This window comes from Lepus europaeus, chromosome 15 (assembly GCF_033115175.1).
Source record: "Lepus europaeus isolate LE1 chromosome 15, mLepTim1.pri, whole genome shotgun sequence".
In the NCBI taxonomy this organism is placed as follows: domain Eukaryota; kingdom Metazoa; phylum Chordata; class Mammalia; order Lagomorpha; family Leporidae; genus Lepus; species Lepus europaeus.
The window spans coordinates 91,907,474-92,034,123 of record NC_084841.1 but is presented as its reverse complement, the minus strand read 5'-3'; the positions used below and the strand labels follow the sequence as shown (position 1 = coordinate 92,034,123).

Sequence of the window (126,650 nt, the reverse complement as noted above, 5' to 3'; positions counted from 1 at the left end):
CCCCCGGATCTGTTCTTTCTAAATAGTATCTAACACCCCAGCTCCCTCCACAGGCCCATCTAGGGTCACTGCGGGCGGTACATTAATTTGGATTTGTTTACATAGTCGGTTGCCAATTTTGTCTGCTCCCACCACTCCCAAAAGGGCTGTTAGGTACACAGTTTTCCGGCCACCACTGTACCTTGGTATCTGGATCTTCTCCTGGCTTCAGCATCCAGCTGGGTGCTATTGTTTCCCACCCCCAGCAGGCACAGAAGTAGTGACCGGGACTGTTTCGGTAGGTCGGTCCTGAAGCAGGGCACACAGAGAAGTCCTTAGCATTTAAGAAGCGGCCGAGAGGGGCTAGGGCACAAAGGGTCGTTACAAAAGATGCCGCCGCTGGCCCACCAAGTGGTCCGGTCTGTGACTGTGGACCTTCGCCGTGTCTACTGAGCACCCACCGGTCCGGCTGGTGAGGGTTACTTACAGCCGAGGCCTGACGGAAGGAAGAGAAGAGCAAGAGCAGAAGCAGAATCAAAGCTAGCGGGGAGGGTTTTGGGATCGGCCCCCATCTCTGCGCAATCTGAGTCTCAGTGGGCTGGACGGATGTTTGAGGATGTTCCAGGTTTCTCCTTGGGGCTCCGTTGTCGGAGGAGCGGGCAGGTCCGTCGGCCGGGCGTGAGAGTAGTGGGTCCATGCGGCGACCCCGTCTACTTTGAGAGCCATGGGAGTTGTCATGGGGACGACGAAGGGGCCCTTCCATCGAGGCTCGAGAGTCTTGCGATGATGTCTCCAAACCAGGATCCAATCCCCCGGTCAGAATCTATGAGGGGTAGGAGGAGAAGCAGTTCCATATACAGCTTTTAATTTAGGCCAAATATCCTGGTGTGTTAGCTGGAGCCAACGCACAGCGTCCAGGACATCCTGGTCACCTAGAGTAGCAATCAAATCAGACTGTAAGCTAGGCATTAGGGGAGGGGGTCACCATACATAATTTCAAAAGGAGTAAGGCTCAGCTGGTAGGCGGAATTTCTAACCCAGAACAGAGCAAAGGGAAGGAGAGTTACCCAGTCCGCGCCAGTCTCTAAGGCCAGTTTAGTTAAGGTCTCTTTTAGAGTTCTCTTCATTCTTTCTACCTGTCCTGAGCTTTGGGGCCGGTATGCACAATGTAATTTCCAATTTGCCCCCAGTGCAGTGGCTACTCCCTGGCTTACCTGCGAGACGAAAGCCGGGCCGTCGTCTGACCTGATCATGGTGGGAAATCCATACCTGGGCACGATCTCTTCAACCAGTTTTTTTGCTACCACGTTGGCAGTTTCATGTTTTGTGGGAAGGCTCAGTCCATTCAGAGAAAGTATCTATGAGTACTAATAAATATTTATAGCCAAATTTTCCCGATTTAATTTCGGTAAAGTCAGCTTCCCAGTATGTACCCCCTAATTCTTGCACCTGAACTGTTAGGGCCAAACAAGCGTTAGTCAACCGATGGGCGCCGCACTTGGACGCAATCTCTTTGCTAAGGTCGGTGTCATCGGTGTCCTCAGGTCGGATTGCTTGAGCAGGCTCTGCATCTTTAGCTCCCAGGTGGGAAGCCTGATGGATTTTCCTTAAAATGGTCTGGCCTCATTTGTACGGTAGGATGACTCGTACCTCCGCTGTCCTCCACCAGCCTCTGTCTAGGTGGGCCATGGGTTGGTCATTTATCCAGATTAGGTCTTCAGGGGTGTATTGGGGGGTCTCTGGCAAATCTCGTGCCCCCGGGTCCACCAGAACAGGAGTAATTTTCCTGGTTTTAGCTATTTCTTTGGCAACCTTATCTGCCAAGTTATTTCCCAGGTGGATAGGCCCTGAGCCTTTTGGTGGCCTAGGCAATGAATGATTGCCAGTTTCTTGGATCCCCATGGAGCTGCAAGGAGACTCAAGATTTTGTTTGCTTTTGACAGTCTTTCCTTCTGCAGTCAGCAGGCCCCTTTCCTAATAGCCCCGTGGATGTGGGCGGTGGCGAAGGCATACGGACTATCGGTATAGACATTTAATTTTTGTCTTTGCCTAACTTAAGGGTCATTGTTAGGACCATGAGTTCCGCCCTTTGGGCTGATGTCCCGAGGGTAAGGGTTCTGCCCAGATGGTTTCAGTGGTGGTGGTGCCTGCTGCATCAGAGAGCCGCCACTGGCCATCTTCAAGCAGGTATCCCAAGTACGTCACCTTAGATCTGCAAATCTGAGCCTTTTTGGCAGAGGCTCGGTGTCCCAAGTCCCCAAAGTCCGCAGTAAGTCCTCAGTTCCTCTCAGGCAGGTTTCCCGGCCTGCAGCCGCCGTTAACAGGTCGTCCACGTACTGTAACAGACTCACATTAGGATTTAGGGTTCAATACTCACTCAGGTCTTCATGTAGGGCCTCATCAAAAATAGTCGGAGAATTTTTGAATCCTTGGGGTGATCTTGTCCAAGTCAGCTGGCCATATCCCAATCTCAGGGTCCTGCCATTCGAAAGCAAAGTACATTTGGCTTTTGGGAGCCAATGGCAGGCTGCAGAAGGCATCCTTTAGATCCAGGATGGTGCACCACTTCCTGTCTGGAGGCAGAGTACTAAGGAGAGTGTAAGGATTTGGAACTGCAGGGTGAATGTCTATTACCTTCTTATTTACCTCTCGGGAGTCCTGGACTGGCCGGCAGTCATTGGAGTGCGGTTTCTTTACCGGCAGCAAGGGGGTGTTCCAGGCGGACTGCACAGGCTTCAAGACCCCCAATTTCAGCAACCTCCTGATGTGCGGAGTTATTCCCTCCTTTGCTTGTAGTGGCATCGGGTACTGGCGGACCTTTACCGGGTCGGCACCTGCTTTGAGCTCCATCCACATACACTGAGGGGTCGGTGCTTGGCCAGTCCCATACCCCCGGTCTCAGCCCACGCTGATAGAAATCCTTGGAGCCAGTTTGTTATTTCTGTCTCCGGGGTGATTGGCTGCCCATCACCATGGAGCAGTCACGCCCCGTGGCCTGAAAAGCGAATTTGAGCTTTCATTTTAGACAAGAGATCACGGCCCAACAAGGGGTGGGGCATTCAGGTATGACCAGAAACGAGTGGGTTACCAGTCCCACGCCCAAGTCCACCGTTCTTTGGGCAGTCCATTTATGGGGTTGGTGCCCGTGGCCCCTTGGACCCAAGTTGTCTTATCAGACACGGGCCCTCCAGGAGTTAGAGAACTGAGTTTTCAGCTCCCGTGTCTACCATGAATTTTACTGGCTTCCCCTCCACTTTTAGGGTTACCCTAGGCCAGGGAGGGGGTCTGAGCCCCGTCTCCCCTAGTCGCTCTCCTCCTCCAGGGTTGCCTGGAGGACCCGAGCTGGCTGGGGCTGTCCTTTTTCTAGGGGGCAATCCTTGACCCAGTGCCCCTCCTCCTTACAATAGGCACATTGGTTTTTCCCCACCTTAGGATTAAGGTGTGGTCCTTCGCTCTCTTGTAGGTGGCTTAGTTGTCTCAGTACCAGTGGCAGTGAGAATCTCGCATAATTCCTCCTGGTGTTGTGCCTGTTGCTGTGCTAGGAGCCTCGCTAAACTCCTTTCCTGTCTCCTTTCTCGTCTTTTTGTTCTCCTGTTTCTCCTTTGTTAAAAACTTTTTCTGCCACTGCCACAAGTTCTCAAAGGTGTTTTTTGCCTATTCTATCTAGAGACTGTAGTTTCTTTTTTGTGTCCGGTGCTGCCTGATGTATGCAAACATTATCACTTGAGCCGATTCCTCTGCCTCAAGGTTATAGGGCAAATATTGGCGAAAAGCCTCTAGCAGCTGTTCTAGATAAGCTGCGGGGCTCTCGTTTTCTCCTTGTTTTATATCAAACTTTGGCCATGTTGGTCAGCTTGCGTGCCACCGCTTTGAGACCCACCAACAGAGCCTGGTGATAGACTTGGAGTCTCTCCTTACCTTTGCCGTATTGCAGTCTCAATTGGGATGGGTGGTGGGAAAATAGGCATTAAAGATCTCAGGATCTGTCACAGGGGCCCCAGTCAGTCCCGGTACTGCTTTTCAGGCTGCCTTCAGAATCCGGTTTCTCTCCTCCATAGTGAAAAGGATGCTTAAAAGTTGGTTACAATCATCCCAGGTGGGCTGGTGGGTAAACAAAACAGTTTCTAAAAGGTTAATAAGCTCTTGGGGATTTTTAGAGAAAGGGGCATTTTGTGTTTGCCAGTTGTACAGATCACTGGTCGCGAACAGCCAATACCAAAGAAGTTGGTTGCCATCGGCATCTCCTGGTCCTGCCGGCCTTAGGGGCAGGGTTACTGTGGTGTCAGGCTGGGGAGGGGCTCCCCTGCAGCTCTGGGTGGACTGAGCTGGCCCCTGAGGGAGCTCCTCCTGTAGCTGCACCTCCTCCTGTGGTGGGGCAGCATCCCCCTCCAGAGGGGAGTAGGGTGGGGGGGGGGGAGTTCTAACTCATCCGGTCCTCCTTGGAAAACAGGTGACTTTTGTTTTTTTTACAGGGAGCACCTGCGAGAGAGTAGACAGATTAGAAAACGGTATTGGGGAATTTGGTAGAAAGGATCAGACACAGGGGAGGGGTCCATCTGCCCATTCGATGAGACTCCTCCAGGTTACAACGTAGCGTACTTGGTCCGGGTGTCCTGTTCGAGGCTGAAAGATTAAATCTCCAACTTTGGAAATAATAGTTAAGTTAAACGTTCCTTCTCAGGGCCAGCCCACATCAAAAGTGGGCCATTCCGAGGTGCAGAAACTAACCCACTTGTTCTTTTTAACATTTACACTGTTGTTATGAGCCACCTTTTTAACATCTTTCCAATGCACAAGGGTCAGGTCTAATGGAGAGGAAGGAGTCGCCCCCATTTTCCGTCCCGTCGATTCAGTCGTCCACAGAAATAGAATGAGACAAACACTAATTAATGAAAAGACAATTAGACACTGGGCCCGTACAGAATTTCCGCGGACAGATTCAGATGTCTTGTAACAGAAGATCTTAGTCGCTCCGAGGGCGAGCCTCCGGGAGTTTGTAGGAGACCAAAGACCGTACAGATGGGATGAGAACTCTGCCGCAATCCCTCTTCTCTTTGTCCCCAGATACAGATCGGATCTTCCCAGGTCCCCAGATACATATCAGACCTCCCCAGGTCCCCAGATACAGTTTAGACCTCCCCAGATCCTGGACGAGGAATCGGGACGTCTCCCGTTTCCTCCGGGGTGTGCCCTGCGAGCGCGTCCGCTCGGGCAGTGACCCTCCATAGATTCGGAATGCAGATGGAACAGATGCTACAGATTCAGACTCACAGTTAACAACGAACAAATAGACTAACGAACTCACCCCGTCGACTGGAGCAAACCTTAAGGGTCGAGGTTGCTGGGGGGCTTTTGGGGATCACAATCCCTGATGAGCCCCCAAATTATGTTGTGCCCAGATCGTTAGATCCCTGCAGAGACCCCCAAAGAGTTGATCACAGTGAACTGCAAAAGCAAGGCTTATGTGAGAGTACAAGCCACGACAGGGACCCCATCCAACCAACCAGCACAGTGAAGGAAGGAGTGAGGCCCCGGTCTTTGTTTGGGAGAGTTTTTAAAGGAAAAAAGGGCTACATCAGCAGGAAAAGAGTTTCCTACAGCACGGGAGCTCTGGGAGCAGGGAGTTACAGGGGGGCTCACAGCACGGGAGCTCTGGGAGCAGGGAGCTACTTTGTTTAGCAATCTCTACTGTGCTGCCCTTGGTCTACCGAGCTAACTGTGCCTGGTGAGCTTTGACATCTCCGGAATGCCGGAATGCCGGAATGCCTGAATGCCTGCTTTTACAAGGACCCGGGTCTGCTATGGGAAACGGAGGCTGCTTTTTTTGTTTTAAAATGGATTCACTTTAGGCCGGCGCCATGGCTTAACAGGCTAATCCTCCGCCTTGCAGCGCCGGCACACCGGGTTCTAGTCCCGGTCGGGGCACCGGATTCTATCCCGGTTGCCCCTCTTCCAGGCCAGCTCTCTGCTATGGCCCGGGAGTACAGTGGAGGATGGCCCAAGTGCTTGGGCCCTGTACCCACATGGGAGACCAGGAGAAGCACCTGGCTCCTGGCTTCGGATCAGCGAGATGCGCCGGCCACAGTGGCCATTGGAGGGTGAACCAACGGCAAAAAGGAAGACCTGTCTCGCTATCCACTCTGTCAAAAAAAAGGATTCACTTTGGCTTTTAACATGTGAACGGATGGGGGTGGGGCAGATTGCCATCTCAGGACCACTGTGCCACTTAGCGAGGACATCTGGGGTTGTTATCAAAGCTGCAGAGAAGGGGGCTGGCTTCACAGCAGGTGCAGGAGGAGCTGTGCTGGGAGCCACATCTGTCAGCCGGTCCCTGCGAGGGACACGGGGGCAGAGGCTGTCCCATCTCTGCCTGGGCTGCTCTGCTCGGGCTGCCTGGGGGAGGAGTCCAGGTGAGCGTGAGCGTGTTCCCGGAGCCTGGGCGGAAGGGGAGGCCAGCCACTTGGCCTTGAAGCACAGCACAGCCTGGTGCTTTGTGGCAGCACCTGCCAACCTGTCTGGAACCAGTGGGAGCAGAGCAGTGTACGCTGGGAACCTGCCGCCTCGCATTTGGGGAGGGCAGAAGACGACCCCGGTCGTGTCGACATCGCCCTACGCCTGGCTACCAAGCGCACTGTGCCTTCCCAAATCCACGCGTGGGTTTTCCAGCACATGCCTCTCCCCCAGCTTTGGCAGACCCATCATATGTGTGGATTTCACGATTTTTTAGCACCATTTTTCATCAACATTTGGAAGTGCCCTCAGATTTGTGTGGGGTATTTGGGAATTTTCTTTGAGTAAGTAGTAAAGTGCTTGGAGTATTTAACGAAGTCTGATTTACTAAGGACCCCAGGGGTTGCCACCGGTGACTCCATGTTACTGTGTACAGCCGAGGGCAGGCACGCGGAGCAGCAGGTGAGGCTGTCACTTGCCACACCCACATTCCGCATCAGATCCCCTCTGCCCTCAAGCAGCCCTGATGGGCTCAGGACTTGAGCCCCTGCCACCCACGTGGGTGACCCCAACAGAGCTCCCAGCACATGGCTTTGCCCTGTCCGACCTTGGCTGCCAGGGGCATTGGGAGAGTGAACTGGGGGATGCAAGATCTCTCTGCCTTCTGCCTGTCAAATAATCAAGTCTTTTTTAAAAATGTCTGAGAAAGATGGATGAATATATATGTGCATATACATATGAATATGTATATATATGTATATATATACACACATTTTATATATATATGTATATGTGTGTGTATATATATATATATATATATATATATATATATATATAGCCAAGCTATCTTCAGCCGCTCTGGGACACAAAAGGAACAAAGGAAGAAACCACATTTCCAGGCACCAGGCTGCCAGAAATTGTCAAGGAAGAAATGAAAAACCAACAAAGACTATCTGGGACAAGGGGAGATGAGACAGAGACACTGGGGCCGGCGCTATGGCACAGTAGGTTAAGCATCTGCCTGCACCGCCGGCATCCCATATGGGCACCAGTTCGAGTCCTGGGTGCTCCACTTCCCATCCAGCTCTCTGCTATGGCCTGGGAAAGCAGTGAAAGATGGTCCAAGTCCTTGGGCCCCTGCACCTGGATGGGAGACCTGGAAGAAGCTCCTGGCTTCTAATAGGCGTAGTTTCAGCCATTGTGGCCAGTTGGGGAGTGAACCAGCGGATGGAAGACTTCTCTCTTTCTGCCTCTCCCTGTCTCCCTCCCTCCCTCCCTCTCTGTGTAACTCTGACTTAAAAAATGACACAGCCAGCTGCTGGCTCAGAGACACATCCTACCAGGTGCAAGTGGGAAGAAATGGCCACCCACCCTGCTGCTCATGGTTTCAGCTGAGGGAATGTCACAGTCACCCACTGGCTTTCACTTGAGCCTGGGGAGCCGACTGGGGTCTCAGCAATCCCCGGGCTGGAGGACATTCACAGTGAACTTCATTGAAGAGTGAATTTTGTTTTATCAGTGGTATTACCTGTAGATGTGTGGATGTTGTACATGAAAACATCACACATCCAATAAATGATGATGAACACACACCCAAGAATGAACAAAAAGGATGTGATGGAGGAGAAAATACCCAGATACAGATGTTGCAGAGTCCTCAGCCGAAAACTCATGATACGTCAGTGTGGTGGAATGAGAAGGCCATGCCAAGATGGCCACTGGCAAGCGGGCATTAGTTACTCAGGAATGGCTGTGAATCCCACCTGGCAATGGAGCCTGCCTGACAACAGGCTGTGATTGGACAGCTTTGAATCCCACCTGGCAATGGAGCCCGCCTGGCAACAGGCTGTGATTGGATGGCTTTGAATCCCACCTGGCAATGGAGCCTGCCTGGCAACAGGCTGTGATTGGATGGCTTTGGAAGCTGCCTGGCAACAGGCTGTGATTGGTTGGGGGCATAGACCACCCCTTGACTGGATTGGCTGGTCTTGGCTATATAAGCTGCTGTAGCAACTGAAATAAATGAGTCTGTGGGCTGCTCACCTCTGGCCCACTTTCACCCAACTCCCGCGGTCTGTGTGGTGACTCTGCACCTCTTGCCCCCACCACACTCCTCCTCTCAGAAACAAATCCACCGCAACATTGTTGAGAAATCAATGGCAACATCTGGCGCCCAAAGTGACAGAGACAGTGTGTCGGACTTGGCGAGGTCCCCCCTGGATTTTGGCAAGTAGGCCCCTCGGTGTTTTGTGTGCTGTTCGGTTCTGTGAGGGTGAGCACAGAACCCCCTCCTACACCCCTTTCCTTGTCCTTGTCCTCAGTCTAAGTGACCCGAGGTTAGCACACACTGCCCAGAAGCGTACGTCGCTTCTCGGCTCCTTTTACTTTTGGTTCACCCAGCGAATTCACATAATGGACTGATCATCCCAGAATTCGGAACCAAGTCATCTTCCCTCACTCAAGAGAGGTGATGCTCCAGAGACACCGTGTGGGCATACAGCCTTGACCTAATGAATCAAGGAAGTCCCCCACTAAGCACAGGACATACGTACGATCTGATACACCACTGTCTGTTTGTCTACCGTAGGGAAACCTCCTGCAAAATGCCATCAACAGCTGAGGTGCTAGGAATTTGCTGTTATGGCAGCAGTGCTATGCGTCTTTCCTTTGGCTAGAGTTGGCATGCCGTGCCGCTCTTAAGCGCTCAGACATGGCAAAGATAGCCCCCTCTTAGAAGCACACACAGATTACCAAACACAGTGAATCTGTGAGTGATAAGAGCCTGTCACTCCAGGTCCCTGTCTCACAGACAACAGTTGATGACTTAGGGAGAGAGAGCTCCGACAGTGAAAATGACAAGGTAGCAAACAAGGTAGCAATGCCTAGTCAGCCACCCCCCACATACCCATGAGATGAACTTAGAGGATCTCTAGACAATAACTCATGCAAGGTCATCCCATCCGCACCCAGTGAGGATCCCCACATTTGTGGCAGTACTCGGACACCCCAAGCTCTTAGGGCAGCTGCTAGACCCCATCCCACCTGCACACTTGCTGTTAACGTAGGAGCGGATGCAGAATCCAGGCCCTAGACTCCAACACCCAAAAATGACCTTACTGTGCTAAAACAGGCTTCTCAAGAGCCAGGTCCTGACTCTCCCTACTTTGAACAGGTGCTCACACCATGGGCAGCGAACCTTCAAACTCATTTTGACTGGGTTGCACTGCTCAAGGCATGTTTGTCGAGACCACAGTTTTTACAGTGGAAAGCCTCCTATCAGGAAGAGGCTGAAACTGTGGCGAGGACTAACGCTGCCTATGGAATAGCAGTAACCTTTGATATGCTTACAAGCCGTGGCACCTACATATATCCTCAAGAACAGGCCCGCATTGGAGTAGTTGCCTATTTTGATCAGGTCAGAGATTTGGCAACTAAAGCCTTAAAAAATATAAATCCTCCTGGTTATAGTCAGCTCTTTAGAAATCTAGTTCAAGGCCCAGGCGAATGGTTCCCCAATTTCCTTGCCAGTCTTAGAGGCAGTAGAGAAAAGATTACTGCCTGGCCCCGATCAAGACAATTTGGTCAAACAATTAGCTTGGGAAGGTGCTACCAAAGAGGCAAAAGCAGCAATTGCCCCAGTCCGTAATGAAATTTCTAAATGGATAGTAGCCACAAAGGTGGTAAACCCTGCCGATACACCCATACAGGCCCTAACTACAGTCATTAACAAATTGAACACAAAGAAGTCTAATGACCCTCCAGTTTGTTGGGGATGCCAGGAAACAGGACACCTAGGCGAAACTGCCCAAATGCTGAAAGATGGGGCAAGCCCAAAACGCTGTGTCCCAGGTGTAAAAAAGGCTTTCATTGGGCAAAAGATTGCAAGACCAAGCCTTTAAACTCCCAGTGGGGCGGCCCTCAGCCCAGCGAGTAAGAGGGAGTCCCATCACCATTAACTGGTCGATGCCCATCTTCAATCTGAGGCCAAAATTGACCCTATATTTAGATGACATTGCCTTTGTGGGTTTAATTGATACAGGAGCAGATGTTACTGTCTTAAAAGCTAGGGATGCAAGAAAAATGCAACATTGGAAGACAGCACCGGACCTGACCTCCAAGGTGTTGGAGGATTAAAATTGGCTGATCAGGTCATCACACCTGTAACTGGGTGAGATAACAATGGAGATACAGGAACCATCTTTCCACTAATTGCTGTGGTTTCCATGACCTTATGGGGGCGAGATGTGCTCTCACAAATGCAAGCGGTCCTTACTATGGATCACAAATCTCCACAAGCCAACAGCTCTAATGGAGAACCTACAAGTAAGATTCACCCCCAATTCTAGGGGCCACTGCTCACCTCAAACAAAAGCCAAGCCCAATCCCCACTGAATGGGAAAAAAAAAAAAGAACAGGAAACATCTGGGTAGAGCAGTGGCCAATAATACAACCCAAACTTAGCATCCTTAAAGAATTGGTACAGGAACAATTGGAAAAGGGACACATAGAACCCTCCACTAGCCCTCATAACACGCCCATTTTGTGATACCAATGAAACAGGGAAAATAAAGGCTTCTACAGGATTTGAGAGCTATTAAAAAAACATAAAAAAGATGGAGCATTCCAGGCTGGCATTCCCCATCCAGGGGCCATTCCTAAAGGATACCACATAGTTACCACTGATATCAAAGATTGCTTCTTTTCCATCCCCATTGCGGAGCAGGATAAGGCTTACTTTGCCTTTACAGTATGGGAGCCCAATTTCCAGCTCCCTGCAAAAAGATTCCAGTGGACAGTACTCCCACAAGGCATGAAAAATCACCCTGCCATTTGCCAAAGATACGTTTCCCATGCGACCAGCACACGTAAAGATCAGTGGACGGTATCTTACTTGCTTATAAGAATGCAGCAACTCTGAAGGCCTGTCTAAGTGAGACAGTGAGAAATTTACAATTCCTGGGTTTGTCTATTGCCACAGAAAAGGTACAACATTTTCCTCCCTTTCAATTCTTGGATTATCAAATCTCCTCCCATGTATCTCCAATGGGCCCAAACCTAAAAGTCAAGCATAAATACTCAATGAACTTCAGCAACTATGTGGCCAAATTAATTGGCTGAAGCCCTTCCTTCCCCTAACACCTGCAAAACTTAGACCACTGTACTATTTACTAAGGGAAACAGTCCTTCTTCAAAAATCACAGCGACACCAGCAGTCAAATCCACTATAGAAAAGATTAACACCCAGTTATCAAATTTAAAAACCTTTAGATATGACCCTCAGGTGCCTCTATTTGCCATAACCATATCTACCCTCAAGGTCCCCTTAGGAGTTATTTGGCAACAACACGGACCACTTTTTTGGGTGCACATAGCCTGGAGCGAGTGTCGTAAAATAGTAAACAAAGTAGATGCCATCTTTATGACAGGACTTAAATTAAGATATTATACCAATAAGATATTTAACACAGAGCCACACATAGTGGTCCTACCACTATCACAATTAGAACTGTCTACATTGATGCAGAATAGCACGCTCTTTCAAACTTTAATGATAAATTTCCCAGGACAGGTTGACAATTACCTGCCAGCGGACAGGCTACTCCAGACACTAAAAACCTTAGAAATAGACTATCCAAAACATGCTTTCCCTGCTACTCAACCTATACCCACGGCACCATGTGCGTTTACAGATGCCAACAAGTCACTGTTTGGAATAGTGATCCAATCTTTAACAGAAAAAGATAAGATCCATGTAGAACCCCATGGGGGATCAGTACAGTTGGGAGAAAAAGGAGCAATAGTCAAGGTTCTACTCCTTAGCCAAGATGGACTGGTAAATATACTTTCGGACAGCAAATACTCAGTACAGGTAGCAAAGATGATCCCTTTTGCAGTCTTTAACCCAACCAATAAGCCAATTGACTAGATGTTCACAACACTTAAAGAGCTGAGAACAGAAAATACCCATGGTATATCTCACACGTAAGATCACATACTGGGTGACCTGGCTTTATTTTCCAAGGCAACAGAAAGGTTGATCGTCTTATCTCCTGCAACACAGCTTCCATTGGACACTTAGAACAAGCCTGTATTTTACACCAAAAATTTCATGTCAGCAAGCAACATAAAATTGCTTTCCCCAGAGCTAACAATGAGCCAGTGCAAACACCTAGTGCACTCTTGCAAGAATCGTGCACCCCTCACCCCGTTAGGCCCACTGCAACAAGCAGGAGTGAACCCGCGAGGCCCTGCTCCTAATAAGCTGTGGCAAGTGGACAACACCCACATTAACTCCTTTGGTAAACTTAAGTTTGTCCATGTGGTGGTAGATACTTATTCAAAGGCTGTATTTGCAACAGCCCAATCCAGAGAAAAGGCTACTAATGCGATAAAGGTGGTTAAATCAGCCATGCTGGTCCTTGGTGTCCCCTGGACCATAAAGACTGATAACGGGCCAGCGTATACATCACAGGAATTTAATTCCTTCCTAAAATCCTGGAACATACCGTCTGCCACAGGTATCCCATACAACCCACAGGGACAGGCAATCATTGAAAGAACTCATCGGACGATTAAAGATCTCTTACAAAGAGAAAAACAATCATATGCCCTCAGACCCACAACTTGCTTTGACTGAGGTCCTTTTCACTATCAATTTTCTTACTTTTGATTCCCAAGGGATCAGCCCAGCTTATAAACACTGGGGATCCTTTCCATCCCAGGCCCCAGCCCCTATGGTTAGGTGGAAAGACCCCCTGACAGGAGAATGGAAAGGACCACACCCCCTGCTAACCAAAGGTCGAGGATATGCTTGTGTCTTTCCAGAGAATGAGGGACAGCCCATTTGGGTACCAGCCAGAAACATCAAGCCTGCAACTGACAGCCAGCCAGAACCAGCTGAACAAGACTGAGAATCTGCCTTGTTAGCGACGCACCTGCCCTATCATCCTACCCTGAGAAACTGCCCATAGCGATACCTGTTACTGTTTTGTACCCCACTAGCTGTGGTCAGCCACTCAAACGGCCCACAGCCTGTGTGCGGTCATGCCATTCCTGATAACCATTATTCCTCATTACTACCCCTATCTGAGCAAGCAATCCTGTGGTCTCTCCATTTGAGCGCTCGTTAGTCAATGACGGGTAAGATCCCCTGGGGACAACCTAAGACAAGCCCAGCTGCGAACGGAGACCACATGGAAACGGGGTCAACAATGGTATGGCCAAGAATCATACCTCCAGTTGCTCAAAAATAAACGAAAAGGGGGAAATGTGGTGGAATGAGAAGGCTATGCCAAGATGGCCACTGGCAATCGAGCGTCAGTTACTCAGGAATGGCTTTGAATCCCACCTGGCAACGGAGCCTGCCTGGCAACAGGCTGTGATTGGATGGCTTTGGAAACTGCCTGGCAACAGGCTGTGATTGGTTGGGGCATAGACCGCCCCTTGACCACATTGGCTGGTCTTGGCTATATAGGCTGCTGTAGCAACTGAAATAAACGAGTCTGCAGGCTGCTCGCCTCAAGCCCGCTTTCACCCGACTCCCTGTGATGGAGGAGAAAATATCCAGATACAGAAGCAGCAAGGCAATCCGGGAAATGACAAAGAGGCGGGCACGAAGCTGAGCACGGAAGGACACGCACCACTACACGGCAATGTAACATGCCTGTACTTTTGCTAGGGCATGTCACTTAGCATTTCTGAGAGAATTCTAAGAATAAAAAGATATCCTGATTTCATACCCGCCCCTCCCGCAGAGCGCAGTCCTCCACACAGGTCAGAGTCAGCGCCATGTGGGGCAAGGGACAGCGCCCCGGCTACCGTGCGCGTTGCACTCACGCACTCTACTGGAGTCCGGGGGAGGCACCGCAGCTGCTGGGGCCAACACCAGAGGCCACAGACACATCGCCCCCACCCCGCAGATCCGGGTAGAACCCCAGCACACCCTGCAACACCGGGACCGTGCACTGACCACTAGACCCAGGCAGAACCCACCTGCGCGCCACCTGCACTCACCCTCCAGGCAGCAACCGCTGCCCACCCTGACGCCACCGTGCAGGCAGGGCAGCGCTCAGCTCGCACCGCCAGGCCGGGGTGCTCCAAGCCATCGCACCAGCGGCACTCTGCCAGCAGGACCCGCTCAGGGCCCGTCCACACACACAGACCTGGGGCCACAGCCATCGGTGCCACAGCCCCAGCCGCCTGCAGGCTTGCCAGTGGGCCAAGGGGACAGCCCCTGTGTCCGCCCGCATGTAGACCAAGGCCCTGGGTAGCAGTCACCAGGGAGACTGACAGCGAACCCGAAAGCCGTCCATCTCAGCGCACTCCAACCCGGGGAAGCGCGGCAGGCCAGACCACTGCGCACGCTTTAGGCAGAGGCGATCACTCCCAGACCACACCCCGGGCTCCCCAGACCCAAAGCCACGCAGCAGGCCGAGTGACAGCCTGCATCCCAGCCAAACCATCAGCCCCTTCCCAGTGAAATCCACGCCGTGAAGAACGGAGGGGTGCGGACAGCAACGCGGGGACACGGGAGCAAGAGGCCCCTCGGGCCACACACGGTCCACCGTCCTCGCTTCTCGCCCGCCCCAATCCGCAGGGCCGGGGTCCCACAGTCACGGTCTGGGGGCGCAGTCCCGCTCCTGCCCGCACCGGCCACCAGGGGGCAGCAGCGCCGCGCTCACAGCCGCGGCGAGCGCGGGCCGGGCAGCGACGCCGGCTCTCACCTGTTCCCGGCCCGCGTCCAGCGCCGGCCACGCCGGCCTCCCCAGGGACGGCGCGGGCCCCCGCGGAACACAGGGAGCTTCGGCCGAGCCCGCGGGGCCCTGTCCTGCCGCACGCCGACACTCGCCGCCAGAGGGCAGCCTCCGCACGCGCCCCGGGCCCTGCGCCCCGGGCCCTGCACCCCGGGCGCTCGGGGCCCCGCAGGGGACAGCGGGCCGGCTGGACACCGTCCGTGCGCGCTGCTACGGCGGCGGCCGGGTCGTCCACCCGCACGTGACAACCTGGACTCGCAGCTGCGGCAGGCCCAGCCAACTCCCACCAGGGCCGGTCTCCCGGCGGACAGGGATGACCCCTGCACCTGCGGGCCACGCTGCCGGCAGGGCCTGGCCGAGGCTCTGGGCGCCGGCCCCGCTCTCCGCGGCTTCAGGACCAACCCCGGCCGCGCAGACCGCGGTCCTGGGGCCGCTGCCGGGCCCCCGGCCTCCCCTGTGCCGGCCTGGGCCCTCAGACTCCGGCCTCGCGGTGGGGATGCGCCCGGAGCTCAGGGCCCGAGCCCCCGGTAACAGGAGCCTCGGCTTGTGAGGCCCACGCTCCGTGCGCCCAGGCTGGAGGCGTTTACGACGGCTGGCGCCCAGGAGACATCTTGGGTCGTGAGGACAACCGGCGAAGAGAAGCATCCTAGCGGAGAACAAGCTGGAAGGGGCACCAGACGTGGGCAGTAAGCCCGCCGGAGGCCGCCCGCCCAGCGAAGAGCGCACCCGAGGCAGGGAGCCAGGGAAACGCGAGGCTCCGTTGCCGCCTTCGTCGCCAGCCTCAGCCCGCGGGGAGCGGCGAGCACGAGGGAGACGCCAACGATGCTTTTATATCCGGGCCGCAGTCCCGCCCCCTACGCCCATTGGTTCGGCGCTCAGGGATTTCAATCCTGCTGATCGACGTTACAGACGTAGCGAGGGGGTGATAGGCTGTTACTGAGAATGGGGCGGGACAGGAAGGGGCGGGGATCAGAATGCTCCGCCCCCGTGCGCAAGCGTGCTCCGGAAGCGGCGGCCTTGTTAGGCCCCGCCCCTTCGCTAGCTTAGGGTCACTTCCGCCCTGCGTGGACCTCAGCTGCTGTCCGAGCCAGTGCTGAGGCCCGGCCTCCCGGACGGAGAGCCCAGACCCCACCACCGCACAGGGGCCACGGGCTCCCCTCAGGGAAGGCGCCCCGGGAGGGCCGGGCGCCATCTCCCACCCGCGGGAAGGGCCGGACCGCGTCCCCGGAACCTGCCCTCCCCGGCCGGACCGCGTCCCCGGAACCGGCCCTCTCCGGCCAGGCCCGTCCCCGGAACCGGCCCTGCCCGGCCGGACCACATCCCGGAACCGGCCCTCCCCGGCCGGACCGCGTCCCCGGAACCGGCCCTCCCCGGCCGGCCCCATCCCTGGAACCAGCCCTGCCCAGCACTGTTTTGCCACGCCAGACCTGGCTACCCGCTGACCACGCCTCTGCCCGTGTCGCCATTCCTTCTCGCACAAGGAGGGAACAGCTTCCGTCCATTTCTGCCAACACCCGATTCCCGAACGTGCGAAGGTGTGCTGGCACCTGCCGGCTGCTCGCCCTCCTCTCTGGAGAGCAAGTACCCGTGAGCAACTGCGCTCAGTTCTGCCCCAGGGCCTTTGGACAGGACACAGAGATTTGTCCATTTCCTTGGGTGACCGCAGAATCGCCCGGTACCACACCTGCAGGCGGCGGGGCCATGGTTCTAATCCGCTGAGCTTGCACTTGGGGAAACTGAGGCCAAGGCCCTGTGAGTGTCAGCTTCGAGGACTGGGGTCCTGTTTGGGAACTGCCGCTCCTTGGCTCATGGCGAGGTCTGCCTCGGTGAGGCCAGGGGCCCAGTCCAGGAAGTTACTCCTCTCCAGAAGACTCGAGACACGCTGGTGGAAGGTTCTAGACAAAACCCAGGGCCGCCCCGGAGGCCATCACTCCATGTTTTGCTGGGAGCCGGCTCAGCAGAGGAAGGCGGATGCCTGGGCCTCCGAATGCCGCCTCCGCAAAGGGCTCCCTTGGAGCCCCAGTCCTGGAGCGTCTGCCACTCCTGCCAAGGGTGCTTCTTGGCTGTGTCCCCCTCACCCCCCGTGGCCAGTCGTCTTCACCACTCCCTGGAGCAGGGCACCTCAGGGAGCATGTAGGGGGGAATGGAATTAAAAGGCAAGTTTGTCTCGGGGCAGAAACAATTTGAAATGTGTCCACACGAGAGAGCCTCAGGAAGCTAACAGAAACGTGTGTGCTAGACCAGTAGGCGTGGATCCTGGGTCTCTGCACCAAGACACACTTACCTTTTTTATCTCCATCTTCCACGCACGTTCTGAAGTGCCCTGGTGCACAGGTGGGCTCAGCCCCAGGCTTGCACGGAGCTCCTGGGGTCTGCCTGGCCCCCTGGTGCACCCCAGCCTTACTCACACTGGGGCAACCATGCTTTCTCTGGCGCAACAGCCGCCATTCTGCCCTGGGGTGGGGGGCACCTGGTGGGAGTTGGGGCGAGAGCTCCCGGCCCCTCGCCTGTGGGCAGAACCCTGGACTCCACTCCACTGCAGTCCCCAGCCTGGCCAAGCCGCTGTGGCCCCAGTATCACCGCCGCCCCCTGCTGGGGAGCTGCTCTCGGGTCCCCAGCTCAGGACCTGCCTCTGGGGAGCCAATAAGGGTAGCACCCATCCGCACTAGTCCCTCTGTTCCTGAACCCAGAGCAGGGGTGCTGGGTGCCAACGATCCCAGGTGCTCCTGTGCAGGTGCGAGGAGTCACCTACAAATGCCTCCTGGGTCTTCCAACCAAGCAGCCCCAGGCATCCTCAGGCCTCTGCCACTCAGCTGGGAGAAAGGCCCAGCTGGCCAGGGAGTGAAGTGGCAGGGAGAACAATGAGGGGCTTGACACTGGAGCTCTTTCATCTAGCAGCCCCACCCCCGCCATGACACCCACCCCACTGGCCTGCACCTGCGTGGGCCGGCCTGGGCAGCAGGCAGCCACCCCGCTCGCCTCCTGAATCAGCGTGATGGTGCCAAGGCGAGGCCCCTCTCCTACCCGGGCTCTCTCCGCGGCGAGGGAGCCCCATTCAGCTTTGCGCCCCACCCCGTGCATCCTCAGGAGCGGGTGCCAGGGACACGGCCCAGAACAGGCTGCCCGTGGAGAAGCAGCGCAGCTGTGCTGCCTGCCCACAAGAGCAGAGAATGCCAAGTTCAGCCTCCCCCCCCTCGCAGGGCCCTGACAGCTGTCATCTTCATGAGCCCCTTGAGAGCTGGGAACTCACGGCCGTGTGAGCCGGCCTCTGCTGAGTCCTCTGTTGGGGGAGGGGAGTCAGAAATCAGCGACCTCGGGGTCCCAAAGCACCTGCACAAAGGAGTGCCGCCTTGGGAGAGCCCAGCAATTTCCACGGGGTCCTGCCCGCACCATGACTACATGTGGTCCCAGCCTTCCACTCAGGAAGAGCAGCCCGGAGAATCCTCTCTGCCCAGCACGACAGGGCTCGCTGACAACACTGGGCAGTAACACGTGGGAGGCATGTTACCTATTTCACACCCAGCAACCCCTCTGCCCAGGAGAAGAGGGTGAGGGGAAGCGGCCGGGGAATGACCAGACCCCAGTCCCTTGCAAGCTCCTGTCTGAATGCAGACTGGGCGCTGAGTCTCTCCCGGGCTGCCTGGCCCGTCAGGTGTATTTCCCTCAGCTCAGTGACGAGTCCTCTGCTGAGATGCCCACCTGGACTAGCAGGTGTACGCCAGTCCTCAGCTCCCAGCTCCTTACAGAGACGCTGCCTGGGCTGCCAGTGTATTTTCTCCATCAAACTATGTAACACGGCTAACCCCAGTCTGAATGGCTGGGCGCCCGATCTCAGACTCCAGCTGAAGATGTAGACATCCGTCCTGATGGATGCCCTGCCCCATCCTCGCTGACCACTCCTCTGTCTCCCACCTGAATTCTTTCTTGAATGAAGATAAGAATCTCTATCCCACCCACATCTGCTAACAATTCTTCCTTCTAAGTTTATTTAAAAGGTGGGGTTTAGGGGGCTCTCTTCCACCTGCTGGTTCATTTCCCAAATGCCCACCATAGCCGGGGCTGGGCCAGGCTGTAGCCAGGACCCAGGAGCTCCATCAGGGTCTCCCACTTGGGTGGCCAAGGCCCGAGCACTTGAGCCATCACCTGCTGCCTCCCGGCGTGCATCAGCTGGGAGCTGCATTGGAAGCAGCAGCCATGACTGGAGCCTGCACTTGGATGTGGGATGCAGGTGTCCCAGGTGGCAACCTAACCTGCTCTTCCACAATACCTTCCCATTCTTTTCTTAAAAAAGATTTATTTGAAAGACAGAGCTACAGGGAGAGACAGGGACAGAGAGAGACAGACAGCTCTTCCATCCTTCCATCTCCTGGTTCACTCCCCAAATGACAGAAACAGGCAGATCTGAGTGAGGATTCAGAAACTTCTTCCAAGTCTCCCACATGGGTGCAGGGGCCCACACACTTGGGCCATCCTCTTCTGCTTTCCCAGGTGCATTAGCAGGGAGCCAGATTAAAAGCAGAGTAGCAGAGGGGCCGGCGCCATGGCACAGTAGGTTAATCCTCCACCTGTGGTGCCAGCATCCCATGTGGGTGCCGGTTCTAGTCCCGACTGCTGCTCTTCCAATCCAGCTCTCTGCTGTGACCTGGGAAAGCAGTAGAAGATGGCCCAAGTGCTTGGGCCCCTGCACCCACCTGGGAGACCAGGAAGTGGCACCTGGCTCCTGGCTCCTGGCTTTGGATCAGCGCAGCTCCAGCCATTGTGGCCATTTGAGGAGTGAACCAACAGAGGGAAGACCTTTCTCTCTCTCCCTCTCACTGTCTGAAACTCTACCTCTCAAATAAATAAATAAAATCATTAATAAAAAAAAAGGCAGAGCAGCAGAGATTCGAACCAGCGCCCATATGGGATGCCAGTACTGGAGGTACCGGCTTAACACGCTGTGCCACAGCACCAGCCCCCACTCAATCATTCTTAATTGTAACACTTAAACACTTTCCACCTGCCAGCCACTGTTAAAAAGTGCCTGGGGACCAGCAGTATGGTGCGGCAGGTTAAGCCACGGTGATGCCGGCATCTTGTATGAACAGCAGCTCATCTCTGAGCTCCACTTCTGAGCCAGCTCCATGCTAATGTGCCAGGGAAAGCAGCAGATGACTCAAGTGCTTGGTCCCCGGCACCCATGAGGGATACCTGGATGGAGTTCCAGGCTCCTGGCTTCACCTGGCCCAGCCCCAGCTGTTGCAGCCATCTGGGGTGTGAACCAGCAGGTGCAAGATCTCTGTCTCTGTAACTCTGCCTTTCAAACAAGTAAATAAATCTTTTAAAGTAAGTGCTTGGCCTGGGTCAAGTCACTGAAGGCCCACGGCAGCTCTGGGCCAGTGCTGCTGTCACCATCCCCGCCTCACAGGCCGGGAAGCCAAGGCTCTGTGCAGTGAGTCAGTGGCCCAAGGTCACGGAGCTCGAGTAGGGCAGGAGGAGAAATTCCGAGCCCAGGAAGCTGCTCCAGAGTCTGCCCGCCTCCATCCCGAGACTTAGGGACCCTGGCTTGGGAGCACGCATCCGGAGGACACGCTCCTACAGCTGTGAGGAGTGAGCCGCCCACCTGTGGACCCCGTTAAGAACCCTCTGCCTAACAGAGAACACTTTGTTTCTGCATCTCCTTGAAAGTCTTTTGAGGAACTTTTCTGTGTCAGATGAGCTGACCTAGGCTTCTTCGGGTTTAGTTTTTCCTGTTCTAAAGAGAATGTCCCACCTCACCAGCAATCAATCAGTCAATGAAAGAGAAACACAGTAACGCGGTTCTGTACCTTTGTAACAGCAAGACTGGAAAACCAAGTTCCGCTGCCATTGCCGCTGCCACAGGACCGGTTGCAGCACCCTAACAAAGACACAATAACACACAAGAAAATGTTTTCATGGAAATAAAAGCCATATGCAGAAAAATATTTACAACTTAGGTCTGTGATCCAAACAACAGAACAATTGGGAAAATACGTAAGCACATTCATTAAGTTAATGGAACAATGGAGCGTGTTAAAGTGGCATTCGGGTGGGACCAGCCTTGTGGTGCAGCAGGTGAAGCCTCTGCACCCCGCACCTGAGTGCAGATGGGTCCCGGCTGCTCCACTTCAGACACAGTCCCCTGTTAGTGCTCCTGGGAAAGCAGCGGAGGTGGCCCCCGTGCTTGGACCCCTGCTACCCCCACACAGACCAGAATGGAACTCCTGGCTCCTGGCTTTGGCCTGGTCCAGCCCTGGATGGTGCAGCCTTTTAGAAGAGTGACCCATCAAATGGAAGATCTCGGTCACTCTGCCTTTCAAATAAATAAATGTTTAAATAAGTGGCATTCAAGGAAAAAGCCAGAGCAAAGCAATCAACACCATGATGGTTGTCAGGGGGCGACGGAGCTGAACGTCCAGGGAGCTCTTAGTGACACAGTCAGAACATAAACAGCTGTGAGGGAGGGAGAGGGTCAGAGGACCCCACTGGGGTCAGAGGACCGCTCAAAGCGAAAGAAAGCCCACAGATAACGTCCACCCAATGTCAAGGGTGTGTGTGAGCAAGAACACGTGCTGTCGTCTGGGAGGAAGAAAGGAAAGCGTTCCTGCAGTGAGATTTGTGATCGCTGAAATAATACATTCAACAGAAACCCAGGAAGATAAAACAGGAACCACCCAGAAAACGGAGCAGCAATACAGAGAGAGAAGACGGGACAGGAAAGATGACCAGCGTGCAAGGCCCAGTCTCCACCTACTAGGAGGCCACCGAGAGACAGCAGAGGCCACCCGAGGACACACAGCTCAGAGCGGGGTAGGGAGTGGAGCCCTGGGCCCTGCGCACTGCCTCCCTCCCTCCATGATGACACTCAGGGGTGTGCTCCCCACGGGAAGTCACGGGAACTGTTAGGGCCTGGGGGTCAGATGATGGGAGGGCCAAAAGCTCCCAGCGTCCACTCCAGGGCGCCCTCTGACTGCTGGGAACCAGGAAGTCCTCTCTAAATCTCAGTGACTTAAGGTCTGGGCGGCCCCTCGTGTGGCCCCTGCAGCATCAGGGCTGAGCAGCCTGCTCTTGGCTCACAGAGCACCTGGTGCGCCCAGCATCCACAGGGGAAACTCTAGCCCCAGGTCTCTCCCTCCTCCTCCTCGCTTCATCTCACTCAGGGGCTGCCCGTAGGTCCCCGGCTCCTCTCATCTGGGAAACCAGCCAAGTAGAACTGTGGGTGCCCTGGCCAGCCCCAGGTAGCTGGCACTTCCTCCACACAGCGAGCACAAGGTCCCAGTGCTGGGCTGGCCGGCGGGCAGCCATGTAGGGGTGCAGGAATGGTCACTGCGGCTGCTCTGGGCTTCTGGAAGGTTCTGTGGGTACAGCTGTGTGGGCGCCTGTCTTGGGCCAGGCCTCTTGGAAGCAAGGCCCACTCGCTGGACGGCACCACATGAGCCATTTCTCCCTGGGCTCTGCAGGCTTCTTCAGGTGCACAGGGCCCAGGGTGGTCCCTCCCACCCCAGGACCGGCTTCTGGGCACCACTGTGGGTTTTCCTTCTTCCTGAACCAGTACAGAACCCCTCTGTACCTCCCAAGAAAACCTACCACCCCACACGCCCAGTCCCCACACACTCGGGCTGGACCCCAAGCCCTACCATTCTGGGGTAGCTTTGAGCTTTTTAGGATCTGAGCCTGGTCCTGTCTTCCTGTCTGTCACATTGCACGCCTGAGCCCCAAGACAGCCACTGGGATATGGGGGGTGGGGGTGGGCCTGGCCGGGAGGGGCTCACATCTCAAGCATGTTCTCCTGTTCCCCCAATCTAGTCTGCTCTGTAAAATGCCTTAGGGCCAGTGCTGTGGCACAGCCAGTTACACTGCCACCCACAACACCAACATCCCAATATGGAGGCCACATCAGGTCCTGGCCACTCCAGTTCCCATCCAGCTCCCTGCTAATGCGCCTGGAAAAGCAGAGCTTGGGCCTCTGCACCCACCTGGGAGACCTGCACGGAGCCCCGGCCACTGCGCCCACCTGGGAGACCTGCACGGGGCCCCGGCCTCTGCACCCACCTGGGAGACCTGCACGGAGCTCCGGCCACTGCGCCCACCTGGGAGACCTGCACGGGGCCCCGGCCACTGCGCCCACCTGGGAGACCTGCACGGGGCCCCGGCCACTGCGCCCACCTGGGAGATCTGCATGGAGCCCTGGCCACTGCGCCCACCTGGGGAGTAAAACAGCCAATGGAAGCTGTCTCTCTGTTCCTTCTGTCTTTGTAACTGCCTTCCAGATAAGTCTCTGAAAACCAAAATAAACGAAATGCCCCCGGCACTTGGTGTGTCACTGGCATCCGCTCTTGGGGACCAAGATGGACGACCCACCCCCGGGCTGGATGGCTGTGGGCAGCTTGGAGGCCCGAGCCCTTCTCTGTGAGTCTCTGTCCCCTCTTGCTGGCCTAATGCGGGGGAGTCACCTCCCCCATGCGGCTACACCACCCCTTCAGGGAGGTGCCGTCCCTCTGGGCACTGGGTCGCCTGGTGCTTTTTGCCAGGCTTCAGTGGGATTCCCAGCAGGGGCAGCCAGAGACCCTTCCCCACCCACCCAGGCCAGAGAGACCCTTGAGGACTCCCTGTTTGCACTTCGGCATCTTTCCAAGGTCATGGGGACAAGCCCCCTGCTGAGAGGGCCAGGCTGGAGGTGAGAGAGAGACCAAGTGGCAAGCCGCCCACCCCCGGCCCTAAGCATCAGGAAGGGGGTTGGGTTAGGCTGGTGTCACTGTACTGTGCAGGGCCCGGGCACAGCAGGAAGAAGCCCAGTCCTGGGCCTGGGCTTCGGGGAGGACTTGCACTGAGGACTTAGACCCAACATGGCGGGGGGAAGAGCAGGGGCCGGTGCAGGCCACATGTGTGATGGAGGAGGGGAGGGGGTGGCGCAGGTGGCACAGCAGTTCACAGTGACAAAGCACCTTCCACAACAGGAACTCACCAGGCGGCGGGGCTGCAGGACCGGCCCAGGAAATCAGGATGTTGGCAGGGCTGGCTCCTCCGAGGGCAAGCCGGGCCTTCCCCAGCCTCTCTCTTCCTGTCTTCCCCTGTGTCTCTGTGTCCCAGTGTCCCCTTCGGTCCGACAGCAGGCCCCTGGACTCAGGGGTCTCTTCATGACCTCATTTTACTGTGGTTTCTTCAGATACAAGAGCGCCTGTGAATGGGGCTGCTGCCAGGGAGGGCGCCGCCCCTACCACCCTCTCTCTGTGACCCCCACACCTTGACCTTGCACGTGCTGGCCCCCAGACCTGTGGGACAGACATTGCTGCGCTCTGCGGCGTGGACGGACAAAGACAACACTCAGACGCAGGGAAGGTCAGACGCGTCCTGCTGCCCACGTGGGCGGCCTCAGGGCTCAGGACACGGACTTCAGGAGTCATTCCCAAATGCTGCTTGCCACGGGCTGAGCAGGGTCCCTCCACCCCCAGAACATCAGCAGGACCTGCATTGGAGGACAGAGCTCAGAGGTTGCTGAATTCATAGGACAGCGCGAGGGTGGCCCTAGGCCAGCATGACCAATGTCACATCGACAACACAAGGACAGTCACCAAGACACAGGAGAAGATGGCATCCTGGAGCCCAGGCGGGCAGCCTGGGGGACACAACCCTGCTCCACCTCCATGAGCCTCCAGGCCTCAGGACAACAGCTGCTGCTGCTGGGGCCGCCCAGGTTGTGGGACGTGGTGACAGCCGCGTTGGCACCGAAGGCGATGTCCACCACGTTCACACGGTGCGTCTGCCAACATGGACGTGCAGAGGGGCTGGCGCTGTGGCTCAGTGGGTTAAGCCTCTGCTTGCAATGCTGGCATCCCATGTTGAGGCCCCGGCTCCAGCTCTGGCTGCTCGACTTCTGACTCAGCTCCCGCTAACGTGCCTGGGAAGGCAGTGGATGACAGCCAAAGCTGGGCGCCTGCACCCATGTGGAGTTCCAGGCTCCTGGCTTCAGCCTGGCCCAACTGTGACCATTGTTGCAATTTGGGGGGAGTAAACCAGTGAATGGAAGACCTCTAACTCTGCCTTTCAAATAAAATATTTTTTTTTTAAAATTAACATTTAGGATGTCAGTTTAGCACATATATAGACCTTAACACTTAAGCTGATCTTTGGCTTTTCTGCGTTTTAATATATTGGGAACCACCAGCAACCCCTACAACGAAAGGAGCCCATCTCTGTCAGTTATGCCTTAATATCAATAAATAAAACAGGGGCCGGGAGAGAGGAGCCAGACGTGCCTGCGTTATGGGACACGGGCGTCAGCCTCCCCTGCCCTGACTCAGAGACCATTGCCATTGCCATCTGTGCACCGGTGCCCTCCCTGATTGGGGGGCTTCCTGGTGCCCCTCGGCCAGCTCCTGCTCCCTGCATCCCCAGCCCAGCCCAGTGGAGCCTCTGCAATTCCAACCTGTGCCCAAGGAGGGAGAGAAGGTACAGGACGAGGCAGCCAGAGGCCAGCTCTGGCAGGAATGGGTCTCCATGGAAACTGGGCTGCTCAGAAAGGAGACCAGGAGCCAATCTGAGCTGTGGCCTGGCCACCCCGGGGCACATGCCCCAGCCTCAGGGCGGCATTTAGCCGGGCTCTCAGGCCCCCACTGGGACTCATCAGGGCGCACCTGAGAAACAATGCCAGCATCCAACATCAGAGCAGAGGTCCAAGTCCCTGCTAATGCACCTGCTTGGAACCCTGCCACCCACGCAGGAGACCCGGATGGAGTTCCAAGCTCCTGGCTTAATACTTGCCCAGACCTACCTGTTGTGGGCAACTGGGGAGAAAACTAGACTTTGAGCAAAGTGAGTACAAAACTCGCTTCTGTTCCTCTTTGTGGAAGCTGACAAGCAGCAGGGCCATCACACAGCTCTGTTGAAGAAGCGAATGAATAAATGGGTAAGTGTCTTTTTGGTGACGCTTGGTAAACAAACCCGACTGCAATCCCGGTTGCTGTCCTGGAGCCTGGGCGAGCATCCTGCAAGACAGCAATGGAGGCCAAGAGCAGGTACCCTGTGCAGGCAGGGCGGCTCCCCAGCAAGCCGGCAGTGGCTCCTGCCTCTGCAGACCACGGGGCAGATCGCAGAACACAGGGAAATCCCAGCCTAGGGGACTTCACCCTTTACACTGAAAGGGACCGAGGACCTCGTCAATTCCAGACCCCACGGAAGCCAGCCTGCAGCCCCTGGGACCCCCGGCTGGAGAAGCCTGGCCGAGCCCGAGGCTGGCAAGGTGGCTGGAAATTCCACTTGGCTGCACCAACCCAAAAATAGGCCTTTCTGCTTGGCCCGTGTCCTCGGGGAGAAGCACCAGCCGCCCTCAGCCGCCTCTTGGACGCACGCTTCCCGGGGGCCAGACACTTCCCATTCCGTCTCCCACCCAGGACAGTGAACCTGAAGCTCCTGGGGAAGGAACACAAATGACAGTCTCGCCTCCTGTGCTGGACTGAGCGGGACATGTCCAGGGGTCTACATCACGGGGGAGCGCACGGGAGACCTCATCCATCTTTGCTCCCCTTTCTGGGACCTGGTGCCCCCTCCCCAACCCCTGGGCTCCAGGTAAGGCAGGGAGAGACCTCCAGTCCTCACCTGCTTTGTCCCCCACAGCAGGCAGCTCACCTGCAAAGAGGGTCCCCCGCACCCTCTGGTAGCCCCAAAACAGCTACAGAACAGTTGCTCTCGCCCCATTCACACCCTCATCCACCCAACAAATGACCGGAGCCAGCCCACACTGGCCTGCACGGGGCGGCCACCCGGGAGGACTCAGGTTCACTGAGACAGCGACTCACCCAGCCCTAGATCTTGTCCTGCTCTTTCCACACAGCTGAAGCCCAGCACAGAGGCTGGCATCACATAAACACGTCCTCCTCCATTCTGGAAGGCGTGGAGCCCCAGGCCGAGGCACCAGCAGACCCCGTGTCCGGCCACCGACAGCCACTCCTCCTGCTGCTCCCGGCGGAAGGGGCGGGCATTGCACTCCTGACATAGTCACTGCCAGGCAGTCACGCCTTGTTGGGAAGGATTTTAACCCGATTTCTGGGGGAGGCATGTTCAACCCTTCGCACCGCCACTCAGCGCTCTCCCTGATGTGCCAGCAGTGTGCACGCTGGAATCCGACTGAGCGGAGCAGGCTGGAACCACTGAGTGCTGAGTGGCTGGCCTCAGTTGCAGGCGAGGACTTCACATCTTTGAGCCTCGGCATCTAGGGAACGCTGGACAGCGCCTCTTCCTGTCTGTGAGATAAAGAGGCCAGTGCGAAAAGGTGCTCAAAGACAGCTGTCGTCACGAACGAGGGTTTACCCTGCCAGGCTGCAAGCTCCCCTCTGCTCGCTTCTGAGGCCTCACGCAGGTCTGCTAATGTCATGCAGGAAACGGATCGAGGGAGTGACGGGACAGCCAGCGTCAGTCACAGGAGACCACACAGGTGTGAGGACAGCCAGCGTCAGTCACCACAGGAGACCACACAGGTGTGAGGACAGCCAGCATCAGTCACCACAGGAGACCACACAGGTGTGAGGACAGCCAGCGTCAGCACCCACAGGAGACCACACAGGTGTGAGGACAGCCAGCGTCAGCACCCACAGGAGACCACACAGGTGTGAGGACAGCCAGCGTCAGCACCCACAGGAGACCACACAGGTGTGAGGACAGCCAGCGTCAGTCACAGGAGACCACACAGGTGTGAGGACAGCCGGCGTCAGTCACCACAGGAGACCACACAGGTGTGAGGACAGCCAGCGTCAGTCACAGGAGACCACACAGGTGTGAGGACAGCCAGCGTCAGTCACCACAGGAGACCACACAGGTGTGAGGACAGCCAGCGTCAGTCACAGGAGACCACACAGGTGTGAGGACAGCCAGCGTCAGTCACAGGAGACCACACAGGTGTGAGGACAGCCGGCGTCAGTCACCACAGGAGACCACACAGGTGTGAGGACAGCCAGCGTCAGTCACAGGAGACCACACAGGTGTGAGGACAGCCAGCGTCAGTCACCTCGGGAGACCACACAGGTGTGAGGACAGCCAGCGTCAGTCACCTGAGACCACACAGGTGTGAGGACAGCCAGCGTCAGTCACAGGAGACCACACAGGTGTGAGGACAGCCAGCGTCAGTCACCTCGGGAGACCACACAGGTGTGAGGACAGCCAGCGTCAGTCTCTACATATGATCACACAGGTATGTGAAAGCCAGCGTCAGCACCCACAGGAGACCACACAGGTGTGAGGACAGCCAGCGTCAGTCACCTCGGGAGACCACACAGGTGTGAGGACAGCCAGCGTCAGTCACCACACTAATCACACAGGTGTGAGGACAGCCAGCGTCAGTCACAGGAGACCACACAGGTGTGAGGACAGCCAGCGTCAGTCACAGGAGACCACACAGGTGTGAGGACAGCCAGCGTCAGTCACCACCTGAGACCACTCAGGTTGCGAAGAGCTGGACTTCAGTTTCCGAGGGACCTAGTGGAGGCCTTGAGAGGGGTCCCCTAGGGGGCACCTGTGTGCCCCCACCCGAGCCGCACACAGCTGTGAGTGGCGCTGGGCAGACCCAGAGCCCACACGCCCACCCTGCCCTGCCTCGATGGTGCACTCCCTCCAGTTCATAACCAAGTCACGTTTTGGTGATTATCGCAGTGTTTCCAACATTGCCACACCAGGGTGAAGTGTGACTGGTGACACTCGACGTTGCTCTGGTCGGTGTGGTGGGGGCTCCTCGAGCCAGGCCAGGCAACGGGCAAACTTCAGCAGCATTACGTGTTCTGAGTGCTCCACTAACCGGCCACTCCCTGAGACACAGCAGTGACATTGGCCAATGAGTAACCTTACAATGGCTTTGAGGGGTTCCGCTGGAAGAGTTGCACCACTTTAAGTTAAAAGCTAGAAATATTTCCACTCAGCCAGCAGCAAGGCCTCTTACCAAACAATTAGCCAAGCTGTGAGCGCAGAGGGAAAGTTCTGGAAGAAAACTGCAAGTGCTGCTCCAGGGGAGACACAAATGCTAAGCAAGCAGGGCGGCCTTTGTGCTGCTAAGGAGAAAAACAGGGTGGTCTGCACGGCTGGTCACGCCAGCCACACCCACACTGTCACTCTCTCCAACTTACCAAAGCAGCGGGCAGCCAGGAGGCGCCGAACAAAAGCCCAACGCTAGCAGAGGCCGGTCAGGCGGTTTAAGCAAAGAAGCTGCAGCGAGTTCTCCCAAAGAGCGGAGACGACCCAGGACGACGGCCACACTAGCCAGAGTTTCAGTGCAGGCAGTCGGCCCACAGTGCCACCCAGCATTGTACAGCTAGACAGGAGAAGTGCTGTCCGGCTGTGACGTGGAGGACCAAGCTGTCTCTCCCGGCAAAGGCTGCTGCGGCTCTGACTTTAACCTGAAACCAAGACTCCCTGCCCATCCCCAAGTCCCAGGGAGTCCACCCGGCCTGTGTTCCCAAGTGGAACCACAGCGCTTCTCTCTGCAGCTCGATTCACTGAATCATGTAAGCCTACTGTTTAGAGACACTGCTCAGAATAAACCTCCCTTTCACGATGTTCCAGCTCAGGGACAGTGCACCTGCCATCCAGGGCTCTTCTGGACACCAGTGAGATGCTGTTCTCACGTCCGCTGACGCAGCATGAATCCCACAGGCCACAGACCAGCGTGTGACCCAACTGGGAGGTCTTTTCACCCTCATATGAGAAACACATTCCCTACGCCTTCAGCTGCCCTAGATGGCAACTCCTCTGATGGATCCAGGCAAAGAAACCTGTAAAGCTTCTAGAAAAGAGTTAGCATCTCCAATGTCATTAAGAACATCCGTGCATGGCCGGCGCCGCAGCTCACGAGGCTAATCCTCTGCCTGCGGCGCTGGCACACCGGGTTCTAGTCCCAGCTGGGGCGCAGGTTCTGTCCTGGTTGCTCCTCTTCCAGTCTAGCTCTCTGCTGTGTCCCGAGAGGGCAGTGGAGGATGGCCCAAGTGCTTGGGCCCTGCACCCACATGGGAGACCAGGAGGAAGCCCCTGGCTCCTAGCTTCAGATCAGCGCAGCACGCCTGCCATAGCAGCTATTTGGGGGTGAACCAGCGGAAGGAAGACCTTTCCCTCTGTCTCTCTCTCTCTCACTGTCTAACTCTATCTGTAAAAAAAAAAAAAAAAAAAAAAAAAAAAAAGAACATCCGTGCTTTGTGGAGGAGGCCCAAACATGCACCATGACAGGAGCTGGAGGGAGTTGATTCCAGTCTCCGTGAGTGACCCTGCAGGGTTCAAGCCTTGAGTGGGGGAGGTCACCGCAGGTGCGGTGGAAGCAGCCAGAGGACAAGAAGTGGCGCCGCAGATGGACCGCACTGCCACCGTCTCACAATGAAGCCCAGGGTGAGGCGTCGCTTCTCCCGCACGCACAGAGGAAGCGGGGTCTCGAGATGGAAGCCGCTGCCGGTGAAGACACAGGGAACAGCGCAGGATGACCACAAATCTTCAGGTCATCATGGCAGCCTGGCAGGTGCCACAGCGGGCGGGCAGCAGAGCACGGACCCCACGCGGATGGCAGCTGTGCTGTGGTGGCATGCCGGCACACCACAGCACGTGCCACAGGGACACTAGTCGACACCGCCAGCTTCATGAGGTCTCACCCTAAGCAACTGTGGGGCGGGCATTGGGCACAGCAGCTTAAGTCACTGCTTGGGATGCCCAAGGCCCTGCGGGAGCGCCTGGGTCAGGTGCAGGCCCTCAGCGTCTGGCCCGGTTTCCTGCTAAGGCTCACCTGGGGAGGCAGCAGGTGCAGGCCCAAGCACCTGGGTCCCTGCTCACCGCGTGGGAGACCCAGATGGAGCTCCTGGTTCCTGGCTTCAGCCTGGCCCAGCCCTGGCTGCTGTAGACATTTAGAGAATGACCAGCATCTGGGACATCTCTGTTTCTCTTTCAAATAAATGAAAATAAATAAAAATTTTCAAGAAAAGAAAAAAGGACTTGTCACAGCCACCTTACCCCTCAGCCACCAACACTTTGTTTTGTGAGTTGCCACCCACATCGAGGCGCGGCCCTCCACCAGCAGAACATTCCAGCTTGGGTAACAGGCCTTCACAACAATGCAGGATTTTTCATTGAGCCAAGCACATTGTTTCAGACATAATGCTCCTGCGCACTTATTAAACCACTGTATGCGATTCACTTTATCGCAGTGGTCTACACACGACTGCAATGTCTAATACCTGTGCGGTCTGCCTGTATACACACAGTCCCCGGACACCAGCGCCCCATCCAGGAAGCCAAACAAGAACTCCTTCAGCAGCGGGCCCTGAGTGGCCAGGACTTGATGATCTACTCCAACGGCCTCCCGGATTTTTGTCCTGCATCCACCTTTGGAATAAACCCCGGGGACACCTCCCTCTGCTCCGTCCGCCTGTAGCCCTCCCTCGGCAGGGGCGTGCAGCCGGGGCCTCCCGAAAGCCTCCCCTTTATTCTCCTGGACCTCCCCCATCAACTCCCAGGTGACGGACGGTGGCTGACTCCCTGTGACGGCCTGCTCTGAACAAGCAGCCTCCGTGTCTTCCCGCTGGGGGTGGTCCCTTATTTCCGGTCTTTCTCTTCCCTTGGGTACAGGAACTCTCACACACAAGCCAGACTCACACAGTGTCTCGTGGACCCTGGAACTCCAGGAAGTGGCTGGGCCACAGGAAGACCCCAGGACCAGAGTCTGGAAAAGCACCCACGCTCCCCTGGGCCCCACTTCTCTCTTTCTCCGGCCCAAATGGCCAAGGCTGTGCTTGTGTAGCTACCTATGGAGGTGCCGACTCTGATGTGATTCAGGTTCATGGGGACTTCACACAGACTGGAACACCTTGGGTCACGTGTCATCCTGGACCAATTCTCTGAGCATCCAAGACCCACCCTGGGCAGGTGGTACATGTGGACCGTGTGGTTATGGGCACACGGAAGCCATCAGCCAGCGTCAGCAACCACGTGAGACCACGCAGGTGTGAGGACATTCCTGTAGCAGGCAGTCCAACAGGGCCCCCATTCCCCCAAGGCGCCGCGGGAATGGCCAGGAAGTGCTAGGCTGTGCCCCATTATCCTGGCATCTCTCACCAGCATGGCGCCGTCACTGACTGCCCCCAGCCATCCATTTGTCCATCCATCCATTCATTTACCGAACAGTCATACATCCCAGCCTTATACGAGTGCTAGGTGTGCAACAGTAAAACAAAACCCATGATCTCTGCCCTCAAGGTGCGGGCGGCGGTAGCACATAAGCAGACGGTGACAGCACCATGAAAGCTGTCACATACACTGGGGTGAGAGCACTGGGCGGGCCAGCAGCATGCAGAAGCCGCGCATGCATGAGGAAAGCCCATTGGCATCTACTCAGGGAATCCCAAGGCTGAAACCCCGTCCAGACTGCTGCTCTGCGGGGAGGGAGTGCGGGAGTCACCTGTCAACGCACGCTCGTGAGTCTCCGTGTCCACAGCACGAAGGATGAGAGGGAAGCTTTAGAATCGTTGTGATGAGAACTCGGCTGAACACCTGAACGGTCCGGAGGGAGCAGGGAGGGGAGGAACTGAAACCCGATTCAGCCTTGACCCCAAGAACTGGGACAGCTGCAAGCCCCTGTCAGCACCCAGTGTAGATCCAGCGTTGCTCCATCCGGGACACCAGAGCCAACGGCAGACTCAGAAGCAAGTAGTCACCTAAGCACCAAAGCTTTGCCAGGACGCAGCGTGCAGCAGGTGCGGACAACGAAGCTGCCTGCCAGGCGGACACAGAGCCTTCTCGGGAGCTCAGATCACGCTCCTGACACCTGCCAGACGCAACCAGCCAAGCTCCATCACTCGCTGATGCCTCAGTCCTGAACACACGACACATCGACTAGGCAGATCCAAAGCACAAGCTCGCCCACGTCCACGTCCCTCCAGCCTTGTGAGATGCGTCTTCCTGCAACCCTGCCACGCACCACCCTTCCTGCATGGAACACGGATGGATCCAGGCCACCACCGAGGTGGAGTGGGTGAAGCTGCCACCTGCGACGCTGGCATCCCACACCGGCCCCGTCAGCACCTGGCTGCTCCGCTTCTGATCTAGTTCCCTGCTAATAGCCTGCGGAAAGCAGAGACGATGGCTCAAGTGCTTGGGTCCCTGCCACCCACATGGGAAACCCAGAGGAAGCTCCTGGCTCCTGGCATTGGCCCAGCCCAGCCCAGCTCCAGCTGTTGTGGCCATTTGGGGAGTGAACCAGTGGATGCAAGCTCTCTCTGTCTTTCCCTCTCTCTATGTAATGCTTTCAAATAAATAAATAAATCTAACAGAGAGAACAGGTCATCCGCTACCTTCTTTGTCCAAAGAAACCACTAATAACTAATGAATAACTAATAAATAAATAAATAATAAAATAAATAATAAATAATAAAACTAATAAGTTTTTCGTTTAAATTTTTCATTTGGCTACAAGAGGAATAAATACTCACTGTAGAAAATTTGCAAAGACAATTCAAATCACCAAATCCCAACACCCAGACACAATCACTTCTGCACGTCAGGACATTCCGACAGCATGTGCTACAGAGGAAAAGTAAATTGCAAGAATATTTTTAAAATATTGCTCCCCACAGGGTAGATTGTATTATGTTCAAAGTATGTGAGCCCCACCCTGGGAGGGCTGATGCTTCCCTGCCTCATTGCCTCAGCCTGAGGGGCCGCCCCTGTGGGGGATTACAACCCCCACCCTGCATGCGGGCCTCCAGGGTGACACAGTGACAACAGGGACAGGTGCCACTTCTAATCAGAAGCCTGGGATACCAGGAGGCTGTGACATTCTCTCCCTCTTCCAGCAAATCCGCACTACCCCACATGGACACCACGGCGCCACTTTGGACCCAGAGTACGGAGAACCTGGGCCAACCCAGTGCAAGCGAGAACTCTGGTCCTTGGAGGCATAGAGATGGGGGGGGAGGGGCGCTGTTGCCATGGCAGCGTAACTTACCCTGACAGCGATGCACCCCTCCACGTGTGAAGTGTGCTTTTCCCGTGTGTGCTGCAACATGTTGAGCCTTGGGATAAACATTTGCTTGAGTTTTTACTTAGGTTTCGTGTGCTCATATACATGATGTATTTTGAATCTTAATTTTGAAGCCTTTAAACTGATGTTACCTTAAAACTGATCAATTTTGTATTAATCTTTTGTACTAGTTAATGAATTAGTGTTCTGTATTAGCCTCTTTTTTGATTAATGCAAATTGGCTTATGGATGTAAGTACACTAAAATATTTATCAAACTCAACATTTAGAAATTTCAAACTATTATCTAATTTTAATTAATTTTTCTCAAGCCTCCAAAAATCAACAAAGCAGACGTAGACTTCTGTGGAGAAAGTGTTGCCAAACACTAACAGCACACTCACCCTACAGTGCTTACTGAACTCTACAGACTTCACTACATCTTACCGACACCCAAAACACACTAAAGCTCCATCGAATAAATTATGATAAACCTGTAAACAGTGATTCCAAAGTGAATTATCTGTATCTTGTGAATTGTTTACTGATATTTCGCACTTGACCCACTGAGCCCCCTACTCACTTTACAAAGCAGGAAAGTGTGCACAGAACACAAAAACAATTAAAAAACTTACTTCAAGACGAAGCCCACGCCTCCACGGGGCTCAGGGTCAGCAAGGGTCTTTGGGAGCAGCCGTGTCTTCCTGTAATGACGATGCACACTCACCTCGGTGCTTCCTGCTTCAGGACAGTGTCCTTCCCAGGGAGCCCTGGGGCCTTGCTCAGGCTCAAGCTGGAACGCAGAGGCCAGGGGTCTGCACAGGCCGAGCAGGAGCCAGGGCCACTCCCCAAGCAGGGAGGAGAAGCGGCCAGGAGGGGGCACTGCTGTGAGAGCACATGGTAGGTGAGCGAGACTCCGTGCTGGGGCACCAGGATCCCACAGTGGCGTGTTTTTAGAAGACATTTTTTAATGTGTTTCTTGTTTAGAGATTTATTTATTTGAAAGTCAGAGTTACACAGAGAGGGAGAAACCGAGAGATCTTCCATCCCTTGATTTACTCTCCAAATGGCCAGGAGCTTCATCTGAGTCTCCCATATGGATACAGTGGACCATCCTCCACTGCTTTCCCAGGCAATAAGCAGAGAGCTGGATAGGAAGTGGAGCAGCCAGGACTTGAACCAGCAGCCTATGGGATGCCGGTGATGCAGGCTGTGGCTTTAACTCATTGAGATACAGCACTGGCCCCAGGTTTTTAAAATTATTTCCCATTTGGGGCCAGTGCTGTGGCACAGTGGGTTAAGACCCTGGCCTGAAGCACCAGCATCCCATACGGGTGCTGGTTTGAGTCCTGGCTGCTCCTCTTCCCATGCAGCTCTCTGCTATGACCGGGTAAAGCAGCACAAGATGGCCCAAGGCCTTGGGCCCCTGTACCCACGTGGGAGACCCGGAAGAAGCTCCTGGCTCCTGATCAGCGCAGCTCTGGACATTGCGGCCATTTGGGGAGTGAACCAACAGATGGAAGACCTCTCTCTCTGTCTCGACCTCACTCTGGAACTCAGTCTTTCAAATAAATAAAATAAATCTTAAAAAATTATTTCCCATCTAACACATACGGAACACATTCAGTAAATCTTGTTTCCGCAGACACTGTATTGGCTATGCACTGTTCCCATGAGCACAGGTGCTGGATGAACTTTAATCATGATTGTTTTTATAAAACATCTGTTCATAGCACACTCATGCAGCAGCCTACCTGTAGTTATCTACTACCAGTAACCGCCTAGGGAAATCCCTTCCATCGGAGTTGCTAGGGCAAAAATTGTGCTACTGTGCAAGGGGTTTGATACATCTTTGTGAGCATCTTGGGCACTTAGTCACACTCACACAGCACAGGATGCTGTCCTGGGGGCAGGTGCTGGTGCAGCAGGTTAAGCCAGCTTGGGACGCCCACATTCCGGAGGAGTGCCGGCCGCTGTGCTTCCGATCCAGCTTCCTACTAACTGCAAGCTCGCGGGCAGGGGATGACGCCAAGTCCTGGGTCCTTGCTACCCCTCCTGGAGACCTGGATGCAGTTTAAGGCTCCTGGATTCCACCTGGCCCAGGCATGGCTATTTTAGGCATCTGGGGACAACAAGCGAATCAGGGATCTCTCTCTGTTACTCTGCTTTTCAAATAAAATAATCTTTAACAAAAAAACCAAAATGCCAATTTCTTTTTTTAAAGATTTTATTTATTTATTTGAGAGGCAGAGTTACAGACAGTGAGAGGGAGAGACAGAGAGAAAGGTCTTCCATCTGCTGGTTTACTCCCCAAATGGCCATAATGGCCAGAGCTGGGCTGATCCAAAGCCAGGAGCCTGGTCTCCCACGTGGGTGTAGGGGCCTACAGACTTGGGCCATCCTCTGCTGCTTTTCCAGGCCACAGCAGAGAGCTGGATCAGAAGTGGAGCAGCTGGGACTAGAACTGATACTTATATGGGACTGCAGGTGGCGGCTTTACCCACTATGCCATAGCACCAGACCCCAAAATGCCATTTTCAACATCGTTTTTAGCACTGTTAAAAAGTCTTGCCAGTTTGGTGGGTAGAACACTTCTTGGATTTCTAGTGAGGCTGAGCTGAGTGATACGTTGGCACTGGGGCACATTTTCCTCATCTGTAAGGAGCCTTTAGTGTTTAAAGGCAGCAGCACTTGGTCACGATGCTCGCGGTTTCCTGACCTGTGATGCTGATGCCATTCTTTCTACCTTTGGATACACAGGTCTCCTGCTGCCTGCTGGGAAGGGAGTGGGCCATCCCCTGCCCAGCCCCCACCCACAAAGCAGCAGGCGTCTCCAGCCTTGTCTTCCACCAGTGCCAGCCACAGGTCCTTTGGCCCATTCATTCATTCATTCATTCCATCACTATTGACTGAGCCGCTGAGATGCGCCAGGCACCACCCTGGATGCGGGGGCCACGGTGTGAAGAGAAAACTGCCTGTCCTTGGGAGCTCAGGCTTAGCATCGGAGGGAGACTACGTGAGCCAATGAGGACACGTACAGGAAGTGGACAGTGCTGAGGCCAGAAAAACCAACAGAGTGGAGGAAGAGGGAAGGGCCAGGGCAGCTCACCCCGGGGGGCGGGACTGCGGCACAGCGGGCTCAGCTGCCACCTGCTATGCCGGCTTCCCATCTCAGAGTGCCCTTCTGAGTTCTGGCTAATCCGCTCCGGATTCCTGCTAATGTGCATGGCAAACGCTGGGATCCCTGCTGCCCACGTGGGAGACTGGATGGATTTTTTGGCTCCTGGCTTCAGCGGAGCATAGAAAACCATTTAGGGGAGTGACCGGTGAATGGAAGATGTCGGTCTCCTTACCTTACAACCTTAAAACAAGAGGTCACAGTGGAGGAGACGGGAGGACGGACAGAGCTTGGGTCAAGGGCCTCTCCCACGGAGAAGCCAAGAGGCCGGGGCAGGGCACACATCATGGCTGTGAGGCACCCGGAGTGGGTGCAGAGGAGGGGCCCGGGTCTGAGATGGGTGAGGTGGGGATGGGATTACGCGGGCTTTGAAGGCTGCGGTGGGGGCCCGTGCGGCCCCTGGGTGTGGTCACGTGTGTCCCCAGTGGCTGCTCCGGATCCATCGCCCCACACAGGGCGGGGTCAAAACACACACCTGCAGTGGACAGGAGGAGGGACCTGGGATCTGCAGCCGACAGGGGGTGACCCACTAGAAGGTACCGGGAGAGCGGGATTTCAGTGTTGGCACCTCAGCTTGACTCTGCCACGCCAGAACATATTCCTACTTCAGAGCAACACACTGTACACCAGAAACACATACAGCTGTTAAAACAAACAATCAGCGTAGACGCTCTGACACTGAAGAGGGAGTGGACCACCGTGAGAAGCCTCTTTGGGCAACGCCGAGCAGGAGACGTCGCTAAGTGTGTCTCAGAGAAGGAGGAAACACCCGGGGTTTCAACATTCTATTTTATTAAAGTACGGAGTTAACAAGTTTTGAGTTTTCGTACATAGGAAAAGACTGGTCAAGTTCAGGCGCTGTGTAGAAAATCTCGCATTCAAAAAACAAACATAAATCCGGAATCGGCTCCGTGATAAAGAAATGAAGTCAGAGGACGTCTAAGCAGACCGGAGACCTTCAGGAACTTCAGACAGCACTCACAGTGCCAAGTTCAAGTGCTAATACAGCAAAGCCTAACCACGGAATCCAGCAACATCAAATGGTTCCAGAAGAGCTTAAAACATGAACAAAGTCACGACTATAAAACTTTCATAGTTGTTTTCGCAATGTAAAAAAAGCTTAAATCTTTAATAAAGGGGAAAAAATCCAGAATCCTCTTAAACCTCTCATAAATAGCTCTCAAGACATATATTAGGCATCTGCCATAAGCTCTCTCTACCTGAGCGCACCCCGGGACCCCGCAGCCCGAGGGACCACCATCAAGGTCACTCCACGGTTCTCACACCAGCATGGGCCACACCCACAATGGATCTGGACACACGCATTCTTCTACCCTTTCCCACTCACGTTTTCTCTGAAAGGATTTTGCTTTTAAAAAAACACTCTTTGGTTGAAGCCAGGTATTTCCACCTTTCAACAACTGTGTCTGCTGATGCTTTACTGTGGGGACAGAGCCCCACCTGTGTGTGGGCACAGCTCTCCGACCTGCAAGGTCACTGGCCCCAGGGGGCAGGGCGTCCCCTGGCAGCACATTCGCCAGCAGGTCATGGACAATCTCCTGGAAGAGAGCGCACCAAGAGCCAAGGGTGCTGGGGAGGCCCAGCGCTGGCCTGGCCCGCTCCCCTCCAGGAGGGGTAGCACACAGGTGCACATCAGAGCGAGTTCCCACTCAGAAAGGCCATGCAGAGAGGCAGGAGCGCAGGCAGCTCGGCTACGACTCTGCTCTGGGGGCGTGAAGCACCAACGGGAGGAGGACTTCTGGCAGAACCCAACACGGGCGCCAGCTCTGCAAGGCAGGGCCCACGGGGGCTGGGGGCAGCACTACGCGGAGGTCAGTCCCAGCGCAGGGTCCCTGAGGGCCTGGCAGCAAACGCTGTCCGGGGAACCCCCGAGCCACCCCCGGACACTGCAAGGACAGAAACAAAACAAGCACTGAACCAGGCGAGCATGCGCTAACAGTGCCCAGCCCAGGTAACAGGTGCAGGAGCCACGCGCCCGTGAGAATCCCTACACACACACACACACACACACACCCCAGCTTAGTGTTTCATTTAGGAGACTGCAGGGCACAGAGAACATGGACACACACACCACGCGTGCACAGACACACACGCAGCTCATCTAATCACCTGTGGGCTGGGCGTTGGGCTTAGCAACCACGACGCCCACATCCTCCACTGAGTGACAGGGTTCGATCCCCGGCTGTGGCTTCTGACCCAAGCTTCCTGCACATGCAGACCCTGGGGAACAACAGTGATGGCTCAAGAGACTGGGTCCTTGTCACCCACATGGGAGGCCTGGATTGAACCCCTGGCTCCCAGCTCCGGCCCCAGCCCAGCCCTGGCTGCTCTGGACATTCAGGAAGTGAGAGTGGACAGGAGCTCGCCCTCTCCCCATCTCCAAAATTAAAAACAAAAACCCACCGCTTCCGGCTTCCACCCCTCAAAGAGTCTGACCAGCAGCTCCAGGGATGCACATTTAAACCAGGGACGAAAGGTCATCAAAAGCCAGGGTTATGAGAAGCCATGGTTATCAAGAGCAAGGGTATATTATTTTTTTACCGTTATTAAAATGTACACTAATCTTATGGCAGCTCAAAGCAATTGGCACAATTTTTCCAGTTTCTTAACTCAACAGCACAAAAGGTGGGTTCTTTAACCAGGGCTGACCCACCCCCTGAGAATCGTTGATCAGGATGCATAACCATTAAAGCCCCTTCTTTGTACGCCCTCCGACCACCCCATCTCTGTCCCTCACCCAGACAAACCTGCCAATATTTTCAGCTGAGAACAAAAGAGCCATTGAACACGAGGCCACAAGCCAGGAGGATGGGCAGTGAAGGAAGGCAGGGACAAGGGGCCGCCCTGGGCCCGTCCTTTTGTGTGGTTCCCTGAGCTGCTTCCGGCACAGGAAGGGGGACTTCAGGCCAGGCTGGGAGCCTCCAGCTGGTGTCAGGGCCCGCAGGCTGCCAGCCTTGGCTGAGACCCTGACCCCAGCAGGGGGGCACTCCACGGAGCTCCACGCTGCGGCTTCTCACACCGCTCCCTATGGGCGGTCCCCGCGTCATCCCACAGAGGCCAAGTGTGCCCCATGCCCTAACCTGTACCAGCCGGGGGCTCCCACCCAGCCAGCTCATCCAGGTCCCCTAGCACCTGGCTGCCTGTCGTGAACAGGACGCCCTTGGACCTGCTGAGCAGAGCTGCCGCCCGACAAGACTGAGTGGACACAACAGGGATCCCTGCACACATGCACACACACACACACGCACACACGGGTGTGGCCCAACACATGCAGGCGCCACACCTGCTGCAGGAGCTCGGAGTGAGTGACAGCGCGGGTGGCGGTGCCACTGAACTTTGTGGAATTCAGACAGAGATGCTGAGCACAGACAAGTGAGGATCCTGCCAGGCGGTGGCTTCAATGGGGAAGGCCTGGGGGCCCAGGGAGCAGCCCGGGGGCGGGGCTAGGGGCCGGGGCGTGTAGTTAGTATCCTGGGACGGGGTTAGGATCCCGGAGGCGGAGTTAGGAGCCCAGGGGTGGGGTTAGGAGCAGGTGCCTCCTCTGGTGCCCTGTGGATGCCAGCTGTGTGGGAGCGGAGGCTGGGGAGTGGGGTTCAGGATCTGTTGGGGCTGGGGGCACCAGGTTTTGGCATGTTTCTCTCCGAAGGATGAGAACAACAGGCACACGGGTGGGTTTTACCCTTGTGAAAAGGCGCTGGGCCCCAGCTGTGTCTGGGTGTCAACATGCTAAAGCTAAATGCTAACACTAACACAAGTATCCGGCTTCCAGGCGCACGAGCACAGAAAGCATGGGTCACCTGTGGTCCCTAGGGCTGACAGCCTCAACTCCTTTCGGATAGACTCGTAGTTTCTTTTCAAATTTCAGAATGAAAGAGCTAACGAGGAGACTTCCTTCCTGAGAGCTTTTCCAGATCCATTCAAGCCAGCGGGGGGCGGGGGCTGTGAGCGTCCCACAGGGCGCCAGGCACTGCTCCAACCAGGACGCTTGTTCGGGGACAGCTCTCATGGGCTGCCGGGCTCCTCACACAGAGAACTGCCGGGTGGGGCAGCAGAGCGGGGCCACCAGCGTCCACAGGTAGAGCAGCACGCACATCCAGCACGAGGCCATCTTAACCCAGAAGATGGACCAGCTCCCGCTGAAGAACGACTCCATGTTGGCGCTTTCATAACTGCAGAGGCGAGAGACGCGGTGGTCAGGGCGGGGAGGGGTCTCTGAGCGGCTCCTGCTCCTCCACAACTCCAGTGACTGGCAGTGCGGCCCCACCGGACCACTGCATTCAGTGGCGCCTGAGGTGTTCCCAGCCTTTGCACAGCCCTCACCCCCATCCATTCCAGAACATTCTCAACACCCCACCGAGAGACCCAGGGCCCCCTTCCTCCTGTGCTCACTACGTGGGTTTTCGGTGGGTCGGCCGACGGTGGACGTCAAGGCCGGCTTCTCAGGGGCTACCTGCCGTTCTCACGGCTCCTCCAGGCCGCTGCTCGGCAGCAGGGGTCAGCGACATGGAGTGCTCACCCAAGAAGTGTCTCAGGTGTGGGAGGACCTGCAGCCCTGGTACCAGGCACCCCGACCTCAAAGGCTCCAGGGTACCAAACCCGCGAGCCGGCGAGTGTCTGTGTGAGGGACTTGGCCTGTACTTGGCTCCTTTCCCTGGCTCAGTGACAGCTCACTGTGCACAGCGCCTTCTGCTGAGCCGCCACTTGGCCTGCCCCCCACCCCATGCCCGGTCTGGGTCATCGCCTCCTCTGGGCTTCCGCGGATAACGCCGCTGGGGAGGTTGAGGTACCAGCTCCCTTTGTCGTGGCACAGATGCAGGCCTGGGACGGCGGGCCGACCCTGAAGCTCCACAGCTGACGGGCCGGAGCCCGCCGGCGGCTTCGTGGTGCGTCCTTGCCCGCCCTACCGCACCTCCTCCCTGGGCTCCTCCAGCAAGATGCTGGGCAGAATCTGCCCGGCCCCCACCTAGCAGGCCACCTCCCTCTGCCTCCTGACACTCAGCACGGTCACTCGCTGGGCTGGCCACACTGCCTGCCCCGAGCGATCACACTCACGAGGCAGCTGGAGCCCTGCACCTGTGCGCGGAGCTGGGGCCGTGGGACGGGGACAGCCGACTAGGAAGAGACATGTGTGTAATGACATGTGACAAAAAATCACATGGCCCAGTCCATGCACACGGGAGAACAGACAGTCTACTTTGCTACGTTTCATACTAACATGTTGTTTTTTCAAAGATGTCTAAAAGTTTTTAAATGAAAATGTGGGGCAAAATGGAAAACAATAAAGACGTGCGGCAGGGGCTTTTCCTCCTTTACTATGACTGGGCTCTGCGAACTGCTAGGGCTCGGAGCTCGCAGGCCAGCAGGCCGGGGTGACCTGAGCTGACCCAGAGGTGCCAGCGGCGCCCAGCCCTGGACAGCAGCCTGCCCCGGGAGCACTCACTTGAACCAGCTGGTGACGGTCATCATCACGTAGAGTGAGGCCAGCAGGAACACCAGGTGGAAGAAGGAGTAGCTGTAGACCGTGCCCTTCTTCTCGTCGTAAATGACCCGCGGCCCCTCCTTCACGCCGCCCTGCTCCTCGGTGTCTGTGAGGCAGAGGGGAGCGGGGCTCAGAGACTCCCACCCGCCAAGCCTGAGACGGGGCGAGTGCCCTGGGCGCCCCCCAGCCCCCCACTGCAACAACCTCGGCCACAGGTGTCTTAGCCGAGCTGGGGAAGAGCGGGCCCTTAGAAAGCATCACACACGGGCAGACACGTCGGGGAGAGGCAGTGTGGAGAGAGGTCCGCTCTGGTGCGGGGAGACAAGCGTGCAAACGTGCGAGTGGGGGCGGACTGTGCGCTGTGCCCAGCACCCCAGCAGCTGCCCGTGTGCCACCCACACCACACGGCTCTGAGGCCCCTGGTGTGATAAGCTCAGCAGGAGGCCACAGAGCAGCCTGGGACCCTCCGTGCCAAAATGAGGTGTGGGAACCTCTTGGTATTTTGCAAATCATTTCTTCCCCAAAACGTCCTTTGTGCCTTCTCTAACTCTCACTATACAGCTTAAATAGAAGGCAAAGTGCAGCCAGATCCTCCCCAGCCAAAGTCCAGCACGAAGCCCGCTGCCCCCAAGGAAGATGGGGCTGGGGAGGGGGCAGCTCGGGGACTGGGGCGGATGCTCGCTCCTTGTCCCCGGGAGCAGCGCCTGCAGGGCCACATAGGCACGAGACAAAGTCCTCTACTTACCCTTCCCATCGGGGCCAAAGCAAAAGCAGCACCGGGCAACCTGCACGTGCAAAAGGGCGAGTCAGGCGCTGTGCTCAGCTGGTTCTACGCCCAGCAAGCAGGAGGCCACCACACCCGGGCCTGCCCGCCCACCCACCGGGCCACATGTGCCTCCCCTCAACAGGCACCTGTTCCCCCCACGTGTGCTGCGAAACCCTGGGGACACAGAGGTGGTCACCGGATCCCCTCCAGTCGCCTGGGCAACGTTGATGAGGGACAGGTCCGAGAGGCCATGGAGGCGGCCTGGGGACCACAGCGCTGGCCTCCCCACCTGCACGGCCTGGCCGCTTCACCGTGCCCAACCCAAGTGAACAGCCCACACCACCAACTCTGCCATAGCACCTGCTGCTGGCGAGCTCAGCCTGCAACGCAGCGAACCCGAGCCGGGCCCCAGGTGGCTGTGCTGCCGCACAGGCCCCTGCGTGCAACCCTCTTCAGCTGCAGAGGCTGGGGTCACCACCCTGCTCTGTGGAGGACACTGAGGCCAGGCAGCTCAAAACCTGAAGCCGCTTTGCTAACCCAGTGACCGAGCAGGGCACACACACAGGTCGGAGACTCCAAGAGCATGACGGGTGACGACCAGGGGACGGTGAAACCACAGAACTCGGGACCCATTTTCCACTAAGACCACTGCTGACCTGGCCATGGACAGCATGGGCTGCTGCCTCTGTGGCCTCCGGTCCCTTCCCCATGCAAAGCAGCTTAACTGTTAACAAGACCAGGCTGGGACCAACTGTCACATGACGCCAGAAGGACCCAGCTGACAGAGTCGCCAGAGGTCTCTGTACCCAGAGAACCAGGGACGAAGCGGAGGGCACGAGGGTCTTCATCCCACACAGGCGCCTCCAGGCCAAGCCCGGTGTCCCTCCTGTGTGACAAGGACCCTGTCACAGAGGCCGGAGGCTCAGATCAATCACGAATCCACTCGCGATGCTCGTCCTGGGGCCTGCGACAGGGGCACAGCCTCCCCCCCCCCCCCCAACCCCCGCCACCGCCACACCCTCCAGCTGCTCAGTTCCCCCTGCAGACAGAAGCAGGCATCCTCGCTTTAACCTCCCATGCACTCGCTGTTCTCTGAGCTTCAACTGGCTCACAACAGGGGCATTGACGCCGCAGCCAGCCGGCCTCCGCAGGCGGCCTCTCGGCCAGCGCCGGGAACAAGGCCGGCCTTCTAGACATTCCGGGGCCCACTCTTTTCAAGTCCATCAGTGTTCCCCTTTTAGTGACCAGGGAGCTGTGAGTGACGCTGGCAGAACCACCACCCTGTGCAATGGCTCACTGTCTGCAGGTCAGGTGCAGGGGGACCAACCCCAGCCAGACACCAGGCTCTTTCATCCAGACAAAGCTACCGCGACAGCAGAGGCCAGACGGCAGGAAGGGCGGCAGCAGGGGTCGGGCACGGCAGATGGGCTCCTGTGCAGCAGCGGGCACGGCAGAGGCGGACAGACTGCACGGCTTCCCTGCTGGAAACCCAAACCCGCACGTTCCAGCGGCTTAACTTGTCTGGGCTTCCCTTCAGTCAGCTGCAGGTAACAGCACCTCACTGGGTTATAGGACGAAACAAACTTGTACACGGGAGCTCCGAAGAGATGAAGGCACAGAGCAAGTGCTGCACGTCCCAGCCTACCACAACCCGGGCTCCCTGGAGCTGCAGGTCCCAGCCCCACTACAACCCGGGGTCCCTGGAGCTGCAGGTCATGATAAACCCACACCCCACCTGAGCAAGAGGAGAAGGATAGGAACTCACCTCCAGCTCCGGGGCCGCGTACCGCCCCTGCAGGGCATCCGAACTTGATCTTGTTGTCGATGTCAAGCTAGGAGACAGACAGAGAGTCAGCAGGCGACAGCCACTCACTGAGACAGCGGGAAGCTAAGGCAGTAGACTGCCATGCACTTGACCCCTACAGAGGACAGAGGCTGAGAAGCGTGGCTTGGCGAGCGCCCTGGCTGCTCTGCTACCATCCAGCTTCCTGTCAATGCCCCGGGAAGTCAGCAGAAGATGGCCCAAATGCATGGGCCCCTGCACCCACGTGGGAGACCTGGATGGAGCTCCTGGCTCCAGCCTGGCCCAGCCCTGACCATTGTGGGCATGTGGGAAGTGGACCAATGGATAGAAGCTCTCTGCCTCCCCTCCCTCTCCCCGCCCAACCCTGGTCAATACGCATGACAATAAAATTTTAAAAAATTTAAAGCTTTTAGATCTTTCAGCCTAGGGTCTTATCCTCTACATTCGGGGTATTACAGAGCCCCAAATGCTTGTTCTGCAGCACACAAAAGCATTCCTGGGTTACCCACGACCCCTCCCCCAAGACAGTCCCAAGGGGGCAACACCATGTTGCCTCTGCTGCCTTTGTCCAGGACCCCAGAAGTCGTGACAACCAAAACACGCCTCTCCTCATCCCGCCCACAAGCTGGTTCACACTGGCAGAGTGATGCCCGGTGTGGGAGCCCCTGGTGCTGGCTTCACTGTTCTGGCTCACAGAAAATTCGGGAAGCCCGGGCCGCTCTCCGCACCACAGAGCCCAGACGCGGCCTCTAGGCCCGCACTCAGGACAGGTTCTCGGCACAGCCCGTGGGTGACCAAGTCCAGTCCTGTTCCCACTGTCCACACATGGATCCTAAGGACACGGGGGAGGCCACATGTGCCCTGGTACAGGGTCTCCACCTGGTGGGCTAGGCAGGGGCAGGCTTCCCAACACAGAGACAACCACCAACACAAGCAGCGGGCCCAGAACACACTGCGAGAAGGATCAGCCCCTCGATCTGCCAGCTTTCCTCCGTTAAGCCGGGCTCCCCCCAGCACCCACACCTGACTTCCACAGGGTCCGCAGCATCAGGCCAGGGGCCCTCGGGAGGAGCCCTCATTTGCCCATTTTGGTATTCACAAGAAATGCCAGGGGACGACTTCTCTTAGGCTCAACTAAAGCCGACAACGCCAGGGAGCAGCTCCAGCACCTGTGTCCTGCACCGGCCTCTCCTGCCGCCTTGAACAGGCCGCGGCCCCAGCAGTGCCAGAAGAACGGGAATGGGGGGAGGGGGGACACGAGCAAGCAGCCCCTCCCTTGGCTCCGGCAAAGGAGATTTGAGAGCCGTAAGCCTGAGGGTTGGTGGGGGAGGGGGCTACAGGGCAACATGGCCAGGAGGCCGCGAAGGGCCCCCATGGGGTCCAGGCTGTCACTCCCTCACAGCAGCTGCGCCAGGGCCAAGCCTGCCTTCCACCCTGACACAGAGACCCCCTCACGAAGGAAGTGTTCCGGCGTGGGGGGAGGGCTCACGGGCCTTGGTGCTTCCATGTCCTGCAAGAGAGAGACCCCACGCACTCGTGGCCGCGTGTGAAGGGTGGAGACCTTTCCCTTTAATCCACACGCTGCCCGCAGTCTCCACCGGGAATTCTGGACAGCCCTGTAATCGGGGTCAAGTGACATTCCCTGCAGACAGGGTGGCCCCCTCCTGCACGGCCACCCTCTCATTACCCGAGCCGGGGCAGACCGCCACCCCAGCAACACTTCCCTTCGGAGGCCCTGCGAAGTCTGAATTCCCTGTGAACTCCGGGCTGGGCTGTTGATAACCCGCTCCACGCTGGCCCCTGCCTGGCCACAGAGGTCGGGCGATTACAGCCCTTGGCTGCCCCCGGCCCACCCCATGCCTGCCTGTCTGCCGGCTGCCGCCCTGTGCTGGGTTCACCCCACCCCAGCGGTGCACTCTGATCACCCACAGTCGCCACCCGCTGTGTTTGGACAGACTGAAGCAGCACCTGTCAGCAAGGAAGACTGACAGCTCAGGGAGCGCTGGTGAGCCCCTGCTGGCCTCCACGGTGGGCCTCAGTCCGGGAGGAGAGGGCGGCTGGAAGAGGCTTTGCACCTGCTGGAGGCAGTGAAGATCTGGCTCCAGCCAGTCCAGCGAGTGCACCTGCGGCCGCCAGACTTGGGGCAACCCAGAGCCCGATCTGCGGCCGCCGGACTTGGGGCAACCCAGAGTCTGATCTCACAGACAGGCAGGCGTCAGCGCCCCACAGCCACGTGGGATTTTACTCTGATCACTGGCCCTTCACAGTTTGTCCCCAGCATCACAGAAGCGAAGGGAGACGCTGCTCACGGCCTAGAACCAAACTCTTTTAAGTGAGAGGAAGAGGAGGATGAAGGTGTGAACCTCTGACCCCGGCCCAGTGCCGCATCGGCTTCACCTCTTCCGGTGTCTCCCATGTGCATACCCAGCTGTATTTTATCCAAAAAGGCAATCATCCTGTACACTTGGCTCAGTGTCGAACTCACTCCTCGCCTGATTTACAACCCCCCCCAAAAAAAAAAAAAAACCGCCGGCGCCGCGGCTCACTAGGCTAATCCTCCGCCTTGCAGCGCCGGCACACCGGGTTCTAGTCCCGGTCGGGGCACCGATCCTGTCCCGGTTGCCCCTCTTCCAGGCCAGCTCTCTGCTGTGGCCAGGGAGTGCAGTGGAGGACGGCCCAAGTGCTTGGGCCCTGCACCCCATGGGAGACCAGGAGAAGCACCTGGCTCCTGGCTTCGGATCAGCGCGGTGCGCCGGCCGCAGTGCGCCAACCGCGGCGGCCATTGGAGAGTGAACCAACGGCAAAGGAAGACCTTTCTCTCTGTCTCTCTCTCTCACTGTCCACTCTGCCTGTCAAAAAAACAAACAAACAAACAAAAAAACCCATTTTACCTGCCTGTGCCAAAGCCAACGGAGCCTGCGGTGCTACCCCATCCCACACAGCCCCACGGCCCCAGACCCAGGGAGGGACGCTTCCTCGGGAGCTGGGCACGGCGGCCTGGGTCTGAGTCCTGACTCCACTCCCTTTAGAGCTTCCTCCTAACGCAGGTCCCATGAGACGGCAGGTGGCAACTCATAACAGAGCTCCTTCTACCCACGGGACAGACGTGGACTGAGCTCCGAGCACCCAGATTCGGGCTCCTATCAGCGAGTAGGAGCTCTCTCTCCCTCTCTCTGTGTGCCTCCCAAATAGATAAAGCAACAACAAAATGGGCAGTGGAGCGGACGGTGGCAGCCGGCAGGACACAGCTCAGGACACGTGTCCCACACTGCGGCATCTGGGTTTGGGTCCCAGATTCACTTTCGAATCCAGCCTCCTGCTAACACCCTGGGAGGCAGCAGGTGACGGCTCAAGTACCTGGGTTCCCTCCGCCCGCATGGAGACCTGGATGGAGTTCCTGGCTCCAGGCTTCTGGCCGGCCCAGCCCTGGCTATCACAGGCATTGGGAGAGGGAACCAACAGACAGAGGTCTCTCTTGAACTCTCTCTGCCTTTCAAATTAATCAACTAATTATTAAAAAAAAAAAAAAAAAAAAAAAGAGGAAGGCAAGAGGAGCTAAGACTGAGGATTCCACAATTGGTGGTGTGATGGTTCCACCGAAAACCATCGTGGACCCAGGCCGGAATCCCCTTCACTGCCTCACACACAGTAGGAATGAATAAAAATGAAAGTGGTCACCAGGTCCCTTTCACCACAAGGACACGCTGTCATCTGTCATAGACAGGCTGAGAACGAACTGGATGCAAGACACCACCAGCTTAAATTGGGGAGACATAGGACACACACGCACACGCACACACACGCACACACGCCAGCATCCGGTGGCCAAAGCACAGCGCAAACCCTCAACCTCTGTGTCTCTGTCCCCCCGACAGCTGGAGTTGTCGGAAGCTGTAAGAGAAAATGCCAGTGTCCTTACAAACTGTCGTGGCCAGGGCGGCTCGGTGTCCGCAAAGGGAAGATGATCAAGAGAAGCCGCGTTTCTTAGCCACTCAAACGTGAGAACGCAAAACAACAAAGCGAACCTACAAGGAAAGGCTTCCAAGAGAGGCAAAGTTCCCAGCGAGACACACGACCTGAAGCGGTGAGTGCTCCCTTCTCGTCTCTCTCCTCCCACACCACGGCGGGGGTGCGGCCACTCGCACCTCACGCCGGTTGATTGTGCGGTGGCACTACGGCCAGGGCAGGGACACCTGCTGTCCCTGCACCATGCGCAGGATGGCCACAGCATGGAGCAGGGAGCTGGGTCAGAAGCGGAGTAGCCAGGACTCAAGCCAGCGCCCGTGAGATGCTGGCGTTGCAGGAGGCAGCTTAACCCACTATGCCACTGCACTGCCTCTACCTGCATTTTTTTTTTTCATTTTATTTATTTATTTGAAAGAGTTACATAGAGGAGAAGCAGAGAGAGAGGTCTTCCATCCACTGGTTCACTCCCCCAATTGGCCACAACAGCCGGAGCTGCACTGATCTGAAGCCAGGAGCCTGGAGCTTTCTCCGGGTCTCCCACATGGGTGCAGGGGCCCAAGGAGTTGGGCCATCTTCTACTGCTTTCCCAGGCCATAGCAGAGAGCTGGATCGGAAGTGGAGCAGCCGGGACTAGAACCGGCGCCCATATGGGATGTGGGCACTGCAGGTGGCAGCTTTACCCACTATGCCACAGCACCGGCCCCTGCGGTTTTTTATAATATGCATTTTCAGAGGCTTTTTTTGGAAGATGTTCCCTTTGCGTGATTTCAAACTTTTTTCACCAAAACAAACTTACCTTCGGTTCCACTCTCCATGGCTCTCTGAAGTCCCCACACGCGACTCGTCCTCACTTTACGCCCTTCTGCCCTCCAGGAGTGCTGTGGGAACTCATACCCACCGGCCTCAGAAGACATGAGGCCACAGCGCTGCCGTGTGCCACACGTTCATTTTACGTGCCCCACGGCGACACCAGGAGGCACACAGAAGCCGACCCAGCCGGTCCACGTGGCGAGCTGCCTTCCCTCTCCCTCGCTCACTCTCGTTCTCTCGCTCACTGCCCCACAGCTGCTGAGGGCTCCGCTCCGCTCCTGGAACGGTGGCCTCGGGCGACGCCAGGACTCACCACGAGTACAGGATGCAGGCGATCAGGAGGCCGGTGCCCAGGCCGCTGACCAGGTTCTCGTCTCTGTACAGGTCCTGACCGAAGTCGGGGACGCAGATGCTAACGTTCTTCCCATGCTCATCCAGAGCTTGTAAAGACAACAGCCAGTTAATCGCCGTGAAACCGGGTGGCCGGCGGACTGCACGGTCCCCTCCCCACCCGAGAGGAGAGGAGTCACCTCCCTGAGGCCCCTCAGAACAGGAACCCTGTACTAGAACCCCCCAGCCTCTCAGACCAAGGACCACTGCGACGCGGTACACGTGGGAAACAACGCAGGGTGCCCGGCGCAGCTGCAGGGCTCGGCGGACCCGGAACATCCCAGTGAGCCTCCGCTCATCGGTACCAAGCCAACGGCAGGGAAAGGGCAAGCCACGGACACTCTGTCAATCCCGCAGCCCCCTAGCCTAGCCACAGCGCCACAACCCCCGTGACTCCCTGGGACCCGCTGGGAAGGGGAGGGGGTCTGGATTTTTTTTTTTTTTTGACAGGCAGAGTGGACAGTGAGAGAGAGAGAGAGACAGAGAGAAAGGTCTTCCTTTTGCCGTTGGTTCACCCTCCAATGGCCGCCGCGGTTGGCGCACTGAGGCCGGCGCACCGCGCTGATCTGATGGCAGGAGCCAGGTGCTTCTCCTGGTCTCCCATGAGGTGCAGGGCCCAAGCACTTGGGCCATCCTCCACTGCATTCCTGGGCCATAGCAGAGAGCTGGCCTGGAAGAGGGGCAACCGGGACAGAATCCGGTGCCCCGACCGGGACTAGAACCCGGTGTGCCGGCGCTGCAAGGCGGAGGATTAGCCTAGTGAGCCGTGGCGCCGGCCAGGGTCTGGATTTTTTTTAAAAAATTGCCAGGCTGAGGCCAGTGTTGTGGGGCAGCGGGTGAGGCCACTGCCTGCGGTGCCGGCATCCCATACAGGTGCTGGCTCAAGTCCTGTCTGCTCTACTTTCCATCCAGCTCCCTGCTAATGGCTGGGAAAGCAGTGGGGGACGGTCTCAGTGCTTGGGCTCTTGCCGCCTGTGTGGGGGACTGGGATGGAGTTCCTGGCTCCTGGCTTCGGCCTGCCCCAGCCTTGGCAGCCGCAGCCATGTGGGGGGCAAGTCTGCGGATGGAAGACCTATTTCTGTCCTTCTCTCTAATTCTGCCTTGTGAATAAATAAGCCTTTAAAGAAACTGCAAGGCTACAAAGAAAGGTTTCTGTGTGGTGACTATTAGTTGTCGTTCACCTTCTGTGGAACAGGCAGAATTCAAACCTCCACACCCAAGCCAGGGCTGAGGGGCCCCACGCCCCAAACAGGGGAAGGGGAATGAAGGGGCCACCCAGACAGCAAGGCACAGACACGCCCAGCCCACGTGTGTGCAGCCACGCAGAGACGACCACGGGGCTGTGTGCACAGGGCTCTGAGGAGGCTTTGTTCTTAGGCCAGGGAGAAATCCAACAACACAAACATTGCTGTCTAGGTGTGGTAGCATCTGAAATTACATGTAAACTCTTCCTGGGTTTCAGACATAAAAAAAGAAAAGCTGTAAACAAGACTCCGTTCAGTGAAACCAGAGGTTAACGTCTAACAGAAACGCTGGCCGCAGCGCCTGCCTGCTTTTCTTCTCCTTTGTAAGGGGCTGGTCAGGTCCGTACTGTGGGGCACTGGGTGTGGCTCACTATAGGCTCACAATATGCGAGGACCTGTCGGGGTGACTGGCACCCCCGTCACCTCAGACGTCCGTCACTTCCCCATGCTGGGAACCCTGAAAATGTCTTCTCCGAGCTACTCCGAAATGTTCCATTAATTGTCAACATAAAAGAAACTCTTAAAGAGACATGATTAAATAAACATAAAAGTCAAGAGTGGTTTTTGTAAAATTAAATCCAGGGTGGACTTAATGAAAGACCTCCAACTGTATCACTTCCCTACAAACAGCTACGAAATGCTACCACAGATGGTATGTGTATAGATTGTATCTTTCCACTTTATAGAGGCTTAGCTTTGTAAAGTTAAAAGACAACTTCAGTTTTCTATTTGAAAGAGGCAACACTTATTTAACTTGATTTACACGAGATTAAACATATACATATTTACAAATGTTTGTGTGTGTGTGTGTGTATCACAGAGAAGATGGATAAATATAAAGATGATAAAATATGAGGTTAGGAATAAAAATCTTAGAAAATTTTGGTTGCAGAACTGACAAGGTTTATGGGTGCATTTAACACCTTGATACAATCATGCTTTTATAGTTTAAAAATATAGTTTAAAATACAGTATAAAAATCTCTTAGGGTTGGCGTAGTAGCACAGTGGGTTAAGCCACACTGGCACTCCCTCTCTGATTGTGGTTCAAGTCCCAGCTGCTCCGCTTCTGATCCAGCTCCCTGCTAATACCACTGGAAAGCAGTGGACAATGCCTCGAGTCCCTGCCACCCACGTGGAAGACCAGGATGGACTTCCCAGCTCCTGGCTTCAGCTCGGCTCAGTCCCAGTTGTCCTCTCATTTGGGGAGTGAACCAGCAGGTGGAAGCTTTCTCTGTCATTCTTCCTTTCAAGTAAATAAATAAACCTTTTTAAAAAGAACACTCTTAAATAATGGCCACAGCTACTCTAGAACAACAGCTACCTGCGTGCCAAGGATGTCGTAAGCCACACCCAGACACCCTGCCTCACGGAGTTTTCACAACACTCCCTAAAACAGGAACCTTCTAACTCAGTTACCATATTCAAGTAATAATCAAAATTCTAATTTGAAAGAGGAAGGGCCCATGTGCGAGTTCCCTGGGAGCAGAGCCCGGCGGCCGGGCTCCCCCTGCCTCTGCGGCGTGCGTCAGTAAACTGCCAAAGGCAGTCGGCACCAGCGCTGAGCTCCGGCAGCCAGCAGACGCCCCCCTCCCACTTGCGTGCTCTCCCACTTTCTCTGCTACTCTCACATAAAGTAGCAGCTGAAGAAAAATAAGGGATGGGTGTGTGGTGCAGCGGTTTGGTGAACCGTCAGGGTGCCTGGGTTCTGGTGCTGGCTGCTGCTTCCAATCCCGGCTTCCTACCGGTGCACATCCGGGGAGGCAGCAGGTGCCGGCTCAAGCACTCCCTTGAGTCCCTGCTATCCACAAGGGAGCCCTGGGTAGCGTTCCAGACTTCAGCCTGGCCTGGCTGTGGGCATTTTTGGAACGAACCAGCTGATGATGGGAGACCTATGTCTGTCTGCTTTCGGGTAATTAAAAATAAGTAAATAATACTGTAAAAAAGAAATTAACCAACTTGAAGGAACCTAACAAAGGGAAACAAAACTTCTCCTGGAATACGCAGTGCAGTACATGTGTATTAGGACCAGCAAGTCCCAAAGGGAGACCCAGGCAGCAGCCCCGGTGCATGTCCGCCACCCGGCAGAGGGCTCAGAGAGAATCCTCATGTCACAGCCCAGGTGTTCAAGACAAAGCCCAGAGCAGCTCTCTCCTGCCACTGGCTGCATCCCTGGTATTTACACAACAGCTCCTTCCTCCACGAAGGACAGTGGTCGCCCCACAGCCCCTCAGCCCCTCCCCACGGCCGGCTTACCGACTTCCACGGGCTTGCTGGTCAACGCCGAGAAAGTGAGGTAGGTGACATAGCAGCTTATGAGCCCCGACTGCAGCAGCCCGGAGTGCGGCTGTCCTGGAGGAGACGAACGGAGCGGAGACAGCCTTTAACCTCGCACGGCAAGCCAGCATGTGTCTTAAAACAGGTTCCCCTCCAGCTCCCGGGCCACGCCCCCCAACTAGAGTGCCCGGAACAGCGGATGTGCGGTGCTTCTCAGACAAAACTGGAACACCATGTGGGGACGGGGTCACAGCCAAGCCTGATTCTGCTGTTACAGAGATGCCGAGTTTGCCAAATCAACATACACCTGTACTCACACACTGCCCGGCTCCCTCAGCACCCGGGCTATCACATGAGCTCCTTTACTTGTTTTATTTTTATTTATTTATTGGACAAGCGGGAAGAGAGACAAAGAGCAAGTGCCCATGCACTGGTTCAGTCCCCAAACGCCTGCAACAGCTGAGGCTGGGCTAGATCAAAGCTAGGAGCTAGGCACTCAATCCTGGTTCCCACAGGGGCAGCAGGGACCCAACTATTGGGGCCAGCACCTGCTGCCTCCCAGAGAGCACGTTAGCAGGAAGTTGGAGTCAGGAATCCCAGAAGCCAATGCAGGACTCTGATATGGGGTGCAGTTCTCCTGGTCAGGACTTTAACTTTTAGGCCCAAATGCTGCCCCACAAACACTTCCTGAAATGAGAGTATAAACAGCAATCAGACACCAGCACTGTGGCATACTGGGTTCAAGTCCCGGCTACTCCACTTCAACCCAGTTCCCTGCTAATGCACTTGGGAAGTGACAGAGATGGCCCTAGTGCTTGGGTCCCTGCACCCACGTGGGAGACCCAGATGGAGCACCAGGATCCCGGCTTTGGACTGGCCCAGTCCCAGCTATTGTGGCTATTTGGGGAGTGAACCAATAGCTACAGGATCTCTCTCTTTGTCTCTCCCTCTCTAACTCAGCCAAATAAATAAATCATTAAAAAAGAAATAAAGAAGGAAAGAAGGAAGAAAAGAAGGAAGGAAAGAAGGAAGGAAAAAAAGGAAGAAAGAAAGAGCAGACAGTCTTTCGAGAAGCATGTCCTAGTTCCATAGCTAGTGTGAGGAACCAGACTAGGTAGAGAACCCAGGGCACTGATGTGGGGTGGAGGTCTCTAACTGTGAGGCTAAACTGTAATATTAGTTCTTAAGTCATGCAGTCAGGAAAAAGATTACCCTCACTACTTGAGAACGGCACAGCCCACTGTGGTAAAACAGACCTCAGGGAGCGTATATTCCGAATTGCACAGGGCCATGAGCCACCTCCCATCCATGGCACGGCAGCAAAGCAGTTGTAGGGCAATGGAAAAGACACTTGTTCGGAGCACTGGGGAAATGCCAGTATGCATGCAGACTCAAAGGGAAGCCTTAAGGTTCTACATTCTCCCAGAGAGGAGCTTTTAAAGCCACAATGTTTCGATTACACTGAGTGGACCTAACATCAGAGCCACCAGGACAGGAAGGAAGCAGACTTTGTATTTGCTGTTGAAATGTTTTGCTGAAATTCCTGCCGGCAGGAAAGGATTCGATTTTACCCAGTCTTCCTTCTAATGGAATTTGTTTCCAGTATTATTATTAAATTAATTACTGACTAAAGTACAGGAATAGATCCTTTTAGAATGTGGTTCTTTGACAAGGGACTAAGTCTTACTTTAGCAACTAATAGCAGCAAGCCAAATATTTCAAGCTGTTACACCTATTTCTAAAGGCAGGATTTAACAAAGGACATTCTAACTGAGCAGTTACAGGCAATGGGAAAATAACACTATTAGCACTATGGATTTCAACAATGGTTTGCTTCTGGTTGCCTTTTTTTTTTTTTTTTTTTTTTAATTTTTTGCCAGGTAGAGTTAGACAGTGAGAGAGAGAGACAGAGAGAGAGTTATAGACAGTGAGAGAGAGACACACAAAAAAAGCTCTTCCTTCCGTTGGTTCACTCCCCTAATGGCCATTATGGCTGGCGCTGTGCTGATCCAAAGCCAGGAGCCAGGTGCTTCCTCCCGGCCTCCCATGCAGGTGCAGGGCCCAAGCACTTGGGCCATCCTCCACTGCCCTCCCAGGACACAGCAGAGAGCTGGACTAGAAGAGGAGCAACCAGGACAGAACGGGCGCCCCAACCGGGACTAGAACCTGGTGTACCGGCCCTGCAGGTGGAGGATTAGCCTAGTGAGCCATGGCGCCAGCCTCTGGTTGCCTTTTTAAACCATTATTTTAGAAAGGACTCCAGGTGGGGGTGGCACTGTGGTTTAGGTGGTATAGCTGCTGCCTGCAGCGCTGGCATCCCACATAGGTGCCGGTTGGAGTCTCAGCTGTTCCATTTCTAATCCAGCTCCCTGCTGTGGCCTGGGAAAGCAGTGGAGGATGGCCCAAGTGCTTGGGTTCCTGCACCCCTGTGGGAGACCCGGAAGAAGCTCCTGACTTCAGTCTGGCATAGCCCTGACCCTTACAGCCATTTGGGAGTGAACCAGCAGATGGAAAAACTCTCTCCATCTCTTTCTCTCTACCTCCCCTTCTCTGTAACTGACTTTCATATAAATAATCTTAAAAAAAAAAAAAAAAGGACTCAAGGGGACTATGGACTTGGTACAATTTCCTTTCCCTTCTAAAAACCTGAATGTCACCCGCACTTCAACACCAAGGAGCATCGGACCCCGTGGGGAGCGTGTCGAGGACAATGGACACCTGCACTTTCTAAAGCACTTCTGAGCAAGGCCGGGCTCTCCGCTGTGCTGGCCACACTAAGAACCGGGGTCTGAGGCAGGGGAGCCGCAGGCCGAGCCGCGGTGGGATTTCCTGCTTCCTGACTCCTTGACCACGCTGTCCCCTTTCCGGTCCATGGCCTTGGGTCAAAGATGACAGCTGCTTCTGCAGCCCTGTCACTCAAGCTTCACACGGAGACGACGGGCAAGCTCATAAACCCCACTCTGAGCACACACTCGGGGCGCTCCCGGTGGAGCGTGATTAGTGCCAGCAACATCGGCCTCCCTGCACGCCGGCCTCCCCGCACACCACTTCCTTCCTCCAAGTCCCTTTAGCCGGGAGGCGTGTGCAGCCTTCACAGGCAGCCCCGTGCGGCGGGGACAGGAGCCTGGGGTCCTGCCTGTCCCGTTGCTGCCACATGCGAGGCAAACTCCGGAACAGGCCTGGTTTCCAGAAAAACCGCTGGGTTTGCTCAACGACACTCGGCAGAACGGGAATGTGGAACAGCGGAGGAATGAAGAGACGTGCTCACGTTTCTGGACGCAGGGAGAGATGGCGACCATGGAGATGAACAGGCAGAGGCCTCCGTTGACCCCCAGGAGGATCTTGTTTTCCATGCAGCCGTCCTTCTGTGTGTAAAACACGGCCATGAGGATCAAGCCCCCGGCGGCGACCGAATACATGATGAGCGTCACCAGAGCCAGCGAGGCGTACCACAGCTTGTTGCTGGCCGTGCCTGCGTTCCTGTTTCTCCGGACACAGGGAGGAGGGGAGAGAGAACACTGGTCAGCGAGGCCACCTTTCCCTCGGGCTCGGCGGAGGCCGCCAGCCCCAGGCCACCACGTCTGTGTGGTGCAGGGGGACCCAGCATGTCAGCTTCTGTGGCAGAGCCAGATGCTGGTTAACTCACAACCCTCTCGGATCGAGCTTGGGATTTTCCCTCCACACTCGAAGAATCCTATTGGTGACTCAAGCGCCCTCATCCACTACAGTGAGTGGCCACAGGCTCCACTCGGCTTCTCCATGCTGCAATGTGACGGGTGTGGGCCATGCTAGAGTGGCTCCCGGAGCCAGACCTTCAGCATCCTACAGGTGCTGTTAGGATGCTCGCCTTCCACATCGGAGCGATGGGTCTGACTCTAGCTTCCTACTAACGTAGACCCTGGGAAGCAGCAGGTGAAGGCTCAGGGAGTTGGGTTCCACACGGGAGCCCTGGGTTCCATTCTGGGGTTCTTGTGGGCATCTGAGGAGTGGGACGTGGCCCACTCTCCCTCTATGTCCAGCACCATATTGCTGCATCTCAAATAGGCCAATTCAAATGTTAAAGAAAAAGCGGCTCTCCGCTGGGGTTCTCTTCAAGTCCTCTCTCTGAGTGCAGAGCCTGGAGGAGCCCCGGCCTCTCCCTCCCACCAGCGCCGTCAGCAGCTCTGCTCACTGAGGCCTGTCCCCTCTCCCGGGACTTCCTCGGAGCGAGGCTGGCCGCCCTGTGCTCGCTCCCACCCAAGCTGAGAGGGAGGATCTGCACCAGCATGGCTCCTCCAGAAACCTAGCAAGAGACTAAAGGGAAGTAGTGCTCAACAGGGCAGAGAGAACTGGTCAGGGAGAGCAGACGTCCTCAGGAGCCTGGGGGGAGGACCGCAGTGTGCTCCAGCCTGCAGAAACACGTGCAGGAGGCGGCGGTGCGCGTCCAGAGACCGCTCAGAACCGGGAGGAGCCTGCTCCTCGCTGCCAAGGGAAGGCGACGGCACTGAGAGTGGCCGGGGCCACCGTCGATGCCCTGGCTGGAAACACTCTCCGCCCCGAGCCTCCCAGGGCAGGCAGCTTGCTCCACACGTCCACAAGACAGGCAAGGGTGCAGGCGGCCCGGCTCAAATACTTCAGGGATGGAGAAGTCGCTGTGGCCAGACATGAAGGAATCAGGGGATACAGGCCAGAATGAGGACCTCCCCCCCGGCACCCCTGAAAGCCAGCCGGCGCGACGCAGCCACGGAACAGGTGCACGAAGGACACGGGAAAAGAGACTCGGAGGGAGAAATCATCTCCAAGCCCAACGCTGGCCACCGACAGGCTGACAGAAGGAGTTCCAGACACACGAGCAGGACAAGGGGCCCTGTTTCTCCTGACTACACCTCTCCATCACGGGTTCTTACAGAGCTAATTCATGCTTGCAGTCCCAAAGCCACGGCTTCAGCACTAACCTTTGCTGCAACCCCAGATTGCTGCCAGCCAATGGTTTATTCACTCCATGGGGGTTATTCAGCATCCCAAACCCAGCACCGCCCCCAAGCCTGCTCTTGTGCTACCCGTGCCCCACACCCTGGCCCCCTTTCACACAGAACACACAGCAGCTCTCGGTCCTCCTCGATTCAAGACTCTCCAGCACCCTCCTGTCTCACTGAAAACCCAAAGCCTAGGGCGCTGTGGCACAGTGGGTTAAGCTGCCACCTGCGACACCAGCATCCCACAGGAGCACCAGGTTCAAGTCCCAGCTGCCCTGCTTCCGATCCAGCTCCCTGCTGATGTGTCTGGGAAAGCAGTGGAAGATGGCCCAAGTGCTTGGGTTCCTGCCACCGTGGGAGAGCAGCAGGAAGCTCCAGGCTCCTGGCTTTGGCCTGGCCCAGCCCTGTAGTCATTTGGAGAGTGAACAGAGGACAGACGACCTCCCTTTGCCTTTCTTATTTTCTCTCTATATAACTCTGCCTTTTAAATAAATGAATAAATCTTTAGAAAAAAAAAAAAAAACTAAAGGTTTTTCAATGCCCCCTCCCAAGGCCTTCAGGATGTGGCCTGGGCCGGCCTGTCCAGCTGCAAGCTGTGGCACAGCACGTTACGATGCCAGCATCCCACATCCGAGTGCTGTTAGAATGCTGGCGGCTCAGCTTTGGACCCAAGTCCCTGTTACGGCACGCAGGAAGGCAGTGGAGGGGGGTCCAGGTGCCTGGGCCCCTGCCACCCACACGGGATGGCAGCTCTGTCCTGGTCTCCTGACTTCAGGCTGGCCCAACCCCAACTGTTGCAGCCATTTGGGGAGTGAGCCAGCAGATAGAAGACCTCCTTCTCTCTCTTTTCCTCTCCTCTCCTCTCCTCTCTCCTCTCTCCTCTCCCCTCTCGCCTCTCTCCTCGCTCATACTCTGGCTATCAACCAAATAAATCTCTTTGGGGTGGAGAGGGAGATCTGGCCAGTGCTTAGTCTAGCTTAGTCGGAACTTCAGGTGTACAAACCAACAATGAATATGTTGGCAGCAAGGATCTGCTGGGGTTCAGGTCTCCAAGTTGGAAAACTGCAACAACATTCCTTGCAGGGCAGGAGGTGTAGGGCAGTGAGTTAAGCTGCCACCTGGGACGCCTATAACCCAAACTGGAGAACCAGTTCAAGTCTTGGGGACTCCACTTTTGATTCGGCTCCATGCACAGCCTAGGAGGCAGAAGGTGATGGTTTAAGTGCTGGGGCCCCTGCCACCCACATGGGAGACCTGGACAGAGTTGAGGCTCCTGGCTTTGGCCTGGACCAGTCCTGGCTGCTGTGGGCATTTGGGGAGTGAACTAATGGATGGATGCATGCAATCTCTCTCTCTTTCCATCTTCTGTTTCTCTCTCCCATTGCCAAGGTCTTGGGTCATTCTCACTGAGCAGTTTCTAAAGCAATCAGAAGCTCCCAAAATACTTGCTAGAACCTGGCACTGATCATCAGACCCAGGAAGTGGCTTCAGCGACGTCCATCAAAACATGATGTTTAGTTCTCAAGGAACATGTTCTCCAGTGGGCCAATCAGAAACCCGCTATGAGAGACGCAAATATCTCAACGTGAGGTCCCCACTCGAAGGACATTTGCAAAAATCTGAGGATGGTTTCATAGTGACGTTACATCACGAATTATCACAGAAAAAGTGGTATTCAGTCAGCTGAAACCATCTGCACCTTGTCATGGGCACATCTTCTACACAGCTAAGAAAACAGGGGTGTGTGAAAGCACAGTAACCCCCCCGCCGGCTTCCTCTGTAAGAGAGCCCAGCTGCCTCGGACTGGACCCCAGGGAGACCACAGCGCAAACTGTGAGGTTCCAAGAATGGCTAAGACTGCAGACAGCGCCCAGCGCCCTGCTCGACAGCGCCACTCACACTCGCGATCCGCGTCGCTGCGGGGACCAAGTTTTTAAAATCCCACGACCTCCTGCGGTGCAGCTCTGTGCTATGCAGGGCGCTGGGAACATTTTAGAAGTGGCTGCATTTGGCTGTATTAATTCAGTATTGCCAATAACAAAATGACGAACATCTTTTCTCTCATCAATATCATTCCCAATCATGGCAACTGTATCTCATCACTTCATCTTTTTCTCTTTTAAAGATTGATTGATTGATTGATTGATTTCAAAGGCAGAGTTACAGAGAGAGGGAGAGACAGGGAAGAGATCTTCTATCTGCTGGTTCACTCCCCAAATGGCTGCAATGGCTGGGTGGGGCTGGATCAGACAGAAGCCAGGAGCTTCATCTGGCCTTCACATGAGTGGGAGGGGCCCAAGCACCTGGGCTGTCCTCCACTGCTTTCCCAGGTGCACTGGCAGGGAGCTGGACCTAAAGTGGAGCAGCCAGGACTTGAACCAGCGTTCATAAGGGATGTCTGTGTTGCAGGCAACGGCTTAACCCACTGTGCCACAACAGCCCCTTTTCACTTCATCTTTAATGTTACTTATTTATTTATTTGTTTGCTTGTTTGAAAGGGAGAGAGAGAATGCTCCATGTGCTGGATCACTTCCCAAATGCCCACAACTGACAGGCTGGGCCAGTACCATGAGCCCAAGACTCCATCCAGGTCTCCCACATGGGTGGCAGGGACCCAAGTCCTTCAGGCTTCACCTGCCTGAAGGTGCACATCAGCCGGAAGCTGGACTGGAGGCGGGGGACCCAGGACCTGCGCCGGGCACTGCAAACAGCAGCTTGACCGCCGCACGACACCTGCCGCTCTTTAGAACATGAAATGAAAATAAAACAACTACCAGAGCTGAAGAAAACATCCAGAACAAAAAGGACTGACAGGCTTGGCCAGACTCGTTCAGTCCAGGATGAAAATAAATTCACACTCCCACAGCGCTTTTCTTTTTTAAAAAAATTCAGTGTAAAATAAAATGATGTCTACAAAGCTACAAAGTCACAGAGCCTTCCTGGGCACAGCAGTAAGTAAAGCGAGCGAGGCAGAGAATCACAAGAACCGGCCCCAGAGCTCCGCGGCCGGGCTGTCCCTCCCTCAGCACGGCTCAGAGGAACCCACTGGGCCAGACTGCACAGACAGGGGCCAGTGACGGGGCTGAGCGTGGCTCACGCAGGTGCTGGTTATGGGGCTGAGCGTGGCTCGTGCAGCACTGGCTGACAGCACACGAACCAGAGGGCCCAGAGGAAGAATCGAACGCAGGGAGGGAGGGTGGATGGATGAGAGAAGCCCACGGGAGCAGCATGAAGGGAAAGCGTCCCCGCGACCGACTTGGAGCCGTGGCCGCTCCGCTGTCGCCAAGGCACGTACCAGTTCTTGTTCCACTTGTGTGCGAACTCCACGATGAGCAGGAGCTGGATGAAGATAAAGATGAAGGCTCCGACGGCTCCCACGTAGCGCCAGGCTGCAAGAGACCCACCATGGGCGGTGAGGCGCCCGCCCGTGTTTAGCTCAGGGGAGCCCTCAGCACAGCTCACTACCACTGCCTGCCCACAGCACCTGTAACACGCTCAGGCCATGCCGCGATGCAACGCGACAGGGTGGGCTCTACGCTCCCTGCCCTACTGAGGGGGAAGGCTCGGGCCAGTCAAAGGCACGGCCAGGCAGAGGACACAGGACACCGGCTGCACAATGTCCACACTCAAGCTGGACCCCCCCCCCCCCAATAGATGTGGCGATTCCAGAAGCCCTAGAGGACCCACAGTGTAGAAGCCACAACAGCTGCCAGGACCAGCAAGTCTCAGATAGTATTGGGGGAGGGGTCATCAGAGTCCAGTGAGGAAAAGGACTTCAAACTTGGGCAGACCATGGCTCAGGGCTACTCCCGGCTGCGCCCCAAAGACGCTAGGGCTGTGGCTAGACCACGTCGCGTGGCTCATGGCTCTCTACAAAAACTGCCCGGTGGCTCAGGGGACTTCCGGGGCCCTTCTCACCCTAAGCACACTGTTCCGCCTGAGCCACTGAAATTCAGCCTTCTCACACGAGGAAGGGCCCCGTGTCGGCTACCATGGAAGCCTTTGTATTAAATGAGCTTTGGTAAAAACTCTATCAGTTAGGAATGGATGAGGATATTTCAAAAAGCTCATGGAAAACTGGATCACAAGATAACGTTCATTCTGAGGCAGGGTGACTTGGAAACCCACGCATGCTGGTCCTTCGACGTCCCACAGCTTCCTGCAAGGTGGGTTTAGAGCCAGACTGGGAGGCGCCCAGCCCATCCGTGGGAGCCGCAGCACATTTCAGTTGCTCAAAGCCCCGTGGTGCCCCCTGGGCAGTGCTGAGACGGCACGGCGCCCCTGGGCTGGCAGGGTCCCTCAAGTTGGCAACTTAGAACTGTCACACGGCCAGGGGCGTGAGCAGGCGGGGAGGACCAGCGTGGGCAAGAGAGGCAGGAAATCCCCTAATTTGTAACATCAAGGCAACCTGGACTATCTGGGCGAACCCTTCGACAGGACAGTGAGTCTCGGCGCCCCAGAGCCCCGGTGAGTACCATTCAGAAAGGTCTCCTGGTCGGGAATGAAGAAGGCGCCGGAGCACATGGCCCCCAGCAGCAGCAGCTTGAAGAACCAAAAGCTGCAAGGGAACAAGACAAGAGAGAGGAAGGGCATTTCAGTGCGATTCCGGGCAGGACAAAGCCCCCTGGGAGGCAAGCGGTGTCCTGCCTGACCCTTCCACTGGTGGCGCTGTCCCCAGATGGACAGGAGCTGAGGGACTGAAGAGGCCCCCACCCCATCATTAGCCAGCCTCAGGCAGCCTCTGACCCTGCAGGGCTGAGGATGACCCGATGACCCAGGGAGGCCTCGCCCCAGGCGTGGTGACAAGCAGAAGTTGCCCCGGCCCCCCAAACCAACTGCAGGAAGGGCAGGGAGCCTGCAGGGGGCAGAGGGGACCGTGGACCCACCCGTTGTGAATGTGGGCTCTACAGCTTTTGCTGTTGCTGATGTTCAAGGTCAGGAGGCAGAAGAGGAAGAAGAAGCAGGCCATCCCGAAGCAGACTCTGTACACCGCCGAGTAGCCCACCAGCTTCTCGCACTTGTCGCCAGCGCGGATGCCTTTGCAGATGTCCTCAAAGAAAGGGATCTGGGGAGAAAGGTTCCGGACAGGCTGACCTGGGTCGTTCACTCGGCCTGCAAGCTAAGACCCCTTGGGCACAGGGACCGCATGGGCAAGAGACCAAGAGGGAGAACAGCACACAGCCCACACCTCGCACTCGGCTGTCACCTACCCCAGAGGATTCCTGAGCCAGCAGAACTTCCAAGCTACCTTTGCAATAGAGGAGCACATTGTTCTTGACCTGCACCAATGCACCTAACAGTCACAGCTTGGCAGGTAGTGTGTTTTGGTTAGTTCACGTGTATAAATGTATACAGTGTATGGATAGTGTATATGTACAATGTATCTATACAATGTATATAAATGTACATGCCGCATATACACAGTACACTCACATGCTCAGATGGCACTATAGACACAGATATACAGTCTTATCTTTTCAATCAGTTAACTTTTTTTTTTAGCTTTTTAACTTTTCATTTCAGTCGCAAGGCTGAGATACAGAGAAAGAGAGAGAGAGAGATTTTCCATATGCTAGAGCACTCCCCAGATGGTCTCAAGAGCCAGGGCTGGACCAGGCCAAAGCCAGCTTTCCCTCCCAAGTACACAAACCACCACCTCGCTCTTTGTAACTGCCGTAGGGCACCTCGGTCAGGCCACGGAGTCACTGCCACACGCCGATCCTATTACTTCTGTCCAGTGGCGGCTTTTGTGTCATTTGTACCTCTTGCTGTCATTCAGCAAATGCCGCTGCGCACACACACGGTTACATCACGCATGTGCACACGGTTACATCACGCATGTGCACATCACGCATATGCACACGGTTGCATCACACATGTGCACACGGTTACATCATGCATGTGCACATGGTTACATCACACGTGTGCTGTCATGCGTGTGGACTCCTGAGCTAGGAGACAGGCAGTGTCCACGTTTTACACTTTCAAGGGATAAAGTCCAATCCTACCTTCAAAAGCTGCACCAGCTTAATCCCAGTCCCACCAGGAATCTGAGACTCTGCTATCCCTGCCTGACCATCCAGGTTTTAGAAAGGTGAAACCCAGCACGCTGTTTGCACGTGCGTCTTCATTGCTGGTGGAGCTCGGGATCTGTTCTCACACTGCTGCCCTCCAACTCGACCCACTGGAGCTCGCCACGGGTTCCAATCCGGTCAATGTGACGGTGGTTTACCCAGTCCAATTAGAAGGATTCGGTGGAGAATCTGCTCACGTTAGCAGAATCATCAAATTCTTGCTCAGTGAGAACAGGCAGTGAAACCGTACCCTGCGAGTTAAGAAACGGAGACTAGAGACCCAGCACGACCATGAGGAGCAGCAAGACACTTCACTGAGACGCCCAGACAGACGAGGCTGGACGAGCCAGAACCACGGGACATAACGCCACGTGTGTCTCTGACCGCTGACCACAGTCTCCCCACTGCTGCTGCTAAGGCTGCCATTCCTCAACATGCAATGTGGGGAGATGGCAGGGAGCTGGCCAGGCCTGCACAGAGGCTGCCAGCACTCTCCTTCCTCTGTTAGCCAACATCCAGCTGCGCCCCTTGCTCCCTCCCTGGGTAGAGGACTCAGAGCCCCGCACGGCTGAAGGCTCTGGCGACCCTGGCTTCGCCTTCTGATGCAAAACTCTTTCTTATCAACATCAAAGTTGAATAATCTTCAGGACCAAATAGTAAGTTAGAAAATCACGTTAAGGTTGCCATTCACAAGACCAACACTGGCAGTTTCCAAACAGGGCTCAGAGCTGAAGGGTGGTAAAGAGCTCGGGTTCTTCTTCAGAAAGTCTTAAAGTAACAACGGAGGTGGCCAGGGCTCCTGGAGCAAAGACCCCGCAGGCACAGGAAGAGGGGGCTCGACTGCCCACCCCACACAGTCAGGGCCGTCACCGCATCTGCTTCCCAAACACTGCTGCGAAGTGGCTCAGGCACAAAGGCCACTTCCGAATGTGAGGCTGTCGCGGAGGCAAGTCCAATGCCTGGCTTCCAGCAAATCCCTAAAACCGCAGATCCTCCCCCCGAGCGAGACGCAGAGGACCAGGGAGGCCTGTTACTATAGCCAGGCCACTGAGGGGAGTAAGATCTCTCGGGCCAGGGACACTGCCCTGACTGCTCCTGAGAGTACTGGCTATTCAGGGGGACTGTACGCAGAAGATCTGCAAACTGCCCTTTCCCAAGGCAGCGTTAGGAAACCAGAGCAGGGGACACAACCTTCCTCTCCGGGACGCCCACTCTGCCAAGGACAGGGGCTCTTCACAGAAGAACTGCTCCCCGGGACCGTCCACACGGGACACAGCCTGCAGTGGGCAGGCAGCTCCTGGCGCCCACTGCACTGAGTGACACACGTTGTGCAGGGTGTCTTGGTGGGCGCATCCGAGCTCTGCGCTCCATTGTGAACCCTCTGTCGGTTTCCCCGGTACACAGAGGTCCCGGAGTGCTGGGCGGAAAAGGCTGAGCCTGCCTGCCCTACCACGCCCCATGCTGCCTGCGCCAGCGCCGACTGCACACAAGCAGCGGGTGACTGCTTCCGTCCAGGAGCAGCTCACGCAGCGCCTGGGACACGCCCAGACTGCATATGTCTCAACACTCACGCCTACACTGGAACAGCTCTTCCTTGGCAACAGCTGAGGCCTCAGACAGGCAAGGTCTCTGGCTCAGCACTGTGGCAAGGAGGAAACGGAGCCGGAGCTGCCACCTGGCACACGGTGGCCACAGCCACACCTGAGGCAGGAAGGCAGGTGGGAAGGCGCTGGCGGGGGTGCGGCTTGGTGACAGGCAGGGTGGCGCCTGGGGGCACCCTGCTTGCTCTCCGTCCTGCAGGGCGGAGGGGCGTGGCGGGTGAGGAACAGGCAGGTGCGTCCTTCCCGTGTCTGGCCTGGAGTGGGCGCCACGCAGGGAGGAGGACAGGACATGGGGCAGTACACGTCCTGATGGGGCCCAACTGCCAGTGTGTTTGAATGGGGTTCAGCTCTTGTTTCCCCTCCCTTCTCTGTTCCACTCCATCAGCATCACTAACTCTGTCTGCGCCCCTCCCAAAGCACCTGCACCTCACCCAGGACCTGGGGCGCAAGCGCCAGACACCCTCAGGGCCCAGTCTCCCGGCTCCTTCCCTGTCTGAAAGGGTCCTCGCCAGGTGTAGTGACTGCAGACTGCAAATCTGCCACTCGCTAAAGCCAGTCCCTGAAATGAGGAAGTGGTGCCGCTGGCCCCGCACGGCTCTCATCATGGGACTCATGCGGTCATTTGCTTTCCCAGTCTGTTGCTAATTCCCCAACAGACATCTTCATATTCTCGACAACACCTTGGTCTTAACCAACAGACAACAGCTTGAGGCTCGGTCTCATCTGGAGAACCTCCAGGCCTGGGGCATAAAACAGCCACCACCTGCCGGGAGCCCTCAGACCGACACAAGCCCACTTGGCCATCATCAACATTTCCTAAAAGACTCGGTACTGCCGACCAGCCCGAGAAGGGTCATGAGCACTGGAGACCAACCAGAAACTGAACACATCCCCAGCAGCTGCACACACACCTCCAAGCCCCAGCTTCTGTAAGAAGCTTCACCCCTAACCCTTCAGCTGGCGGGCTCCCTGCTCTGCGCTTTGCAATAAACACCTCCGTGCTTCCACTGCCCCGGGCTCAGCGATGGGCTTCCTGCACGTCCGGCTAGCAGACCCGGTTCTGGGGGCTCCTACAACCCCTCCAAGCAGGCAGAGGGTGGTTTCCGGCTCTGGCCTGTCATCTGCACAGCTCCTTTCTCCCCCAGCCTCTTCTGCACCACTGCTCCCCAAGCCCGCTGCTCTCCTCGCCTCCTGCGGGATCCATTGCTCGGGAAGGAGACACCAGCAGGCGTGAGCATCCCCTGTTCACGGCGCCCAGGGCCCTGGCGCTTCGCCATAGGGTGGTGTGTGGCCCTGTGTATTTCACCAGGAAGAGTGGGCCAACATCCGCCATTGCGAGCGCCGACCAAGCCCCTTTATGCTGCCTGGGTGACACAGCAATTTCAGCCTTTGACAGGCAGTGAGTATTTTTAGGCATAGACACTCCACGTGGAACAAGCTGCAAGAGTTTTTAGCCAGGGGAAGAATTTGCTCTGATTAAATATTTGCTGTTCTAAACTCCAGCCCAGTTTTAGGAAAAGAAAACACACACCGCACAGACTCTATGCTGTGGGGCAAGAGGACGTGCCCGCCAAGGGTGTTGCCTCTGAAGTCGGGCTCTGGGCACACACACACACATAAACACACACACACAGTGTCTGTGCTGGTTCTGGACAGGCCTCTGAGAGCTCCCAGCACTTAAAATAGTCAAGCTCAAAGCCACCAAGGATCAAGTCAGGATAAACGGCTCACACGGATTTGTGGTCTCAATTCCACTGCTAACCCAAGCAAGCTTCGGCTCCCCCCTCTGTAAAACGAGATAATCCCAGCGCAGCCCTTGCCCGGCGCAGCTGCCCAGGACCCCCCTGAATCCCAAGGCACTCTTGGTTCTGTGAACGATCTGTCAGGGGAGGGAGCCAGGTAGAACGGAGCACCACAGGAGACTGACGCTTTACTCAGCCAAAGGATTCACCTTCAGCAAGGTGGGTCCTTCCCTGGTACACCTCTACAAGAACTGAGCTCCAGAAAAAAGCCCTAACTTGCCCTTCTTTTTAAAGATTTATTTATTTACTTTGAAAGGCAGCTGCAGAGACAGAGGTCTTCCATCCACTGGGTCACTCTGCAAATGGCTGCAGCCTGGTGATGAGCCAGGCTGAAGGCAGGAGCCTGGAACTCCATCCTGGTCTCCCATGTGGGTGGCAGGGGCCTAAAGACTTGGGCCAAGACTCTTCTGCTTTCTCAGGTGCATTAGCAGGGAGCTGGTTGAGAAATGGAGCAGCTGAGACAGGAACCCGGTACCCACATGGGATACCAGCATTGCAGGTGGTGGCTTAACCTGCTCACCACGATGCCAGCCCCTAACCTACCTTTCTTTCACAGACTGAGCAGGACCCAACATGGAAGTGCATCTGGGGGCCGGTGCTGTGGCATAGCAGGTAGAGCCCCCACGTGCAGTGACCTCCCCTCAGAGGTCAGGGAGCAAACCCTGGGGTTCTGTGACCCCAGGGAGTGCTTCCCATATTGGCGCTGGTTCTAGTCCCAGCTGCTCCTCTTCTGATCTTCTCTGTTATGTCCTGGGAAAGCAGCAGAAAATGGCCCAACTCTCTGGGCCCCTGCACCCACGTGGAGACCTGGAAGAAGCTCCTGGCTCCTGGCTTTGGATCAGCACATCTCTGGCCATTGCGGCCATCTGGGGAGTGAACCAGCAGATGGAAGACCTCTCTCTCTGCCTCAACTTCTCTTTGTAACTCTTTCAAATAAATAAATTAAATAAATCTTTTTTAAAAAGTGTATCTGGGCTGGTGCCGCGGCTCAATAGGCTAATCCTCTGCCTGCAGTGCCGGCACCCAGGTTCTAGTCCCGGTCGGGGTGCCGGATTCTGTCCCGGTTGCTCCTCTTCCAGTCCAGCTCTCTGCTGTGGCCCGTGAAGGCAGTGGAGGATGGCCCAGGTCCTTGGGCCCTGCACCCGCATGGGAGACCAGGAGAAGCACCTGGCTCCTGGCTTCGGATCAGCGCGGTACGCCGGCCATGGCGCGCCAGCCGCAGCAGCCGTTGGGGGGTGAACCAACGGAAAAAGGAAGACCTTTCTCTCTGTCTCTCTCTCTCACTGTCCACTCTGCCTGTCAAAAAAAAAAAAAAAAAGTGTATCTAGGTTCATCAATCAGGGAGAACATTTCTAACATGTAGACACAATTTGTATTCAGATCAGGGGAAGACAGGTAGAAAGAGACACCTGATGGGGTGGTGCTGTGGAGCAGTGAGGTAAAGCCCCCGCCCGCAGTGCCACCATCCCATATGGGTGCCAGTTTGAGTCCTGGCTGCTCCACTTCTAATTCAGCTCTCTGCTATGGCCTGGGATAGTAGCAGAAGATGGCCCAAGTCCTTGGGACTCTGCACCTGCATGGAAGATCCAGAAGAAGCTCCTGACTCCTGGCTTCGGATTGGCGCAGCTCTGGCTGCTGTGGCCATTTGGGAAGTGAACCAGCAGATGGAAGACCTCTCTCTCTCTCTGCCTCTGCTTCTCTGTAACCCTGCCTTTCAAATAAATAAATAAATTTTTTAAAATGTTTTAAATTTTTTTTTTTTAAAAAAAGGAGACACCCTTGATTCTGCCCACACAGGGAAGATGCTAGCTATGACTCTCAATCACCTTCAGCCTCAGGCACACACTTACACAAGGGAACAGCTAGAGAGGCCCACTGGTCACCCTGGCCACGGTCCCAGATGCTGCAAGAACACAGAGGGCCTCTGACTCCTACAGAGTGCGGAGGAGAAGGCGGGAGAGGGTTCCATCACCACGGTACTGGAGAGCGCTGAGAAAGTGTGTTATCAGCAGGGCCCATTATTCACACATTCCATTATGGCACATTGCTACAGCAGGGGAAGAAACCAAGCTGCAGAGGAAGAAAGGCAAGGCTCATGGAAACCAGAAGAACTGGACCTGCAGGTTCCCCGCTCCCCTGGGGGCTGGAGCTCCCCTTTCTCAGATCCCACTCATCTGTGCTCCTCAGGATGCTTTGCCTGAGCCATGGGAACCATGGGGAGCACTCCCCCTCCCTGGGTGGCCTCTGTCAAGGCTGGCTTCTCCGTGAGCAGCTCCCACGCCCCTTGGGTACCTGGGAGCTATTCAAAAACACAAACAAGGGCTGGTGTCGCCACGGCTTGGGACGCCTGCACCCCAAATCAGAGCACGGACTACTCTGTACCTCCTGAACCCCCACCATTCCACTTGGGAGGCAGTGCTGCAGGCTCAAGTACCTGGGCCCCTGCCACCTGCATGGGAAACCCAGATGGAGCTCCTGGCTCCTGGCTCCTGGCCCAGTCTCAACTGTTACAGCCATTTTGGGAGTGAACCAGCACATGGAAGATCTTTGTCTCTGTCATTCTATCTTTCAAATAAATAATCACCAATTAAAAAAAAAAGAAAAAGAACAGTAACAATGGGCAGGCGCTTGGCCCAGTACTTAAGGCACTGGTTAAGAACAAAAGCGGCCTGGGTTCAATTCCCAGCTCTGGTTCCCACCTCGAGCTTCCTGCTGATACAGACCTTGGGAGGCAGCAGTAAAGGCTCAAACCGCTCAGTCCCTGCCATCCATGTGGGAGACCCAGACTGAATTCCCAGCTCGGGCTGCTGCAGGCATTTGAGAGGTGAACGTCTCCCTTTTCAAATACATAACTTAAAAATCAATGAATTAATATTTTTTTACAAAGAACTTGGGTTTCCTTCACACAAAGCATAGGCCCTCCTCCCCAGTCTCTCCTTTAGAGAGAAAGGTCGTAACTGCACGCCAACACGTGGTGCTCCAGATGTAACACAGCAGCCAGCAGACCCCAGCCCCGGGGACGCTCATGTAAATTCAGACTTGTTACTCGCTGCAGCCTCTGTGTCAGGGCTGCACCACAGCAGGTCCGCAGCCGCAGGGCTCACCTACTGGCTCTGCACAGGAACACACCCACACCTGCACCAGCAGGTGGAGAGGCTGAGAGGCTGGGGGAACCCCGGCTGCTGAAGAGCAAACCAGCAGGCCAGAGGCAAGGGCAAGGGTGATGACCGGCTCTGCAGGCGGAAGGCCGGCACGGGCCTCCGCCATCTCCCACCAGATGCGCCCTCGTCGGAGCTGTTGCAGCCGGAGTGAGGCTTACCCGCTCCAGCTGCAGACCTCCCACGAGCCATTTCAGGAGCAGCACATCAAGCGCCTGAATTTATCTGCCCACGGAGGGCTTTCTGGAGCGGGTGGGAGGGGCGGGCAAGGACATCTGTTACTTTCAGGGCTCTCATCTCGGTTACTTCCAGGGCTCTCATCTCTGCGGCTCAGAAACCCTCACCCAGGTCGCGCAAACAGCCTGTGCAGCCACAAGTGAAACCCACACAGTGGGAAGCCGAACCTGACTCGCTGGCTGACTGCAGGGACAGCCTGACCCCTCAAACCAAACCCCAGCGACACCCAGCCCAACACGGCTACAAGCACAGCGCCAATGCACCTGGGCTCTCGGTCCCCTCAGAGGTCAAGGAGCAAGCCCTGGGGTTCTCCCGTGACCCCAAGGCTGCCAGGGTGAGGCTGAGCTGGCACAGCTCCAACTCTCAAACCCGCTGGCCGGCCGTCAAGGGCTCCTCCCCAGCCTGAGGTCCAGCGTCCCAGGGTCCCAGGGGTTCACCTGCCCGAGAGCCACACACTCACTGGTGTACGTCCAGCACACACATGGGAATGAGTGCATGGCGTGGCTGTTAAACCAAGCAACACAATCACCATCGAAGATCCAGACTGAACTGCTGTCGGCCCCTTCCCTGGGGGCACCCTGCCAGGACCCCCGTGGGTGCCTGAAATAGCAGGTGGTCCCCAAATTCATATACGTTTTTTCTTAAGCATTCACACTCAGGATAAATTTATAAAGAAAGCATAGAGTTTGCACCAACAACCAGTGTTGAGTGGAACAACTGCAGGAGTCTATCCTAATACTGCCAGCAACACTGATCTCACGCGTTGGGGACAGTATGAAGTTCAATAAGGGCCATGTGGACACCAGGTCGGACACCACATTGGGCCACTGGACTGTCCCCTCCAACCCACATCCCGCTGACTGACAGGTCCTGTACTCTGCCCTGAAGGCTGCTTCGAGGCCTCTGTCAGAAGCTTAGGGAGGGGCCGGCACTGTGGCAGTAAAGCCACCGCCTGCGGTGCTGGCATCCCATATGGGTGCCAGTTTGAGTCCCGGCTATCCCACTTCCCATCCAGCTCTCTGTTATGGCCTGGGAAAGCAGTAGAAGATGGCCCAAGTGCTGGGGCCCCTGCACCCGCGTGGGAGAGCCAGAGGAAGCTCCTGGCTCCTGGCTTCAGATCAGCGCAGCTCCGGCCGTTGTGGCCAATTGGGGAGTGAACCAGTGGATGGAAGACCTCTCTCTCCCTCTGCCTCTCCATAACTCTGCCTTTCAAATAAAATAAATAAATCTTTAAAAATAAATAAATAAAGCAAGCTTAGGGAAGGTGTCGAATGATCAGGGCCGGGAACCCCTCCACCTCTCACCACCCTTTCTCAACCAACCCTGAAAGATCAGCCAACATCTGCGGCTCCCAGAGGACTGCGGGGGCGGGCGGGCCCTTCACAGAGCAGGGCAGGAGTCCGGTTTCTGTTCCCCCGCTCCCTTGGCAGGCGCACTGCTGCTGGACGATCACCAAACCTCCTTGGCCTTGCTGCAGACCGAGACTCTGCAGGACACACGTCAGTTCAGAGAAGCGCAAGCCGGCTCTCCCCACCCCAGCCCAGTCCTGCGGGTGGGGGCTGGGTCCCCAGGGAGGGGGCGCGGAGGGAGAGGCGGTCTCCTTGCTTTCTCCCACCTGAGGCTGTGTATGTGTGGAATGCAGACTGGGGATGAAGCTGTCTGGAACGTGTGCCCAGGGCCAATGCTCCTGGGAGGGGAGGGCACCCGCTGTCAGCTCCCTGCAGGTGCCCCAGTTAGCCACAGGGCAGGCAGAGTGGCCCTCACTGCTCTACAGAGGGGTGACAGCCTTTCAGCTGGGACTCACTTTCAGCCCTGCACCGTGATACACCTGACCCAGGTGTGCCACAGCAACGCAGGACTGCAGGTGCCCCTGGGAAAGAGCACCCACCACACGGTCCACCGCAGCTACGGCTGGCCAGCACAGCTCTTGGAACACTGACCCAGTGAACGCCCTGTTCAGTGCCAGACCGATGGCCCGCCCCAGCGGGAACGCCCAGCACTCTGCGCTGGGACACGGTTCCCAGTGCTGAGGTCAAAGAGAAGCAGTTTCCAGGGGTGCTTGCTTGCTTTGAAGAGGTGGCCACACAAACACAGCCTGAGGCAGGTTCTGCTGCCCACGCAAAGCCCCGGAGCAAACAAAACACAGTGTCTGCGGCTCTTCCTTATTTTCTACTTCAGACCGGCAGTGCTCCCTGGAGCTCGGCTTCTGGCGTCAAACCAGGAAGGAAGCAGGTGGGGGAGAGAAGCCCAAGACAGGGGAATCCTCTCCCCACACTGCACCCAGAAAAAAGGGGAGGAATGGAGGAAGGGGTGCTCCCTGAGGGCCTCCACGGCCACCCTGTGAATGTGGCCCCGCAAGGACACCCAGCGCCAGCTCCATGCGGCTCCTGGCCCCAGGTGCTAGTCGGGGCTCCACCTGTCAGAAGCGAGGTGGGGGCGGGAGCAGAGACAGCACACGGGGTCCTAGCACCTTCACGTCTTCCAACGACGTGGTCAGAGTTCTATCCTCCAGAAAGCCGTGGCCATCTCTGCTGCACCGGCCACCACGCGTGCACCGTCCCCCGTGCCCTCACTGGCCAGGCCCCCTGAGGGACGGACCTTCCTGCAGGCAGTGTCACATCCCTGGCCTCCCTCACACAGCACCTACACTATGATCCTCTAAACTCTTTGGGTTAAAAACAGGAATCAAACAGCTCAGCTACCGGAGTTCAGGGTCTCACACATACTGGATCGAGGCCCCGTGGACTCCAGGGACCACTAAAGACATTCACACCCCTTATCAGAGCGCCTACGTTCAAGTGCTGGCTCCAGCTTCCTGCTAATGTAGACCCGGGGGGCGCCAGGGGAGTAGGTGGGCTCCTGCCACGCACATGTGAGGCCTCGCCCGTTTCCCAGCTCCCAGCTTTGGCCCTGGCCTTGGCATTGTGTCAGCTATTGCAGGCATCTGGGGAGTGAAGCAGCAGTTCTGCCTGACACTCAAGTCAACAAATAAATATGTTTTTTAAAAAAATCAGGGAGCTGGTGTGGTGCTGCAGTAGGTTAAGCTGCCACCTGCGATGCCGGCATCCCACACACTTTAGATCCAGCTCCCTGCTAGTGCACCTGAGAGAGCAGCCAAAGATGGCTCCAAGTACTTGGGCCCCTGCCACCCATGCAGGAGACCCAAATGGAGCTCCAGGCTCCTGGCTTCAGCCTGGCCGTTCAGGACATCTGGAGAGTGAACCAGCACAGAAGATCCATCTCTCCCTCTAACGAGAGGCCTTTCAAATCAATACATGAATCTTTTAGAAAATATCACTAAGGTGTTTCTAAAGAAAGTAGCTCCTGTGTTCATTTGTGGTTGCTGCACTGTGGTGACCCCAGAACTTGCAACAGGGCACCATCTGGGAGAAAGACAGAGCAGAGGGCACGCTCAGTTCCCCAGGATGGTCAGGAAATCTGAAGGAAGCCGGGCACAGGAGAACAGAGCACAGAACGTGGGGGAGCCTGGCCTGGCTGAGTCACGACCACGTGGAAGGCGGAGTAGAAGCCTGACACGCCCCAGCCTGTCTGTGGGCAGCACGCACTCAGCCTGGACCTAGAGAGGGGGTGATGGAGAAAGACTGTGTCCGTGTCCCCAGCACTGCCCGAGGACAAGTGCGCCTGGCCCCACGAAGAGGAGTAATCAGGCCCGACAGGTGCGAGCTGCCCGGGGAGAACACGCGGCAGCGGCTAAGGCACAGCTGAGAGGGGGCCGTGCCTGCGGCATATGGTGAGAACAGGACACAGCCCAGGCAGCGGGCAGGGAAGCCCAAGCCCTCACACAACCGCAGGGGACAGAAATCGGCCGGGGGCTCCACATTCAGGATGGGGCTGCCGGGCCATCCGAGCAATCCCACCCCCGGTGCATCGCACACTCAGACGCAGGGGTCTCCAACCCCAGCACAGGTCCCCAACAGCCACCGGCAGCCACACTCAAACAGAACCCTGCTGCCAACGAGAGCCTGCAGGCCAAGTAGACCCTGGGCAAGGAGTCCCCCAGGTATCCAACAGAGGCTCCCCTGCGGTCTCGGATGTGGGTCTGGCGAGTTGGGGGTGGGTCTGGCTGACTCTGGTCCATTCTACAGAGAGAACAGCATGGAGGAGATAGGGCAGCCACAAGGCCCACCACTCCCAGAGCCTGGACATTCCCTCAAAGCCTGCTCTACCCTGTGACATCATCCCGGGGACAGCAGCCACCCCAGGCAGGCAGTGCTCACAGGGGAACTGCCTGATCCCACTGGCAGGAAGCAAGGTGCACAGAGTCTAGGAGAGACAGATCCTGCAAGGTCACAAAGCCTGACGCCCTCTGAAGCAAAAGAAGGAACAAAAGACTGCGATCAAAATAAAGCCAGTGGGGGCCGGCACTGTGGCGTAGTGGGTTAAGGCCCCGGCCTGCAGTGCCGGCATCCCACATGGGCTCCAGTTCAAGTCCTGGCTGCCCCACTCCTGATCCAGCTCCCTGCTAATGCACCTGGGAAAGCAGCAGAGGATGGCCCAAGTCCTTGGGCCTCTGCACCCATGTGGGAGAAGAAGCTCCTGGCTCCAGGCTTCAGATCAGCCCAGCTCTGGCTGTTGTGGCCATCTGGGTGAACCAATAGATGGACGAAGACCTCTCTCTGTCTATACCTCTCTCTATAACTCTGTCTTTAGAATAAGTAAATCTTAAAAAAAAAAAAAAATTGAAGCTGGTGGCAGCCTTGGCGTTTACGGCAGATGCACATCCCACCGCAGCACCAAGGCCAGGGGTCTCACGTGACCAGAAGCCCTTCCCCCACTCCATACACCCCACCTCACGGTATTTCGCCTAAGTCTAGGTTCTGAGAATATAAAATATACAAAATGCAGCCATCTTCAGGCATCCTGGGGCCAGCGGGATCATGGGAAAGAAAAGGAATCCAAGGGGTGAGTGGCATCTCAGGCTCCTCCCACCCAGCCTGGCTGAGCTCTGCAGGCCTGGCAGGCCCTGAGCTCCCTTCTCCAGCACAAGCTGGGCTCCAGAAAGCGCCCTCCTTTCTGCTCCTTCCCCAACTGTCTCCCTCAGGCACCCAAACCTGCAGTGTCACTGCCTTCAACGCACAGGTTACATGTGCATCCAACAGGTGCAGCAGGAACTACTCTCTCACCTGTTCCTTTTCCTTTGCAATCTACTTCAGGCAGGCAGACAGGGAAGCTCCCATCTGCTGGGTCACCACCCCCAAGCCACCCCCCTGGGGATGTTGACAACAGCCAGGGCTGGGCCAGGCAGCAGCCAGGAGCTCAGAATTCAACCCAGGTCTCCCACCTGGGCGTCAAGGACCCAAGCACTTGAGCCACTGCCTGCTTCCTCCCAGGGGCACATGAGCAGGAAGCCAGAATCCGGAGGAGAGCAGGACCCCAGCCCAGGCTCTCTGATGTGGGATGAGTCCTAAACAGCATCTTAGCTGCCTCCGAAACAGATTTTTAATCTTTGAGACATCAAATACTTCCAGTTTGATCCTGCTTGGATTACAGGGTTAATGACAAGAACGACCTGCAAAAACAAAACAAAATAGGGCTGCTGTATTCTGAAATGGAAAAAGAAGTCAAACCCATGCCCTATCCAACCCACACAGAGGGGCTCTCACCCCCAGGTCTCCCCAGGTCCCTCTCACATGGTTTAAAAACTCGGGTACACTCTGAAAACCACCACAGAGGGAGCTTCCCCACCTCTCTGACCTGTACACCAAACACCCTGACTGTGGTCAGGCCTCTCTACCACCAGCCCTGCAGTCCCTGACCCACACCCCAAGGCTTCCACCCCTGGCCCCATCGCCCCTGACCTGCACCCTAAGGCCCCTCTGCAGCTGGCCCTGCCACCCCTGACCTGTACCCCAAGGCCCCTCCACCCCAAACTGGCACCCCAAGACCCCTCCACCTCTGGCCCCACCGCCCCTGACCGGCACCCCAAGGCCCCTCCACCCTTGGTCCTGCCACCCCTGACCAGCACCCCAAGGCCCCTCCAGCCCTGGCCCCACCGCCCCTGACCGGCACCCCAAGGCCCTTCTACCTCTGGCCCCACTGTCCCTGACTGGCACCCCAAGACCCTCCAGCGCCAGCCTACTTTCCTGATCCACACCCCCAGGTCACATGATGGTGGCTAGGCACCTCGGGCACAACAGACAGGAATGTGGTGGGAGGCCGTGACTCCCTCTTCCGCGTGATACACAGCTCTGTCTCCCCTCCCAGGCAGGACCGCGGGCATCTGCACGGCCCACAGGGCGAGCGCTGCAGAAGCCCAGTGTGTGCCCCACAAGGAGGCCTTTCAGCTCCCCCAGAGGGTGAAGTCAGCATCCTCCCCTAGGCCACAGAACAAGCTGACTCGTCTGGCCAGCTGGTCGGCTCGGAGAAGCCCCCAGCAGGAACCTCACTCCCCACGCAGAGGTCCTGCCATGGCTTTGTAAACACGCACGCTCGGAGGTCAGCAGCAGCCTCCAGGGGTCGGGTAGCGCCAGGTACACAGACCCCCACCCTCATGGCCTCCCCAACACCTCCCCACCGCCCCCTGCCTTTCTTTTCTGGTTCTGAGATGACAGCTCCTGCTCCAGAATAAACAGGCCTCAGCGCTGGGGCCCGGACCCCCCCACCCCGGCGCTGCGGCCCGGACCCCCCCACCCCGGCGCTGGGGCCCGGACCCCCCGACCCCGGCGCTGGGGCCCGGACTCCCCCACCCCGGCGCTGGGGCCCGGACCCCCCCACCCCGGCGCTGGGGCCCGGACCCCCCCACCCCGGCGCTGGGGCCCGGACCCCCCACCCCGACGCTGGGGCCCGGACCCCCCACCCCGGCGCTGGGGCCCGGACCCCCCCACCCCGGCGCTGGAGCCCGGACCCCCCACCCCGGCGCTGGAGCCCGGACCCCCCCACCCCGGCGCTGGGGCCCGGACCCCCCCACCCCGGCGCTGGGGCCCGGACTCCCCCACCCCGGCGCTGAGGCCCGGACTCCCCCACCCCGGCGCTGGGGCCCGGACTCCCCCACCCCGGCGCTGCGGCCCGGACTCCCCCACCCCGGCGCTGGGGCCCGGACTCCCCCACCCCGGCGCTGCGGCCCGGACTCAGCCACCCTCCATGCCCGCTGCTCTCCATCCTTGGTCCCCGCTCCCTCCTCATCCTGAGCTAACTGTCAGAAGCTGAGAACACATTCAGCCCGGATGGAATCCCAGCTCCACCACTGAGTGGCTGGAGCCCTGGGACAAGGTGTTTATACCGCTGCCCAGTTTTCTGGTCTGGATCGGGGGCAGGGACAACCCAGTACCTACTCAGGGGGGCACAGTGCACGCTACCCAGGCAGATACAGAATAAAGCCTGCTGAGAATAAAACCTGGGACCTGGGACCACTCACAGACATTAGTAATTGAAACACTTACTATTACTATTATTGTTGTTATTATTCATACAGTGTCACTTCTCCCAGGCAACATCTGTCCCTGCAACATCCCATCAGCAGTCAGCACAGACCCGGGGTGGGCATTCGCCTCAACAGCTAAGATCCTGGTCAAGACACCCGCATCACACAGCTGAGGGCCTGGGGTTCAAGGCCCAGCTCTGCCTCCCGACTCTGCTCATGCACACCCTGGGAGGCAGCAGGTGATGGCTCCAGTACGTGGGTTCCCACCACCCCCGGGGAGATCCAGACTGGGTTCCTGGTTCCCAGGCCAGGTCCTGGCCCATCTGTGGAGTGAACCATCACATAGCAGCTTCTCTTGCTCCCTCTCATAGATAAATTCGGGGGAAAAAAGACAGAAACCAGCTGGAGTTGTTCGGGATTATTCCACTGGACGAGTTACTTGAATGGTAATTAGGTGTTAAAATCTTTATGCAAAATTGCTATGAGAGCCATATCCAAAAATACACAGCTGTGGCTCCCAAGTCATCTCTACTCCAGCGTGGGGACACTACTTACCTGTACGGTCACAGACCTTGTTTCTCGAATGCCAGGCATAATTCTATCAAGGAAAAAACCCCTTAGAAGCTGGGGCCACACCACAGAGAGCTGCTGCACTTGGCACTCCCAGGGGATCACAGCGGGCGCCAGCCAACGCTTATGGAATATAGAACATTACACACTGGAAAACCAAAGGCAGTGGACAGGAGATGAAGGGCCTTCAGAACACGAGGGGAAGCAGCCTTTGCAGGATTCCGTTCACAGATTTTTTGCCACAAACAAGACTTAGTGACCAGATCGGAGTAGGGGCACCCAGCGCCCGGGGCAGGAGGCGGCCTGGGTTCTCAGCCCCCTGTCTCCCCAGAGACTGTACCCTCTCTTCTAACAAGAAGCTGTCTGTCAGAGGCAGGCCCAGTGCAGTGGCTAATCAGAGCCAGCTGTACAGCGATCTGGGTGGAAACAAAGTTGCCATTTTGACTGTGGTTTTCACCATATTCAGACACCAAGCACAATGATAAATGCGTTACCCAAGAGAAAGCTTCAAGGAAAAGGATATAGGTGGAGAGAACACACCCTTCTGAGTCACTCATGGTAGGGGGCCATCTTCACTGTGGGGGCCTCCTGTGGGCCTGCCCCAGCCCCTGCTCCCGCGTGGGAGGTGCAGTGCTGAGTGCTAGGTGCTGAGCGCTGAGTGTGAGCGCTGAGTCTATGTGGTGCCACAGCCTCCTGTGGGCCTGCCCCGGCCCCTGCTCCGCGCGGGAGGTGCAGTGCTGAGTGTGAGTGCTGAGCGCTGAGTCTATGTGGTGCCATGGCCTCCTGTGGGCCTGCCCCGGCCCCTGCTCCCGCGTGGGAGGTGCAGTGCTGAGTGCTAGGTGCTGAGTGCTGAGTCTATGTGGTGCCATGGCCTCCTGTGGGCCTGCCCCGGCCCCTGCTCCCGCGTGGGAGGTGCAGTGCTGAGTGCTGAGTGCTGAGTCTATGTGGTGCCATGGCCTCCTGTGGGCCTGCCCCAGCCCCTGCTCCCGCGTGGGAGGTGCAGTGCTGGGTGTGAGTGCTGAGTCTATGTGGTGCCGCGGCCTCCTGTGGGCCTGCCCCAGCCCCTGCTCCTGCGTGGGAGGTGCAGTGCTGAGTGCTGAGTGCTGAGTGCTGAGTCTATGTGGTGCCATGGCCTCCTGTGGGCCTGCCCCTGCCCCTGCTCCTGCGTGGGAGGTGCAGTGCTGAGTACTGAGTGCTGAGTGCTGAGTCTATGTGGTGCCATGGCCTCCTGTGGGCCTGCCCCTGCCCCTGCTCCTGCGTGGGAGGTGCAGTGCTGAGTGTGAGCGCTGAGTCTATGTGGTGCCATGGCCTCCTGTGGGCCTGCCCCAGCCCCTGCTCCCGCGTGGGAGGTGCAGTGCTGAGTACTGAGTGCTGAGTGCTGAGTCTATGTGGTGCCATGGCCTCCTGTGGGCCTGCCCCAGCCCCTGCTCCTGCGTGGGAGGTGCAGTGCTGAGTACTGAGTGCTGAGTGCTGAGTCTATGTGGTGCCATGGCCTCCTGTGGGCCTGCCCCGGCCCCTGCTCCTGCGTGGGAGGTGCAGTGCTGAGTACTGAGTGCTGAGTGCTGAGTCTATGTGGTGCCATGGCCTCCTGTGGGCCTGCCCCGGCCCCTGCTCCCGCGTGGGAGGTGCAGTGCTGAGTGCTGAGTGCTGAGTGCTGAGTGCTGAGTGCTGAGTCTATGTGGTGCCATGGCCTCCTGTGGGCCTGCCCCTGCCCCTGTTCCCGCGTGGGAGGTGCAGTGCTGAGTCTATGTGGTGCCATGGCCTCCTGTGGGCCTGCCCCGGCCCCTGCTCCCGCGTGGGAGGTGCAGTGCTGAGTGCTGAGTGCTGAGTCTATGTGGCGCCATGGCCTCCTGTGGGCCTGCCCCGGCCCCTGCTCCCGCGTGGGAGGTGCAGTGCTGAGTCTATGTGGTGCCATGGCCTCCTGTGGGCCTGCCCCGGCCCCTGCTCCCGCGCGGGAGGTGCAGTGCTGAGTGCTGAGTCTCCGTGGGTCCAGGTCCTTGAACACCGACATTCCTCTGCCCCCTTCCTGGGCTGAAGCTGCCCCCTGACCACGTGTGCCGCCCTCCCTGGCAAAGGCAGGCGGCCCTGCCTCGGCACTGGTGGCCGCGTGGGCTCACTGAGTGAGGGGGAGAAGAAGCCACCTCCCTGCAGGCAGGAGCCCCGTCTCACCTCAGCCCAACCAGCAGTAAAGGTGAGGTGCTGGCATCGGCCTGCTGACACCCTGGCCTTTCCTGTCAATGGGGTCAGAGCCTAGGAGGCTCCCTCAGAAGCCCACCAGAGGCCCCCGTGTGAGGCCGATCCAAAGCCCCACAGCGGCGAAGAAGGGCACTTCAGCTCTGCAGCCATCAGCGCCAGGCGCCAGGCCAAACGCCACATCCACTGCCAAGAAACCCGGCTCTCAGCCCTGGAGATGCCACCCTGCGGGGTCTGTCCAGGAGGCAAACACCAGCCAGGGCCCCACCCCATTCCCGGGGGAACCCCAGGGCCAGAGCAGGCGGGCATCCCAGGGCCAAGGACAGGCGTCCAGGAGAGGAGGCTGTGGGCTCATCAGGACAGCCGCAAAGGTGGCGGGGACGAATCACACCCTTTGAAGGAGGCCGTCCCCACCCCGACCACCAGGGGCACCCCCCCCCAGCGTGAAAGGCCAAGGCCGGCTTGGCAAGAGACTGAGCCCCACCCCACACGGCCCTCCCAAGCCCAGGCCGCAGGAGGAGAGGGGAGGGACAACTCACGTGGCGCCTCATCTCGTTGGCCACAGTGTGGGACATCATGACGCAGCAGAGCACGGCGACCAGGATGAAGTAGAGTGCGTACATGAAGCGCGTGCTCCGGGACTGGCGGATCTTGGGGCAGCAGCCGCAGCACAGGGAGCAGCCGGCGGTGCCGCAGCAGCAGGCCAGCTGGAAGGGAACACGGGGGCTCTCAGCACACGTGGGCGATGGCCCCCGCAGAGGCGGTGGGCTTCGGCCCCGGCTCCCCGCACAGGAGCCCCAGGGATGTCCTGGGTAAGAGGAGCCTGGGGGCACAGTTTCAGCACACCCCCACCCAGCTCTGGAGAACACAGGGAGCCGGGGCCCACCTCCAGCGCCCAGCTCTGGGGAGCACAGGGGAGCTGGAGCTCACCTCTAGCACCCAGCTCTGGGGAGGGAACACGGGGGAGTCAGAGCCCACCTCCAGCGCCCAGCTCTCTGGAGCACAGGGAGCCGGGGCCCACCTCTAGCACCCAGCTCTGGGGAGGGAACACAGGGAGCCAGGGCACACCTCCAGTGCCCAGCTCTGGGGAGGGAACACAGGGAGCCAGGGCCCACCTCTAGTGCCCAGCTCTGGGGAACACAGGGAGCCAGGGCCCACCTCCAGCGCCCAGCTCTGGGAAGCATGGGGGAGCCAGAGCCCACCTCCAGTGCCCAGCTCTGGGGAGCATGGGGGAGCCAGAGCCCACCTCCAGTGCCCAGCTTTGGGGAACACAGGGAGCCAGGGCCCACCTCCAGTGCCCAGCTCTGGGAAGCATGGAGGGAGCCAGAGCCCACCTCCAGTGCCCAGCTCTGGGGAGCATGGGGCAGCCAGAGCCCACCTCCAGTGCCCAGCTCTGGGAAGCATGAGGGAGCCAGAGCCCACCTCCAGTGCCCAGCTCTGGGGAGCACAGGGGAGCTGGAGCTCACCTCCAGCGCCCAGCTCTGGGGAGCACAGGGGAGCCAGGGCCCACCTCTAGCACCCAGCTCTGGGGAAGGAACCCAGGGGAGCCAGGGCCTACCTCCAATGCCCAGCTCCAGGGAGCACAGGGGAGCCAGGGCCTACCTCCAATGCCCAGCTCTAGGGAGCACAGGGGAGCCAGGGCCTACCTCCAATGCCCAGCTCTAGGGAGCACAGGGGAGCCGGAGCCCACCTGCAGTGCCCGTGATGGAATCAGCTGTGCCCACACAGTGGCCTTCCTGAGGTCTGCGGGCCATCCTAGCCAGGCCTAGCCAATCTCTGAATTTACAAAGGGGGCGGGGAAGCCCTGACTGACAGTCAAGCAGTCAGGAGTACAAGCATTTCAAGTTGTTCACGGAGACGGGAACTACAGGATGAGTTCAGCCGCAGGTGTGTGGCCTAGCAGTGCAGACACCCACGCCCCATATGGGGGGTGCCTGAATTCAACACCCAGCTCTGGCTCCTGACGCCACTTTCCAGCTAACGCAGACCCTGGGCGGTGGCAGTGATGGCCCAAGGAGCTGGGTCCCTGCCACCCATGCGGGAGTCCTGGGTTGACTTCCTGGCTCCCAGCTTCAGCTCCTGGCCCCTCAGGCATTCCTGAGGGTGTCCCAGCATTGGAGATTTTCCTGTCTCCTGCTCTCAAAAACCAGTAATAATAATAAATTTTGCTGTAAAAGATTCAAAATCCATACTTCTTTTTTCATGCCATGCACTTCCATGAATATTCTGAAGACTCACCAGAAGTGAGGCATCTTGGGGGCCCCAGGCTCAACCAGTGGGGTCTACACCAAGTCCAGGCAGTCAGTGTGGGGACTGAAGTGAATTGCAGACACCGAGCCAGTGTCGTGCATGGAGCTGGTGTTGCCCAGACTTCCACGGGGTGACCTGAGCGACCCGAGGCTCGTTCTGGCCAGCGCCCTGACCACAGGACATGCAGGAAGAGTCCATGCCACCCACAAGGTGGTCAGCAGGACTGGCCTGGCAGAGTGGCTTCACCCACAAGCATCAGGGGTGTGGGAGAGCCTGACAATGAAACAGAACAGGTTCAACTCATCTGAAGCTCTGTCATTAGCCCTCTTCGACGAAAGAAAGATTACGGCAATCAGCGAAGAACAAAACCAAAAATGGAGCCAAGAACTAGGACAAGGACAGATGAAGAAAAGGTCATTAAAAAAAAAGCAGTTGAGGGGTGTAGTGGGTGTAGTTGTGGTGCAGTGGGTGAAGCCACCATCTACAGCATGGGCATCCCATATGGGTGTCAGTTCAAGTCCCAGCTGCTCTTCCTCTTCCAATACAGCTTCCTGCTAATGCACCTGGGAAAGCAACGGAAGATGGTGCAGGTCCTTGGGTCCCTGCACTCACATGGGAGAATCCCAAGAAGCTGCTGGCTCCTGGCTTTGGCCTGGCCCAGCCCTGGTGATCAGGGCCACTTGGGGAACGAATCACTCTCATTTCATTCTCTCTCTCTCTCTCTCTCCTCCTCCCTCTTCCCCCACCCCCAGCAATTCCTTCTAATAAAAAAAGAATGAATGAACGAACAAACGAACAAGCAGTTGCGCTCAAGAAACTGACTTATCTGACTGATGAGCATGCAGGAGACTCGGGAGAACGGCAGGAGCACCAGGGACCTGCTGGGGTGGACAGGCTATGCCTGGGGGCCAGCACTGGGCTGCAGTTGGTTGAGCTGCTCTTTGTGCCGGCTCCCCATACAGGAGTGCGGGACACAGGAGCCCTGGTTCGTTCCCTCCTGCACCACTTCCAATCCAGCTCCCTGCTACTGCACCTGGCAGGGCAGCAGAACATGGCCCAAATATCTGGAGCCCTGCCACCCACATGGGAGACATGGATGGAGTTCCTGCATCCTGGGTTTGGCCTGGTCCAGCCCTGCCTGTTGCACCATTTGGGAAGGGAACCAGAAGATGGGAGATCATTCTCTCTCTGTCTCTCTCTCTCTGCTGCTCTTCCCAACAAACAAGCCTGTTTGTAAAAGACCACCATGCCTGCAGGAGACAACTGGAGTAAGTAGAGTAGGAAGCCCCGAGGAAGAGGAGCGTCTTTTCCCAGAGCTGTACACCCCTAAGGGTGGAGCCTGGACCCAGGGGAGCACAGGGCTCCTGCTGTACCTCTAACGCAGACACACCCCCGACCTGGGGAAACCAGACCACAGCGATCGGGCACAGTGGCTAAGACCTCAGGCTCGGGCAGTCAGCCTCCTGGGTGCGCACTGTGGCTCTGCCACCTAACAGCTGTGGACCATGAGCGAGTAAGACTTAGTCACCTCATCTACAAAATGGGGCATGGCAGCCGTGCTTATGGTGCGTCTGTGGTCTCTGGGACGACCTGATCAGACACCTGGTGGCAGAGGACATTGCTCTTAAGCAAAGAATTCTACAAGGCAGAGCGCCATAAACTGCGAACTACAACCCAACCTGTGTCTCAGCAACTTGCTCTATATGAAACCTAAAACTTAATGATTCATTCCACCTCTTGATAATGATTAGGAAGGAAGCACAGGACTTAACACACACGAATTAGGAGGCCCCGGAGGGGACCCCGACACTGCTGCACGGGCGCTGCTCCTCAGGCAGGCCCAGAACCCAGTCCTGTCCTTAGCTTTTCTGACCTCCTCCCGCTCGTGCTCTCTCCCCTCCTCCACCGCACCGGCTGGGCCAAGCAGGCCTCCCTCTGGGCCCCACCCCCTGGCCGCTGCTGACTCCCGTGCTCTGAGAACACCAGTCTATCGCAAATCCAAATGCAATAAACAAAAACTTATGCTACTTGGGGAAAGAAATATTTCAGAACGAATTCATGCTTCCCATGATAGCAGCTTCCCACGGCAGAATCAACATTCAAGCTTCCTTCCACCCCCACAGAAGGGAGCAATGAGGTCAGACCCCGAGCGAGTGTAACACGTTGTCTAGGGATAGACAAAGGGGAGAGAAGGGACGCGCTTGCCGGAAATCTGAGAATAAAGCCGACTGCTCCCACCCTGTTCCTTCCCCAGAATCAGGTATTGCCGTATGGGTCTGAAATCTCAAAGACCTCCTTAATTTGACTCCACACAACGCTATAGGATTTGAATACAAATGCCTCCCCCCAAGCCGTGCTGTGGTGTAGTGGCAAAGCCACTGCCTACAACACCAGCATCCCAGATGGGCACCAGTTCTAGTCCCTGCTGCTCCACTTCTGATCCAGCTCCCTGGTAATACACCTGGGAAACCGCCGAGGATGGCACAAGTGTTTGGGCCCCTGCACCCACATGGGAGACCCAGAAGAAGCTCCTGGCTCCTGGCTTCAGATCAGCCCAGCTCCAGCTATTGCAGCTGTTTGGGGAGTGAACCAGCAGATAGAAGACCTCTCTCTCTGTAACTCTCTGAAATAAATAAATCTTTAAAATACATATACAGTGGCCAGCGCTGTGGCACAGTAGGTTAATCCTCTGCCTGCAATGCTTGCATCCCATATGGGTGCCAGCTCGAGTCCCAGCTGCCCCTCTTCCAATCCAGCTCTCTGCTGTGGCCTGGGAAAGCAGTAGAAGATGGCCCAAGTGCTTGGTTCCCTGCACCCACATGGGAGACCCAGAGGAGGTGCCTGGCTCCTGGCTTCGGATCAGTGCCGCTCCAGTCATTGTGGCCATCTAAGGGGTGAACCAACAGAAAGAAGACCTTTCTCTCTGTCTCTCCCTCTCACTGCCTGTAACTCCACTTCTCAAATAAATAAATAAAATCTTAAAATAAAAACAAATACATATACATACACACGTATATAAATGTCTGCTTCCGTTTGTGTGTGTGAAGACACAATCGCCGTATTTAATCCAACAGCGCTCTCCTACTCAGCTACTGAGCCTTTCTCAACTCAGCAGCCCAAAGCCAAGGGGACAGGCACACTCTGGTCAGCCGCGGCCCGGGACTCCAGGTGGAAATCCCAAAGAGCGCCACAAGAGAAATGTTGATCTCACGGCCAGGAAGCTGCCACAGCACAGCGGCCAGCCCCCGCCTCTGACAGCGCCGCTCCTCGGAGCAGGCCACATCGGTCCCTGGCCAGGATCACTCTTGGAGAGCAGGGCCAGTGCCTGCTGGGCCTAGCTCCAGAGGGCATAAACTTCTGAACAGGGCATGGTAAAAAACACTACCACCACCAGAGTGGAGCCCAGTGCAAACTGTGGGTCCTGGGTGATGACGACCCGTCCATGTGGGTTCACCTACTAGCGGGATACAGCCCTCGGGCAGGGGGGTGCTGACAATGAGGGGGTGGCGCGTTGATTGTGTCAGGCAGAAGGTGCACTGGGAAATCTCCACCCCTCCCTATTCAGTTTGCTGAGAACCTAAAACACCTCTAACAAATGAAAGCTAATTTTTTTCTTTTAGAAAACTAAAATAAAATAAAGATACAAATGAACAAAACAGCGCCTGCCACCCAAGGCTCCCTAACCAGATGCAGAGTGAAGCTTCGGTGGGGACACCCCTGCCCATCCCTGGGCCCGCCTGCACCCAGCATTCTCACGGCAGCACTCCATGCCAGGGAGTGTGATGGACCACTGCTTGTAAAGATTTTCTTTTCATTCATTTGAAAGGCAGAGAGTGAGAGAGAGAGAGAGAGAGAGTGTTTGTATGTGTGTATATGAGAGACAGACAACAGACAAACAAAGACAAAGACAGAGAAAGGGAGGTCTTCCATCCACTGGTTCACTCCCCAAACAGCCTCAACAGGGTGGCCTGGGCCAGACCAAAGCCAGGAGCCAGAAACTATATCCAGGTCTCCTATATGGGTAGCAGGGGTCCAAGCACTCGGGCCATCTTCCTTGCTTTCCCAGACACAGCAGCAGGGAGCTGGATCAGAAGCAGAGCAGCTGGGACAGGAATCAGCGCTCTGTGGGATGCCAGTGTCGTGGGCAACGCCTGTCGTGGGCAACGCCAGCCGAGGTGGACAGAGCGCTCTCTGCTCTTCCAGGACAAACCACAGCACAGTCACAAGGGAGTCAGACGCGCACCTGCGGCTCTCCTTCCACCAGGCCTGGAGATGCAGGCACAGGGCTGCTACAAACACTGGGGCACACAGAGCCTGGCTCCACTGGCTAAGGGCCAGCCGCTCATGGGAGTCCTGTTGGTCAAAGTCCGACGGTGCTCCGGGCTGAGCTTGGTACCAACTCAGCGCTCGGGATAGAACTCTGCAAGGACACAGGGTGGTGAAGAGGCCCCGCTGGGTGCCTGCGGCAGGAAACGAGGAGACAGACACACGGAGGGCTGGCCGGCAAGGACCCGGCGAGAAGGCAGCATCCACGGCCCAGCGAGCCTGGGGGATCACCTGACGGCACCCAGCCCTCAGTGCCAACCTCCAGACTCCAGTGTCAGTCAGGCCTCCCGGGCAGTGCGCCTCAAGTCTTACACGCGTGTGCCGTGTCTACGAGGATGTACACGTGTGTGTGTGTGCATGTGAGGAAGAGGCTGTGTCGGGGTATCCTCTTCTCCCTGCTCCGCCCCTCCCCCCACAGCCTTTACAATAAAGGAGCAGAAAGCTGACCCCTAGAAAAAGCAGCCGATCTGAAGACACGGACACAAAATATTTGCAAACAGGGTACTGGCTCTGAAGTGCGGGCTTTTTCCCTTCTGGAGGTCCTTCCCCTCCCCCACACATGCTGCAAAGAGAAGTCCTTCACCCTCTGCCCAGACCCCACTCCTGCTCTCCCCTGCCAGGAGCGCCGGCACGGGCAGCCACGGTTTCTGGACAGGGCCAGGACCACAGCCAAGGACAAGGACAGGGCCAGGACCACAGCCAAGGACAAGCCGCCGCTGCCGCTCCGGCCTGAGCCCAGCCCCCTGGGAGCTGCCTCTCCTTCACTCCCACCCACGCACACACACACCGCAGGCCCTGGGACTCCAGCCGGGGCCTTGCTGAACTGAGAGGAAGCACCACAGCTCCCAGCTGGAAACAGCAAAGAACGGGGAGAGAAGTCAAAGATGGCAGAGTCGGCGCACGCGGGCACACACCCCACTCTTAAAAGGCTCGCGGCCGACTCTTCCTCTCAACTCCAGCCACCCCCCAGGCTCTCTCCTACGTCCCCAGCAGGCAGGAAGCAAGGGCTGGTGGGAAGAGCACGGGGCAGGAAGCAGAGGGCCTGGACTGCAGCCTGCAGGGGCTCTGCGTGGCGAGCTGCCCTCTTGTCTCCCTGGTCCTCGGTGTAATCTGAAGGCGCCAGGAGGGCAGGGGCTGGGAGGGGAGCAGCTTATGTCTCCCATCCGACGCACTGGCAGTAGCTGCTGGGACGCCACGTGGGGCTCGCAGGCACGGCGGTGGCGGCGCCTGCACCACATGCTTGTCATCTCCACCACCCGTCAGTTCCTGGATGCTGGAAGTGAGCTGTACTTGGCAAGCCCGCCGAGTGAAGCCCGAAGCCTGAGCAGAGGGAAGTCATCCAACGGCAGCAAGGACTCCAAGTGGGACGGCCGCAAGCGCTCCCAGCACCCCCGGGTCACGCTCACGGCCCAGGCAGCGCCGCAATCCGCCCGCGCCACTCAAGGAGGCCAAGAAGGCTTCAAGAAAGCTTCCAGTCTGTCGCCACCCTTCGTTCAGCCCCTCTTCCTGGCTTCTGGAAAGACCTGAGGATTTCCGTTAGCTACACAAGGCACAGAGCTGTCCCTGCACAGGTGGCAGTGCGTGGTGCGCAGGACCGAGGTCCCCAAACGGCCAGAGGCAGAACTCGGAGCACAGCCTGGGCCCCCGTGCCGGGGGTGGGGATAAGGAGAGGAAAGCCCAGAAATAGCTCAAGATGCCGAGTCCAGCTCACAATCCTCTCTTCAGGTACACGCGATCTCTATCCCACAGCCATGCCAGCGCACGTCACAGAGCTCACAGGAAAATCCAATTAAAACGTAAGTTTATTTTGGTGGGAAAAGATTTGGAAACTCATGAATAGTTGTTTTTTCCCATAATACACATCTTGCATAAACTTTCTCAAGACTTCTCATATGTGTGGATTTCAAAACTATGTTCCCCCAGATAACATTCTCTTTTCATTCCGTTCCCTGCACCCGTTGGAACTACACTCCTGTTTCGGGGTCTCGGGCTCAGTGACACGCAGGACCACGCATCCGTACCACAGCCGCTTCCCGGGGAGGCTCCAGGGTTCACTCAGAGACACCTGCGGGCAGCAGAGGGCACAAACACGGAACCCACTCTGAGCAGTGACAGGCCGCGTGACCCTGGGCCCCACAGCCTGCATCCCCCACTCCTCCTCCCCAGCCTAAGCTCCCTTTTCCCACTGAGCCCACAGAGACAGTGCGCCCCCAACGAGACGGTGAGGGGCTTTACTGCAGCTCCCACCACCCCTGTGCCTGCTACAGGCCTTGACGGGCGGCAAACAATGATGACTTAGAGCCAGGAGGGAAAACACCAGAAACATATCTGTGCGCAGAAGGAAGGCCTTGGGCGCGGGCGTGTGGCACAGTGCCTGCCGAAGCTGCTGCCCGGGACGCCTGCGTCCTACCAGGTGCAGCTCCACTTCCGACTTCAGCGTCCTGCCAGCGTGCGCCTCGGGAGGCACAGGTGGTGGCTCAGGTACAGGGGCCCCTGCCACTCCCAGAGACCTGGAGTGAGCTCCGGCCGCTGCAGGCATGTGGGGAGTGGACTGGGGGGTGAGCGATCTCTGCCTTTCTAATAAAATATATAAAATGTTTAAAAAAGAATGCCTCATGGCACAGCCGGGATAGCTACAGGTAGTCCCACATCCACAGAACGACCACACCATGGAAACTGAACACATACATGTAGTTAGCATGTTGGTTTTTCGGGGGCTTCCTGAGGGTTTATCTCATGCAAATAAGCCATCTATTAAGGTTACTTTAGAAGCTGACACATATTAATCACTCGCTGCTGCTGCTAGAAGGAGGCGGCAGGTAACCCAGCCCCAGCACCGAGCCTGGCTGCCCTGGGAGGGCAAGAAGCAGGTTTCTCTCCCACCTCACACAGAACGAGGGACTCAGCCCACAGGCGGGGCTGAGCTTTCCATTCCGCTCCTCCACGCGTGGTTTGAAGACCCCTCGTATCGGAAGAAGCCACCTCCCTTCGGCCCCTCCTGGCTCACATGCAGCCTCCAGCCTCAGTGGGCGTAAGTGGTGCCCACGCAGCCCGACCGTTCCTCACCACATGCACGGTGGTGACCGCCAGGCCATGAACCCGCTGAGCTGACACCGCACAGCAGACCTGCTGTGTGCCGTGTGGACTCCTGGGATGGCGGCAGCGCACAGAGACCGCGTCCCCAGCCCACCCCCGCACTGTTGAGGAGAGAAAGGAAACGCTGGCGTTCACCGGACAGAGCCCTGATGGCATAAGTCAGGGCAGCCCCGCATCGAAGAATACAACGCACACGTGGAAATGGCACGCGTGTTACCCAGGAAAGCCCACTGCCCCGCCCCCAGCATGGACTGGACACAGCAGTCACTCAACAGCAGTGACAGACAAGGGAAGCCCAGGCTGCCTGTGTCCCCAGTGCCACAAGGGTCGAGTGACCACGCTCCTCTGTGTTTCTGAGCTCTCGCAACGGGCACCTCTGGCCAAGAGAGGCGCCTCCCACTGTGGGAGAACAGCCAGCAGCATTCCGGTTCCCCCTCGCAGGTGGCAAACACTCAAGTATCTGTCGAGTCAGGCTGGTGGAGAACAGCCAGGATGAAACACGGCAAAGACACCTCTGGACTGCACCCCGGGGCTCGGTCAGGGCGGACCTTGCTCCATGTTTCATACCACAAACAAGAAAGGCAGCTCTCCCTCCCGCTGTAATGTTTACAGCTTAACTGATGTAAATGAACTTCTGGGCAGAATGTGAAGCAACCAGAAACGGAAAGAATTTAAAAATCAGCTCCCTGGAAGTCAAGAAACTGAATGCTGCCCAGCCCAGAAACCAGCTCTTCCACTGCCTGCTTGCTTGCTTTTTTAAGATTTATTTTAGGGGTCAGCCCTGTGGGGTAGCAGGTAAAGCCGCAGCCTGTAGTGCCGTCATCGCATACGGGCACCGGTTCAGGTCCCAGCTACTCTGCTTCCAATCCAGCTCTCTGCTATGGCCTGGGAAAGCAGTGGAAGATGGCCCAAGTCCATGGGTCCCTGCACCCACGTGGGAGACCCGGAAGAAGCTCCTGGCTTCAGATCAGCACAGCTCCGGCCATTGTGGCCATCTGGGGAGTGAACCAGCGGATAGAAGACCTCTCTCTCTCACAGCCTCTCTCCTTCTCTCTGTGCAACTCTGCCTTTCAAATAAATAAATAAATCCTTAAAAATTAAAAAATATTTAAATAAAATATTTACTTGGAAGGCAGAATAGCAGAGAGAGGAGAGACAGAAAGAGACAGAGAACTTCCCTCTGCTGGTTCACTCCCCAGAAGGCTGCAACAGCTAAGACGGGAGCCAGGAACCACAGGCCAGGAGCAAAGGAGCCTCTTCCAGGTCTCCTATGGGAGTGGCAGAGACTCAAGTACTGGGCCATCTCCCACTGCTTTCCCAGGTGCAGTGGAAGGGAGCTGGCTTTGGGAGTTAAGAGCCAGACTACGGAGTGAGACGGTCAGCATTCGCACTCCACCATCAGAACCCAGATCTGAACCCAGGGAACTATCCTAGCAACCTGGGGAAAGCTGTGTATGAAAACCCTTCCCAGGCAGGCGCCGAACACAGGTGTGAAGATGCTGCCTGGGACCGCCTCCCACACTTTGCTGGCTCCACCTACGACCCAACTTCCTGACAATGCACCCCCCGAAGGCACGAGGTGGGGCCTCCAGGACTTGGGTCTCTGCCACGCGTTAGACCTGCACTGAGTTCCTGGAGACTGGCTTCAGCCTGGCCCGCCTGGCTATGGCAGGCATTTCAAGCGTCAATCAGTGGGTGGAATATCGATCTCTCTGGCTCTATCGCTGTGCCTTTCAAATAAATAAAAATTTAAAAAAACACACAAGCCCAAAATCTACAGCCATCTTTGTACCTTGACTTGCACTGTGAAAAGCAAGGTGTTGGAAGTGCTGCCTGCGCTCAGTGAAGCAGCGGAACGGGGCTGGGAAGCGAAGCCAGCTCCAGAAGACAAAGCTTGAAATCCAACATGGACAGTACGGGAGAGTTCGCCGGGTTCTGAAACACTGTTGTAAGTTAGTTTTGAAAGGCGGGAGGGAGCTCCTGCTTGCTCTGCTTCACGTTTGAGAGCAAATCTGCTGGCAAGGATGCAAACACCAAGCCCTCCATTTGCCCGCTTGTGTCATGGAGATTATGCTGCAACGGAGAACCCGCCCAGCCCTTTCCCAGAGGAGCCCGGTGCCAGCCCAGGCCCCGCGCCTGGCCAAGCCGCAGAGCCAACGACACACGAAAGTATGCTGCGGCAGGGGAGCAGAAGTGAGCTCACTGCGTGGCCCTCTCAGCTGGGCTGGGAGGGACCCAGGGCTCCAGGGGCTGACTGAGCGCCCTTCCCTGTCAAATGGAGTCTGTGCACAAGACATCACAGCACACGGACACACGTGATACCACGCGCACAGTTCACGTGGATACACAACACGGTGCTATACTACATACATGCACTGTGATGCCACACACGTGGTTACATATGCCTAAAGCAAATATGATGGAGTGCTTCCCAGTGACCAGGCCTGAGCCAGGAGGCGTAGGGCAGTCCCCCACCCTCACGAAGCCCCCATTCTAGTGGAGGCTTTTAAATTAATTTATTGATCTATCTATTTGAAAGACAAAGAAAGTGGGGTTTTCCACCAGCTGGTTCGTTCCCCCAACAGCGACCACAGCTGTGGCTAGATCAAGTCAGAGCCAGGACCAGGAGTTGCTTCCGGGTCCCCCACATGGATGGCAGGGACCCATATATGCGAGCCATCAGCCACGGCTTCCCAGGCACATTAACAGGGAGCTGGATCAGAAGCGAAGTGGCTGGGACGCAAACTGGCACTCAGATATGGGGTGTGGGCAGCCCAAGCTGTGGCTCCTCTGGGGGATTTGTATCCCACTCAGCATCTAGGAAATCCATCCCACACTGGGGTCTGTCCCGGAACCTGGTTCCAGCCTCTGGTCCAGTCCAGGCCTCGCATGCTCCTGATGTGAAAGCTGAGGGTGATGTACACCAGCGTAGCTACAGAAACCACACCGGTGCCAAGGGCTCTGCAGCCTTTGGGTTCCACGGGCCAGCAGTGCACATCAGATGTTCAACCCCGGTGAGGAGGCAGTGAGGGTCTCAGAGTCCAGTACGCAGTGAAAGGCTCCCAAGATGCACCCTGGGGGGCTCACAAAGCAGAGCACCCTCAAACCTGACCTACAGCTGCACCACAGTCTCCGCTCTCCTCATCCCACAGCAGCAAATCATAAACTACCACTATCCCGAACCCCACTCACAACCCACCTGCCCACTCCCTGCCCACGCTGCTAAAAACAGCACTGCTGGCCCACAGCCCCCAGAGCCCAGGACCTGCCGGGAACTGACAGGGCACACGCCACTGCCTGACCGGCCAGAGCCGGCAGATTCCACAGCATACACAAAACACCCAAGGCCCAAGAGCTTTCCCATTAATAAATCCTTAAGATGGAGACAGGCTGTGAGAAAACCTGCCTGTGGTGTGGCAAAGCCACAGCCGTCCCCAAATGGTGCCAAGGCTCAGGGCTAAGAGCCAGGGAAGGGGCAAGAGAAAAGCCCCCCGCAAGGCTCCAGGCTCATGTCCCAACCTGCAGAGGCTGTGCTGGACCAGGGGTCCACCCCGGAAGTCAAATCATGGTTGTCTGTTCCTACTGCATGGGAACAAAATGCAATACAATGATTTCTTTATTTTCTGTATTTTTTTTTCTTTTTTAAGGATTTTATTTATTTGACAGGTAGAGTTACAGACAGTGACAAGGAGAGACAGAGGTCTTCCATCCATTGGTTCACTCCCCAGATGGCCACAATAGCCAGAGCTGCACCAATCCAAAGCCAGGAGCCAGGTGCTTCTTCCTGGTCTCCCATGTGGGTGCAGGGCCCAAGCACTTGGGCCACAGCAGAGAGCTGGATTGGAAGAGGGGCAGTTGGGACTAGAACCGACGCCCATATGGGATGCCGGTGTCACAAGCGAAGGATTAACCTACTGCACCATGGAGCCGGCCCCTCTGTATTCTTTTTTTTTTTTTTCCAAAGATTTATTTTTTATTTATTTGAAAGGCAGAGTTACAGAGAGAAGAGGAGACACAGAGCAAGAGAGATCTTCCATCCGCTCGTCCATTCCCCAAATGGCCACAATGGCTGGGGCTGGGCCAGGCCGAGGCAAGGAGCCTGGAGCTTCTTCTGGGTCTCCCACATGGGCACAAGGGCCCAAGGACTTGGGTCATCCTCCACTGCTTTCCCAGGCGCATAGCAGGGAGCTGGATTGGAAGAGCAGCCAGGTCACGAACAGGCACCCAGATGGGACGGCAGCATCGCAGGCAGAGGGTTAACCTGCTAAGCCACAACTCCAGCCCTCTTTTCTATATTCCTGATGCTCTGGAACCTGGGGTTTTGGTGACCCAGGAGGAAGTACCCCTCCCAGGGCTGGCTAATTCCTGAGACAGCAACAAACTACTCCAGGTGAGCACAGTTCTCTCCTGCCAACCTACCAAGCCAGGGCCACAGCAGCCATGACCCCCAGCTGAGCACAGCCCTCACCTTCCAACCAAGCCCGGGCCACACAACCACCTCTGCTCCTAACCAGAGCAACACTGCCCTGTGTGGTCAACCCAGGAGCCACCAAAATCCTGCATGACAGCCCTCTAAACAGCCGGCCCACCTTGCCCGGGGTTTCTGGTGAGCAACACAACAAAAGCACGTGCCCACATGTCCCCCTGCACGTGTCCCTGTGTGCTGTGGCCCCCTCTCTGGGAACTGTAAGCTACAGCTACAAGCCTTCGTTTCAGTGCACTGTCTCCTGATCTGGCGGCCTCACCACACCTGAGTAGCAAAGCCCACATCTTCAACACCCACACCATCAGAGGCTCCACTTCCTGTATTTCCTTCTTCCAATTCCCCAGTTTCCAGAAGGCTTTATACCACATGTTCCCAATGGTATGTGGGCAGACGGCAACAGAAAGAACACAACACAGATCGGCTCAGTCCGGCCATCGCAGCCATTTGGGGAGTGAACCAGCAGAAGACAGACCTCTCTCTCTCTCTCTCTGCCTTTCATATAAATAAATAAATAAATCTTAAAAAAAAAAAAAAAAGCATGCCTGGGATGTTTGAGGAGACATACGTGTCCTCCCGCACGCAGCTCCCATCACTGGCTTTCTCAGCAAGTGTGGAGTCGCCATTCTACCTGAACCAGCACAAAGCCCAATCTCAGAGGCTATGTTCCTGGTACCCCCGGGCACCCAGAGTGACTTGAGAGGATGCACTGAGGGGCTTGAAGGGCCAGTAAACTGTCACCGCACCTGGAACAGGCACAGACTCAGAGACCTGACCTGCGAGGACGCTTCCCACTCGCCACCAAGAAAGGAGGTACTTGAACGGCAGGTGCAACAGCCAACATTCAGTCTGGCCAAAGAAGGCCAAGGATAGGAGCCAGCGCAGTGGTGCAGTAGGTCAAGCAATGCCACCATCCCATATGGGCACCGGTTCGAGACTTGGCTGCTCCGCTTCCGATCCAGCGTCTGCTAATGCCCCTGGGAAAGCAGCCTTGGGCCCCTGCGACCCATGTGGGAGGCCGGGTTGGAGTTCCAGGTTCCTGGAGTTGGTCTGGACCAGCCCTGGCCATTGAGACCATTTCAGGAGTAAACCAGAAGATGGAAGATCTCTAAGTTTTCCTTTCAAATAAATAAAACATCAAAAGTATTAAAAAAAAAAAAAAAGAGGCCAAGAAGCAAGTGGGGAAAGATAGAGAAAACACGTAAAACATGTACTCCCGAGTGCGCACAGAAGCCGTGTACTGAGCACAGCACACACCGCCCTGGGCTCTTCACGCCTGCGTCACAGCCTCTCTGACAGGTGAGAAGGCCAATCCGACAGGCACACCCAGGAGGTGGAAGACCTGGGACTTCTGCACTGTGGAGCTGGGGATTGGGTGGGGAGACCCACAACACCAGGAGAGACAAGGGCTTTGCTCCCTGGCCACTGCCTTGACAGCACAGGCTTCCGCATGTACACACGTGATGTGCCCATGCATACGTGTGCGTGCCCAAGGGTGCAGACACGCCCCAGAGGCCCAGGTCAGGCTGAACATCAGACAGCAGGAATGACAGATGGGAGTCTCTGGGGAAGCAGGCGGCCCTCATTATGGGTAATAGTCACCTGCCACTTCTCGGCTGCCCTGTCATCACGCAGGGCGTGTAAGGCCTTCTTTCATGTCCTCTTCAAAAGGGCCCAGCCATGCAAGTGTCACCCCACTCCCACTCCACAGGGGATGCAATGACCTTCCAGAGCCACTCTGGAACAGAAGCCCTGCCCTGTGACTCTCAGGCCCATCAGGACTGAGCCGGGGTCTTATCACGCCCCCAGACACCTGCAGCACACCGGCCCCTCCTCCACCCACCCCACAGAGAAATCTCAAGGCACTGATCCCAGGCTCCCGGCTCCCCACCCCCCCTCCCCCGCCCTCCAGGGTGACTGCAGGGGCACCGGCACAGCAGGAGGTCACCCCTCATTGTGCTCCCAGTGTGTGGCCAGGGCAGGCCCAGCAACCCCTGAAACAATAGAGAAGTGTGCCGCGTGTTTCCCATGTGCCAGGCAGGGTCCTTGGTGGATTCACTCCAATCCCAGGGTAAACACTGTCGTTTTTGACAAATGACAAAGTATTACTTAATTGGGGCCAGAATTTGTACTTTTATAATAAAAAAAAATGTAGGAGCTACATGACTGAAAAAGCCACAGAGAGGCAGCATTTGGCACGCAGTTAGGATGCTGCATGGGTCACCTGCACCCTGGATCGGAACACCTGGGTCAAGCCAGAGCTGCCCTCCTGATTCCACTTCCTGCTAATGAACACTCTGGGAGGAGCAGGTGACGGTTCAACTGCCTGGGCCTCTGCCACCCGCCCAGGAGACCCCGCCTGAGCTCCAGCTCAGATGCAAAGATCTGTCCTGTCTCCTCCTCTCCCACTCCCTCCCACACGCTGTCACTTTCTGCTGTCTCCCTTTCAAATAAACAAAACACATATACAGAACAAAGTTTAATAATCAAAGTCTATTAACTAACCAAAGAAAAGAGGAAGTCAGAGATACACAAGAGAGGCAGCAAAAAAATAAATAAATAAATAAAGAGAAGGAAAAGGGAAAAGGACTGCCATCTTTTTTACAAATGGGGAAACAGGCAGGTGGCCCTGAAATGGCCCTGGCGTCAGGTTACAGAGCCCCTCCAGCTTGCTACCCAAGAGCCAGACCCCACTCCCTCTCCCGCCTGCCATACCAGCAGGTCACATGCCTCAGATAAGATAGCTCTGCAGGCTGGGATTCACCAGCCCCTGCATCTCAGAGCTGTCTTACCCTGCCGTTGTGATTTGTTCATCCCTGAGGGCCCATAAGATAACACAATGTCCCACTCCCAAACTGCCTGGTTACTGCCCTAATTTAGGATATAAAAGTAGACGCACGTAAATCAACTGTGCGCCTTCCCTAGAGCTCTCTTTGCTTTCTCTGGTCTTTTGTCTGTAACAATGGGCTCAGCCAGCCAGGTGCCTCCCTAGGTGCTAGGGCACTCACTACCCCACCCAGAATCCTGCTCCTAGGGAGAGAAAGGCTACAATGTTGCAGCAACCGTCCTGCACATGGACAGAGCTGCAGGCTGCAGCCCAGGACCTGTGGCTCCATCTCAGCACCCGTTCCCCACCGCGACTGTGACCATTCCACACAGAGCGTGCCCCTGGGATCCAACCTGCTCACGGACAGCAGCAGAATACCGCCCACTCTTTCTAAAATAAATCTAAAAAGAGCAGAAAAGACAGAAAACAAAAATTACACTTAGGCTTAAAGCAAACGTAGTGCTAAGTTCAGAACTGTCCCTTTTCTTGCCAACGCCGCGGATATTTTACAACCTGTAGACAAATTTCCTACTGAGTATCCAGGTTTTTTCTTTTTCAGAGACTGCATTAAACAAAATAGGTTTTTTTAAAAATCGCTTTTAAAGTTGTCAAGTCACTAAAAGTGATCAGTATAAACGAAAATGTGAACTCAGAGTGAACATTCCTAGTGTGAGGCAAAACTAGGAAGAGATAAAAGTAACAAATCACTTGGGAAGGAGTCCCTGGGCCAGGGGAAGCTGTGCTGAGAGCTCGTGTGGGACCACGCAGCAGGTGAGCAGGTGTGCGGGGCACCGGGCAAGCGCTCAGTTAGCTCACTGCACTGCAGACTGCACCCCGCCACCTCCTGCCCGGGTAGAGACGGTCCCAACACAGGACCGAGAAGGTTCTCACGACGTCTGCTATCAGCAGGATTCTTAGTGCCCTGGGAGAGCAAGCTCAGGGCTGAAGGGCTGGGAACTGGCCCCAGCTACTCCAAGGCACCAGCCGCTCCCTTCCTCCAGCTCAGCCTGTGGCTGGTGGTGGTCGGGGGACTTAACCAGGAGACACACTCTTGGCAGCTCTGCCTGCTGGCCAAGACCTGCAGGCTGGCATCCTCCACTCCATCACCCCCAACTCACACCTGGCACTTGCTCCCATGGAGGAGGAGCATCAGACACAAGGTTGCAACATGACAGCAAGTTTGCAAAGCAGGTACTGCCAGCGCTGGGAGACTCCCCGCCTCTGGGCAATTCTACAGCCAGTGTGCCTCTTGCTGCTCCTCCTCATCTCTGCTCCAGCAGCCAGAGCCTGGGCTGCAGGAAGTAAGCTGTCCAAGAACCCCGCTCAGAGAGATTGAGGGCAGGGCCCAAACCTCGGTGAATTCCGAACCAGCACTCAACCACCTCACCCCACTGAATGTGGAAAAGAGAAAAAGCAAACAGCATGCTTTAAAAATCAGGAATTATCTGAAAATCAAAATTCACCTTCTAATTAAGTTACTGCTTACTAAGGGAAAATATTTACACACACACACAGAGCTAACCACCATAGAGCAAGGAAGTGTGTGTCAGTCCCACCAGCTCCTTCACTGGGGGGCACAGCCCAAGTGTGGCATAGGATACCCCCCAGCAATCACCGCTGAGGAATGATACTTCGTGATTTGTGTAAATAAACTGTCTCCAGGCCTCTAGCAGCATCCACTCAGGCCTGTGTGGCTGACATGGAGCTCTGTAAATATTTAATCTCATGATCACACACAGACAAATCCACTCTCTAACAAGGACTGGTCACCAACCCCCAAAAGGCAATCTCCATAAAGACCGACCCGTCCTACTGCTCACATCTCCCAGACGCATTCCTCCAACTCAGTCAATTTTTTAACATTAACAGAGTGACGGAGCAAAGACAAAAAGCCTTCGATCCATACTGACATCTCCCCTGCAGACAGCAAGCAGGCCCCCAGGTCCCTGCCCTGCTGGACGGCTGGGCACACCACCATCTGCAGAGTCCAGCCTCAGCCTGAGCAGTTCCCGCCCCTCCCAAGCTCTCTCCTTGCAGCTCTGCAGCTTGGCCCCAGGGTCCAGCCCAGCCCCAACCCCAGCCCCAGCCTCAGCCCAGACCCCTCCCAGTTCACACTGCAATCTCACAGGACCTTTAGAACGAGCGCTCTCCGTCTATAACCCAGCTTTAACGCAGACCCCCAAGCCCCTCCCCGCCACTTCGCACTACATAAACTCCTGCACTGTGGAAGGTGCCCTCTCTCTGCCGTGTGTTCCCCTGGAGTGGCCCCTCCCAGACTCCCAGGCTTTATTCTGAATAAACCTGGTCTGGCCTGGGCTTCATACTCGTCTTCTTTCCTGACACAGAGTCCAGAAATAAACTTAACGTTTACAGTCAGTTAATTTTGCCAACATAATTCAATGGGTAGAGAACGGTCTTATTGACAAATGGCACTGTTGGGTAGCAAGTTAGAAATCAGCCCGTGTGAGAGAGGCCTAAGGAAAAGAAAAGTTGCTTCAGAGAAGGATCTAACAGCCTCAGAGGCAGACCAGTACCTTGCACTGCACAGTCCTGCCGATACCCTGATAGCTTTAGAAGTGGTCTCAGCCCCACCCACCTCAGGAGAGCTCCTGGAAGAATCCTCTCTGCTCACCAGCAAACAGGTTATCTGGCCTGATAGCACTGAGCAACAAAACCTGACATCCTTTCTCCAAGGAAGGCACCTGGGGGAGGCTCCTCTGCCCAGAGCAGCTGGGTGGGCTTCCCGGTCTGACCGCACTGAGCAGTAAAACCTGGGGAGGAATCTCACCTAATTCACACACAGCAAACACTTTGTAAGGAGAAAGGGGGACTGGCAGCACAGCCCCAGCAAATAATCCACACAAAGTCTTGCACCCGGACGCCCCCAGCAGTGTTTTTAGAAAAAGGCAAAAAGAGGAAACCAGCCAAAGAATGGGTGCATAAGCAGAGGTGGGTACTGCGGTTCTGCGGAGTAAGCCAAGCTGGGGACTCGCAGGCTCCTCATCGGAGTGCATCTGATCCAGCTCCCTGCTAGCGCGGCTGAGCTGACCGAAGACAAAGGCTCAAGTGCTTGGGCCCCTGCCACCCGTGTGGGAGACCCGGATGGAGCTCCTGCATCCTGGCTTCAGTCTGGCCTGGTCCAGCTGTTGTAGGCAGCTGGGGAGTGAACCAGAGGATGGAAGATGGATCTCTCTCTCCCTCTCCCTCCCCCCTTCCTGCCAATAAATAAAAACCTTTTAAGAAATGAAGAAGCAGGACGGCGCCGTGGCTTAACAGGCTAATCCTCCACCTTGCGGTGCCGGCACACCGGGTTCTAGTCCCAGTTGGGGCGCCGGATTCTATCCCGGTTGCCCCTCTTCCAGGCCAGCTCTCTGCTGTGGCCCGGGAAGGCAGTGGAGGATGGCCCAAGTCCTTGGGCCCTGCACCCGCATGGGAGACCAGGAGAAGCACCTGGCTCCTGGCTTCGGATCAGCGTGATGAGCCGGCCGCAGCGGCCATTGGAGCGTGAACCAATGGCAAAAAGGAAGACCTTTCTCTCTGTCTCTCTCTCTATCCACTCTACCTGTCAAAAAAAAAAAAAAAGAAAGAAAGAAATGAAGAAGCAGAATATGTATGTTTCCATTAAAAGGAAGGAGGTACTTGGTGACACTAAGTCACAAAAGGCCACTCTGTGTGGCTCCTCCACTTGCAGGCCAGGTTCAGAGGGGGGAGACCTGCAGGGGTCGGGGTGGGGGGTGACTGCTGGCAGTGAGGTTACACATCTCCGGAAATACACACTTTAAACAGGCAGGCATACACGGCATGTGAGTGAAACTGTCTCAATAGAACAGTTTTTCCTTAATTTTATAAAGAGTTTTAAAAATTAAGATCTAGTATAAGCCTTTTAGGATGAATAAAGAAGTATAAAGAACCTCCAATAACAATTTTAAATTATCTGATTGGACATTTCTGCTCACTGCAGAAGTAAAAGCTTGGGCCTTTTCCAACTTGAAGAATAAAACAGGTTTCCAAACACCTGCTCCCTCACACAGGAGCCAAGTGTCCCCAAAGGCAAGCTCCCAGCACTGGAGGGGCTGAAGCAGCTCATGTGTTTCCGAGTTATTATTGGTCTGCAGTAAAACGCTCTGTAAAGTTTACACAGAGAATTTTATAGATCTTTCACCGCATAGTTCTCTTAAGAGGCTGCACATTGGAAACAGCTGAATCTCAGAGCAGCGCCCCAGCTGCCCCACCAATGCTCCCGTCTGGACCACTGTGGCCCTCGGCGAAACACGTGCTGCCGACCACCGCCGGCAGAGACGAGCCCGCGGGCTGAGGGGCTCTCGAGGTCTGGGCGCCCTCATCCACGGCTGGCACCGCCCTCTCTTCTGTGTGGACACCTAAGCCTTCCACAGAAGGACTGAAAAGAAAAATTAGTAAAGAAAAATCTACATTTACATATGCAAATTGTGGTCATACAATTCAGAATACATTATACCACATACTCACACCAGATGTGCAATCAAATTGATAATCTGCTCCCTTTCTAATGCAAATATGGGTTAAATCTGTTATCTGCAAACCACTTCCTAAATACACCACATATACCAAAGGCCCCAGGCTGGTAGGGGGGTACTAAAATGAAGACAGAGAGAAAATGCAACTTAGGACGCGTTGAATTCACAGCTCGGTTTGCCAAATCAAGCTTTAAGAACTTAAAGAAGTTACTGACACATGCTTGTGATAAATTACAACAGCAAGCAAGTTGTCAAATGAAAAACAAATGCCCCGCATTCCCCCTGCCCCCCCCCCTTTCTACTGCACATCTCAAGACTGAAATCCGTGAGTACACACAGGATGGACACAAACCCCTACACGCACGTGCACCGCTCCTTTCGAGAACCATCTGTGTGGGTCCAACAAGCACATACTGTTCTTTACCTTTGCTTTTTTATATATTTACTTAAAAGGCAGAGAGAGAGACAACAGCGAGAGGGAGGTCCCCCATCCACTCCGGAATGAGGCTGGGCCAGGCAGAAGCCCGGCACCAGGAACTCTACACAGGTGGCAGAGATCTCAAGTCATCAGAGTTGTTAGCAGAGATGGCTAGAACAGAGATACTTGGGGCTGGTGCGCAGTGGGTTAACGCCCTGCCCCGAAGCACCAACATCCCATTTGGGCGCTGGTTCGAGACCCAGCTGCTCCACTTCTGATCCAGCTCTCTGCTGTGGCCTGGGAAAGCACTGAAGGATGGTCCAAGTCTTTGGGCCCCTGCACCCGCATGGGAGACCCGGAAGAAGCTCCTGGCTTCAGATCAGCGCAGTTCGGGCCGTTGCAGTCATCTGGGGAGTGAACCATCAGATGGAAGACCGCTCTCTCTGCCTCTCCTCTGTGTAACTCTGACTTTCAAATAAATAAATCTTAAAAAAAAAAAACGAACAGAGATACTTCGTGCAATAGAGAATTCAGACAGAGGAGTGGTCAGCAAGGTGGATGGAGGGCACCTCTCCAGGTGGAATGTTAGAGTGTCTGGCCCTTAAGACTAGGAAGGCAAGGTTACATAGCTCAGTGGTGAGAATACACCTGACAGGTCAGGCATACATCTCAGCAGAGAGCTGAAACACACCTGCCGGCCAGGTGGGCTCAAGAGGTCCAGGGACTGGGCTGACGAGGTCCAGCAGTTTCCCCTTAGCCTGGGTGTGAAACAGGTGAAATTCCTTCCAAGGCTTTATTACCCAGTGTTACCAGACTGGGCAGCCCAGCAGGTGCCGGAAAGAGAGGGTTCCCCTAGGGTGCTCTCCCTGGGGGAAGACTGGGACCACCTGTACTTACTGGGGGTTCGGCTGGGACTTTGTGGTGTGAAGTACTGGACTGCTCCCATAGGCTAGTTCCTATCATCCTACCTAACACATAGTCAGTCTCCTGCTGCCTCCCGGGAGTCAGGGGCCAGAGCGAAACTCAAACCCAGGTGCTCTGATGTAGGATACGGGCACCTTAACCACGGGGACACAGACGCGGCTCTGGACCCTTGCTAGCCCACTTTAATACGGTTAAATACGAGATCTGAGCATTATTTTGATGTAAACGGTGTAGATCAAACATCGCATCTGTTCACAACTTCCGACTTGGACACTCTCTCCCAAGGAAGAGCGACGTCAGCCCTTCCCACCACGAATCACGTTCACGAAACCATATTCAGGGTCAGCCACGGTCCCAAACCCAAAATCCTACAAGAGACACTGGTGGTCGTTGGGGGGCAGGATTTCAGGGGTCGAAGGCGGTGGCCAGTTGCAGGCCAGCGTGGAGGAGGAAAGTAAGGTTGCAGCCCATCTAGATAGTGGATGGGGGCCAGGGTTCTGAGAGGGGATCCAGCCCCCCAGGCAGTGGGCAGCGGCCTTTTTCTGCTGTTTGTTGGGAAGGAGACCCACACCCACTACATCCTCCGTGTCTACTGCAATTTATGAAGCATGATCTTGCCAGTCTGGTATGTGCAGGGAGTGGTGTTGCCCGTGATATTGGAATAGGCCTCCTAAAATATGATATTGGAATATGGCCCTCTTAAAGCCCCCCCCCCCCAAAAAAAAAAACAGGCTGGGTACACTGTGTCCCAGGCCTTTAATCCACTTTCAAAGGGGAGGGTTAATTAACCTAATTGGCCAGTGCATGCACAGGTGTGACCAGGCAGGGGCATGAGGTCACACAGGGGCGTGGTGAAGGCGTGGTCTTCCAGCTCACAAACTTGATCACTTTTATTCTAAATGCCTGCCTACAACACCAGGAGCTGGAGGCAGCCCCACCTGTGTGGCAGGGCCGAGATGGACTACCGGTGCCCCATTTTACCGGGGTTCTGGAATTAACGAGCACAGCCTAACAGACCCATTTTGTAGACACAGGAAGCAACGGGCAGCGACAGGAAGCGACTGCTCGAGGCCGTGCCCCTGCTTTGTGGCACAGGACACAGCTGAACTCCCACCTGCCACCAGCACTGGCTCTAACCCGGCTCCACCACCTGGGACCCTCTGACCAAAGCCCTACCAACAGCACCACACCGGTTTAAATGAATTCCCTTGCTACGAAGCCTGCTTTTCCTTTTATCAGACCTACAACTTCAGCAGATGTCAGCACTCCATCTTACATCCTCCCAGGTGGAGCAGCTCTGAAATACAACCTGCCACCCCGGAGTCAGGCCAGGTTCCTGACCTGTGCCAAGGCAGTGCTGAGCGAGGCCTCCCCTGCCGCTTTCGGCCCTCGCTCATCTCTGCTAAAGGTCAGGGCTGCCCCATCGAAGTTCCAAGATGTACAGGAAACCAGCAAGCAACACCAGCCCCCGCTCCATCCGCGCAGCACCACTGCCCCTCCCGGCCCTGGGGGTCTTCGGTGGTCAAGGCAGAGAGCAGAGACCCAGGGGTAGCAAGAGCTGCGCACAGGACCCCCTCCCCAGGCGCAGCGCTGCTGCCCGGCCTCTCCCCACCGCGCTCTCCTCTCCAGTAACCCCACAGGCGGAGCCTTAGGGACAACTCTCCCTGACTCCCCACGTCTGAGGGACAGCAGGAAGGGGAATGGAAGGATGGCGCTCAGTGCAAGAGGGGGCCCCTAACAATCTGAGAATGCCCCAAGCCGCCCACTCTAGGGCAAAGGCACGGGGCATTCACTCTTGCAACCAGGGTCAGGCTCAGGCCAGCTAGAGTCCCAGCTCCAGGAAGCAGCAGTGGCCCTCCCCCCATCACAAGGAAACCATTTGCTGCTCAGAGCTTTTTGAAGCCCGCAGCCAGAAGTCGCCTACTGGCAAAACGATTTGCATGAGGCGCCTCATTGGGTAGCCAGGGCCCCTTACTCAGCAACCTGCTGTGCTGGGTAAGAAAACAAAGCCTCACACACCGGTCTCCTGTGAAATCCCGGGAGCCCTACGCAGAGCACAGCTTTCTGGGGAAAACAAAATTAAGCAACCGCTTGGGGGGGTTAGAGGGTGTAGCAGACAAAAAAGTTTAAGCTGATTTTATTACAGTAAAAAATCCAGTCTAAAAAGCTAATTTGAGATTTTAATAAGATTGTGTCTAAAACCTGCAGCCATGAGCTCTTGGCTGGACTGTTCTGCACAAAGAGCAGATGTCTTTGGAAAGAGACCAGTGTTCATTCATGAACTCACCCCATTGACCGGGCGTCAGCTGGGCGCTGGGGAGAGCGGGGTGCCAGTCCCTGCTGTGAGCTGCAGCTGTCAGCTCTCAGAGCCCTGTGCCCCCCACCACCACCAAGGGGTTCCCACTCCCTAAGGATCCTTCTGTGTGACTTCCCAGGGTCTCCACAACGCATGTCCAGAGCCAGCTTGCAGGAGGGGTGCCGCTGAGCGCAGGAACCGCAGCCCCAGCCGAGCTGCCTGCCACAGGCTGCCCGGCCACTCCTCTCACCCATGAGTGTGCTGAAACGTCAGGCTTTTTGGCTTCCCGGTGGAATTTCTCACACGCACCGGCACCAGTCCCTGTGGTCAGCTGTCCCAGTGCCGCCAGTCAGTCTGGGTAGACGCTGGGGCTTGGATGTCATAAGCAGGAGCCGGAACCTCGACCCAGCTGTGGCCCTCGGACCCAGAAGCGTCGGCCAGGCCTGTAGCTGCTGCCTCCTCAGACTCCATCAGTGAAACTACTGTACCCGTCCTGGATCCGGCCAAGTGGCCGCAGCCCTGCTGAGCGGCGAAGACAGGCATCAGAGCAGGGAACCCGAGGGAGGAAGTGGAGCAGAGGTGCCTTCCAGCACCACGTTTTTGGGAGCTGGTCCAAAGGGCACCTGGGCCAGCTGCCTCCCTGGGCTTCCGGCAGAGGTGCTGTGTTACTGATCAGAGGCATCTGAGTTACTTAGCACCATCACTCTGAAATCTGTCCCACCAGGACTGACTTGTCAGGAGACGATCGGAGCTCAGCCAGGCAGCGACACAGCTCCCTCGGTGTGCTCCCAGGCATACCTGCTGTCACAGCCTGTGGACAGTTCCACATCACCCTTCTCTCCGCCTCTAGCCTCTCAGACTCTTCCAACACTGCTTTCCAAGGCAAGTCTCAGGTGTTCCTCAGCTGACAGGCTGAGCATCTGTAATGCAAAACCCCAAACGCCCAAGGCCCAAGACGTGCGTGAATCCCGCTCATCTCGAGCGATGAGGCACAAAAACGCAGATCGCTGCAAATATGTATCAGACGACCTTCTGGCTGCACACAGGTGCTATCTGACCCGGAAGTTAATTTCCCACTGAGACATCCCATTGTGTACGTGCCAATATTCCAAAATCTGAAAAAAAAAAAAAAATCCACAACACTTGTGGTTCCCAGCATTTGAGATAAGGGACACTGAGATTATAATACCTGTGCATTTTCCTGGCCATTCAGTATTTGTCAAACTCCAGTACTGCTTTTATTAGCTTCTGTTTTTTCCTAATGTGTCACAAATAGTTTAATTTTTCTGATAATCCCTGTGCTCTTCACTGTGAAATGTTGGTGGTTTTTAGAAAGCCTGGGTTACAACCAAATGGACGACTTCCAGAGCTCCAGCCTGGAGTAAGACACACCATTTATAACTTTGAAAACACAATAAATGCCCTAGAAGGAAAATATTGAAAAGTTTATATAACCAATTAAATGTGATGTAGCCATTTAGTGTTTCCTTTAAGAATCATGACGTGGGGCCTGCACTGTGGTATAGCAGGTGCAGCCGCCGGCTGCAGGGCCAGCATCCCACATGGATGCTGGTTCGAGTCCCAGCTGATCCACTTCTGATCCAGTTCCCTGCTGACATGCCTGGGAAAGCAGCTGAAGATGGCCCAAGTGCTTCTGCCCTGATGAAGCTCCTGGCTTTGGCCTTACCCGGTCCTGTCCATTGTGGCCATCTGGGAAGTGAACTAGCAGGAAGAAAATCTCTCTCTGCCTCTCCTTCTATGTGACTCTTTCAAATAAATAAATAAACCTTAAAAAAAAAAAAGAATTGTGATGTATGAAAATATTCGTAATGTTAGCCAAAATTAAATTAGGGTACAAAACAGTAGAGTATGGGCCAATTTATTTCATTTGCAATGAGAATACATCATAAACACAAGAAATATATCAAAATACTAATAGTCTGTTCTTTCTGAGATTATGAGTGGTATTTTAGTTTCCTATTTATACTTTTATTTCCCAGATTTTCTGATAGATATTATTTCCAAAAAGCATAAAAATGGTTTTAAAATTGTTTTCAGGGGAGAGGTGTGCTGCACCCCGTATCAGAGTCCCTGGGTTGAAGGCCCAGCTCCACTTCCCATTCAGCTTCCTGCTAACCCACACTCGGGGAAACAGCAGGAGATGGCTGAAGTTCTTGGATCTCACCACCAATGTGGGAGATCTTGAATGAGTTTCAGGCAGGCTTGGCTTCAGCCTGACCCAGCCCTGCTCTGGCTGTTGCCGGAATTTGGGACATGAACCAGTGCACAAAAGATCAGATAAAACAAAAATAAATAAAAATTTGTGAAATCAGCTCTCACGTAGCATTACTAAGTTCATCATCCCAGGATTCGGCACACAGCAAATCGATCTACCTCCCCACGGGGAAATTCTGACTCTTGTCTCAGGGTGTGGACTGAAGTGATCTGGCTCCCACACGCATGCAATTAACCCCCAAGTCTCCTGCTAACAGTTACTGGATAATGGTTCCTGGTTCAGGGTGGAGGCGTGGTCCAATGATGCTGTCTGAAGGAGAGGGCCTTGGGGAAGCAACTGGACCGGATCAGGCTGCGAGGGTGGAGCCCCACGATGGAATCACAAAGACTTTATAAAGAAAATGCGTGGACTTGGAGAAGAGTGCACTCCCTGGCTCACCCGATGCTCCCCTGCAGGTGCTGCACCTGCACCTTCCTCCTCAGAACCAGGGCCTCACGCAGCCTTGGACAGTGAACCTCCTAATGCTTACTCGCATCTCCCTCCTTCAAGATGCTATACACCACACTCCTTACAACACCTTAAGAAATAAGACAGCATAGAAAACATAATGGAAAATTATCAATTAACCCTCTCCTCAAGCATAACATAGAAGAACAAGAACAGAAGGGGAAATGGAAAACAACCAAGAATTTATAGCCTTTTGCTCAAACATGTGATCAACTACAATAAATGTAAATGACCTTGGCATTTAATGAAAAGGTACAGACTGTCGGGTTGAATCAAAAAGCAAAACCCAACTGCATGTTTACAAGAGACAAACTTTGAAATGCAAAGACAGAGATGAGGTGGAAATGCAAAGGCTGGGACAGCCAACAATGATGACAGAGATTTAAGACAAAGATACCAGAGGAAAAAAGGAATCATTTTGTAAAGATAAAACTATCAACTGATCAAGGAGACACAGCTATCCTAAATGTGTATATACCCAACAGAGCTTCAAAATGTGTTAAACTAAAATGAACAGAATTCATGGGTAAGAGAGAGACAAACATAATTGTATTTGGAAAATTTATCACTCTTCTATTAATAATTGATAGGTTAGATACGCTCCACCCACCAAACAATTGTGTAAAGACAGAGAAGGTAAGTGCAACTCCACCAACCACCTCAAAATACTACTCAGTAACTGTAGATATTTTGTCCAACAGCACATGAAGTACTCACCTAGGTATGCCACATCCTAGATAATTAAACAATGGATTTAGAAGAAATGAATATATGCATGAAATTAAATTAGAAATTGAGAGCAACACTACTCCTGGAAAATCCCCAACATTTGGAAATTAACTATATATAACTCATGTTCAAAGAAGAAATCACAAGGGATTTAGAAAATATTTTGAACTAGGGTTAGTGCTGTGGCGTAGTGGGTAAAGCCACCGCATGCAGTGCCAGCATCCCATATGGTCACCGGTTTGAGACCCAGCTGCTCCACTTCTGATCCAGTTCTCTGCTATGGCCTGGGAAAGCAGTAGAGGATGGCCCGAGTCCTGGGGCCCCTGCACCCACTTGGGAGACCCAGAAGAAGCTCCTGGCTCCTGGCTTCACATCGGCACAGCTCCAGCCATTGCAGCCAATTGGGGAGTGAACCAGTGGGATGGAAGACCTCTCTCTCTCTCTGCCTCTCCTCTCTCTGTGTAACTCTGACTTTCAAATAAATAAATAAAATATTTTGAGCTGTATATAAAAATATCAAAATGTGTGAGGTGCAAATTTATGGCTTTAAATGCTCACTTTAGGGGTCAGCGCTGTGGCACAGTGGGCCCCTGCCAGCTGTGTGGGAGACCTGGAAGAAGCTCCTGGCTTCTGGCTTTGGATTGGCCCAGCTCTGGCCATTGCAGCCATTTGGAGAGTGAACGAGAGGATGGAAGACCTTTCTCTTTGTATCTCCCTCTCTCTGTCTGAAATCTTTCAAATAAAGTCTTTTTTAAAAAATGCTTTGTTTAGAAAAAGATTTAAAATAAAGGTCTAGGCTTTACCAAAGGAGCAAATTAAACAATGCAAGCAAAGAGAGAGAAATTAGAGCAGAAAGCAATGAAACAAACAATTTCCAGTGGGGAAAAACTGGTCTTTCACAAGATGAATCCAACTGAGACGCCCTGTCCTTGGATTCTTCAAGGAGGGACGGAAGAGACACGGGAGACAGATTTCAGGAGCGACTGACAGATGGATGTTACCAGAACGCGCTATCCTACACTGCCCATAACAGATCTCGCATTCAGAAAACCCGTCACATTAACGCCTATTAGGGCTCAAAAACTGCAGGTGGATGACGCGACTGGACGTGTACTGTAGCAGAGGGATGAACTTATTGGCAGCAGGGGTGGGAGACAGGGCCGCTCCCTGGGCCCACATGAGAAACGGCGTCTGTTTGTCCAACTTCCTGCCTCCGGCCCAGGCCCCCAGCCCGCTGGCCTCATCTGCTGTTGCCACTTCCCTTGCGGTCAAGGCACCGGCAGGAAGCAGAGCGCTGATGACCGGAGGGGCTCCCCACACGAATTATTCAGAGCTTGCGCTCGCTCGGGGTGGCCAGCTGGCCAGCTCTCACTCAGCCCCTGCCCCAGCCTCCCCCAGCGTCCTGCAGGGCTAAAGCCCCTCTCTGGGTGTTCAGACACCTGCTGGGGAGCAGTGGCACTCAGCCTCTGTTAGGCAAAGGTGTGGGGGAGGGGAGCCAGGCTCCTGCTGTGGTGTGTGGCCAGGGTCCAGCCCCCCCCCACCCCTCCCGCTGCTGGGTGTCAGGTGACTCAGCTCAGGGGTTGACCTGGATCCCTTCACCCTCCGGTTCGAGTCCCGATGGCAGCCCCTGGATTCTAGCTCCTCCAGTGCTTCTCTGGCTAACTCCTGAACACCTGACTCCCCACGGTCAGCCCTGGTGAACACCTCGGGTGCTCCCGCTCCCCGCGCTGAACCCCGACACAGCCGTGTCACCGCTCTGCAGATACCCAAGGCTGTTCTGTACTGCCGCACTTCAGAGAGCCTGTGGGAAAAACGTAATTGGAAGTTCACGTGGTGCAGCAATTTCTGAAATACAGGCAGCTGAACAGAATGCACATTTCTATCCATTTTTTGAAGAGCCCTCATATGCATAGATTTCAAACTTTCCATATCAAAATAAACTTCTACATTTTTATTTTTGTTTCCTAAAGGCAGAGAGACAGCTGAAAGGCGAGCTTCCAGATACTGGTTCACTCCCCCAAGGGCCTGCAACCTCCAGGGCTGGCCCAGACCAAAGCCTAAGCTCAGACCTCCATCTAGGTCACCCACAGGGGACCCAAGCACCTGCCTGTGCTGCCCGAGGCAGCTTCACCCATTGCAAGCAACACAGCGCCCGCCCCGAGCCCTCAGAGCCATCCCTGCTAACTCTCCTCTGGGAGCCTGGATGCCTTTTCCAGTGCCCTTCTCAGTGTGTCTGTGTCCAGGGCTCACCAGGGTTCCTAGAAAGTTGTTCGGGTTTCCATTTCCTTGTCTAATGGGAGAAACTCCCACTTTGTTGTTAAAGCTACTGAAATAAGACATCATGTGAGGGTGCATCGCGGCACGACAAAGTTCATGGAAAATGGGGGACACAGTGGTTTAGGATGCCGCCTGGGATATCTGCACTGTAGTCCTGACACTTCGGATCCACTCCCTGCCAACACACATGGCAAAGCAGTGGACGATGGCTCAAGTATTTGGATCCCTGCTACCCAAGTAGAGAAGGGTGGAGTTCTGGCTCCGGGCTTTGGCCTGACCCAGCCCTGGCTACCGCAGACATCTGGGGAGTGAACCAGTGGATGGACTATAGATACACATGTACAGCTGGCTCTCAAACAAATAAACAATCTTTTCCTTATAGGGGCTCGTGCTGTGGCACAGCAGGTTAAGCTGCTGCCTGCAGGGCCAGCATCCCATTTGGGCACCAGTTCAAGTCCTGGCTGCAGCACTTCTGATCCAGTTCCTTAGTAACCCAGCCACATCCTTGGGCCCCTGCACCCACATGGGACACCAGGAAGAAGATCCTGGCTCCTGGCTACAGCCCTAACTGTTGCATCCATTTGGGGAGTGAATCAGCAGATGGAAGATCTCTCTCTCTCTCTCTCTCTCTCCCTTTCTCTGTCTGTAGCTCTACCTTTCAATTAAATATTTAAAAAAAAAAAAAAAAAAAGATCTTTTCCAGGGATTTCTGATTCCTTTGTTTGCCTCAAAATCACCAAGCAAGCAGCAACACTGGGATCTCTCCAGGACCAGACTTACTGTTCCAGAATTTTCTGAAGAAAAACAGAATCCCTGTTAGCCGGATTCAACAAATGTAAACAGAACAGAATCACAAGGGAAGAAAAAAATCAAGAAGGAGGTGGCAGGACCCAGGTCCAGGAGACAGCGGGGCCAGGACACCCCTCCCCTCCTTCAACTGGGCAGGAACGGCCACGCCTCTTCCCACCTCTCTCCAAGGCCGAACCAGCCCAGGCTTTCCTCTGAAGACAGGCAGCTGCTACAGCCCCTTCCTGAGCACACAGCTCTCTGCCTTCTGCCACCCCCTACGTCTTCCTGTTACTTAAGCTCTGGGGGCCTCTGACCCCTGCCACGGCTCCACCAGCCAGTCCCAGGCTCGCTCTTGTCCTGGCAGACCCATCTGTCTGCCCCTGCTTCGCACAGAGCGATCCACCTTTCGGAAGACTCCCCTGTTCCATGGTTGTTCTTTCCTGCTCACCCCACAGCTGGGTCTTTCTGAGGTCAGACGCCTCCTGCGTGAGGCAGAGACTGGTACAGACCCTCTTCTTGGGGAAATGCTCAGAACACACACAGACATCACCTAGGCACCTGCTGTGTGCAGCCCAGAGAGCCCACGAGTGGGCCCCCCTCCCCAGTACTCCCTTGTGGGGGCCCATCTATTCCCACCAGCTTGCCCTCCTGTCCCAGAAAGGGCCACAGCTCAGGCACACAGACCCTCGCTCTGGTCTGTGGACAAGGTCCGGCCCAGGGACAACCCCACCAGGCCAGCAAACCCAGCACCAAGTCCCAGGCTGCTCTCCACACTGAGGGTGCCTGTGACAGCCCGGGTGTGACTTTATTCTAGGCACCCAGTGGCTATTTGTCGACTGATATACTGCCTTAGGGATTGCATTAGCTGTGAAGACACAAACAGGAACGAGAGCAGATGAAGAAGTCAGCCACGGGCCGGCGCCGTGGCTCAACAGGCTAATCCTCCGCCTTGCGGCGCCGGCACACCGGGTTCTAGTCCCGGTCGGGGCACCGATCCTGTCCCGGTAGCCCCTCTTCCAGGCCAGCTCTCTGCTGTGGCCAGGGAGTGCAGTGGAGGATGGCCCAAGTGTTTGAGCTCTGGACCCCATGGGAGACCAGGATAAGCACCTGGCTCCTGCCATCGGAACAGCGCGGTGTGCCGGCCGCAGCGCGCTACCGCGGCGGCCATTAGAGGGTGAACCAACGGCAAAGGAAGACCTTTCTCTCTGTCTCTCTCTCTCTCTCTCACTGTCCACTCTGCCTGTCAAAAAAAAAAAAAAAAAGAAGTCAGCCACGCCCAGCGTCATCCTGGAATGACACCGGTGACACAGAAAGAACTCCTACTCAAACCCGGCTCCTGAGCACACACAGCTGCAGGACCATGGTCGCCAAACACCGCCAGCGTTTCCGGGAGCACGGCTGGAGATCGGCACTCAGGGAGTCAAGAACAAAGGACGAACGCATGGGGGCCCCATTCCCAAGGACGGACCGGAACAGGCAGAGCACCCCCCCACAGAGACCTGGCGAGCCTGTCCCAGAGAGCCCCGGACTGGCTTACACACATCTCCCCGGTGACCGTCCCCTGTTCAGGGGGCTTGTGTGGGTTTTCCTACTTCTGTCCTACATGGGGGAGAGGCTGCCGTGGAATCACGACCCCACGTGTATCATAGCTTCCCTTCCAACCCACAGAGGGCCTCGAAATCCACTCTGTGCTGAAGCTAAGCTTTTCCATAGCAGCTGCTTCCCTTAAACATCAGCAACTTTAACTTCATGGGGCCAACTGCAGAAGAACAGCCAAAGCAAAACTCTGTCTCTTTTAAAATTCAAACAGATGTTTTATATAACCACACCAGGCGCCTGTTTGAATTTCCTACAACCATAGATTGTATTCTAAAATCATTTAAAGTTTCATTTGTAAGGTATGTTTATCCTCATCGGACACTACATAACGCACACGCATATCAAAAACGTCACATAGCATCCCATAAATATGCAGTTTGTGTGTCAGTTAAAAACTTTTTAATTAAAAATATAAAAGACAGGTTACTTAAGACAGAAATAAATACTGATCTTTAGGACGTAAAAATCTTTATATATACATATATATTCATATATACACACATATTTATTATATACACACACACAGCCGGAAGAAATGGTGATAGCCTCAGTGGAAATGTTTTAAGAAACATTTAAATATAAGGAAACTTCGAAAGCTCATGGGGAAATGGAATAAAAAGATACGTTTATCTCCGTGTAGAAACACCTTGGAATCCACACGCAGTTTTCTCCTAAGATGCACTGTCCACACACTTTCTGACTAGGGCTGCACGGGCCCTCTCTGGACCACCGGGTGTGGTCAGGGGTATTCTGGGAGAGCCCTGGCCAGTGCTGCTCTGGGCACCCAGGGCGCTGGCAGTGCTGGCACAGGCAGGCAGGGGGGGGCTAAGGGAGACACAGCAGCCAGGGAAAGGAATGCCGCAGCCTGGGAAGCACGGCCTGGAAGCAGCCCAGTGCTGTACACCACAACGTCCTGCCCTCACCCCAGTAACTTTATAGGTGGACTCAGCCTCCTGCCCCACCCCCAGGGAAGCCCCCCAGTGTGATAACCCTGGGCAATAACTTACTTCACACCCAGGAACCCTCTGCTTAGGAGAAGGGGTGGGGGGGACCAGTGGAAGACCCGGACCACGTTCCCCTCTAAGCCCCAGTCTGCACAATGACTGCGTTCCCAGCGCCTTCCCGGCCACCCGCCCGCCCGGCCTGGGAGCCGCACGGCTCTCAGGTGTCAGCTGAGTGCCCGCCTAGCCTAACCTGTCAGGCGTATCCTCTCTCTTACGCTGTGCCATCTTGCTTATTCTGGGCGCTCTCTCTAAGGTTCTGTCTGCAGCGGTGCCCATCCGTTCTGACGGAGGCCCTCCCCCGCCTCCCCGAGGCAGGGGACACAGGGCCCAAGGCCATGTGGCCAAGGTCTGGGTAGGCAACTGAAGAAAAAGAGCAGAGATCATGAAAAGGTTGGACATGACTGGAACAGCTCACTAATGGTGACATCTGAAGTGGGTGTAATTACAGTTAGCCTCCTGGGACTAGACACAGAGCCCTATTAACACATAGGCCTATTAAACTGACTTCCACGTTTTCAACTTTAACAGCCCAGTGGTTGGGGCACACTGAAAAGCTCCTTCACGAGCCCCCCCACCCCAATTCTGCAAAGAGCGGGATCACTTTCAGCGTGATCCCAACTTGGCTAAGTGGAATCCCACACAGTGAATACAAGTGACTGAACGGGAAAGCTCGGGCCAGGTCCTCCCTGGGTCAGGATGTGTGGTTCTGCACCACGTTTCACAAACACCCCTCCCCCGCACTGCTCAAAAGCACAGCAGTCACGGAAAGAATGACTTGTGCCCGGAGCCCGTCTGTGGGTAGAAGGGACATGTGACAGAATGGAGGCTCACATTTCCAATCAAAGGAACTAAGGGACAAGAGTTTTGTAACCAAGGCACTCAGCAGGGGGGTGGGCGAGGCCCCAGGACCAGCTCTGCCCTGGAGGACAAAGGACCCTGCAGGAGCCAGGACACAGTCCCAGTGCATCAAACCACCCAGGGGTAGGTGGTGTGGGCAGCTCCAAGTGCTGGGTCTTTGAGGCTCTCATTAAGAGATCACTACCTAGCAAACACTCCTGCCCTTGCCCAGCCTTCCAAGTAACGAACTGGCTCTGAGAGAGAAGGGAGAGGGAGAGAGATAGAGACAGAGAGACAGAGAGAGACAGAGACAGAGAGACAGAGAGAGAGGAAGGGAGAGACAGAGAGAGAGCAAGAGAGAGAGACAGAGAGAGAGGAGAGAGAGAGGGGGCAGTTCTGGAACACCATTACCACAGGTGTGTGATCTGCTTTTCAAATAAGTGGTGGAGGGGTAAGCGGGGAGAGTTATAAGTAAGTTGGTTCGTTCACTCATTTGAAAGCAGAGACACAGCGACAGAGCTCTTCCATCTGCTGCCTCACTCCCAAATGGCTGCAAGGCCAGGGCTGGGCCAGGCTGAAGCCAGGAGCCAGGAGCTGCATCCCGGTCTCCACTGGCAGGGGCCCTAGTGCTCGGGCCACCACCTGCTGCTTCCCACGAGCATTAGCAGGACGCTGGATCAAAAGCAAAGCAGCCAGGGCTGGAACCTGTGCTCCCGTGTGGAATGGAGGTGTTACAAGTGCAGGAACCCAAGAACTGCAAAACCTTCAGGCGGGTAAAGCAGCCGCCTGAAGCACAGGCATCCCATGTTGGTGCTGGTTTGAGTCCTGGCTGCTCCACTTCTCATCCAGCCCCCTGTCAGTGTGCCTGGAAAAGCAGCAGAAGATGGCCCAAGTCCTTGGGCCCCTGCACCTACCGGATGAAGCTCCTGGCTCCCGGCTTCAGTCTGGCCCAGCTCTGACCGATGCGGCCATGTGGAAAGGGAAGCAGCAAATGGAAAATGTAAGGAAAAGAGTGCAGATTGCTGCTTTCTCACACGGTGACCAAAATCTAAGGAAAGAGGCACAGAGCAGAGAGGAGGCAGCCAGACTGAACATTCAGAGACAATAAATCCGCAGAGGTGGGTGACCAACCCACGAGCATGCACACTGCCGCGGGAGGCCCAGACCCCAGCAGGCTGGGCTCTTCTATACCCCAGGAGGGCTAGGGCAAGGGCTGGGGGTAGGGGCAGCAGGTGGAGGTGATTCCTCCACACTGGTTTCTCAAGTGGCCGCCAGGCTTCCAAACCTGGGGAAGAATGCGGGGGTGGGGTGGAAAGCCAATAGGGTATGAGACCAAATCGAGATTCAGAGACAAGGGCTAAATTCCGATTTCTATCTGTCTTTTGGGCCATGAGCCAGAATTCCATCAGAAGACCTCTCTTCCTCTCTGTAGTGCTTTCAAATAAATAAATCTTCAAAAAAAAAAAAAAAGAAAAGAAACCCTCAGGCACGCAACCTCTCCAGGAGGCCCAACGCCCACACTGAGGGCTGAGGCAATGACCAGGCTCCACACAGCTTCGAGCAGCCCACGGCGGCCCCCACCCCCTGAGTGCCAGGCTGGATTGACTGCCGGTTCCAGCCAACACCTGCCCTCCCTTTTTGTAGTGGGGCCTTGCCACTGTGAACCCTCCTCCGGCCCCTCGGAGATGCCTACACAGCTCTAACAACCCAGAATTGTCTTGCTCAGGGGCCTAGAGGTGCGCCTGGGGGAGGGCAGGATCCCAACTCCAATCACAGCCGCCGGCAGACCCAGCTGGCCCAACTGGCCTAATGGGTTTCCACTGACACCCTCTGTGGCCATGCATTCAAGCCTCCACTGGAGCTGGCTCCCGGCTCCCTGCCCCCTGCCCCCTGCCCCCTGGGTGGGGCCAGCTCCTTCAGGAATAAAACTCACTTCTCCTGCCTGACCCACTGTCTGCCTTTATCTCTGACCAGGATGGTCCCCGGTGGCCCGGAGCCTCTGTTAATGAATGCAGACACTGGAGATGGGTTTCCACCAGGGAACAAAACACAGACTCAGGCGGGAAATACCTGGGGCTGGGCGCCGCGGCCCTCGCCCGAACTGGCTGCAGGGCCGGCGGGCACCTCCACGCTGGGAACGGCAGCCATGGGTGCGACGCGTCCAGGTGGGCCTGCGGCTCTGGCGTCCGAGTGCCCCCCAGGAGCTAAGTGCTGCCCACTACGACGGCATCGGGTCTGCCTCGGGGGAGCCGTCCACGCAGGACGTTCAGCACGTACATGGAGCTGACCTTCTCACAGCCCTGGGGCAGCCTGCTGACAGTGGGCCCGCCGATCGGCTACTGCCCGGGCAGCAGAAGTGCGTCTCACTCAGCCCGAGCCAGGTATGAGGAAGAAGCCAACCCTCACCCGCCCACAGCTGCGGGCCGCCAACAACATCCAGCCAAACAGCCTCATGGCTGTGTATTCAAACCGCCCTAGGTCCATTCGCAAGACCAATTATTATTGATTATTATTTATTCCCACTGCAGCAGTAAGAACAAGGAATAGCAGTAGAGCACAGAAGCCATCCAACTCGAGCCAGACGGACCAGCATTCAAGGCCTGGCTCCAGCGCGGAGGCCGGTTCCTCTGCACTCCCTGTAAAAGCAGGCCAGGGCATCACCCACCTCTCGGGGCTCTGGTGAGTGGCACAGCCAGCCTCTCTTATCATTAATGCTTACATCCGCCTGCATCATGACCCGGCCAAGCCTGTTCTCAGACTGCCTGGCCTGCCGAGGCACACCTCGGAGAGCGACACGGTCACTTCCCACAGGAGTGTCCCCCAAGTGCCACCCCAGCCAGCCCTTAGGCTGGGAGAGCACCGGGTGCCCAGGTGCCTCGCACAGTTCTCTGGCCCAGACAGAGCTAAATGGCCACACCCTGGTCACCTCTGCCTCCGCCGGCATCTGCTAGCCAAACTTCAGTGAATGTCAGAACAGGTGCAAGAAGACCTGGAGACTGCTGGTGGCCATTAAGGAACCAAGACCTGGTTGGGGGGGGGGGGTGTCCTCAATGCCAAACCCTGTGTGAGAGATGCACGCCTATCACCGTATGGGATCCCATTGAAACTCTGAGATTATCACACCCATTCTACGGCTGAGAATAACTGAGGTCATCAAGGGCTTTTCCACAGCGCAGCAGCCCTCACTACCCAGCTGCCCCAATTCAAAGCCTGGTCCAAGTCCTGGCTGCTCCTTTTTTTTTTTTTTTTTTTCTTTTTAAAGATTTTATTCATTTATTTGAGAGGCACAGCTACAGACAGAAAGGGGCAGAGACAGAGAGAGAGGTCTTTCATCCACTGGCAACAGCGGGAGCTGAGCCAACCTGAAGTCGAGACCCAGCAGCTTCTTCTGGGTCTCCCACGCCAGTGCAGGGGCCCAGGGACTTGGGCCATCTTCCGCTACTTTCCAAGGCCGTAACAGAGAGCTGGATCAGAAGAAGAGCAGCTGGGACCAGAACCGGCACCCATATGGGACGTTAGCGCCACAGGCAGAGGCTTAGCCTGCTATGCCACAGCACTGGCCCCTGCTCCACTTTTGATCCAGCTCCCTGCTAATGCAACTGGGAAGGCAACAGAAGACGGCCCAAGTTACTTGGTTCTCTCTCTCTCACGTGGGACACCCCTCGAGCGTTCGGGGTCCCTGGCTTCAACCTGGTCCAACCACAGCTACAGTGGGCATCTGGGGAGTGAAGCACTGTTACTTTGCCTTTCAGATAAATAAATAAATCCTAAACCCCGCCTGACTCCAAGACCCACGCTCTGTTCCGGGCACACCTTGTCCCTGGCGTCCATTTGCAGACGGGTGACTTGCTATCTGAGCCCACCTGCTGGTGCTCTGAGTATGGAAGCTTGCTAACTTTCTTACAGTGCAGCATCTGTGCAGGGCCTCAGGTAGCAGGCAGCCAGGGGGAGCCCCCGGTGCCCGGTGCACCAAGGCCACTGCCCGGTAACCACCACTCTGTACGTGGACCGGCCTACCTCCGTGTCCCCACTAACCATGCACCTGCATCTCCATGCAACCTCTAACTGACCTGGGAAAAGTCACAAAGCCAGAGGCAGCCAACGCCTGGTTCCCCCTCAGCCACGACTCCGCCTCGTACAGGGCACCAGCCACCCAGTTCTCCAGGCTGCTTCTCCACGCCCCGGCTCTGCGGCTACTGTCCAGCCTGTCTCTGAAATGCACACGGAGGCCCCCTCCTCCCCAGGAGCCACTCCACAGCCAAGGTTACATGACCGGCACCAGGCTCCCACCTCCTGGACTTCAGCCACGGGATCTGCCAGGCAGGGATTTTTTATGTTTTATTTGTGGCCCCTGCTGAAGTCCAGGCTGCTCTCGCCCCTCCACCTCCAACCCCGACAGGGTGCCACCTTCACAGTCCCCAGAGTGATCTTCTAAACAGCAGCTCGGCCCTGCTCAGCGTCCTCCATCCACCCCTGCATCTGGAACAGAACCCACCCTATCAGCAGCCCCTCCTGGCCTTGCCTGTCCCCCTGACCTCACCTGCTTCATCTAAGTCACTCCGGCCTCCCTGGAGCCCCCACACTCCCAGAATGCCCCGCGATGCTCCCCACCCAGACCCTGGCACAGGTGCCCCTCCCCACGGATCTCAATGGCAGGAGCATCAGACCACTCCCCACAACCCCACCCAGGCTGCTGGACTGCCCAGCCTTCTACAGTGCAGTGTTCATCATTTTACAGTTTTCGAAAGATTTATTTATCAACGCTATATTCCTAAAAGTTGTACATATGAAGTTTGTATTCATTACATAAAAACATTTTTAAAAAGAGATTTATTTATTTATTTACTTGAAAAGCAGAGTTACAGAGAGACACAGCATTCTATCCACTGGTTCACTCGCCCAGATGGCCGCAATGACCAGGCTGGACCAAAGCCAGGAGCACACAACTCCATCCCAGTCTCCTAGGTGCATGGCAGAGGCTCAAGTACTTGGGGGCCATCTTCAGCCGCCTTCCCTGGAACATTGGCAGAGAGCTGGATCCAGAGCAGAGTGGCTGGGTCGCAAACCGGTGCTCCTATATGGGATGCCAGCATCGCAGGTGGCAGCTTAGCCCACTGCCCCGCAGCGCCGGCCCCTGTCCTCTCCCATGGGACACGCTCAGGGAACGCGCCAGCCTGCACTGAGGGGACAGGTCTTCGTCTGCATTACCACTATATACCACGCGCCTGGAACAGTCTGGGCACCCTAACACAGGGCATTCTTGGAGGTGGGCACTGGGCACAGCGAGCTGTGCCTCAGCTTAGGGGACGAGCATCCTCTATCAGAGTGCCTGGTTCCAGTTCAAGCTACTCTGCTTCTGATCCAGCTCTCTTAATAGTAACACATCCTGGGAGGCACTGGCCCAAGTACTTGGACCCCCGGCACTCAACTGGGAGACTGGGATAGAGTTCCCGGCTCCTGGTTTGGCTTGCCCCAGAGCTGGCTACTGCAGGCATTTGGGGAGTGAACCAGCAGATGTTAAGATCTGTCTCTCTCTGCATTTCAAATAAAAAGAAAAGAAATTAAGAAACCAATCATCCTTTATGGGAAAAAGTCCCACAGAACTGGTAGGCTTAGCCTCTGATGATGCTGTGAGGTGTGGTTCAGGCTTTCTGTAAGTGTAACCTCGTCCACATGAAATCATAGTGTGATCGCCGGCTCCGGTCACGGGGACCCACCGCAGAGCTGCCCCAGGAGGGCCCAGAAAGCAGAAGTTAACTTTCCTGTGATGAGGGGCCAGGATTTGGTTCTTTCCAAACGCCTGCTGGGGGTTTTAAAGCCAAGTAATCAAGTCCGGACAGACACCAGTCACACCGATCCCTTTCGGGGAGGACACGGAGCTAGCCTGGTCAGCTCCAGTCCTGCCCCGCGGACCTCCCTGGACACCAGCTGTCCTTTTCAGAGCCCTGAGCGAGGCCCTTGGAGTCACAGAGCCTCAAGGGGCTCCAAGGAACCAGGACAGAGCCTTGCAGAGTGCCCACCCCTGGGGAGAAAGCATCCCAGCACCTGCACAACACGGGCGAGCAGGGCTTCCACCGAGCGGGCTTTCCGGCTCCACCTCTTCCCCCAGGCCCCGCTAGGAGGGGGCGCAATCTCTCTGTCACCTCAAGCCAAAAGCCTCAACTTCCTCCTCTCTGAACTGACCAGCCCGAACCCAAACTCGGAATGAGACTTCAGAACCCCAGATGACACCACGTGGCCCCTGCAGCGGGCGCGGACTAGCAGCCTGCCCGGGAACCCTCGGCCAACCCGCGCCCCCGACCTCGGGCCTGGCCGCCCGGGGCTGCCGGCCAGCACGGACCCGCGCGCGCCCGCCCCGCCGGGCAGAAAGGTGCACTTGACCCCGTGAGAGACGGCGCTGACTCGCGGCTGCCCAACACGTGCCCAAGACTTCCCGGGCTCCGCTCTCCGAAAAGCTGCGGGGTGGGAGCCGAGGGGCCAGCACCTGCGCGCCTCGCCCCGGGACAGGCTCGGGCAAGCTCGGCCGCCGGGCCGGGCCGGGCCGGGCTGCGTGAGCTCACAGGCGGAGGCGCTGACCCTGCCTGCAGCCGGACCTGGGCTCGGGGTCGCACGGCCAGGCCGGGCCGGGCCGGGCCGGGCCGGGCCGCGTGAGCTCACGGGCGGAGGCGCTGACCCTGCCCGCGGCCGGACCTGGGCTCGGGTCGCACGGCCGCTGCGCTCCTCCCGGGCGCCGCCCGCGCCCCGCCCCGCGCGGAGTCCCCGCGGCCGCCTCTCGGGCTTCCCGGTCCGTCCCACAGTCCCTGCCGCCGGCGCGCACCCCGCTCACCTGGCCCGCACAGCACCGAGCGGACATCTCGGCGGCCGACGACAGGGGCGCTGCTCCTCCCGCGCCGCTCCGGGGCTGGCTCCCCGCGCCACGAGCGTCCAGCTCCGCCCGGGCACGCCGAGCCCCAGGCTGAGCACCCTGCCGCCGCCGCCCGGGTAAAAACAACCGCCGCCGAGCGCCGCCCCGCCGCGCCAGACCCGCCCCGCACCAAGCGCCGCCCCGCGCCGAGCGCCGCCTCCGAGCCCGGCCGCCGAGTCCCGCTTCACCGCCCAAGCCCCGCCTCCGAGCCCGCCTTCACCGCCCAAGCCCCGCCTCCGAGCCCGCCTTCACTGCCCAAGCCCCGCCCGCCGCAGCCAAGCCCCGCCTCCGAGCCCGATTTCACCACCCAAGCTCCGCCCGCCGCAGCCAAGCCCCGCCTCCGAGCCCGGCCGCCGAGTCTCGCTTCACCGCCCAAGCCCCGCCTCCGAGACCGACTTACCGCCCAAGCCCCGCCTCCGAGCCCGCCTTCACCGCCCAAGCCCCGCCTCCGAGCCCGCCTTCACCGCCCAAGCCCCGCCCGCCGCAGCCAAGCCCCGCCTCCGAGCCCGGCCGCCGAGTTTCGCTTCACCGCCCAAGCCCCGCCCTCCGCAGCCAAGTCCCCCTCTAAGCCCCACCCCCCACGGAGCCCCGCCCCGCCACGTCTCCTAGGTGCAGTCAAGTCCCACCACCACCCCAGTCTCGCCCCGCCTCCAGCCCGTCCGTCACCTAGTCCCGCCCCCCACCGAGCCCCGCCCCGTCCCAGCCAAGCCCCGCCCCCCCCGCCGCCCGCTGTCCTCGGGTCCCCTGAACCCCGCGACGGAGCAGGGTTTTCCGGGACCGCACTTCCGCTGGCGGCCGGCGGCTGCTCCTCGGTCGGACCCCGTCGGCTCAGCAGGAGGAGCCGGCTGCTGCCCGGGGAAGGCTCGGCGCCCGGCGGGCGCTGCCAGCGTGTCCCGTCCGGGCCCGGCGCGCGTGGGTGCCCTGCCTCGAGCCCCGGCCGCGGTCCCCGCCACGCCGCCTCAGCGCATCTCCTCCGAGGGGCGCCGGGGCGGCGCGCGTGGCAGGGGCGCGCTCCTCGCAGCCCTCCCCCGGGAGAGCCCGGTCCTTGCCGCACCCTCGGTCAGACGAACCCCGCGGCGCCCAGCCGGGGAGGGGTCAGCGCGACCCCAGGGCGCACGCGTGTCGGGGCAGTGTCCGGCTAGAGGGGCTCGGGCACCTGCAGAGTAAGGGGGAAGCCGGAGGGGAAATCTTGGGGCCCGAAGGGGCCCTGCCCGCCCCGCGGAAGCAAGGAGGAGCATCGTGTGTCCGTCAGCACTGAGCGCAAGTGCCCGCCACCGGCCCGCAGCAGCCCAGGGGTAGCGGCTTCTCCCGGGGACTTGATGCGCGCGTCCTTGTTCACCCGCTCCGGGCCTGGGGGCACCAGCTGGCCAGGCTGAGTTTCTGTCCCGCGGGAGATGAGCTCCCCGGGCAGTGAAGAGGGAGGCGAGGCACGCGTGTCTGAACAGGCTGAGGCCTCCTGGGGAACCGGGGTTCAGGGAGACAGTCAGGGGCGGAGCATGCTAGGATCCAGGCCTCTTAACCTGAATCCTGTCTCCCTGTGTCAAATGATGCCCGCCTGGGAGAGTGCCCGCCTGGGAGAGAGCACAATTCTTAGTAACCTGCCTCCTTGGAGAAGGTACGTACCCAAGATACCTGAATAGGACCATGGGAGCTCATGCTAACAGCGCCAAGAACCGGCTGGGTGAAGGGCCCCAGTGTCCCGATCTGCAGGACCAGGCTGAAACCGAGCCCTCAGGCAGCCGCTCAGCACCGGCAGGTGCCAGCAGCCACACACACACACACACACACACACACACACCCCAGCCTCCCAGCCGCCCTCCCTGCCCTGCCTGTATGGCTGCAAATAAACCATTTACTGACATTCACTCACTGAGGGGCGGCGGCGTGCCCCTTGGGCTATGCCAGCACTTGGGACTCCCTCATCCCAAATGGAGTGCTGGCTTGGGTCCCAGCACCTCCACTTGTGATCCAGCTTCTTGCTAATGTGCACCCAGGAGGCAGCAGGTGATGGTGTTAGTAGGAAGATGGAGATGAGCCCACGGGTGTGTGAACGGGGCCAATGGAAAACAAAGCACCTGCCCGAGGAATGTAGCCGCCTGGGAAGCAGCCCGGCCTTTACAGCACAAACTCCTGCACATACTGCAATAACTTTATGGGTGGTCTCAGCTTGCCCCCAAAGAAAGCGCCCCAAGAGTCCTCTGCCTGGGGCAGCAGGCTACCCAGTCTGATATCACTGGGTGACAGGACCTTGGGAGCAATTTCACCCATTTCACACCCAGAAGAAGGGAGGGGGAGGAGAAACTGGAAAGAACTGGACCCCATTCCCTTACAAGCCCCAGTCTGAATGCAAACTGGGCTCTCAGAGTGTTGTTGAGACGCCTGCCTGGGCTGGCAGGTGCAGTTTCTCCACCCCGCTTTGCCACCTTGCTTACCCCAGTGTGAACGCAGACTGAGCACTCATTGGTCTGGGGAGGTGCCCATCCATTCTGCCGGATGCACTGCCTCTGGAAACCTCGCTGCCCTCCTTCCTACTCTCTCATGTCTCAAATTACACTCTTGGGGCTGGCGCTGTGGCTTTTAGTGGGTAAAGCCG

General features: G+C 56.4%; 1 protein-coding gene across 1 annotated transcript; it reads right to left on the bottom strand.

Annotated features, from left to right (window-relative positions):
- Nucleotides 1-38,108: 38,108 nt before the first annotated feature.
- SERINC5 (serine incorporator 5) lies at nt 38,109-124,107 on the bottom strand. The gene is made up of 12 exons (XM_062212497.1): nt 123,980-124,107; nt 82,599-82,766; nt 63,930-64,108; nt 63,519-63,601; nt 62,339-62,432; nt 57,357-57,568; nt 54,068-54,163; nt 50,492-50,618; nt 45,364-45,430; nt 43,578-43,617; nt 42,794-42,938; nt 38,109-41,522 (listed from the first exon to the last, which is right to left on the bottom strand). The coding sequence occupies exons 1-12, from the start codon at nt 124,004-124,006 to the stop codon at nt 41,375-41,377; spliced, it is 1,386 nt and encodes a 461-aa protein (XP_062068481.1). The 5' UTR covers nt 124,007-124,107; the 3' UTR covers nt 38,109-41,374.
- Nucleotides 124,108-126,650: the final 2,543 nt, after the last annotated feature.

Coding starts and splice junctions, on each gene's coding strand:
- SERINC5 (XM_062212497.1), bottom strand. CDS start 124,006: ATGTCCGCTCGGTGCTGTGCGGGCCAG. Junction 62,433..63,518: donor CCAGGAGACCTTTCTGAATG/GTACTCACCGGG, acceptor GGTCTCTTGCAG/CCTGGCGCTACGTGGGAGCC. Junction 50,619..54,067: donor CAGCAAGCCCGTGGAAGTCG/GTAAGCCGGCCG, acceptor TGTCTTTACAAG/CTCTGGATGAGCATGGGAAG.